Below are 144,179 nucleotides of genomic sequence, written 5' to 3'. Positions count from 1 at the left end.
TTCTTTCTCACAAACAACACCAACTTCTTATTGCTAGAAATACAAGTAAAATATGTATCAAGATAGCTCAAGCCAGGGCAGAGCCAAGCATAAAACAAGATGGTCGAATGAGTGCTGGAGGATGAATATCCATTTACTTATCCGATGGAAGCTCGTCGTTGTCTAGGGGAACTCACGGCTTTGTTTGGGAGAATGAGCAACCATCAAGCTTTAAGGAGTAGCTCAAGGAATGAAGCGAGAGAGGTTGTAGTTGTTCGGGAAAAGCTCCATTGTTTGAGAGAAGTTTCTACAAGGCAACAACTAGTTAGAAGGCATGCAAGAATCTCTCCCGTGCTGGCCTTTGATGCTTAATTCAAATATCTGCATTATGTTGTGAAGTATAGGTAAAATGTGTGAAGATGTGGATTGGCTTAAGTTGTCCAAGAGAAGTATGGTACATTTCTTTGGGAGGACAATTAGCTTAGGCATACACGTGTGTGTGGTAGTCCAAAGGTCAAAAAAAATACCCCTCCTTAGTTGGTGGAAAGGATATGTGGCACACACGCATGAGGTATATAGTGTTGTCCAGGTTAAGCACGGAATAGGCCTAGTGAGAAACCCTCCCTACCCCCCCCCCCCCCTCTCCCCCGAATAAGTGGTCTTTCGGGAGAAGGAATGCCTTTGTGAGGCAAGGTTGTCATTGTGCGGGACAACAAAGTATAGTCATCCTAAAGAAATGTCTCTCTTGTTCCCTGGGAGAGCTGCTCAACCAAGTGTGGTGTCATGTAATGCTTGTCAATGTGAAAGACATGTTTCGGATGACTTGACTATTTGAGAGTATTGTCTGAAAGGACTTCCTCCTTGAGTTTCTTGGGAGAGTGCACCTTCTTCAGGAGACCTTCATTTTCGAACTTCCTCCTGAGTTTCTTGGGATAGTGCACCTTCTCCGAGAGACCTTTGTCTTTTCCAGAGGACACACTACTCCCAAATAGTCAAGTCATCCAAAACATGTCTTTTACATTAACAAGCATTACATGATGGAGTTTATAAATATGTACACATGCGAATATATGTACATAATATATAATATGTGTCAAAAATATACATATACTTATAGGTATACAAGTACATATATATAAAGATTGTAAGTACACGTATGTACATATGTAAATATATGTATCGATATATTTATATATCAATACATATATTTACAAGTATATATAAGTACATATACCTAAAGATAATAAGCATACATACATAAAAGTTGGTTTTTTGTTTTCGCTGTCAAAATAATAGAGAAGTAAAAGCGAAAATTATTTAGCCCATAGGCTACTGAATTAGAAAGTGATGTCCGAACATAAAGGCATCCGATAAATCAGTAACAATTCCAAATGAATCCATACATGAACCATGATGCATCATCAATCCCCTCAAATTACCAAAACTAAATAAAAAATCGACAGAAAATCATCACACTAAATTCCGGTCTCTACATTTGATTTCTACCAGAAGTGCGCCCTTTGATTAATGTTTACATTATACCTTTTAAGAACAGATGACGAAAGTAATTAAGAACCATACCATATATACACCATAAATAAATTAATAGCCCCACTGTCCTTCCAAATGCCTATTCTTCGCAGAGACTTACGGCAAACATGACATCTTCCATGTCTTGCGGCTTGTCTGTGCCTCTTCCAGAATGTTATGATAGGTGCAGTTCATATCTTGCCATGAGCTGCCCCTGCCCACTTATATACAAGGTTGTACTTTCTCTACTAATTGCTGCTTCTGCAGCAGCATGTAAGTATGTATAACCATTCCTCAGGAGGAAATCTAAATGGTCATTCAGTCTGAGAACATCTCTTCCAGCTCTGGTTGCTCAGCTTTAATAACCAGAACAGACTCCGAATCTGTTCTATTGGCCAACTTTCTCCCTTCAAGTTCATTTTCAACCTCTGCATCATCAGCATCAGATAATTCCGGCTCATCCTCGGTGACTAGTCCATCGGATTCATGACTGCTGCTAATGGCCTGACTTTCAGAAGCTACATCGCCCCTTGCCTTGGCCCCCGATTTTTCACATATGCAGGATGATGGGTTCTCATGGAACACACCCCTGCCTGGCCTTACCTCATTTGGCTCTCCCATGAAACCAATCTGATGAGTTCTAACGGCTGAGGCAAAATTTTCCCATGTCATGTTATGTCGGTCCCCGAACAGTCGATAGAGCTTTTTTGCATTTGGACGGATAGTCCGTTTATGCCCAAAGTATCTTCTGCGATTCAGGAACATTCTGCATTGTCAGTGACCAGAATGGTGTCTAGGAACAACTTCAGCCTAGTTTCTAAATTCCAAAGTAACATTGATATCGCTTACAAAATAAATAGCATACCTTCTTCCAGCTAGTATTTTAGCCATGTTACCATTGTTGTTCGTGATAAAAACATCACTCTCATCACAAACAATGAAGTCTAGAGCAGCCATACGAGACAAAAAAGATGAAAATGGAGCCAACTCTTCCTGGCTAGCAATAGTCTCTTTTGAATGAAAATTTGGGAACAGGGCTTTGAGAGGTGCCAACGTCTCTTTGCTTCTATATACGTCACCAGATGCCACATAAATGTGAACATCCTCGCCAAAACCTAGAGCTCTTAGCATGAGACCGACTTCCTCAGGAGTCAGTGGACATCTGCCTTGCCTTCGTTCCCTGTCGGGGTTCCTTTTCTTCATGATTCCAAAATAAGAAAGTTAGGAATGATTTACATCTCTCGTTTGAGGTTGCACAATATTTCATAACGCAAATGAAACCTTACATGTAAGCTTTTCCATCTCTTCCGTATTGCACCTAGTTCTGTCAATTCACTTTCTCCTCCACCATAATCACATCCAGAGAATGCAAGCATATCAGCTTCAAACCTACCTCAGATGGAACAATAATTATTGCCAAGGCACTAACGCTGTTCAATCTAAGATTAAAACAAGTTTCTTGAATTGACATTGCATTATTTGTAACTAGGGAGACCAACAAATTGGGGCTGGCATCAATTCTGTAGAAGCATGTGAAAAACAATAGGGTCTAGATGCATTTTACCTCAAGTGCAGGGCAATAAAATGATTGCTTTTCATCCTCATCCTTTGAACCAGTTTTGCTCCCATTTCAAGAATAGGATCTGTAAACTTCAGGGCGTGGTAATTGACCCTACATCTTAGCTTCTGTAGGTCTCCATCCAACAGATTGGAAAGCCTGTAATCAAACTTACCAAGCTGGACAGCCTGCATTATAGACAGCAAGTTATCAGTTAAGTGTCAATTCTAGGACAAAGAAATGGGGTTGACAACTGTGGTGAACTGGAAAACAGACTCAGTCTTTCAAGAAAAGATTGGTTGTATACCATCATATACTTCTTTAACATTGAACCATAAACCATCATTAGGCAGAGCATCTTAAGACCAACTGCCATTAGGCAGAGCAAGAACTAATAGAGATGCTTGTTGAATATTAAACGTGGGACTGAAAGGGAATCCTGGAGAAATAGATAGATAATAGTGATTAGTTGGTCTAGGTTTATACATATGGAAATCATTTTGGTAACAACTCAGTTTTCCTCGCAGGATACATGGTCTATCTGGTTACAGACAGCTTTTCCATGGGTGAAGCTAAAAACTTCAATTCATCCACGGAGTCCTTTGACACAGTTTACCACAGAGGATACATGGTTTTCTCTGGTTTTTGATTGGCTGCATCTGAATATGAATTCTTTAAATTATCAGCCTTAGGCAATCATTTGACATGGTTCCAGATTCCCCATTGAGAACAAGCAAAATGACATCAGTAGAAGATGCAACAATTGGGAAAGCCAAAATCTCTGTTCAAAGGTCTTGTAGCAATCTGGCATTAAGCATTAGTTAGGTATTGGAGTTACATGGCATATGGGCCAAACAGTGGACTTGATGAAAAAATACATCCAATAAACTTGTTGATCAAAGATGAAACATGTCACTATTTAAAGAAAGAACACATACATGATTTTTATTAAAAGCAGGTAAAACTCGGGTCTGATAGCAGCTTGGACTGCACTTCCTTGGAACACGCATTCTATATGGATTCATAAGCTTCCCTCCCTTTGTCGGGAGCTGTTTGATGATTTTAACATCTTTTGAAAGATAAGATATGAACCAATCTACATCAAAGATTTCAGAAAAGTTGCTGCACACAAACCCCCGAAGAGTATGAATGCCCAAATATCATATACTAGTAAAGTTCAGCATTAATAATTACCAAGTTATTTGTGTTTGTAACAACCTGGTATCCTTCCAGAAAGATTGCTGATCCAACTTTGGAACAATGAGTGTGGCATTTAGAATATAGGCAGCAACAACTGCATCTGTTATCTGCAGCCACAACAGGAAACGTCTTGGCATTAATAATGACATCTCCTTTTGAACAATCTTCGATTTCACATCCAATTAATTGAACTGCACCACTAGTCAGTCAGTAAAATTGTGGTGATGACCATTAATGACCGAGTATGTGAACTCATTTTCAAACAGATTTGGAAACAAGAACCCAAAAAAAAAAAAAAAACAATAGAAGTCCATAAACTCACATTTATCAATAGTGATTTCAAACTTAATTGTGACCTAACATTAGGACAGAATTAAAAAGAAAGAGGAGTCAGGGGCCCAGTCTCCCATGTCAAAATTCAAATGTGTGGGTGGCTAAAGAAACTTACCCCAGTCCTTTGTTGATTCAAGCCCCCACTGGTTGCAATCAACAAGTACCGATTAGGATGCGTTTTAGCTTCTGCAGCTGCAGCATATGAAACACAGTTTAAATAACGAATCTTATTAGCTCACACCACAAAACAATGAGATAAAAAGCCTATCAAAATCGAAAACATTTTTTTAAACATGATTCATAAATTATCCTATGCACAGCTGAACCATCAACGTATAGGACTAAGTCAAATTTAGATACAAATGAATATGATTTAAGAACATTTTTTAACAAATTACCAATTCCAAATAGAAGTCAAAAGTGCCACCAAGTCAGAAAGAGCTCAACCCCCAAATCCCCCCCCCCCCCCCCCCCCCCTACCCCCCTTCTCTGATCATATCTCTAAGTTTATGTTACATACATGTTTTGAATGGATAATCAGAGAGAAACGGACAGGCATACTTTGAAAATTATTGCTGGCATTACTGCAACCGTAGAAGAACTTCGATTGCTTCGAACTCCAGGCATCACCGCCTAAGCTCCCTCCGGCACTTGACTAAACATTCACAAAAAGGAGACATAATCCATGTCAAAGTCGAAGAGGGAAATAAGAGAACAGAGATAAAATCAAGATCGAAATGAATGAAGGACACAATGGGATTAATGAAGAATTAAACGACAGAGAATTCTAACGACGCCATTGTTGAGCTGCATGGAGAAAGGAGATTCGTGAGGCCAATCCAACGCACATGAATCATCAAAATGAGATGCGCAAATACCGAGATATGGTGGCGGCGGGGATGAGAGAGCGGCGGAGACAGGAACGAGAGAGCGGCGAACACAAAGAGAAGGCAGGCACCGACGGCGGAAAGCAGCGGGAAGAGACGGTGGAGGGGGCGGAAGAATGCCCCCTGGAGGATTTGCATCCCCAGCAAGGCACGATTGCCGGCATCTCGTTTCTTCTTCTTCATGGAGGACTCGTTAAAGGCAGAAATTAATCAAGATGGAGAGTGCAGTAATGTCTGTAATAATGTGAGTGTATATGTATAAAGAAGAAGAAGAAGAAGAAGAAGAGCAGCGAGAGCGTGGGCTCTGCCTCTGCCTCTCTCCTTCGGAAGCCACGATAACACAGCCGTCCTCGAATTCGGCTTTCCCCACAACAAACAAACAAATCCAATTCGCCTATAACAGGGGCCAAGGCCATCCTCGTTGGAGTCGCGCGTAAATCTTAGTTGGACACAATTCCCTCTATTCATTCGCACGAAAGCTTTCCCTGTTCCAACTCACACTCCCCCCACCTGATCTCGCCACGTGTCCGCTAAATCCATCAGGATCCCCAATCTATCTCGCTCTGCCACCCGAATGCCTAAGTGGGTTAAGATCAAGATCAAGACTTGCCTCTGACCCACCTTTCTCTGGGATTTGGGCGAATCTAACCTGGACGTCGTCAGTAGTTCGGTCTCACCCACCCACGAAAGAGTGACACAAACAAACCCGTTGCTGTCTGCCACGTGTAACTGCAGATGCACTGAAGACGGCGTGTCAGTGGTCCGCACTGGAAACTCTTTCGGGGCGCGTGGGAGTGGATTTCAATCTCTGCTCTGCCCCCTTAATTGGATTTTCCATGAACAAATTATCATCATCATCATCATCAGTTTAAAGTCCAAAGGTTGATTAGAAGAAGAAGATTATAATAACCCAATCTCTAGCTAAATGTGATTTGGTCCGTGGTTTTTGTTTTGCTGCCTTTCTTTTAACTTTCAACTTTGAAACCGTCTCTCCGCTTCGTGATAGAGCTGAGTTGAGATTCAGATATTCATTGTTCTTCAATCATAATTATCCCCTCAAATTCAATTTGCCAAGATTAAAATAATTTCTTGGGAAGCGTGACAGGAGGGGGGCCTCCTATTGTTTTGTATTATAATCAGTGTCACAACTAACTTAAGTAGTTAGATCCATTGTCAAACTGAGCAGGTACCAAACATTAAAATAAAATTAAAAAGAAAATGATCAATTAAGATGAGAAAATGGCATGGAATAAAGCACTTTCAGGGTACCCAAAACAGAAAAAAAGAAAGGCAAATGCAAGTTGACAAAGTATGAAGGAATTCGTTCAGGCATCATATAATGTGCTTGTCTTATGTGAGATTGCTTCAATTGGTATTAGTCTATTGAAATGTCCAACCAAGGCATAGGAGATGTCAGTGAAAACCAGGGAGGATATCAAGATTGGAGCTGCCCCCACCCACGTCAGCCTTAAGCCTATCTGATGGGACCCAAATTGGGCTAACCGTTTCCTTGTGTTTTTAATTATGTTTATATGTATTAAAATAATAATACATCTTGTTTTTAAAGACACAAATTAAATAATTAGATTACGATAAATTAAAATTTATACTAATAGGTTATGGATTCATTTTATTGTCTTGTACAGTGAGGTAAAACTTTCATTTACGATTTATCTCTTCTGTCGAAATTGAAATCAGGAGTGATGAAAAGTTACATAAGGGCACTAATTTTAAAATAATAATATATCTTGTATTTTTAATTATGTTTATTTTTCTTTAAGAATGGAGGCAAACAGAACTATCAAGGAGGTGTCATTTGTTTCTATAATAAAACATTAATTTTATTATACAAAATTCGAATGTGTGCTGCCAAAGCAGAAGAGATATTTACATAATCATTTCCGAAATTATTTGAGGAAAAAATTATAAAAGTCGTGTTTCCCAAATTAAGTTTAATTTTATAAAATCATGTTTTTTTAAATTTCCATTTTGCTTATTGAAAGGTTTTTATATTTGATGTTATTTAATTTTCATTTTTGTAAAATAATTTCCCAATAATTAAAGTTATTTTTCACACCTAATAATCCATGAGAATACCTAAAAAAAAACAATATTCACAATTGTTGTGTTCAAAGAAATGGGTCTAAGTTTAAGATAAACTCAAGAGAAAAAAGCCAAAAAAAATAAATCCTGTAGACTTTTTCTAACAGGGTAATTTTTGGGAGATTCTCTTGGAGGTCTCACCCGAGTACCATTGGGAGACCTTCTCAAAAACATCTCTTAAGTCTTAGAGATATAGTTTTTAGGAAATTCTCTTAATTATGACGCATTAAGAATATGTTAATTTGCTCTTAAGATCCTTACCTAAAGATCAGAAACAAACAATCCTACAAAATATAGATATTTCTTTACCTATCAGTTTTAATATCTGTAAATAGAAAGTCATCTCTTCAATTGAAATACATAAGAATTTTTATACAAACTATTTGAATGCTTATCTATTTTTCAGCTAAAACTAACTTAAACATTAGAAGACTCACGGGGTAGATTCCCCACACCCATCGATCATGATCGTCTTTTATTTTACAAATTTTTCAAAAATTAGAGAATTAAGATGAGCACTCTTTTATAATTATAAATTTATTATTATATTTCGATGACAACAACAATTATCATACTTAATTCCTTTGTACCTAAAATGAGTGTTCCTCTCAAAGCCAAGGATTAGCATAGAATTAGCCATGATCATTGACAATAAGAACACATCTAATCGCTATTATTAATACCATCAGGTATTATATCTACTAGGTCACAACTTCTGGACGAGGTGGGTCGGGTCCATTGCCATTGCCTTTTTTCCGCTTTTTATCAGCTTGTCCTAGTGAGAGCGGAGCTGCCCCCGCCCTCCCCCGCGTGATTTGTGGATGTGCCTAATTCTAGCTGTACCGCTCTCCCTCTCTCCCTCTCTCTCTCTCTGCTGCCCCAACAAAACTAATATTGGAAAAACAGGCGGAGTTAAGAAGAGAGCTACGCCAAATGCAGTATGGCTTCCCCACCAATCTGCCTCTATCCTAACTAACCAAATTTGACATGGGATTGGCCCCACTAAAAGAGTCCCCAAAATTTGAACCCTTTCTTCGTATCCTTGCTTTCCTATGCTTTTCTTCATCGTTTTGGCTAATTTCACAACCACCAAACTCGAAAACCCCCCCTTTTGATTGTAACTTACCCGCTTCTTTACCTTTACTTGTACTCTCTTCTTTCAAATTACCACATTATAACATATATATGTTCATTTCGACCTAACGAGATTGGCAAAACTAGCTGCAATGGCAACGGAATGTTGTGGTCCGACGAGAGTGGTTGACATCTGCAAAAACTTCGACGTTCAAATTAATGAAAACTTGAAATAGCAGAGTGTGTGTATAAGGTTTGGAAAAAACATATCTCTACCTGTGATTAAGTTGATTTATATAGAGATAAAGGTGTCTTATGTGTTACTGGCCATCGTGAAAAAATAAAGGGCCAAGATACACGATAATAATAGGGATCATCTTCGAGAAATTAGGATTTGATGAAGATTACGGACTAATAAAGATCAGCGTGTGAGTTTCTCGGAATTTATAGGATTCATTACTGGCACAAGGATCTTAGCTTATATGAAAAAATTATCTGAATTTCTTAGGCTGAGCTCTAGTTAGGGGATCGAGCTCGGTATCAAACTGTGGGCCTGTGGCCCAACAAGTCAATATAGTCCAATATATATATATATATATATATGTATATATATGATATTAATTACAAATGCCTAACAAAATGATAGATCATACATAATAAAATAATTAATAAATTAAAATTTAAAATATAAAATTGGATATATTATTATCATTGACAATATATATATATATACATTATTCATTAAATTAATTGTTTGTGTTACATGGCAGACAAGGTCTTATTTGTCTGCCTTGGCAGCCAGCAGTGAGTCTGCAGACAAAAGCCATATTTGATTAAACGGATCCATGGCATGGCCCTACATCTATCTATCGATATATATATATATATATATATGGAGCACAAACTGGCCTGTGTTCCAGTTATTAACTGGGACGTGCATATGTGAACTTACTAATTAATTGGCATCATATGACAATGCAACAGGGACTACGACAGTACTTTTAGTCTTGGGATTCCATATGCCTACCAGTTCTCACAGAGCTTCAGACACTGCCAACACTTTCACATGCCCGTGTTCTATAGGCCGGTGGTCAGAGTCTCAGACCCATCTACTGTTCTTTATTTCTTTTTAAATTCAAGTATATATGAAGTTCAAGATGTGTATAATTTCCAATTTCTCAATGTCTTATAGAATGAATTTATTAGAGATCTGCATAATATTTCAATAGCTACTTGCATAAACAAGCACGTAATAAAAATTATGTACAGCTACAGCTTATTCTAGTTAGTGTACTTATACTAACTACTCCTAATAATTAACATAACTATATAGGTTACATCTCTAGTTTGAAAACTATAAATTTAAAATTCGTATTATTTAATACCCATAATATATTTGGTAAACAATGACAATTAAATTTATTAAAATGCCATCTTACTTCATCTTGCTCCATCTTCTTTCTTCTCTATCTTTTTCTCTCTTTTCTCTTACTTCCTTGTCCGACATAGGACATTTCTTTTTCAGCAACGACAATAGTCCTTTGTAATACCTCAATTATATAAAAATTTCTAAAAGTTGAATGTTATTGTTAAAGCGAGTTTCAGGAATATTAATTGATAATTTGGATTGTTCTATAAATGATCAAAGTATTGAATCAAGTAATAATAATAAAAAAAAGAAGTGTAAATGGAATTTATAAAGGCTCGTGCCAAAGTATAATTTTCATTAAATGTCACCATTAGAAAAATTTAGCATTTTAAGGACCTTAGGGGATCAAAATTCAAATAATACGACTCAAATTTGCCTAAGCACATCATTAGACTTCATAAACAGGGTTGAGACAAACTTATGGGGCTTAATTTCATTAAAAATCGTTGAATGATTCGAAAAAATATTCACCCCCAAAGTTCGATATCGAGAATTAGGAAGACAAGCCCATGGGCCTAAATCTCTGATATTCTTCTTTGTTCGATATCGAGAATTAGGAAGTGTTTCACCTTTAAGAAGTGCCACTTTCATCAATTTGAGTGATTATTCAAACAGTTTGTTGCTCAAATCATCAATGCATTTATTTGTCATAATTTTTATTTGACAACAAAAAATAGTCTAGAAAACTTATCACAACCTGGATACAAACTTGTTTGTGCTTCATTCATAAGCCTATGGAACTCTAAAAATCTACCAATTGTTTCATGTGAGTCACTTGTATTTGGATTTAAAACCATGTTATTCCCTAAGTTCTACACTTCACACCAATAAAAATTATGTCACGTATATTATCGTCACTATCTATATCAACTTCAAGATATTCCTCATATTACCCACATTATTAGGTCCAATTTCAAATTCATCATGTTGTTAGTGATATGCTCTAATTTTAGATTTAAATGACGTCATAAGCGAATATGATGTATTTTTGTTATCATTAATAAAAAAGCCATTTCTTCGTTCACGCTCTCAATTCTTATGAATAAGTCTCTAGATATCTTGTTAAAGATCTCATTATTAAGTTGTTAAGAATATGTGAGGGAGATTCTTTGGTATAAGAATTTTAAATAGTTCCTGGTCCTTAGACTTCTTCAAATGGGGACTTTAATTAGTCGATTATGGACCCTCTCATAGTTTATGAAAGATCATCCAAGAGGGGAAGTGAATTGGATGTTTTGAATAATTTTTGAGATATTAGAAAATATTGTATTAAAGTTAATTTGAAATATATTTTTCATAACATAAAATTGTTGTAACAACTCAATATAAATTCATATGGATTAGGACATTTCCATACAGGTTAATTTAAACTTACTTCAGATATAGAATAAATATGTATAAATGAAAAATAACATTTGAATATAAATATAAGAAAATAGTTATTATGATTATAATGAAATCTTTCTCACTTTTTGTTAAATGTTAACACTCATAAGCCAATGTAAGAAATCAGAGAGGTTTTAAAACCTTTATACATGCAATGAAAGTTAACACAGGTTTGCTTAATGACCATTGAAATAAAATGAGAATACATTGTGTAGTATGAAAAATGATGTTTTATAAGAATTAATTTAAGTTGTAGAATATTTAGGTAAAGATGAAAAACCTCATTCGAAAATATGAATAAGAAAACTATTATGCTAATACTAATAAGAGAATAGGCTTATTCAATTATCTTATAAAGAAATACTTGAGTATCAACATTGATTACTCGATTGCTTTAAAGACATTTATATATGCAAGGAGAAGATGAGCACTCCTACGTAATGATAATGAAGTTTGATCACATGAAAAATCATTTTGTCGCAAGAGAAAAACAATGCTATTAAAGACATAAGAAATCAAACTATATGAACACAAAATTTTTGAGTGGTTTAGTCAACAAACCTAGTGTACTACCTTAACTCCTTACTAAGGATTTTGAAAATATCCATTAAGAGATTTTAGCTTTTAAGGCTCAACTATAACCCATACATAATTTTTACAGGTTGTAACGGCTTGCCTCTTGGAGCTCCCGCTAGTAAAGGAGATTCGTGAAAGAGCCGTCACTGATAAGGTACAGAAATACAATCCCACAACAGCCATTCAAATGAACACACGAAAAGTCATAAACCCCATGTATATACATATACAAAACCAAGTCATCACAATGCTCACTTCGGGCTTAATCGTCCACACAACACAAAGTATAAAAAAGGGCAAAAGAAAATTACAAAATAACACTCAGCTCCCTGCCCTCAACACAACCCCCAAGGATCTTTAGGTTGGGAAGATGTACACATATCTAACACAACCCATCACTAGTAGCTAGATCCGTCATCTTCCTCAGTTTTCCCTTTAACTTTACCTAGAATGGTGCAAGAAACAGTATGAGCCATAGGGCTCAGCAAGTATATGAAACAAGCATGGACAATAAGTAAAGTGAGGCCATAACACAACAACCATAAATGAATAAAAAGGTAATCACAGCAACTAATAGCAAGTACAAGGTCACATGAGTAAAAATAACACAAACACACGTGATCTGCAAGTGCGTCTCACCAAGATGGAACAATAGTGGAAATAGCACGGATAGGATAATGTTAAGGGTTCTCTACCATGAGTAGAAATGTCAATGGACTCACCGCTATAGTGATATGTAGATATACTGCCAGCGGACCCACCGCCATAGTGTTTACAGACTAACCACCATAGTGTCCCATACAAGGTACACCTATCAGAAGGTGAGACACGAGCCCAACCATACCATTCACACAAATCCATGAACAATGGATGATACATGCACATATCCATATCCCGACACTATATATCCAGATAATATCAGACACTCAGGGCTAAATAGCACCACTCCCAAGGCAATGCCTAAGGCTAGTTAGCTCCACCCAAGGTCTATATACATAACAACTAACACTTGGGGCCAAACAACTCAACTCTAGGTTAACACCTGAGGCCAACCAGTTCCACCCATGGTCTACACATGACTTATGCCACGAGGTCATTGAGGCCGGATAACTCAACACCTAGGGGTATGCTCCCATACACATGTAACCCTAGAGGCCAATTAGCTCCACTCAATGCCTTGACATACCCAAATTAACATATATAACAAGCTTATAATATTTTACCAAATTACTGAACTCTTGTAACCCCAAATCATTCTCCAACCATACCCAAAAATGCCCAAGTAATCCCTCAAGAGAATCTAAACATTCTTATGGATCATGAAGAAATCATCCCAAACTCATCCTTTCAACAAAAGCCTCTCATGAACCCCAACTCCTCTAGACATATTTTTGAACCAAGAAGAAACTACTCAAAACTAGTCCAAATAATTCAAATTCTATACCCAATCAAATCTTATCGATTCTAGTTTACAACGCAATAAACGATTTGTGAATATGATATTTAAATAAAAAGTTATGCTCAAAACAGTAGAGCATGTGCAAACTGTCAAAGTTAAAAATGGTTGACCGATGGGAATGAAACTGTCAACCGACACAGGCTTTTTAACCCAAACTGTCAAGTGATTAAGGCAACGGTCGACCGACAGAACCCTCTACACCAAGACTATCAACAGATTATGGAAAATGGTCAACTGACAACACCCTTTAAGCTACAAACAACCTACATAACACCCAAAATACATGCAAGCAATGCCAAATTCTTGCATGCAACTACACCCAAACAATAAACACATGAATCCTTTTAAAAATACGGGGTGAATCAAGCCTCCTTTCAGATGATAGGTGCAATTTATAAAAAATATAAGAAAAATGACACGAGTTGCAACCAACCAAGTTTATGCAAAACCTACTTCCAACGAAGGATTTTATGGAAACTTAACTCGAAAATGGTGGACTCAAAAATCACGAAGGAAAAAGATGGACACAACATACATCAACAAGATTTCAAAAGAAGCACTCGACATGGAACAGAGATGGAATAGGAACTTGCCTCAATAGTTGGATGGTTTTAGAGAAGAAGATAAGCCACGAACCAAGCTTCCGAGACCCGCAACTAGCCCTTTACTTCAACAATCGACCTCCTCTTTGGCTTCAACAAAAAGGAGATGGAGAAGAGGAGCTGATGGAGCAAGAGGAGAATAAGCTTCGGGAGAAGAAAAGAGAAATGAAGAAGAATTGCACCAAGCTTCCTTATATATACTTCTCCCATTTCCTAAACCCTTGCACTTGTAAGAATTCACAAGGTTGCCACTCCCCATTTTCTACTTCTTTAAATTATATAGAAATGCTTATTTATACATACATACTCACACACACAACTGACCATCCCACTTCTCTTCAATCTTTAGGCCCAATTTTGATTTTTCCACAACCTCCCCATTGACTTTCTTCCTCAATCCCATTTTCTTTGACTTGGAACATTCAACTCACATGGATTTCATTTAATTTCCATTTTTCACAACACTTAGAATATTTTTAACCTTCTAAATCAATTTTTACAAAAATATGGCACCCACTCACCAAGGCCAACATACTCTAGACCCTATGTCGGGTCATTACACAAATTCAACTATAACCTGTACTTTTAACGGCCTAAGTAAGAACCTCAACTTTTATAAGAGTAACTGTAACCTTTACATGAGGCTTTTTCATAATCAGCCTCAACCACAACCACTACCTTTTAAAGGATCAGCTATAACCTTTACAAAAGTTTCACAAAAGATTTGTGAAAAGATTTGTCAAGAGAAAAATATAAGATAATACAATGATTTCAACATTCTCTTGAACAAAAGAAAGTTATAAGAATAAGAATAAATAAAGCACTCAACTCTCTTAATCTAGTATCTAATTTAAGAATATCTATATGAAAACATTACTAGATAATTTTCTTGAAGTGAGAAAGATGATCATGAAGGCCTAATCACTCAAGCAGTAAATCATTAGCTCGAAAGAGCATGACTTTTGTTATGTCTAAATTTGGATTGACTTGGCATTGCTCGAACATCAGCCTAAGCTCACTTGACTGGTCTCTTGATCACCCATGATCTCTTGCAGCACTTAGCCTTTTATAAAAACTGGACACTTGAAATTTGCCTTGATACCTACACATACTCACAGCTTCTTTGATTTGACTGATAACAGTCAAATTAGTTAACAACCATATGCATATTATATAGATATAACATTTTGCACCTTAACGCATAACCATATTTATCATTCTTATGTGAGAGAATATAGTTAGACTTCATAAAATAAAGAGATAAAACTCTAATGGTCAAAACTGCCATCTTTTTCTTCTTTGAGTAACTGCTATATTTTTCAAAATGAGACACCAGTTACTCAACTAACTTACAAGGTTACTCGAGTAATATAACGCTTACTTGATTGGACTTTTCAAGTAATCTATTATCTATAGGGCTTACTCGAGTATAATCAAGTCATTACTCGACTAACTCATAAACCATAGAGACTATGCATTTTTCACTCGATTATTGAGCTAAGTTTACTCAAGTACAATCATGTACTCAAGAACAATCATTTAATACTCGATTAACTTTAAGATCGGAGACATGGCCATGTTGGTCCCTTAGAATATGGCCACTCAAGAGAAGGGTGAATTGAGTGATTAAATTTTTTTCTAATTTTAATAAATATTCTTGATTAATGATTTTATTAAAGAATATATGTTTGAATAGTATTTGAGATTAATGATAAAAGCAAGCCACAAGATATAGCAAGGATAAATAAATAGAGGTACGAGACAATATATAATGGTTTGATGCCTCCACACACACTTACTCCACTCTCCCAAGGTATTAATCACTCTTATGATTCCACTAATCTCACTAAGGTTTTCTCCTTATCTCACATTGGAAACTAGATATACCTAGATTTCAATAGCTCCAGGTAACCACCAAGGTTTCCACACTAGCTCACATTGAAAACTAGATACACCCCTAGATGATTTCTATGGTTCTAGGTAACCATCAAGGTTTCCTCCCTATCTCACATTGAAAACTAGATACACACCTAAATTTTTAATGGTTTTAGAAAACTAATACAATCCACAATAAAAGTTTATATGAATACAAATTTTGTCCACACTTGGACACAAATGAATCAACAATTAAGAACAAATATACAAGGCAATGAAATATTAATAAATAAATCAATAACCTCGATTCGAATGGAGAATATCTGATTCGGCTTCGTGATCTTTTTTTCTTCCCTTGCCTTGCGACTCTTTGATAGATGTGCGATGTAACTTCGAGAGCCTCTGATTGCTTGGAATTTTAGTTTGAGAGCTTTCGGGTGTTTTAGATATGCAATATGTGCAATTGAAAAACTTCAAAACGAGCTTGGAGGAATTTATAGGCATTTGTTTAAAAACACTGTAGTAATGGTCAAATTCATTGTAGTAACGGTAATATTACTATAGCAACGGTAAAATCACTGTAGCAACGGTACTATTACTGTAGCATTTTAAAAATATATAAAATTTTTATGCATTTCAAATAATTTTAATGGAAAATAATATTTTGAAAATACATATACTATGAAAAAAAATTCTAAATTAATCAAAAATAATTCGGTACTACAATTAGTATATTTATTCAAAATATCATTTTTATTAATCATCAAAACTTAATTTAAACTTCAATAGAACAAGTTGGCTCAATAAGCCAGAGACTAACATTTCTTCACTCGACTAACTCATATATTTACTCGATTAATTAATTACATTAGTCGACTAAAAATAAGCTTTACTCGATTGAAAATATGCTTATATCTTTTGATATAAAAGATACTTGATTTTTTTAGAAAGATTTATTCGAGTACAAAATACTAATATTTGATTAAAAGAACCCTTACTCGATTAAATATAAGATAACAAAGAGTTGTATAATGCACTCAAGTATAAGGATATTTATAGTTGATTGAAAAATGATTTTGCTAAAGTATATATAATCGACTATTTTGAAAAACATACAAAGCATTTACTCTACTGAAAATATGCTTAGAGTTCATAGCCATAGAAATACTCAATTTTCTCAAAAGGTTACTTGAGTGGTAAGGAATCAATACTCGATTATAAAAATACCATACTCGATTTAGCTTTAAAAAATAAAGCTTTGTAAAAAATAATACTCTAGTAGGAATTTTATGATAGTCGATTAAAGCACCTCGATACTCGATTAATTTGAAAACACACTGAGTAATTACTTGATTTAACAACTTAAATTGAAAATATTGTCAAAACCTTAACTCAATTACTTTGCCTTCAAAACCTTTATAAAATACTCAACTAATATGAACATATACTTGATTATATCAAAAGGCTTATTCATACTTAGTCGATTTTCAAAGAATTTTTCTCACAAGATTTTTAACTTATACAAAACATACTTGATTATTTTGAAAGATATAAGTATATGAGCATAAAATTCTCCAATTTAAAAGAATTTATATAAAATATTTTTGAGATCATCAATAAACCAAATTTACTGAAAATATATATTTCAAAAATTATTTTCTTCAATTATCAAAATATAAATTTCTCAACAGTTTACTACTTTGATTATTATGAGATATCAATGATAAAGAATGATGAGTCACATGCCATATCACATGAGATGTGAATAGTAAACATGATGGTGAGTGTTGGAGAATACACACTGAATGTGACATGAATAACAAATCACATGTTAAGAGGATTAATAATCTGTTATTGATTATAATTGCCTAACTGATCCTCAAACTTAAGATAACACGGTTGTCTTATGTACTGGTGTCAGGAATATTTCGAACTGTGCGATTGGGGATGAGAATACTCTATGTGTGGTCTTTTTTTTACTAATCGTTGAGCCAACTTGCTCATATTAATTAAGTTTTGATAATTAACAAAAATATTTTTATGATATAAATGTTTTCTCTTACTTATACAAAAAGTAAATTTATTTTGAATTAAAAGAGAATTACTTTTAGACTTGTTTTTTTGTTTTAATCATTTATGTCTCAAAAGTTTATATTTGAATTTTTAAATTTTGAATTAAAGAAGAATTATTTTTTAGACATGTTTTCTCTTACTCATACAAAAAGTAAATTTATTTTGAATTAAAGGAGATTGCTTTTAGACATTTTTCTTGTTTTAATCATTTATGTCTCAGAAGCTTATATTTGAATTTTCAAATCTTGATTTCTCATGCAAAAAGTAAATTTATTTTGAATTAAATGTGAGATATGTTTTCTTATTATTTGAGAAAACCTAAACATTTTTTGAATTTCAAACTTCATATTAACTCTTTCTTTAGTGGCTAAAATGTTTATAAATACCCCCAAACACTTTTTTTAAGCATCCAAGTACTTTCATTGCATATTCAAAGCATCCAAAAGTTCTCAAACGCTCTCAAGCAAAGCATACAAGCAATCCAAAGCTCTCGAAATATTATTGCACATCCACCGAAGAGCCACAAGGGAAGAGGAGAAAAGTTCTTCAAGTCTTCTGTAACAAATCCAAACTTTTCCATTTGAGGTTACAAATTTATTTATTTATTTAAACATTATTGCCTTGTATAATTTGTTTTTAATCACTTATTTATGTCCAAGTGTGGACAAACTATTTGTAATATTTATATTACTATTGTTGATTGTATAGGTTTCCTAGAGCCATTAAATTCTAGGTGAATCTAGTTTCCAAGGTAAATTAGAAAGAAAACCTTGGTGTAGTGGTTGCCTAGAACCCATTGTAATCTAGATGTGTATCTAGTTTCCAATGTGAGTTAGTGTGAAAACCTTGGTAAAATTATTTTAGTGGAATTCCAAGGGTAGTTAGACCTTGGGAGAGTATACTAGGAGTATGTGAAGACACCGAATCACTAAAAATTGTCTTGTGCCTCATTGTATTCATTTTTGTTATATCTTATAGCTTACATTTATTATTAATCTCAAATATAATTTATTATATTTATTAAATATATATTTTTCAATAAAATCATTAATCGATAATATTTATTAAAATTGAGAAAAAATTTAATCACTCAATTCACCTCCCCTCTTGAGTGGCCATACCCTAAGGGGCCAACACTAATGTATGGAGACAGGTGATTGTTGGATATTATCTATTAACCTCTGATGTGAGATGAACATCCTATGCGATCTGTGTTGGTAGCTGATTGGTAAAACCCCTAGGTAGGGTATGAATTATCAGAAAGGAATTTTCAATGTGTCATCTTAATCACACCAATTAGATCTTGGCATAGTTATGAAAGATGCACTTACACTAAGCAAAAGTCATAAGAGATTCATTTGGTTTTCAAAAACATGTAAATGTAGCAGAAATGCAACAAAAATCTCTTATTACCTCAATTGTTTCAGCCATGTGTATATATTTTTATTCAAAATGAAAAGCCATAATGGTAGCTTTTACCTTATGGAGAGATGTTGTCGTCAATTGTATTCTTATGCTTAGTCTTGAACCTTTCGATCCTCTTCCTCGAGCTCCCTCCTACCTCCTCCAAAAATGACTCACTTTCTATTTTCCTTTGGCTGACCAAGCCTTTTTCACAAGTGTGAAAGCCCGTTAGTCCATACCAAAAGCAACTACTAGAACCCTTTATTGGTTACTTATGCTAGATGAGATATGTAACGATCCGCTCCCATTTACGGGCGCCACTGGTGAATAATCGACTAAATTACTCACATGACAAACCAACAACTGAAGGGTTGGACTATGTTTCAATAGGAAAAGCCCTAGGTGGGCACTAGGCTTTGTCCTTCCCTTTGCTCCACTTGAGGAATCGGTCCCAAACACAGACAAGGAAACACAGCGAAACAGGACCTGAAACCCAAGTAAGCTTCACCTTTCTTCAGCTCGCCTCACAGCAAGCCAAAGGTGACCCAGGCACAAAACTAGTGCATCAAACATCCATTGAGTAGCGGGGATTTATGAGAACATACCTTTTCGATCCTTACCTAATCCAAAACTCGACTCCACCAAGTAAAACCATATACATCAAGCAATCTCACAAGCATCTATCACACTATGATGATTACAACAAACTGGATACCATCCAGTGCCTAACAACATATACATTCACACACAAGAATATATTTACATGATAAATGCATTACATACAACTCGGGCAACACCGCTAGTCGCCACATTAGCCTCCCAACATCATCCTTACTTCCTTCTGTACATGCATCATCTACAACACGAGATAAAACCTCATGAGTTATATATTACATTATAATGGAAAATATATGAATTCTGATTATTTTGAAAGGACCTTGAGTGGTCTGAAGAGCCCAAGAAGTGAATTTCGAGTAATTAATTAATAAAATTATCGAATCGATGGCAAGGAATGCCCCGAGACTTGGATGTCTAGGGAAGAGAGCATGAGATTGGTAAGCATCCCGAGGTGATACTAATGATGCTGGAAGCAGTTCGATAGGGAATAATTTTTGGAAGAAATTCTGTATAAGCTTGAATGGGTGCCAATGCTAAATGGTAGTAGGGGACCTCCGAGAAGCTGAAGGGACCTTAGAGGTGGTCCGATTTTGCGAATAAGAGAACCCTGAAGTGTTTTCAAGTGGAATAGAGGTCTCGTGTGGCGTAGGGACAAAATCGATATTTTTGAGTAAATGTTGGTCATTAATTTTGGAAGAAATTAAGATTTTTGTGGCTTAATAATAATTATTTGAGGCTTGGAGGGTCCAAGTGAATTTATTAAAGTTCCCAAGTGAAATTAATGGAATTTGTGAGCGGCAAATATGTAATTAAAATGTTGGCTTGTTGCCCAAGTGTGCTACAATGGAGTGAAATAAAAATCTAATTTCTCTCATTTGAGAGAATGGTCGTGAAACAAAGAGAGCAAATGAGAGTGAGAGATCGTGAGAGAGAGATGAGGGCTCGGGAGAGCCAAGGCCGAGTGAATGAGAGCAGGGGAGAAAGTGATCGAGAGAGAGATTGAGAGAGAGGGCCGAGGTTCGGCCTGAAGCAGCAGCTGGTGGCAACCTAAAGCGGCGACAACAAGCGTGGTGGCCAGAAGCAGGAGTAGCAACCGCCATGGCTGGCAGCGATGGAGGTTGAGGGCTACGATGAAGGCCGGCAACGCAACAGCAGCGTGGAGTGACGATTTTGGCAGCTTGAAGAAGCTTCAGTGGCGGCGTTGGAAGCCTCAATGGCTGGCGATGACCACTGGTTGCGATGCATGCTGTGAGGCCAGGTGGGGGCGTTGGCAACAACATCGGCCGAGGAGGCCAGGCTGTAATACCTGGGAAATTCTTAAGGGTATAAATTGTATTTTATAAAGGGTATAAAAGGAATTTTTAAAAAAATGAGGCTATAGAATACACTATCGCAGTCTTAAGTAATCAAAAAATACCAGAGGGAGTACCTCGGACCTTAGATAGCCAAGGAAAATGTAATGGTATCGACAAGTAATACGAGTTATGATTTTAGGCAGTAAAAGAAATGGGATCGAGAACAGTTTTCGATACAGCTGTTGACTAGGCTAAGAAAACTGAATCAACATAGGGAAGATCCAGAAAGTCAACAGAGTGTCTTGAGGACTTAGATTTTGTATATGAAATAACTCTTGAGCGATTTCAGGGTAAAACGAATGGATTTAAGGTCAAAATGACCAACCGGGCTTAAGTGTAATTTTCTAATTTTGCTCGAGAGAGGTCAAAATTATAGTTTTTTGGGAATTTCGAGGATGAAATGGGAAGTACAAAACTTATATGCAGTAAAGGAATTAATGAAAAGTTCAAGGGCTATTTGGGAAGGGCAAAAATGGAATTCCAAAAATTAGAGGCGTAAAAAGGTAATTTGGCAAAACCTGGCAGTGTGAACACTGCCATGGCCGCCAGCCAACCCCCATTGCCAATTTCGGCCATGGGAGGCTGCTAGAGAGGTCGTGGGGGATCCAGGGCTAAGCTTAGGGCCATGATGGCTAACCCTTGGACGAGAATCGGCCACGGGGGTGGCCGATTTTGATAGATTTTGGCCGTGAGAGTTGCCGAAAAAATCAAATCTTTTGGTGGGACATTTGCGGCTAGAACCAGGCGAGGTGAGGCCATTTAATGGTCTTAATGGTGATAGAGACCTTGGATTGCACATCCATTGGTGTTTAGAGGCTCGAAATTGGCTATAAATAGTCAGGTATGGCCGAGGGTTTCAAAAGAAAATGAGAGAGAAATAGCTCACGTTTTGGGTTGAATCGAGCATCATCGATAAGGGGCTTTTTCTCCCGATAAGTTTATGATCGTTTATCGATTTTTTTAGTGCATTTTGGTGCACGTTTTAAGCTGTTTCGAGGCTTGGCCGGAAAGCGATGCGGTCGACGGGGCCAGCTCTGTAAATGGCCAAATCGAGGTCATCCAGTGATGTTTTTGGGCAAAGGATTATGCCATGGTGATCGAAGAGACAAGGGGAACAAAGTGGGAGAAAAATCCAGAAACGCCGGTGTACCGGTGCCGGGGAAGATGATCGGCGCATGAGCTGCACGCGCTGGTCAACACGCGCAGGCGTGTGAGGGCATGTCCCTGGCCAGAAAATTCTGCAAAAATTCTCAAAAAAATCAAGAAAAATGAGAAGAAGGGGTTTGTGCAAAAATATTTGGGTTAACCTTTAAAGTTTCTTGGATTTCGCAACAAAATGGCCTCGACAAATATGCTGTTAAAGCATATGGGGATCATTGAGGCTCAAGGTGGAATATAGAGGGATCATTGAGGCTCAAGGTGGAATATAGAGGGATCATTGAGGCTCAAGGTGGAGTATATGTGCGGTTTGAGGTCGAGCACGAGAATCGAGGGTTTATACGTGCATTTCGAGGCTTAACACGCATTACGAGGTGAAAGTTGGCTTTTACCAAATTTATGTGAGTGGTCTGATTCTAGTCTTACCTTTGCTTGGAAGTGCCTTGGTGTGCGTGTAGTGAGTTCAAGTGAGCGGTTTTACCCTCCCAAGCTTAGGTTACATGTTATTGAACTAGTTCCAACGAGCGGTTATACCCTCTTGAACTTGGGATATTATGCATCGGTGTTTCATTTATGTACTTGTGGAATTATTTGCATATTGATCATGTGATATATTGCATCAACTGTTTTAACTTACAAATGAGTCGGTGCATGGTGTGTGATTTTTGTGTTGTTGTTGTGTCCATATGGGACGGGATGTGGTCTTCTTAAGAATGGGGCAAGGTTAATCCTGGTGATCGAGTGACACGGTAGGGCACTCGAGAATTAAGTATGTCGCGGCAAGGTCAACCTCAACGGTGTGTGGAATGGATTTTCTATAAGAGGTTGAGTATGTCAGGGAGATTTCTCAAGTTAGATGTGTTGCATGTTGTTTTGTTTGTATATGCCATGCTCGTATGTCTTTCATGCATTATGTAAGCTGTTTTATGTCATCACTTAGATATTTTATCATCTAACCTGGGTTATGCTCCTGGAACATTCAACGTTCCAGTTAGGGACTGTTATGAGGTCGAGGACATGGCCGGTGAGGCCAACAGTGTTTAGTTGATAGTCGTTGTACCATTTGGAAGCATTAGTACTTATTTTGATATATGTGTATGAACGATCGTATGATAGTGTTGTTATCATTTTGTAACGTTGTAATACGTATTTCGGTGTGGGAACACTTCATAAGGAATTCATGGTAGGCCACGGTGTTTTGATGTTAATTATTCCGCTAGATTATATTATGTCTCGTTTAGTTTTAAGTCTATTGGTCTTGTTAGTTAAACGGGCAAGACTGTGGTTCTCAGGATTTTTTATCTGCAAGTGAAGATTGTTCTTGAAATCACCGCCTGTGATGGACTTAAGGAAAAAAAAAAAAGATTCCTGGGAATTCCCTTAGAGTGACACGCTGTCCGAGGTGGTGTGTTACATAGGCGGGGGTTGATGGCTAGCGGCCATGCACAAGGGCCTTGCTCGCGCGCAGGAAGAAGGTAGGAAGAAAGAAGATGAAGAGAAAAAAGAAAAAAAGAAGAAGAAAATAAAATAGAATTAAAGAAAATCTAGAAAATAAGGGGAAAATAGGAGAAAATTTTAGAAAAATCTGAAAATTATTTCGAGACTTGAGGAGTATGATAGAAGCTCGAAAATGAAAATTTGAGTATAAGATGACAGCTTAGGAGACAACGCCGATATGGGCATTTTTCGGATTTCTCCTCCAGGTTGATCAAGGTAATTAATTATTTCTTTTTGAATTCTTCACTTTATGTGAGATGTTGTGAAATGATGTAATGTAAAGTATTGGTTGGTTTAAACCCTTGGTTGGGGTTGGTTGGAAATTGTCGATAGGTGTAACACCCTATGTTACCTGTGTTAAAAAATAAAATAAAAATTTCAAGAGTGCTCTTTGAGAGAGAGGCAGGAAATGAAATGATGGTACTCTGAGAGAGGGGCATTCTGGTAATTTGGGTGGTGAGCGGTTCGGTGGGCCCCAATGGCAGTTTTGAGAATAAAGTAACAAATTACCGAATCGACGACAGAAAATTCCCTAGGACCTAGATGTCCAAGAAATGAGGCAAGGGATTGTTAAGCGTTTCGAGATGAGACTAATGATGCTGAAAGAAGTCAGATCGGGAATAGTTTCCGATACAATTACTGTATAAGCTTAAATTATTGGCTGAACCGAATGTTCGTAAAGGTCAATAGGGAAATCACTGGTAAGTTAGAGGAGTCTGAGGAGCGGCCTAGTTTTATGAATGAGTCAACCTTGAGTCATTTTCAGGCCAAGTGAAGGTCCTATGAAGGCATAGGGACAGAATCGATCTTAACGAGTAATAGCCTATTATTATTTTTGAATAAATCAATATTCTGTGTAGCTTGATGTAATTAATTAAGAATTTGGAAGGTTTAAGTATGATTATTAAAAATCCCTAAGTGGAATTAATGAAGTGGCAATGGGGTTAAGATGCAATTATTAAATAATTATATGTTTTATAGTGTAATTAAATGTGTATATTATGTGTAATATATATATAGGCATTGGATGCCCAAGCAAACATTCAATTTCTTTGGATTCGAAACAGAGAGAGAAGAGGGATCGGGAGTCTCGACCGGATCCAAAGCGAGAGAGAGAGAGAGAGAGAGAGAGAGAGAGCAATGTGAGAGAAAGAGAAGATCAGCCATGGCAGTAGCTGCCATGGCCGACGATTGAAGCTCGGATCGGTGCAAGGAAGGCGGCCGATGAAGGCTGTGCGGTGAGCTTGGAGTTGTGGAGTAGCCGACGGTGGCTAAAAGCTACTGGAGGAGGCAGCGAGTGGCGGCCAAGAACTTCAACAGTCGACCATGGCGGGCACGCTGGAGTTGCAGCTCGTAGGGGTACTCACGGTGGTGGATGGCGTTTGACCGATTTTCTTCTCCAGATTCGATGAGGTAAAATAATTATTTCTTTCTAATTATTTGTATTATGTGAGATGATGTAATGTGAATTGATGGCTAGATTAGACCCTCGGTTGGAGTTAATGGAAGTAGTTGATTAGTGGGTCTTTGTGGTGAATAGTAAAATATAGACCCTGGTTTAATTATGTTGTTGGGTTTGTGATTACATCTAGGGTCGAGCGAAGAGACGGTGATCCTAGAAGAGTTCGAAGTTCGGGCAAGCGTTCTCGCCCGTGTCAGAGATAAGGCTTCAAACCAGATAAGGGATGGCCCCAATGGTGGCGGCCATGCGAATGTTTGGTAATATAGTTAAATATATGTTGTGTGCAGTGATGTGTTGTGCATTTTCTATACGTAGGCTAGTGGAGTCCTATGGCCATGGGAGAGACTAGATGCATGTTAGGGATAATATAGGAGGTAAGTGCCTCGAACAAGTAGGTTTGAAAAGCAGTGATGCCTCGTCATTCATGCATATTTATTTGTCATTGCATTTTATATATTATCTTGTTTACATTCATTTGCACCCTTATTAAGTCTTTATGACTCATGAGGTTTTACCTCGTGTTGTAGATGTTGCAAGTCCAGATGCAAGCAAGGCTTATGTCGGGAGGTTGAAGTAGCGACTAGCATTGTTGTCGCATTGTAAATTCTATTATCTCCTGTATGTATTCATGTGGTGGTATGCATATATACGTCCTTGTGGGTGACTATGTATGTTGTTGGCCGCTGAATGGTATCCCGTTTGTTGTAATCGGTATAATGTAGTATTGACTGTGTAGACTTCTGGTTGATAGTGGCTTATTTGGTGGAGCCAAGTTTTAGGATTAGGTAAGAATCAAAGAGGTACTTTCCATAAATCCCCAATACTCAGTAGATATTTGTTATGCTAGTTTTGTGACTGGGTCACCTTTGGTTTGTGATGAGATGAGCTAAAGAAAGGTGAAGCTCACTCGAGTTTCGGTCCCATCCGCTGTGTTTCTTTTTATGTTTTGGGACCCACTCCCCGAGTGGAGCGAAGCGAAGGACGAAGCCTAGCCCCACCTAGAACCTTTCCCGATAAAACATAGTCCATCTCTTCATTGGTTTAGTGTTGTGTGTGAGTAATTCGATTGATTATTCACTGGTAGCACCCGCAGGTGGGAGCGGGTCGTTACAATAGGTGATGTTTGCGATGTTTAGCAAAGAGAGAAGGCATTGGTTTGGTTTGGTTTAATTTATGATATTGTGGGTAATCATTATGGTGAATAAGGAAAATGAAAAAGAAATTGAAAAATTATCATGTATTTATGATGGAAAATAGTCTTATTAAATTAAATGAGAAATTTTGTGAAATATGTCTATCAAGGTAATGTATATGAAAATAGTCTCATTTAAATAAATGATGAAAAAAATTGGAAATTAAGAAATCCAATGGTTGAGAATTAGTTTTGGAGTAGGATTTGATCTAAGGGTCATGGTTGATTCTTGAAGATTGGCATGGATTGCCAACATAACGAGAGATTAATTTTAAATTTAGGAAATGGATGGTGGAGATCTTGTTGGATAAGGAAATCAAAGGCCAAGATTTCATTTTCTCTTTGGCCAAGGATTGTGTTTCCTATCAAAGGTGGAGATTGGTTCTCTTAATTCCATAAAATCCAAGGGCTTGGATTGAATCTTGAGTTGAAAATAGAAATTAATGAGAAAATAGGAGAAATATAAATAGAAAGGAGGAGGAGAAGGCCAAATCTTTTTGGACGACAGTGAATTTGAAGAAGAAGAAGGGAAGCTCAAATTAAAAGCAAGAGGTAAGCCTTGAAAGTCTTTTAGTTGTTTCAATCTATAGTCTTAAAAATGGTTTTAATAATCCCAGATAATTTTTCTTTAAGGGTTGAAAGCAAATAAGTCTTGGGAGCCAAAGATTGTGGGAGCTTAAGGAAGTTTAAGGTAAGGGATGACCCCAAGTAATGGTGGTCTTGCTTGCATTTGTAAGTGTTACATGATATATGTTCTAGTGTACCTATGGCTATATGGAAAACTAGTGTTCTGGGAGAGGTTGGTTGATGCCTTAACTTATGGAGGTTATAAGGGCATGAAAGACTACTCATTTGCATTGCATTTTGCATTACATGCTCTCTCATACTTCATTTACTTATACATTGCACCCTTACTGAGTTTTATAGCTCATAAGGTTTTCATCCTCACCTTGTAGGTTTTTATGTGTCAAAAGATTGGGAATGTTGCAAGCTTAAAGCCTTGGAAGATCTAACATAATTTAATGTATATTTATTTTGTTGGTTTATGGCTTGATGAAGCCTAAGCATGTGTTGTAAATTTTATTTTGATGTTTGTTGTGAGCTTAAGAGGGTTGTGTAAGCCTCATTTGTGGAAAAAAAAAAAAAAAGGAAATTTTGAGATGTGTTTGATGTTTATTTTTAGTGTTGGAATTGGAGGAAAAGTTGAATATTTTTTTATGTTCATTGGGGGTATTTTATTTTCTGGAAAAATTTGGGCTAAGAAGCCTAAAGAAAAAAAAAAAAAAAGTGAAGGTTGGCAGTTGGTAGTAGCTGGGGCCCGCAGGTGGCCACGGCTTGTAGCAGGCAAGGCCCAGCATGCGTGGGTGCGCGGGCGAGCATGTGCACGTGTGGGCGCGCAGGCGAGCGCTGCCCGTGGCCATCTAGTGCTGCTAGCACCGTTGGGCCTCGTGCGAGCCCCAGGCGCACTAGCAGGCCTTATCGGTCAATTTTTTTTAAATTTGTGGAAATTTGAAATTTTTGGGGTATTTCTGCATTAATTTTGGGCTCCAAAGGAATTTTCAAAATAAAATGGACTTTGGGGGTATTTTTGGAGAAAATGCTAAATTTTTGAAAAATTAAAATATATAAGATTTTCCTTAAAATTGAGAAAATTAATGGGTGGTTTGAAAATTTTGAATTATATTTAGCCCGGTGGAATTTTTTTGAAAAGAAGAATAAATATTAAATAATGAAATTTTGGACATCTTAAATGGAAATTATTTAGTCGAGTGTGGAATTTCTAAAACTCAAATTTTCTAGTCGATTTTGGGGTTGAGAGAAGGGAAAGACAAAACCTAGTTCTCACCTAGGACGTTTCGTGTTGAAACATAGTTCGTCCTTCACGAATGATCGGACATTTGAGCAATTCGGTTGATTGTTCACGAGTGGCACCTGTAAGTGGGAGCGAGGCGTCACAAGATAGAGTAAAGGGGATGTAAAGATGGCTATGGTTCTTAAGAGAAGAAGAAAATCACCTCATGAGCAAGGGTTAAAAAAGGAAAAGAAATAATAACAAAAAGGAAAAGAGGGGAAGCAAAAAGCTTGGAGCAAGCAAAAGTAGGAGAAAAAAAAACCAAGTAGAAGGTACTTTCAAATTTGCCAAAAGAATGGATTTAACCTAATAGCTTGTTGGAGACATTCTTTTCTTTTCCTCCATTTTGATCTCCCAAACTTTTGTCTTCATTAATGCACTATTCAGTGCATTAAATGCAATGCTCTATTGATGGACAAGATGGAATAATGGTCTCGTTTATGAAGTTTCACTGAATAAAACAATTGACTATTTCTATGGACGGGTTAACAGTTTCTCAAACTTATCAACCAGTTGACCTGTTCGAACAATCGATTGATAGTTTTGTGTCTTCTATTAAACCTTTTGTCTAATTGCACTTAGGCTTGGTATTAACTCTTAATAACACTTCTATTAACTCTTAATGAAACTTATACCCCAGTTAACTCCTTATAGTGTGCCCGCTAACTCTTAACAATATCCATATTAAATTTTAAAGATACTTTGACCACCTTGTTAACTCTTAACAATATCCAACATCATTAACTCTTAAAGATGACTAAGAAATCATTTCCAGCTAAGCATCACTAATCTATTGCTTGGTTTTTGGGGTGTGTGACCTTCTAGGTTCACCATCAAATAGCAATTAGGAAACGTCAAACCCCTTTGATGTAGATTAAATTCTTTGATATATTTTGAGAATCTCTCAATTTCTTCAAATACCCTAAAAGGTATTGGATGACAACTAGCATTATATCAAAACGATCCTATAAGGTAATGAAGTCAAACTTCATGTGATTGTAACGACTCGTTAGAGGGCCTAGTATTTATTTAAAATTAGTTAATTAATTATGGAAGTAATTAATTAAGAGGATTTGCCATTTAATTATCTAATATGGCGATTTAGATTTTTATTGAGTAAATAGCAATTAATTATATTTATTTAGTGTTGAAATTAAATGCAAGGACTTGAGGGTCATTTAAGAAGTTGTTATTAATTTAATTAATTAATAAAAGTTATTATGAGAATGGGAAGTCCATCCGAGAAAGGGTTTTGGATTCATGGAGTCTCCTAGTTGTATTAGGAGAATGAGATGCCCTAGGGTTGCTCTCTTTCTCTCTCTCTATATATATATATATATCTTCCCATAGCATTGAGTTTCTTCACTCCATGGAGATTAGAGATCGCATAGAAGAAGAAAATAAGTCAAGAGCTATTGCAGTAACAGTGAGTAGCATAACAGTTCGATTAGTAGCATTCGAGTTCGATCAGAGAGTTTAAGGCAAGTATCCTTTCCCTGTAATCTTTTCTTACAGGTCTTGATTTAGTTGATATTAGATTTCCAGAATTGAATCAGTTCCAGTGCATGTATATATATATATGTGCGTTACAGTGAGTTATATCAGTTCAGTGCATGTTTATATATGTATTTACATGCGTACAGTGAGTACCATCCAGTTCATGCATGTTCCTTGCAATGTTTACATTAGTTATGATCAGTAAATCATCCCTCAAGTTGTTTATATATCAATTGGGATTGTTCTCCCAAGATTTCTTTTGGAATGGTGGTAGTGAAGCTAAGTTTTGATTCAAGTTATGATCTCTGTTATCGTAAGCTTTATATCTGATAAGATACCAGTCATTCGAATAAGTCTTGTGTCATTCGAATGAGTTTCAAAGCATCCGAATAAGTTTCAGTGTTATCGTAATGTTTTTCCCTTATAATGTATCAGTCATTCGAATGAGTTCCTTGTCATTCGAATGAGTCATGAGATATCGTATCATTCGTATGAATTTTTGAGGTTTTTAGACTGTCATTCGAATGAGCCTTGTTGTCATTCGAATGAGCCCTTGAAGATGTGAGTAAGTTGTTGCTTTGTATAGCTTAGCATTCGAATGAGCCTTCTTGTCATTCGAATGATCTTCAAATTGATTCGAATAAAGTTACTGTTGCATTCGAATGAGTCGAGTTTTGCCAGTTCAAATGTTGGAAATTTTCAAAATTCATTCAAATGAATTTGAGAGTCATTCGAATGAGTCCCAGATCAGATCCGAATAGCCTTTGAATATCATCTATCATTCGAATGAGCCTTCTGTCATTCGAATGAGTTTTCTGCCATTCGAATGAGCTTGCTAAAATCCTTTTCTTTCATTCAAATGGCTGCCTTTTCATTCAAATTGCTTCCTTAGACTTTCTCAATCATCCAAATAGTATCAAATGGCATCCAAATAGCTTCCAATAAATTCTTGATTCAAGTTTTAAATTTAATATGAATATTCAATTATTCAAATATTGAATTTTTATGCCAAGATATCGTAAAATCCAATATGCCATGCCTATACTTAGAAATTTCAGAATATTTGAATCTCAATATTTCTAGTAAAAATCATATACCATGTTTAGCAGTTCATTATGACATGGTCAGCATTATTTTGTGAGATTATGTGCATACACATTGTGTGAGCATTGAGCATGACTTATGTGGAGCACTACATATCGTGTGCCAGCATTTATATGAGCATTGCATTATGCGCGCCAGGCGGCTTGTCCGCGGGGATCCCACTAGTATCAGTACAATTATATCTCAGTTATGAGTTACTCGCCTGATGTCGACCAGGGAGCTAGGGGCATATTGCCCAAAGTATGTGCTTACAGTTTTTATGTTTGCAGGATTCAGATCAGTCAGGTATGTGTTACAGTTATGTGGACTTATGGGCCAAAGTTGCATACCTGCATTTAGTTTACAGCTTATGTGCATTACATCTTATAAATGCCATCCAGTGATTATTATATCTCTCAGTACAAGTTCAGTAAGTATTTTTATCAGTATCGATATTCTTCAATTCAGCTTCAATTTTTCTTTCTAGTTTATTACTTGCTGAGCTTTGTAGCTTACCTTGTACTCTTCACCATTCCAGGTCCTAGTGGGGGAGTACCAAATGTGGGGCCTAGCAGCAGTGTCCAGTAGTGTGTGTACGTGGAGCCGCTCAAGACCAAAGATGTCTGGGAGTTGTTAGTTTATTAGTTAGTGCTTGATCAGTTTAGATTCATTTTATTTTCCAGTTTAGGGAATTTCCCTTAGATGCAATTATGATTTCAGTTTTTGTTGACTCAGAGTCTTATTACAGTTAATTGACATATATAGTATTGGTATCAGAATTCAGTTATCAGTCAGTTTATTTTATTATCCCCAGTAGCACCTCTTCTCGGGCAGTTCTAGGAGAGGGGGTGTTACAGTAATCCTATTTTAGTTGACTATTATTGTGTAATACAATCATTCCGTTAACTAACATCCCGATTGAGTGAGAGCCATGGATTGATTAAGAAAACTAAACTCATGAATAACTATTCCAAGATCTAATTGGTGTGATTGAGACGACACATCGAAAACTCCTTTCTAATCATTCATACCTTGGCCGGGGGTTTTACCAATCAACCACCAACAAATATCGCATAAGATCTTCACCTCATACCAGAGGTTAACAGATCCTATCCAACAATCAACTGCCTCCATAAACTAGTAGAAGAGAGACCACACAGTGAACATTCTCGCCTCGCAATTGGACAAATTTCCAATATCAGTATCTCATACTAATAAATGGTAGTAAACCGTGTACTAGTCCATAAGTGATTAATAAAAGTCCTCATTTGAGAAATCTAAGAACTAGGAACACATTAAGAAATCTTGTATTAAAGAACCTCGTCATAATTTTTTAACAACTTAAAGAATTAGATCTTCAATAAGAGATCTAAGGACTCATTCATAAAGAATTGAAGAGGTATGAATGAGATATGACCATTTTATTAAATAGCAAGAATAAATTATATTACCCAATAGATTTCATCTAAATCTAGCATTAAGGCATATCACTAACAAGTTATCAAGTCCAGTGAGCTTAATCAGTCCATGACCCTCACTCGGTCAAGATATTAGTTAATGAAAATGTTATTTCCTAGATATAACAATATATTTGTAGCTTTAGAAGAGTATTTGTCTTGAGCTTCTAGTCTCAAGGAGACTTGTAACAAAGAAGACAATCAAGGTCACAGGGTGTCTCTAGCACAGACCCTCTGACATTTAAGTCAATTTATAACAGAGTATGTAAAAGTAATAGAAATATAGTTTGAGTGAAGTTTTGGTCATAACTAGGTCATAAGAATCACTCCCTATTTATAGAATTGAGACTGTCAAGTAGAGGGGCATTCGAGTCTTTTAAGAATATTTTACAAGGATCTCCAGGTGAAGATCTCAAAGGCTAATTGATGTATTATTGGACTCAAGAGAGGCTCCCAAAAGGGTCTCATAGGGGTACCTGAGAGAGTCTTCTAGAGGTACTGAGGAGAAGTCCCCGAGAGGGTCTCCTAGGGCACCCGAGAGAAGCCCTCAAAAGGATCTCCCAGGGGTACCTAGAAGTGGTCTCCAGAGGATTGTTAGTCTCTTCGGATTCCCTTTTTGGGCTTCTTTCTATTAGGTTTATCTTCAGGCTGGGTCCACTTTCTTGGATATAATAAGAAGAATTGTATTGTGTAACAATCGTTAGTTAAAATAAGATCACATGAAGTATGACTTCATTACCTTATAGGATCGTCTTGATATAATATTAGTTATCACTTAAGACCTTTCGAGATATTTGAAAAGATGGAGAGATTCTCAAAATAAATTAAAGATTGCAATCGAGATTAAAGAGTTTGACGTTTCCTAATTGTTGTTCAGTGGTTAACCTATAAGGTCACACACCCGAAAAGCAAAACACTAAATTAGTGACACTTAGCTAGCAATGAGTTCTTAGTCATCATTAAGAGCTAATGATGTTGGGTATTATTAAGAGTTAACAAAGGGTCATGATACTATTAAGAGTTAACGGGCATGTTGTTAAGGAGTTAATAGGAGTCTAAGTTCCTTTAAGAGTTAATAGAAGGCTTAAGTGTAATTAGACAGAAGTTTTAATGGAAGACACAAAACTGTTGATCGGTTGTTCAAACCAGTTAATCGATCGAATAAGTTTGAGAAACTATCAACTAGTCGTAAGAAACAATTGATAGTCTTGTTCAACGAGATCTCAGAAACATGGCCATTATTCCATCTTGTAAATCAACAAAGCATTAAATGCTATGATAAAGAACAAAATGGAGATTTTTAGTGCATTAAATGAAAAGAGAAGCTAGTCACATGAGATGGAATTATGAGAACCCAAGAGAGCCCAGCATTTTATCTCATCCATTTGATGGAGAAGCGTGGAAACATTTTGTGTAACGACCCATTAGAAGGCCCAGTATTTATTCAAGAATGATTTAATTAATTGTTGAAGTATTTGATTAAGAGATTTTTTCAATTAATTATTTAATGTGGCAATTTAGAGATTTTGAAGAAAAAAAAATAGCATTTAATTCTATTTAATTTTGGAGTTAAAAGAATTTGCCAAGATAGCAATCTAGTAATTTTTAATTGAGATAATACTAGTATTTAAATAGCAGTTAATGGTATTTATTTTGTGGAAATTAAATGTAAGGGCATAAAGGTAATTCTGGAGTTTTATTATTATTTGAGAGTTTTAATAATAATTTTTGTATTATTGTTAATTAAGTGAGATTATGTATTTAAGGGAGAGTGAGAATCCATGTGTGAAATGGATTTGGATTGAGAGTCTCCTAGTTGTAGTAGGAGGAGGATTCCAAGTTAATTAAGAATAAGGACTCCAAAGTATAAAAGGAGAAGGAGATGGGCTTCTAAGGATATTTCTTTCTCTATATAAAGGCACATAAGCCATAGTTTTTTTCATGCCGCGTAAGAAGCAGAGAGCCAAGAAGTCTGTGAGTTGCAGAAGTTGCTTTGCATAGGAGATTTCTGGTTGAGATCGTGTGAGTCGATCAAGATTAATCGAGGCAAGTATTCTTCCTGCAATCCCTTCCATTACATGTTCATATCAGTTTTGATTTCAGATTATTCCAATTCTTCATTGTAGTTTTCAGATTTATATCAGTAAGCAGAGACGTATATACAGTGTTCAAAAATGCACTAGGCGCTAGTTGGGCGCCAGGCTAGGGCCTAGCGCCTAGGGGGCCTAGGCGGCGACTAGGAAAAATGATTTTTTTTTTTTTTCTAAAAACCTTTTGATGTAATTTGATATTATTTTCAGGTAAATCAAAGTTGAAAAGACAAGTGAAATAATGGAATTAAGACTCAAAAAATAAACTATTATATTAGTTATAAGTTCAAGAAGGTAGAAGTAGCAATAATACAACATAAACCATATCCGAAGAATCTAAGTCTAACTATCTAATTGGTCTTCTTCCTCTCCATATTCTTCCAATACACGATCTTCATCGGACTCAAAATCAAATTCATTGATTTCTTGCTCATCTTCTTCTTCTTATTGAAAATCATCTTCATGAAGCTTTCTCATCCTAGAACTTCTTCGAGCTTGAAGCATCTCGTCTGCTCCCGATGCTTCACCAACCACTTCCCAAGTGAGCCCCGTACCAGGCTCAACTTCTTCATCATCTTCTCCATCAACGATCCATCCTTGTGCATTACTAGCATCACTAGCAAGTAGCACATCAACATTCATTTCCTTCTCCCTTTTGTGCTTGTTCATCAATTTCGCATTAAATTGAACATAGACTAGATTGTTCAATCGATTCACGTCTAGTCTATTTCTTTTCTTCGTATGTATTTACATAAATAAAATAAAAGCAATATCAATATAAATGATAACTGAATAAGGATAACTAATTGATAGTAAATAAATATAATTCATATATACACTAACCCCTTCAAAAGTGCTCCAATTTCTTTCACAACCGGATGAACTAGTGGTTAACGAGAGAATCTTTCTCGCCATTCGTTGCAAGTTTGGAGTTTGATTTCCATAAGTCATCCACCATGTAACTACATAGGTCAAACAAGTATAAAGTAAACAAATTTAATTTATACACTAATACACAATAGAAAGGATTAAAAGAATTTTATACCTGGATTATAATTGTCATCATTTTTCGCACACCCTTGAGTTGCCCACGATTTTCCAAAAGCTCCATCTTTACGAGTATACTTTGGCAACTCAACATTTATAACATGGCCTTGCAATTCACCATCATAATGATAAAACATCTCCACACAGTTAAAAAGCCCATCCATCACTTCATTATCAAGTTGTATATCCATATCCTTGAAAAAGTAGTAGGGATTCAAAAGGTAAGCTGCAAAATGTAGTGGACTATCTAGCCTATCTTTTACCCTTGCTTCAATAATCTCCATAATAGGCTTATAGTTCTTTTCAAGATTATTTAAGACCTCCTTAATATCTTCCTTTGCTTGCTTAATCTCTCCACATAAAAAGCCCATAGAAGGCTTTCTATCCGCATCAACAATTCGAAGCACCTTCACCAAAGGTGCAAAAACTTTAAGGCATATAGTCACACCATTCCAAAAAGCAATGCTCATCACAGTAGCATAGGCTGCTTTCCCTTTAACAATCTTTGACCATTTGCACTCCTCCCATTCGGAGCTGGTAAACATTGCCCTCAATTGGGCCTTTTTCTCCATCAAACTCTGTAAAGTCAAGAAAGCAGAAGCGAATCTAGTAACTCCTAGTCTCACTATATCCCTCTTCTTCGTAAATGACCTCATTAAGGACAAGGTCTTATGGTGTGCATAAATGAAGATTGTGAAACTCTTGGCCTGATCAATGACTTTCTTATACTTCGGCAGTTTTCCAATACTTTCAAGCATCAAATTGATGGTGTGAGTAGCACATGAGGTCCAAAAGATATTTGGCCTCTTCACCTTCAATAATTTTGCCGCTCCCATATTATTGGCAACATTGTCGGTTACTACTTGGATGACGTTTTGTGGCCCAACTTGCTCAATGCATTTATCCACATACTCAAAGATAAGTTCACTTGTATGTGCTTCATCTGAAGACTCTCTAGAAGAAAGGAAAGCAGTACCTGCATTAGAATTAACACATAGGTTCATGATGCTCCTCCTTTTTCTATCTGTCCAAGCATCTGTCATAATGGAGCACCCAGTTCGTGCCCATTCTTCTTCATGCTTCTTCAATAACTCTTTTATTCTGTCAACTTCCCCCTTTAATAGTGGTTCCTTCAATTGGTATTGACTGGGAGGTTTGAAGCCCGGCCCAAATTGACCAACCGCCTCAACAAACAATTTGAAGCTATCATTGTCAATTGCATTGAAAGGTATACCAGCTTCATATACCCATCTAGCACAATATTCACGAACAGACTGTGTTCTCTCTTTAAATAGTGCTTCACAAATAGTTTGTTGCCTTTGGCTCATTCTCGCACTCAAACAAGTTTCAGGGCTGATGGAGCTTGCAAACTTATCGATAGGGCCAAGAGTACGGGACGTTTTTCTACTACCTAACTCTTGCAATTCATCTTCATCATCCCCTTCCACTCTTTCGGAGATATTAACAGTTGATCTTATCAAATCTTCCTCCTTCTTCTTATTTTTCCTCTTATTCTTTGCCTCGGCAATAGCATTCTTACATTTGGCTTGATCAGTTGGAGAAGATTTTGGACATGCAGAAACATTTCCAGAAATGTGGCCAATGTGTTCTTTTACTCTGTAAACACCTCCAGACATAATTTTACCACACAACTTACATTTAATTTTATCCATATTTTTCGGATCAATTAACATTCCATACTCCCATCCGACATCATTTGACTTCCTTTTAAGAATTGAGGAGGCCTCGGACGATGCTCCCGTACTTCCAGTCCTATCCGAATCATTCATTTCACTTCCTGACTCCTGTTTTTCCCTGAGTATTGAATAATTTCAATAATATACATTAAAATTTAACTAAAACTCATCAAATGAAATGAAATCAGCTGCAGCAACTCAGCAGCAAGAAGCAACGCAAAGCTACTCATGGCTCGCTTGCGTATTGCTTGCTTGCTGCTTCAACGAGCAGCAAGCAAGCAGCAACTTGCTACTTGCTTGCTGCTCGTTGAAGCAGCAAGCAAGCAATACGCAAGCGAGCCATGAGTAGCTTTGTGTTGCTGCTTGCTACTGAGTTGCTGCAGAAAGGCAAGCTTGCGTTGGCGGAGGAAGATGGATGGTTGGATAAATACCGTAGCAAGACGCGAACGGCGACGAGAGAGAACAACCAACAGGCAACAGGTGAGGTCGGCATCAACGAGAGAGTAAGACCAAGAGAAGAGATCAATGGCAGTGGCGAACAACCAAGAAGAGATCGAAGGCGAGAGAGAGAGAGAGAGAGAGGAGCCGCGATGAACACAACCAGAGAGAGAAAGGGAAAGGGGATCAGGAAATAGAGAAAGAGAGGGGGAAAAAAGGTTGGCCCAAGACGCGCACGACCTAGGTGGCCCAGGTCGTGCGCGACCCAGGCGGCGCCGCGGACCGATTAGTCGGCCATGGCGCATAGGGCTACCGAGTAGCCCTAAATCCCTGTAGCCAGTTGCCGCTCAGAGCCTAGGCGGCGCTTAGACGGCCGCCTAGGCCGAATTTTCGAACACTGCGTATATATATATATGCGTATAACAGTGAAGTTATGAGCAAGTTTTATTAATCCTTATCCATTTTGGATTGCAAGTTCCATTAATCCTTATCCATTTTGGATTGCAAGTTCCATTAGTCCTCGTCCATTTTGGAAATTGGAAGTTCCATTAGTCCTCGTCCATTTTGGATTGCAAGTTCCATTAGTTCTCGTCCATTTTGGATTGCAAGTTCTATTAATCCTCGTCCATTTTGAATTACAAGTTCCATTAGTCCTTGTCCATTTTGGATTCCAAGTTCCATTAGTCCTCGTCCATTTTAGATTCCAAGTTATATTAATCCTTATCCATTTTGGATTCCAAGTTCTATTAATCCTTATCCATTTTGGATTGCAAGTTCTATTACTCCAAGTTCTATTACTCCTTTTCCCATTTGGAGTGCAAGTCTTATTATTTTTTCTTTCTTTTGAGTTACAAGTTCCTTCCTCATTTTATTTCTTTTAGAGGCAAGTTCTCATATATGCATGATCTTTATAGGGATTCAATCAAATATTATCTTTGAATCATCCTTAAAGTTGTTTCATATCGATTGGGATTCATTTTCCCAAGATTTTATTCAAAATGGTGTAGAATCATTAAGTTTTGTTTCAGATTTCAGTCTTTGTTAGCGTTCATGTTCGTCAAATTTAATTGTAGATATTCGAATGGGTCTTCCCATATCCGGATGAGTTCCAAGTTCCTTGCGTATGATATCCGGATGGTTCTTCGCACATTCGGATAGCTCATATCCAGATGCCCTTCTTCTATCCGGATAGGTCTAGCATATCCGGATGCCTCATTCTGTATCCAGATGCCTCTCTCCAAAGTTGAATTTTATATTCAAATAAGTCTCCTGATATATATATATATATATTCGAGTGCCTTGTGAGATATCCAAATGTCCAGAATCATATCCGGATGTCCTAGTTTCTATCTGAATATATCCCAGCATATCTAAATAGCTTCTTATTGGAGGGCCAGCGTATCCGAATGAGCCTTCTTCCTATCCAGATGGCTTTTCTAGAAATCTAAGTGAACTTCCAATGATATTTTAATTCAAGTTTTATTCAAATAAAGATATTCAATACCTCCAAATATTGAATTTTATGCCAGAATATAATAAGTTAATCATGCCCATACCATAATACATAATTCATAAAATCTTTGTATTCCAATATACTGAAGATCAGATTGCATGGTTAGTATTTATTATGACATGTTCAACATTATTCTGTGAGATTATGTGCATACATTGTGGTATGAGCATTTAGCATGACTTTATATGAAGCACTACATATCGTGTGCCAGCATTTATATGAGCATTGCATTATGCGCGCTAGGCAGCTTAGTCTGCGGGGATCCCACCAGTATCAGTTTTAGTTACAACTCAGTTTATGAGTTGCTCGTCGGGTAACGACCAGGGGGCTAGGGGCTTTGCCCACAGTGTGTGCTTACAGTTTTTTTTCTGTTTACAGGATTCAAATCAGTCAGGTATGTTTTATCAAATTATGTGGGCCTATGAGCCAAAGTTGCATACCTGCATTTAGTTTATAGTTTATGTGCATTACATTTTTATGAATGCAAACAGACAATGATTATATAGTACAAGTTCAGTAAGTATTTATCAGTATCGATATTCTTCGATTCAGTTTCAGTATTCTTTCCATCTTATTACTTGCTGAGCTTTGTAGCTCACCTTGTACTCTTCACCCCTCCAGGTTCCAGTGGGAGAATACTAGATATGGGGCCTAACAACAGTGGTCTATAGTGTGTATACATGGAGCCGCTCAAGATAAAAGATGTCTGGGAGTCTGTTGAGTTTTATAGTATTTCCTCAGTTTAGATCTATTTTATATTTCAGTTGAGGGATTATACCTTAGACAGAGTTTATGGTTTTCAGTCTGTATTGAGTCAGAGTTTTTATTCCAGTTGATTAAGATGTTCAATTATGGTATCAGATTTCAGTTTATCAGTTAGTTTTATTTTATATTTTCTTGTAGCACCTCTTCTCAGGCAGTTCTAGGAGAAGGGGTGTTACATTTTGACTCAACCTATCTTGATTTTTCATAAGACCCTCGAAATGTGAGATTAGGTTTATGTGCAGATGGTTTTTCTAACCATGCTTATTCTTGTTGGTCTGTCATCATTTCTCCTTATAATCTTCTTCCTTGGATGTGCATGAAAAGAGAAGTAATGTTTTTAACCCTTATTATTCTCGATTGTTCAATTCGAAAATAAATTTGATGTGTATTTGCAACCACTTATAAATAAGTTGAAATTGTTGTGGAATGAAGGTGTTTTAACTTACAATGTGTCTCTGAAACAAAACTTTATGATAAGGGCAGCTTTGATGTGAACTGTCAATGATTTTCCTATATATGGGATGTTGTTTGGTTAGATAACTTGTATATGGGATGTTGGCTAGTTAGATAACTACTAGCAAACTTGTTTGCCCATATTGTATGGGGTGATCTAAGGCATTCACACTCAAACACAACAGGAAAACTTTATTTTTTGATTGTCATTAATAGTTTCTACCAATGGACCATCCTTATAAAAAAAATAAGAATGCATTTAAAAAAAATTGTACTGGGTTCTCATTGACTCCTTGTCAATTAACTATCGAAGAAATGTGGCAAAGGGTAAGACATATACCTAGCATATTTGAGTCTCAAGGTGCACATCCATAACGATATGGAGTAGATCACAATTAGACCAAACAAACTATATTTTGGGAATTACCATATTGGAAAACATATTTTCTTCCTTATAATGTTGACGTGGTGTACATTGAGAGAAACATATTTGTTGCCTTACACTACAAAAAAAATCACACTTTTGCGACGATTTTAACCACCACAATGTGATTTTGCGGTGATTTTCAAAATCGTCGCAGATACAACTATAGCTTAGCATTTTGCAGCAATTTTCAGCAACTGTTGGAGTAACTGCCGTAAAGTTATATTTTTTTGCAACGGTTTAAGAACCATCGCAAAATCTATTATTACCTGACGGTTAGTAATATTTAGCACGGTTTCAAAACCATCGCTAAATTTGAATGTTTGTATGATTTTTTAATTAAGTATTTTATTTTTAATCGCAGTTTAACAAAATCGTCACTAAATTTCAATCTAAATTAGTAGTGATTTTAGCTGCAGTTTTAAAATCGCTGCTAAATTTCAATATAAATTTCAATTTTAGTAGTGACTTTAGTCGCGGTTTTAAAATCGTCGCTAAAAGCATAGCAAATTTAATTATTCTATTTTTTTTTTTTGGGTCACCAAAACAAAGAAGCTGTGGTTTATAATCTGTATACCCAACTTACAAACACAATATCTCAACATATTTAATCATTAAACCATAAATATCCTACTCATAAATAACCTAAAATCTGTAATCTATATGCCAAATTCACAAACACAATATCTCAATCTATTTAATCAGCAAACCATAAATATCTAATCCAACTTAAATATCCAAATATGTAACATATTAAAATTCAATCAAAATGGACTTACATATCTAAGTAAAATTTAAAAAATTTAATATTCAAGTAGTTCAAATATTTGAACAATACATCAACTTTGTTGGTGTGGAAGTTGTCTTGTCTCGCGAATGTCATGGCTAGATATAGAAGAAGGCCTTGCCGCTGGTGACACTTGTCCACTATGTGCATATGGTGCCTAAAATAATTAAAATTGTATTAGATGTATACAAAATATTTTGAAGAGTAATTGTAAAAATAAACATAAACAATCACTTAAAATGAAAAATCAAAATTCATAATTTTAAAATTAACATATTAACACACCATTGAATTGAGCATAGTAGCAAACTCATGTGGTATATTCCCCATAAGGTTTGTGAAAATATAATCCATTGCACTTTGAAAATTTTGCACTTGCTTCTTTAGACCTTGAACCCTTTGATTACTAGTCTGTAATTGTTCCTCCAATCTTTACACCTTTTGTTGGTATTCTACAGTAGATGAACCAAAATTATTGGAAGACAAGGATATCCCATTGAATTGACTAGTGATCCCAAAAACTTGGTTTGGACTCGGACCAAAGCTTAAATCTCGAACTCGGCCTAAGTGTTCTTTTCCTAGCACTCGAGCAAGTTAATCATCTAAGGAAATTGACTATGAAGGCGTGTCTTGACTCCCATAAATTTTGTCCTATATGGATTAAAAAACAATATCAATCACTCCAAAAACACCATTTAAATAAAAGTCTATTTATGTAATTGTAAGAATTTTAAAAAGAGAATGGTTATGATACAAAAAAAACTTATGCTTATAGTTCATGCTCCTTCATTCATAAAAGATTTGTCTCTCTTCTTATGTGTCACGATGTATGATAAACCCCTACTCATAGGCTAGCCACTCTTAATTTCCTATAATTTAGAACAATTTCACATAAATGTTAGTTGATGTTTGAATAAAAAATTCATATTTAGGATAAACAATTTCACATAAATGTTAGTTGATGTTAGAATAAAAAATTCATATTTAGGATAATTTTTTGCAATATTACCATCTCATGTTTTTTCTTTCCAGACTCTTCAATCCTCCTATATGTGGGATTGTCAATTTAGATCAATTTTCAGTATTTTTTTTACACGTCTCCTAGATATCTAACAAGAACATCATTAGTTTAATCGTGATCATTTAGTCATATAAAGATTAGTAATCTTATAAGCAAAATTAGTAACATCACCTTAGTCTTATCTCGCACACGATAGTTAATAAAACTTGTCCATTGGTCTTAAGATATTCCTGGTGGATGCTTTGTGGTCGGGCTGTCGAACACCGACAGATTAGATGAATAATGATTTTGATTTACAGCAAGGGTGCAACCCAAAGTCGTCTCCCAACGAACCTCAAACGAATCTGTCAAACAAGACTAAACGAGGGGGGTTGGTGGAAAACAGAAAACAAAATAAACACGAAGACAGTAAACCGAGATGCAACTGGTTGCAACCTTTCCTCCCTACCCGGGTATCATCATCCACCATATAAAGAACCTATTTATCTTTAATCCCTAGATAAAAAAAAATGCTTGACAATCGCCGAAGACTAAATCGAAACAAATATAAAAATCACAGAAGATCTTCTTGATCAATATACAAGTTTCAATTTCTTTTAGCACACGGATCTGAAACCGACATGAACAATCGCCCACTAAGTTTATTTTGTTTCTTGCAACCAATACCCCAATCGAGCCTATTAGTCAAATCTGCCCAAGCATCATGCATGCATTCATATGATTGCATAAAATACATACACACTTGAGAAGAAGCAAAGAAACAAAACCATAAGATTAAAGATGGAAACAGATATACAAAAACGTCCAAAGATTCAAACTAGGTAAGGAGTATGGCATGCAACCGGTTACAAAATCCTTAGCCTTCCATCTTGACAAGAACAATGGAGAAAAAGGAAAATTAGCTACTATTCACGTCCGAAAAGAATTATTCCTAATGGCCTCTTAATGTGCTTAAATAAAGCTTAGGGAGGAAACCCTAGGTTACCGAAACTCCACATCTAATTTCGAATAGGATAACGTGTGTTCTGGGCTTCAGCTCTTTCATAAAAATTGTAGATCAGGAAGAGTAGATGAATTTGGGATTTTTAATCACTTGATTTGGATATCGGACGCCCAAGTTATGGCCTTTTAAAGAATCAGTGTCTGTGCAGCTTTCCTAATTTAACCCAGCTATCTGGTCCCGACTTTGAAGCGATGTTTGGAGGCCCAAACGAACTCGGATTTGGACAAACCATATCATTCCAGAAATCCCAAGAAATCCTATGCAATATCTCTGAAGACATCATTCACTTTCTAGGATTATAACTTGGCCAAAAATTTGAAAGAAGCACAGAAGGTCAAATCTGTCAGCACATTGTCTCCAATCTCCTTGTTTCTCTTCTGCCCAAAATAAAATAAAATAGTGTGAAGCTCAATTCCTATAAAACAAAATCAAGATGAATAAAATGACACAACGAACGTGCAAAAAGACTAAATATGAGGGCTAAATAATATGAAAATATGCGCTCTATAACTTTGTAATATTAGTTTCTCGACCAATGGCAGGATCACAACACTCATGGTATAACTTGCACCTATATTCCTTCCATTTCTTTCCAATATTCCTCAAAATGAAATTCTTAATAGGTCCCTCGCCAACATTAAATTTTTTCTTCAAAAACAACAATATTAATTATAATAATATATTCAAAAAATATATCAAAACAAACAATATTAGTTAATTACCATGATTCTATTTTTGTAAATTTTCTGTTTATATGTCTTCGGAACTTTGTGCCAACTTTCATAATTGATGGGAAAAATAATAAAATCAGAAGCTAATTCTCCTCAAATCCCTCCAAAAAGTCCAGTTGTATCTCCTATTGGTTGGAGTGATTCATTAAACTCTAACATTACATGCCTTCCATGTGCAAGTAACCAGACATCCTTAACCCTTAGTTTTTCTTGTTTTATGAGTCCCTATTCATCTGTCAATCAAAATACATATACCTAATTTAATAATAAATGCAAGTATATAATAATTACACTCAATTTAAATATTTTGTCCATGCCTATCACATTAACTGTCCAGTAATGGTGTGATGTAGACGAGCGTGTCGATGACAAATGTTGTGGCAAATTTGGGGTGAATGATCCTGATGGAGTCTAGTTAGATGCTGGAAGCTAAAATGGACCATGTGTAGATAATGGAGGTTGTGGTGGAAATAGAAATGATGCTGAAGGCTGTGGTGAAGTTGAGGAGGATGCTAGGAGTTGTGGTAGAGCTAGGGATGATGTTGAGGGCTGTGGTGGAGCTGACAATGATGCTGAAGCATGTGTGGTAAGTAAGGCATCTCCACCTAAATCGATAATGCCTGTTTTTCTTAGATGCTTCTTCCTATTCATGGTTGCACTTTTTTATAAATAAGAAAAACATGTACGCATAGATAAAGCAAAACAAAATGAAAGGCAAAATAAAACAGACACATGAACTCTTAGGTATGCGGGAAAAAACAATAAAAGACAAACAACAATATAATAGGCAAAGTAAAATACAATATAATATTCTACATTTGCATTAATTAAATCCTACACAAACATATCCTCATCATCAACATTTTCATCATTAGGCATTGGATCATCATTTATTTGTGCTCTTGCCAGCCAGTGGCAAAACTCTAGTATCATTAGAAAAAAATAACCATTGGTCTTGTGCTTGATAGGGCTCATTCTCATAGAATACCTCTTCAATGTCTTCACCCATATCGTACAAATCTCTTGGTTTTGAGTGTACAAAAACACTCCAATCCTTTTCCATATCATCTTGAACATAGTACACTTGTTGCGCTTGTGAAGTCTCAATATAAGGTTCATCTTCTTCGCACTCACCAGTATGTGTCAATCGAGAGAAATTCACTAAGTAAACTGCAAAGCATCTTGTTTGATCCCTCTATCAGTTATGGTATTGGCCCATTTACACTTGAATAGAATAATCCTGAATCGACCATAGTAATAAAGCTCGATTATATCTACCAATTTGCCATAATAATTAACATTTCCATTAACTAGGTTGTTGTAACTGATTCTAGAATGACTTCTTGTTCCAGAAATCATAAAAAACTCCACTATTTTGAGTTTTCAAGCCATGTTCTTATTCCACAGTTCGAATTTTATATCCATTGATATTATATGCACTAAATCTTCTGGCACATTGAAGTGGGCCTTGTGCAAGGAACTTAAGATCATCTGAATGGGATTCATTCTCATCATTCATAATCTAAAATGAAACAAAAGGATATCAATAAGTATAATTTTTCATAATTGAAATATTGTTCTTAACAAAATATATCAATGGTAAAACTACACTCTTAGAGAACCAATCAACGAATTCTCGATGCACTGTTCTTTCAATCTCTATAGCTGATCGTGTTCGATTCCTGAGCCTTCCCTTGGTTATCTCTCTTGGTTATATGAAATTAAGTCATTAATGCTACAAGATAAGAAAATATTTTTTATGATAAATTATATATCATTTATGCATGAACTCACTTCACAAATCAATCAACTAGTTCTGAGTTCATCAATACATATCTGTGTGCTTGTATTTTCTTAATATGAGTAAGGTTGAAATATGAAGTACTCCAAACTGATTTCCCTATTTTAATAAAAAAACGTTGACACTTGAGACAATTCATTATTGTAGATTGATCATCAACACGTCCAAAATAGTTTAATCTTGTCTCAATGCCCTCCAAATATCTTGAACAAAAGGTCAAACCTTCTTCAACTAAGTAACCTTCTGCTTCTGGTTGTGCCATGTTACGTACATAAGACTTCAAATGTCTTAATTATCTAAAGTAAAAAACACAATTACAAAATAGTGTTATACATACTTGTAAATTTAATGGCAAATAACAATTACGATATATAGAATATTTACCTTTCTATAGGATACATCCATCAATAATGTATTGGGCCTCCAAGCTTTAGTTCATTAACTAGATGCACAACCAAATGAACCATGACAGTAAAGAACCCAGGTGGAAAAAGCATTTCCATATGGCATTTTTTCAGAATGATTAGACATTGGAACTTCTCAAAGTCTAGAGGATTCAACACGTTGCCACATATTTGCTTAAATATTAAGCTTAAATCAACTAAGATTGTAAACACTTAGTTAGGAAACACATTTCTAATTGATATTGGTAGCAGTTGCTCCACAAGAATATGTGAATTATGACTTTTCAAACCAAATATCTTCTAATACTTGAGATTAATACACCTAGTAATGTTACTTGAGTAACCATTAGGCACTAATACATTCTTTAAAGTTGTAAGAAATATGTCTTTTTGAGCATTTGACATTGTAAATAAAGCAGGTTAATATTGTCCATTTTCATTTGACCACAGATCACTTCTTACGCCCATCTCTTTCAAGTTTTTTCAAGCATTGAGATTATCTTTCGTTTTTCCACTTTCATTGAGAATGGTGTATAAGACATTATCACACACATTCTTTTCAATGTGCATAACATCAAGGTTATGGCGCAACAAGTTGTACTCCCAATAAGGAAGTTGGAAAATATACTTTTCTTTCTCCATTGTTAACAGCCACTTTCTTCAATATTTTTTTAGCGAGTTCTTTTTTTGTTATTTTCAACCTCCATCCATTTCCCAAATGTAACACGAACATTTTCCAACTGCTTGAATATTTCAGAACCTGATAGTGCCACTGGTGGATTCCTAAACTCCGTATTACCATCAAAGTGAACACGGTTAAACCTGAATCTATGATTTAGCTCTAAAAATCAACGATGACCCCATAAAACTCCACTTTTTACTATGAGGTAAACAATGGGAAACAGAGTCAAAATTGAAAGTTTGACAAGTTGAACCAGTGTATGTGTTCCACCCAGATAAATTACAAAGGCTAGGACAATCGTTAACTGTCCACATCAATGCAGCCCGCATATTAAACATTTGATTGAGTGAAGCATCAAATGTTTCCAACATATTAAACATTTGACTGAGTGAAGCATCAAATGTTTCCACACCACCATCCCATAAATCGTTCAAGTCTTTAATCACGGGTTGTAAGTAAACATCGATATCATTCCCTGACATTTGCTTTCTCGGAATGATCATTGAAAGGATAAAGAATGTCTGCTTCATACACATCTACAAAGGTAAGTTGTATGGTATAAGAATAACATGCCAAATGTTATTGTTGGTACTCAAAGTTTCGAAAGGATTGAAGCCATCACTAGTTAACCCCAAGCTAAACATTCTGTGGATCTGATGCGAATTCAAGGTGTGTTTCTTCGAATCTCTTCCACACCTCAGAGTCTTTCGGGTGCCTCATCAAGCCATCTTTGTTACTATCCACAGAATGCCACCTCATATGTTTAGCAGTTTTAGAAGATATAAATAACCTTTGCAAATGTGGTTTAAGTGGAAAGTATCATAAAATTTTGGCAAGTTTCTTTTTTTCTTTTCTTGCCCCCACTAGACATGTTCGTCAAATTACCTTTCTTGCTTTGTTTCCATCTTGACATGTTACATACTTTACATATCTCCCTATTTTCATCTTCTCCCCAATACAACCTATGGTCATTTGGACATGCATGCATCTAACGGTAATTAAGACTAAGGTTGGTAATTAATTTCTTCACCTCATAAAAAGAATTAGGAATCTCTGCATGTTCGAAGACATCTTTTAACAATTCTAAAATCATAGACATTGCTTTGTTACTCAATCCGCACAAGCACTTGATGTGATATAGTTTTACCAGGAATGATAACTTTGAGTACTTCATACATCCTTCATACAATGCTTGATTTCCATCTCTAACTAGATCATAAAATGTCTTAGTTTCCTCATTAGGTCCTTAATTCAATTGTAGCATCATTTCTTAACCTTCATGTACTGGTTGATGTGATGTGCAGGCTTCTACATTCACATGGTCCCTAGATATCCCAAAAGCATTGTTGATCATGTTGTGTATTGGATCATAACAATATAAGAGATTTAGTATCGAAAGCGTGCTATTAGAAGTTTCCCTGTAGTTAACTCCCCATGCCAAAATCGAATAGTGTACGTGGTTGGAAACCCTCTACAAATCAAATGATCACACACCACTACTCCGATCTCCCATTTTCTAAAAACACAATTAGGACAAGGGCATTTGATTTTGCCTTCAACAAATCGATGTGCAAAGGAAAAATCCAAAAATCCCTACACCATTTCCTGAATTTAAGACTTATCCATGCAGCTAAAAGAGAGCTTGTAGCTTGTATTCCACTTCGCTAATCTACACCTCAATATGAAAACATTACATCCATATTATTTTTAAGATACGTACTTTTAAAAACTATAACAGTTTTGCAATTTGATCCTAATCAACATTACCTTCCATGCAATTTTGATCCCGATCAACATCTTCATTTTCCATTGCAGTTGTCCTTTTGAAATATTTCTCCATAACTGTTGACATTAAATTTAAATAAAAATATAAAAATAAAAATAAAAATTTTAGATCAAAGCTTAAACTATAGACATAAAAAATAAAAACCAAATAAATGGTAAAGATAAAAGTCTTCTTTGCTTTGAAGACAACCAGTAAAGATAAAGAGGGAAAGTGGGCACTGCCAGAAGGAAAGATAAATTATAATTGATAATAATATGAGTTATTATCAAAACAAAAATAATATGAGTTAGATCCCAAGCCCAGGCAATCAGGAAACAGAAACAAGCAGCATTTGATCAAATCAATTATACGCACGCACCCACTCGGTCAAAATCCAACACAATCCAACGGTCGAATCTTAGTAGATCTAAACTTTAACTTTCGGCCAAAACCCAACAACGCTGAGAATAATTGTTGATAAAACGAGAAGACTTGCCTCCTTGTAATTGAGGCCCTTTGAAGGTGAAAACAGGGGTGGATCAAAGATCGGATGGTAGAGTGAATGATGATGGTGAAAACAGGGGCAAAAAACGGTGAAAACAAAGGCAAAGTCAATCGTTCACCATGAATGGCAGTCTGAGTCGTCAGATTGAACGGAGAAAAAGGGAAAGAGAGGCAGCAAGCGACGGCCGGCAATGGGTCTTTTGACCGACTGAGCTAGAGAAAGAGATAAAATGAAATGGGTGACTGAGAGAGACAGACTGAACCGAAAAGAAGGGGAAAGAGAGAGGCGATAGGCGGGGGGTGGCTTTGGGTCTTCAGACCAAGAGAGAGAGAGAGAGAGGGGGGGGAAGGAAAGGTATTGAAAAAAATTAAAAAAAATAAATAAATAATTCAATTTGCTACAATACCAATTTTTACTATAGCAATTTTTTCCAAGCATAGGCAACTGCCCACCCTTGCCCCTTCATGGCTCCGCCCCTGAGAAGCCAAACAATGTCCTAACGGACTAAAAAAAACCCATAAGGGCTATCTAGAGAATCAGTTATAGTAACATAAACATTAAACAAGTAGACTAAACTCCCCAATAACCCACCATAAACAAACACATAATTACAGATAAATCCTTATCATAGTTCTAAGCTGAGATCACAAGAAGCTACCATTGGTTACACGAGTCCAGTGTATATCTATCTGGCCACGTATGATGGAAAAACTAAATAAATTGGTCCGGTCCCCGACTGAGTGACAACCCGCACAAGCACTTACTGACGGCGAGAGAAAGACAACGAATGAGAGGCGAGAGCGAGGGTGAGGATAAGCAAGGGGCCGAAGGCGAGGGCGTGTGTGAGTGACGGTGAGCGAGGAGCCAAGGGCGAGCACGAACGAGGTAAGGACAAGGGCTAGTGCAAGCGAAGGGAGGGAGAGGGCGAGCAAGGGCCCGAGGGTGAGCTCAAGCGATGGATGGCGATGGGCCGAGGGCAAGCGGAGGCGATAGAGGGAGAAGGGTTTGAAGAGGGGTGGGCGGCTAGGCATTGAAGCAAATAAGAAATGGGAAACAAGGAAATAGGAATTTGGAGAGAGGTGAGAGAAAGGGGAGTTAGGGTTTAGGTGGAAGGGAAGAGGGAAATGGGAATTTGGGGAGGGAATTAGGGATTTGAGTATAACTAGAAAATAATTTTTGTAATTATTTTTAAAATAATTAATTATTAATTAAATCTTAATAATTTTTTTAAGTGTGGTGTCATATAACTTTGTTTTATAAAAAAATTTAAATTTTAAAAAAAATTATAAAAATATTATTAAATATTTAAAATTATAAAAATAGTATATTATTTTATTAATATTTTTTATTACATATAAAAAATTCCTTATAAAAATATTGAAATAAAATTAAAAAAAATAATCATATGCACACATTTTTCCTTTCATGTTTGAGAAGAAGGAAAATTTGATGGTTTATTATTTGTATTTGTAAATAAAATAAAAATAAATATTTTATTTTAAATTATAAAAATTAAAACGACGTAATTTTGTAATTTAAGTATAAAATTGTAAATAAGTGGATACCCACACGTATATGATATTTGTAATTATGTGGGTAATTGTTTAAAAAATTAAAATAATTTTTTTATAATAAAATAAAAAATTTATGGAATAAATTAAATAATACAATTATGGACATTAAGGGTAAGACAAAGGACATATAAAATGTTAGATTGCACTTGGTCGAATATAGTAGACGTGAGGACTTATGTCTTCAAGATATAGGATATGGTAAGCTTAAAAAACACAAAGCACGGTACATATTGAGTAAGCGACAAAGATTAGGCATTTGTGAATGGGTTAAACAACTTACCTTACCTGATGGCAATGTTTCCAATTTGATTTGGTGTGTCGACATGAGGGAAACTATTGAATAATCTGATAAGTTTGAATTGATGAGAAACTAGGAGAATATCTGTCAATGATGACGATCAAAACAGTGTGCTAAAACTGATAATATGTTAGTGAAATGATCGAGTAATACATGTAAATCAATTGAGTAAATTAGCTTTTTTAATAGAGTACAAATCCATGTTACTCAAGTAATATAGTGATCTCTCATATTAGGTCAGTAAGTTTGTCTTCCTAATTGAGTATAAAGTTTTGTGTAATCGAGTAATCTTCTGAATTAAATCTTTTTATTCGAGTAAAAATCTTTTATACTCAAGTAATGTTCTCCTTAGATAAGTCTTAAACCAATATCAAATAGGGTATGTCATGTTAATCAAGTAAATCTTATTTATAATTGAGTAAGCAAAAGTTATTTTAAAGGTAATTGATTACAAATGATATTGTATTCAAGTAAAGATTAAGGATACTCGACTAAATAGGTTTTGTACTTGAGTAGTCAATGCAAGTTTTTGGCTAAACAAAATTAATCGAGTTTTTAAATTTTGTAATTGAGTAATCAACTCACGGCAACTGACTTTACAACAATCGGCCTTGTGGCCTCAGCCTTGCCGCAAGGAGCCTTGTGGTGCCATGGACCTCGCAACAAATAGCCCCCTCCCGACGAGACCAAGACTCCATTCAACAAGCATCACGTGTCAGCATCAGGCATCCTTGAGAATCGTGCCCTATAAATACCCAACTACAAGACACAAAAAGGGACTTTACAATTCAGCAAAACTTCAACACATTGACTACATTTTTACTGTTTTCATGAACAATTATCTTGATCTGGTACTGACTTAGGCATCGGAGGGTCGTTACGAGCGAGGATACCTGCGAGCCTTCTAACCTATTTTTGAGTATCAATAGGGCAATATCCTTACAGTGACATCTCTTACAGCGAGACCCTTAAGCCGAAGATCATTGCGGCAGAATCTTTAAGGCAAAGATTCTTAAAATGAGACCCTTAAGGAAAATACCCTTGCAACAATATCCTTAAGGCAAGAACCCTTGCGACAAGATCCTTAAGGCGAAGATCCTTGCAGCATAACCCTTAAGGTGAAGATCTGTAATACCCTAAGTTATTATGAATAAAATTAATACTATACTTAGTTATACTTTTATTTAGATGATGCTTATATGATATATTTAATTAGCTTAATATGATATATAATTAAGTTATTAAAGTGTGCTTATTATATAGGTATGTGTAAGTATGTCAATATGTAAAAATATGTAAATGAAAATAATATGATTTAAGATGATTTATGACAGAAATTATAAGTATGTAAAAATAAGTATATATATAAGTATAGATGTATGTATGTCGTGTATATATGGTATATATATGTAAAAAAAAAAAAAAAGGGAAATCCGGAAAATTCGAATTTCTGCAGAGCAGTGCGCGGCTAAGTCATGGCCGCGCCTGCAACCGGATTTCAAGGGTGAAGGGGCCATTAAATGGCCGAAGCGACGCCGGAGTGACCTGGGGGACGCGTGGCCGTCCATGATAGGACAAGTCACGTCGGATTTGGGCTATAAATAGCCTCGTTCGAGTGAAGCAAAGCACCAAAAATTTTAATTCAAAGATTGGCCGATTGGGAGAGAGTTTCAGAGATTTAAGAGTGGGGTTCTGATCTCCAAGTCGTGGGCATCATTTCTATTAAGTTTGGTGGCCAACGGAGCAGTGAAGAGAAAGACCCAAGCATCACTGGAAAATCGCGCCTTCGCCGGAGTCGCGCCTTCAATCGGAAAATTAAGGTACTTTTAATGTTTTTTTCTTGTTTTTAATAGCAAATTTGGATTCAGGGGGTCGAAAATATGGGGGGAGAGCTTCGTTTCGAAGCTCGGAAGCTCAGAAGGGCCGCCGGCGGCGAAATAGCCGCCGGAGAAGGCGACTGCAATCGGGCGCGTGGCAGCACGTGCCCGCAAGTGGGGAGAAGGCGCGTGCTGCTCACGCGCCCGACAAAAAAAAAATACTAAATAAAAGAAAAAAAAAAGAAAATAAAATAAAAATAGAAGAAATAAAAATTTTGAAATTTTTTTATTAAATCTGGAATATTGTTTAAGATTTATTGGTGAAGAAATTTCCTGGAAATGCTAAAGTTATTAATTATTTAAGTGGATTTTTCTATTATGGAAATAAAGAAAAAATAGGATTTTAATTCAAAAAATTTTAAGAAAATTTCAAAGAGTTAGAAGTATTATTTAAGAGATATTAGTGAAAAGGAATTAAATAAAATGAAAGATTAGGTAATTATTATGTAATAATCACATATTTAGCTATTTTGAAATAAGGGAAAAATAGGAATTTAAGTTAGAAAATTCCAAAAAATTCCAGAATACTGGAAATATTACTTAAGGAATATTGGTAAAAAGAGATTAAATTTTTATGAAGCCAAGATAATTATTATGTGATTTCGAAGAGATAAAACTTAAAAATAAAAGAAAAAATGAAAGAAATTATGAAAAATAGTAAATGGTGTTCTAAAAATAAATTTATGTTGTAGGAGTCCTTGTGAGCAAGGAGATTAAGGAATAGCTGCTCGACACGTTGTTCGAGACAAAATAGCAGTAAGTGTACCGTATGAACTTAGTACAGTTATAAATGTTAATGCTTTTACCATATTGGCATGCTATGATGTGCAATCAACACGTAGACTGCATCAATGACATGATTATGAAATGCATACATACACATTGATACTGTTGATCACACGCATATGAGGCCGTAGGGAGTACGAACTGGCACCGCTGTCTTATCAAGGGTGCACCCATACACCCTGGCTTCGAAAGAGGTGGCCGCTAAAATGGTAGGCAGGATGAGGGGTGCAGTTGACACCTACAATGAAAGACATTGCATACACACATGACATGACATTATGTACCTTACTTAGATGACTCATCATCTAACTTGGGTTTTCACCCCTAGAACATTCGACGTTCTAGTCGGGACTTGCTGAGATGATTCCGAGATTGGTGATGAGTAGTGTCGCGAGACGACAAGATACTAGTATATGTACCATGATATGTTGTAATATGGATAGTTTAAAGAATTGTGTACATTGTATTTATCAGACGCTTATACCTTGTAATGAACACCATGTCCAGTTATTATTATTGCCATGAGCAGGTTCGATTCAGCTTCCGCTTTGTATTTATTCTCTAGTATAGATATCTCATCTAGCACTAGATATGGTCTTAGGGAATTTAAAAAAAAAAATATAGACCAAATTTCCTAAGATATAACATGCCCGAGAAGGTGGGCTGTTACAAGATCCTTAAGGCGAGATCCTTAAGGTGAAGATCCTAGTAGTAAAATCCTTGCAGCGAGACCTTGAGGCGAAGATCCTTAAGGTAAAAGACCTTTACGGCGAGATCCTTAAGGCGAGGTTCTTAAGGTGAAATCCTTGAGGTGAGACCCTTGTGGTAAAATCCTTGCGACGAACCTCCTTGTGGCGAACTCCCTCGTGGCAACTTTTCCTACGACAACCTTATTTCACTATATGTATTACCCCATGTTGCATAGTATTAGAAATGATAAGATTGCCAAATAATTCTTAAGTAAGTTGGAGGAACCAAAAATTGGTTTGAGAATTCAATAATCGAATCAATGGAAAGGATTGACTTGGAACTTAAATATCTAAGAAAAAGGATATGAGATTGATGAACGTCTTGAGATGAGATTTATAACGATGAAAGCAATAAGAATAGGGACAATTTTCAGTACAGCTAAAATACAGTCTGGATAATTGAATGATCATAAGGGACTTCTGAAAAGCCAACGGAACCCTGAGGGGGCTCCGATTTTATGTAAAGATCAACGCTGAGGTGATTTTCAGATGAAACAATAGCTCTATGAGGACATTGGGACAAAAACCTACTTATCGAGTAACATTAAGTTGTTAATTGTGGATTTTAAGTATCTTAGTGCAAATTAATTTAATGTTTGAGAGTGTAATTACAATTAGAGAAATACACAAACAAAATGAAGATGAAATTTGGGGTTTAATGTGTAATTTCTCTTATATCATAGTTTATAACATAACATATAAATATATATATGTGTGTGTGTGTGTGTATACATGTGTGGTGGCCAAGCTGTTGCATCTAAGCTTCTTGGACAAGAAATGCTGCAAATATTATATATATATATACAAGAGTGATGGCCAAGGTAGTGAAGTCGATGGAGAGGCTATAAATAGATGGAGAAGTAGAGAAAATGGAAGTCATCGGAAGTGAAGATAGTAGAGAGTAGTGGCAACCATGGCTAAATTAGCAAGTAGCGGCAATGGCGTGCAGATGGCCAGCGACAATCACAATGGTGGTTGAGGTGGCATGCAATAGTGGCTATAGCGGCGGCCAAAGAGGATGACGGTGGCTAGCGTGGCAGTTCGTGCCCAAGAAGAAGAAGGAGGAGAAAAATAAAAGGAAAAGAAAAAGAAAGAAAAAAAGAGAAAAATAGGGAAAAAATATAGAAAAATTGGAAAAAAAACTTTCAAAAAATTTCAAAAAATTATGGGAATTAATTTGGGGCTAGAGGAGCATGCCCAAACCCAGGAAATTATTCAGGCACGTATTTTGAGATCAGAGCACACATACCAAGGGAGCCTAAAAGGCTAAGTCAAGGTGAGGGTCATTTTTCAAAAATATACACAAATGTTTTATTTGTCATATTGTCATATGTTATAATGCATCATACATTTAGAAATGCATTCATATGATATTTTGTGATGCATATGTATATACTTACTATTCTGCCCTTTGAAGTAGGGTCACATAAATGATAATTAGCATGATATGAGAGATGATGCATTTTGCACTTGGCATGTCATGCATAAGATTTTATTAAATAAAACATCACTTAGATAATTCATCATCTAATTGAACTATGTCCTTAGAATATTTTCACGTTCCAAGTGAATCGAGTCAGGCAAAGAAAAATGGGATTACTAAAGAATGAGTTGGTAAATGTTGATTTTTTTAAGCCTTATGTAAATTGTACGAATGTAGACCTTACTCTCATGTTATATGACTCTATGGTTTGATGTTAATTAGGGAAATGAAGGTATTGTTTTGTTCCCTAGTTATTATGCAAGATTCAGGTTTCGATCCATTTTCTAGAAATATATGATTAGCTAATTTAGATATACTGGTAAAGTCTGTATGTGCAAAAAAAAAAAAACCATTTTTGGGAAAAGATCAACACTCTGAGAAAAGGGGTGTTACACTAGACACCGAGCTCAAGTAGGTCCCACATCATAAAATTTAATTATTGTATTTTTTAAAACAACAATTTGGTGACATTTGTGGGATAAGATTAAAAGTCAATCTTAACACAAGATGCCAAGAAGGGCAAGGTCAACTGGTTTGGCGAACTCGCCTAACCCCACCCGAATAGGCACTCATACCAAGACAAGAGCCACAAGAGACCCCAACCAGGTGCATGCTACGATACCTACACAATATCAAAATTTAGGGAATTTCAAGAGGAATTTACCGGGAAGGTGTATTGTGAAGTTATATCTTCAGATGTGGGTTATCCAGTGCCAAGGTACGATGTACGAGAAGATGTCATGCTCGACGAGGGAATAAGGAAAGAAATGTTTATGATTTTCTTTCAAAGAGAGACTTCTGAATTTGTTTGTAGCTATCACTTATTTAAGTTCGGGAGAATAGTGTGCAGGCATGCGATATCAGTTTTGCTATGTAATGATGTCACTACACTTCTGGAGAGGTATATCCTCAAGAGATGGAGGAGAGATGTGAGTAGAAGACATACGAGAGTTGTAGTTAATTACGATGGTTTGATCAATACTCCTGCTCAATTAAGATTTGACAAAATGTGCACTGCTATTGCTAAGGTAGCAGACCTAGCGGTCAATGATGAAAACAGTTTGTGGGATCATGGAATGGATCGAATTTCAAATACCTCAACTTTCCATTTCACAATCCATACATAGCATTGGAAATAATCTCCATTCACAATCAAGTCCACAGGTGACCACTGATTCTCAAGCAATAAAACCCATAGGAAGTGGGAACATATTGGATCCAAAATGCTCGAGAACTAAAAGAGCTCCAAAGAAACTGCAAAAAAAAAGGTCCATTGAAGAAAACTTCTAAGAAATCCAAAGTATGCAAACTAATTGGATTTGTGATTTGATTTAAATAGCTCAACTTTGCTTATGTTTGTTGTTGGTAAATGGTAAATTTAATAGCAAACATTGGTTGATGTACAGGTAGTTTTGAGGACAGATAAAGGGGAAAATAAGGGTTTAAAGCAACGCACAACATACTTCACTGGCTGGTGAAGAGGCACAACCATCACAGGCCTTATATTCACCTTCACCCTAGTATCCCATATCTTGGAAAGATCAGTCACTGGTAAATTCTCAATCATTATTAACATTTTTACCTAAACATGATTTTGCAATGAAATCTATTAATCTAGAGTCAGGAAATCAGAGGCCTATGAAAATGCATAATTTTATGGATTTTTTTCCAATTGTAGGTGCAAACTCAAGGGTATACAAGAAGCAGTTTCCGGCCATTTGGAGCACCTTACATGCATCAACATGTACAATATGTTCAACAACTATCACCATCACCCCTGAGGCCTATTATATTTTCTAATATTGTATTTGATGCTTCAGGTATTCCAACACTAATTTCAAAAATATGTTGTTTCAATGTTACAGGGAGTTGTCCATTAAATTTGTTTCCCTATATACAAGTAACGCAGTACAGTATGTTAATAAATACTTGCAGGGACGATCGGGAGCGTGAGTTTTATAAATCTCACCGTTAAACCAAGTGTAAAGTGAAAGATCTAACATTTTAGTCATCTTGAAGATTTCATTATTATACTTTTGATTTTGGAAGTTGTGTAATCAACAATTAGACTGATTTTCATTAAGAATTTAGTTTTTTAAAACATATTTATTAGACTTTGTAGATTAGTTCAAATTTATTTTAACAATATTTAACTTGCTTGTGTAAAACCTTTATTCATGCAAATGATGGTTCGAGCATTTAGGTGCATGCCGATGTCCATTTTATCTCGTTACATTTTAGAATTAGATTTTGTTTTATTGCCAGGAAATTTCTATCTTTTTTATATGATGATTGCTCTACTGGCAGCTAATGCCAAAAACAGGCGTTGAGACTTCTAATACATTGAATTAAATTGCCAGGATTTTGTTCTATCTATGCTTTAATATTTGACTATGATAATCGTCTCTTATTTCTTTTTTTGTGTTGTGATTTATAAAACATTTTGGCTCAATTTGCACTTAATTGATGAAAATAACAGATAATAGATGAAGCACACAGACTCGCACATGGGAGAAAAAGTTCATTTTGATGAAAAAGTTCATTTGGATGAAAAAAATGCACACACTTGCACAAATCTGGCCATCCTAAACAAACAATCCCAATAGTTCTAGGAAATTCCCATCTGAGAAATAATATAATCAAGGGGAACAAGTAGCAAATGAAGAAAAACAAAGTAGGTCCAATAATTGCAATCTCTTAATAATAGCTGAAACATCGTAGAATTAAGAAAATACAGTAATACCTCAGCATCTAGAAATCCATAGATTTTGTTTAAATACATATGCAACGACAGTAATACCTAGGTTACTGTGGAGCAACCTTACTGCTATAGGAAGATTCGTCGTCAACTTTCAAACAATACTATCACACGTAACCATCAAAGAAATCACAAGGTCAAAATATTTTTGGCCTCTAACATCCTTATCGTACTATATTTTGAAATTCCAGGTTGTGAAGCAATGACAGAAGCTGTCAAATGCTTTCTTGAATGCTGGCACCCTCTATGCATGTGCCTCTCACAGTATTCTTGATTGGGAACAACATCCCTGCTGCATCGCCACTTCTTCATGTCAGTTTTTCTACACTTTCTTGGTTCTGGATCCATCTCACCTTTACAATGAAAGGCTTAAAGATTGAATCTTATTATTGAAACCAATCAAGGAAAGAAAGAAAATTCAGACCAACATTCCCCTTTGAAATATCTATAGCCAAGTGATAATTTTGTTGGAGGGCAGTGAGTTGACACAATATAGCCAATGTAATACCTGAGATTTTTTTAGATTCAAATATTTAAAGAAATATGACATTTCAAAGGATTATGAAAGTCTTGAAATAAAAATTCAGTTTCTGAGTAAGGGGCAAAATCATAAATATTGAAGTTCGGGGAAAAACATAATTTACCTAAAACCTTGGGGTATTAGCGTAATAAATCCTTTCTCCAGAGACATAAGTGCAATTAAAAATGGCACATGGACTAAGTTGCAAAGGGTCTAAGTTCAATTACCCAAAAAGTTCAGGTCAAAGTATAATTTTTGAAACCTTCTTCATGTGAGAGATTTAGGAAAAGCCTCATTATGACTTTAGAGATAAAATGAATGCTCATGATGACTTTTGAGATAAGATAAATCCTTATGATAAGTTTAAAGATAAGGATGAAGGCTCATAATGACTTTAAAGATAAGATAAAGCCTCATGATGACTTTAGAGATAATGATGAAGTCTCATGATGACTTTAAGGATATGATTTGATTTGAATAAGATTTGAGAAGATTTGAAATGATTATAGAAAATCTTAAAAAAATTAAAATGATTACATAAGATCTTAGAAGATTTGGAATGATTAGAGAAGATTTTAGAAGATTTTGAATGATTATAGAAAATCTTAGAATGATTGCAGAAGATTTTTGAAGATTTGGAATGATTGGAGAAGATTTTGGACTATTTGAAATGATTAAGAAATATTATAATATAATGTCTTACTTGTTGCCAAGCTTTAAGGCCTATAAATAGGGGCACCATTTAGAGAAGTTGGAGGAGAAATGGAGAAGTGAGAAAGATGGAATAATGAATTTCTTGATGGCCAGTATATGTTAAGACTCGGATTTGTGAATCGTTAGAAGTCTAGCAGGAGAATCAAGGTAGGGCAGAAGATTCGATGTGTTTTGAGTTTCGTTTAAAGTGAGTAGTTCTATCCTAAAACTTGGTTTTGTTTATACCTAAACTTGATTTGATTACATGCAAAAGGGGTTTTGTTGCATGTGAATGGTTTAACTTGTGATAGTTGTTTTCATATGGGAGGTTCATCCCAAAATGTTTATGCATGTGCATTGAATTTTGTTTGATAAATTATATACATGAAATATTGTTTTATATGATGTATCAATTCATGGTATATGGCATTGGCATGTTTTTGTGTTTGTCCATGTGAGATGTCAACCTGTGATGCAGCACTTGAGTGATAGCACTAGGGAAAAGTGCTAAAGATTAATGGCCACATGTGACGTGGGTTGAGAGTGGACACCACCCTTGCGAGTCGACAAGTGGCGGGGTTAAGAGTGTACACCACCCCGAATCAGCTTAAGTGGCGGGACTGCGAGTGGACACCACCCCGGGGCCTTTGAGTGGTAGCATTGTTTCCGAGGTGGACGTGGATTCCCAGAGATAGTGTTGATCATCTTGTGGCCAAGGTTGTGTTGACGTGGTCCAAAATGCTTCTAAGTGGGAACGTAATGATGGTGGGGTGATTACCGGGTTCATGCATTGATGTTACCCCTCTTAAGCTAGGACGGTGTTATATCAATGTGTTAATGTGGTTATGTTGCCTCTTTTCTCATGGTAGAGGTTAAGCGCTATGTGGAATTCTCTTGGGCTAGGGCTTGTCGGAATCTGTCGATTTGTTCCATGTCTTGCATATATTCATGAAAAAAATTTTAAGCTCTCACTTAGATAATTCACCATTTAATTTGAACTATGTCCATGGAATATTCAAACGTTCCAACTGAAAGCAGCAACGCCAAGGGGAAAGAGGTTATCGAGATGTAGTTGTTATTTACATATGTGATCTTTAGCATGTTTCCATTGTTATGGTTAAGAGATATGTACCTATGTATTACGTTTTGATGATGTCATGTTAAGCGATTATACGATTTCGATATTATGAATAAAGGAATTACAATTATGTATCATTTGAGGTTTCGATCTAGTTTCAGCATTTATGATGATTTACCTATCTTAATTTTTTCATTATTAAGTTTGATATACTGAGAAGGTATAACGAGATTGTCGAGGAACGATTTATGTGTTAAGTTTATGATAGAAAAAATATATATATATCCTAGAAATCTTACGTTATTTAACGCCTTGGAAAAGTGGGGTGTTACAGGTATTGTAATACCGCATATATGTAGTGTTAAGTAAGTTCAAGAAACTGAAAATCAGTTTGAGAATTTAATTAAGTAATTGCCAAATCGATGGAAAAGAGTGCCCCAGACCTTAGATGTCATGTTAAGTGATAATACGATTCCAATATTATGAATAAATGAATTACGGTTAATTAAGTAATTGTCAAATCGATTTGAAGTTTTGATCTAGTTTCTGCATTTATGATGAGTTACCTAAGGAAACATACCTAAATAATCCTACTGTAGCTCTTCACAGGAGATCACATATTCCAATAAAACTATATTGTCTTATAATTATCTCTTAATCACAAGATTTTTTTTTCATTTCTTTTTTTTTCTTTTCTTTTTTTCTTTTCTTCTTCTCTTCTTATTCTTCTTTCTTCTTCTTCCTTCTTTCTTATTCCTCAGGCCCTCTTCTTCGCGAACGCCCATCGCTGCGCACACACCCTGGCCACCACCGCAGCCGCCGCAACCGCCTCCCGCTGACTCCATCGGCCCCGTAATCACCACCACCGGTCGTCGCCTCCACGGCCTCAAGCTCCTGCGCGCACAGTACCCTGCCACTGCAACCAACCGAAGCCACCTCCGGCTGCCTCCACCATTGCTCGCAACCCTCTCTGACAACCGATCGGCCCCCCCGATCCTCCTATTGTCATCGCCGCGCACCGGATCTCCCTTGTCACCGGCCACCATCACTCGATCGGCCAGCACCCGCCAGTGTCCATTGCTGTTCTTTTTCAGGTCTTCCATTTTTCCCTCCTAGCCTTAGTTTTGAAATCTTAAAATCTAGATCTTAAATTAGATTTAATTCAACCTAATCCACTTAGATCTATCCCATCCATCTAGGTTCGACCCATTAGATTTGACCCCAGATCTGGTTAGATCTAGCCAGTACCCCAAATCCATGTTAGGACCCGGGTTTCCATGTGGTGCCTGGAAAGTCCTAAGGAGGAGATGCACCCCATTGTGTGTTTTTGCCCCTTACTTCGGCCATAAGGATGCATCTTTTCATTTTACGGCCATCCATCAAGTCTTTGGTGCCAATAATGCCTCCAAAATCTTGGCCCAACTTTCGATAAGTGACCAATTTAGGGCAGCCGTTACACTCACTATGGAAGCTCTAGCTCGGTTTCAAGATCCTGTTTACGGCTATGCATCCCATATTTTTTCCCTCGAAGAACAAGTTGTTGATCTCCAACAACAGGTTGTCGACTTGCAAGCCTATGTAGCTTTATTATAGAATTTACTTTTTACAAACCATTCTGCATATCTTCAATCGGTCCCAAATTGATCTCACCCGCAACCTCATCCACACCTTATTCCAGAACCTGATCCAAGCTTTGCCGACATTTTTGAACTTATCTCGCATGGGTCACTACCCGTAGATGATCCAAATCCATTAGAAAGTTCTAGTTATTCCATTATCCCAGAGGATTTCCTCACTTTCTAGTTTTCCAGAGACTTTTTCTCAATTTCACCCTAGCGAGATCAGTGGTAGCCAGTGGCCTGAATATCCCATTATACCTGAACATACCTCACTCCCTAGTTTTTTAGAGACTTTTTCTCAATTTCACCCTAGCAAGATTAGCAGTAGTCAGTGGCCTGAATACCCCATTATGCCTGAATATGCCTCACTCCCTAGTTTTTCTGAGACTTTTTCTCAATTTCACCCTGACAAAACTAGCGATATCCAATGGCCTCTTTATGACGACGTTGATGAGCTTGGACCCGACATTTTCGGTAGTCATCATTAGCATTGAGTATTGGCGACATTTTGGGGTATAACTCTCTCTCTCTCTCTCTCTCTCTCTCTTTTGTGTAATTGTATGGCTTGATCTCTTGTAACTGTATTGAACATATGGAATGAATGTTATATTTTTGGATACTTTAATGTCCCATTCCTTTATCTTTACCCTTGATCGCATATCAATCATAAATATCTCAGTTTTTTACAGTTGTTTAATAATTCATCAAATAAAAATATCGACTCTTAATTATCATCTCTTTCAAAACCTAATAATTTACGTCCTCAGTTAAGCCACACATAACTAATCATCAGATAACCTCAAGTTATTAATAGTAGTTTTGTCAAGAACTAATTTCAATACATCTTCTGATAACACACCCTGGTATTTTTCTCATTACCTCAATTTTCTTACTATTTTTCACCGACCGCCAGTGCCTATACCACATATTAACAGGCTCTTTACTTTCATAAATGATTGTCCTAAAGATATCTCACATCTATCGGAACAGAAATCCATAGTCATATCACCAACTAGTGACACACCTCGCACTCCAATTCATTGGAACTTGGACCCCTTACAAGGTATAAACCCTATTGTTTTGTTCTAGATCTTCAGCATCTGATCGTCTCCCATGCCATCTATTATGACACTTTGGTCGACAGGTCTCCTGTACCTTACCACAAGCCATTCATCAGCCCTTTGCAGTGGGTTTCTAGATCCAGATTTGTTCACTACGAACACCAAACTAGTAATGTTGTCACGTTGCAAGGGTTCCCTATCCCATCTCTGCGAGTCACATCGATTGCATCACTGTCACCTCATCAATTGACGTAACTCACACACTATCACTTAGCCATCTTCGGCCTCTTGTTTGACCCAATCTGTTAGATCCCATATCTTATTTTCGAGACACTAAATGATCTTCGAAAATCCTTATCCTTCGATCCTCAATTCATCAGATAGGCCTTGTCACATCGGACTAATTATCCATGATTCGATCATCCTCAATAACCACAATTATCCTATCTTTCATTGTAATGATTTTGATTAATGACCTTAAATCAACAGTCTCTAAATCTCTCGAATCCATAATCATGGTTACCGAGTCAACCTTACACCCGAATCATATCATCAGATCCTAACTTCAACAGTTAGATCATTTCACTTGTATCATCTTCTATCAGGCTTCCACTATTAATTAAGAATAGTAGTCGTATATTGGAATAGTGTTTGTTCGTGAATAGTATGCCAGGTAAGTTCCCGGAAAGAGAGATGGGTCACAAACGGACACACTTAAATACCAAGTCTTTTCTTAACCAGAACTTTTCTAGACATCCACTTTCACTATACCACACTTAAATCCAGTAACCTCTAAGACTTCGATCATGCATCCCCGAAGATTTCTAAATCTAAGGTTTTTCTAAACCTCGAGTTCATAGATTCCTGATGATTTTTCCTAAGTTTTCTTATAGTTCACTCTGATACAAACTGTAACGCCCCGTTTTCTGAGCGCGTTAAAACTTAGAACAATTCTGGGATAATAATTTTTTTTTATATAAAACTAAGACTAAACCATATCATTGCTCTTATCCATCCCAAAATTTTCATTCATTTATCTCTAAGGAGAATCATCATAAATATCAAATGCGGAAGCTAGAATTGAACCTAACATCATAACATTAATCATAAATCAGTTCTTGCATCACGGGAACATAAATTTCTCAATATGACTTAATACATAACATAAGTTCTCAACTAACATTAACCCTAAATAGGGTTCTACATCATAATTCATTAAAACGTTCAGAATTCAAAATAGGAGAACTTAAATACATGGGCTACATAACATACATTCAACTCATCATGCATTTTACTAAGTACCATTTCATGCCTCATTCATCCTCGTTTCTGCTATAATCTCCATCTGGAACGTTTAAATATTCTAGGGGCAAATCCCAAGTTAGATGATGAATCATCTAAGTAAGGGAACAAAACATTTAATGCTCATGTATATATGCAATGGACATAACATCATAACTCTTATGTCCGAGTCGACTGCACCTTAAGATTACCCGTCATTTTTCCAATCTCCCTGCCAGACCGGGATGTATGGGTGCACCCTTGACAAAGCAACGGTGCCAGTATCTAATCCCAAACCCATGTAACGTATGACCGTGAATCTCATCATACTTATATGCATATTTCATAAATCAAAACATGTAAATGCAATCTACATGACATACTCACATCTAGGCATAACAACATGATTAGATCATTTACATAAAATCAAATTTTGGAATCGAACCACTTAAAAATCAAGCACTTTCATAAAACTAAATCTAGTTGGGAAGTACCACTTACAAGCTATTTTCATAAATTAAATCTAATTAAATAGTACCACTTACAAGCCATTTTCATAAACTAAATCCAATTGAATAGTACCATTTACCTTGTAAAAAGATAATTTTGTCCCTTGAGAATTTTGCCTCAAAATTTGCGTTAGACATCTAATCATACTCAATTCTGAACCTTGACGTACCCTGAGTATCATAATTACTTAAAAAAATTGAATTTCTAATTTTCTCAAAATTTTCTAATTTCTTTCATTTTCTCCTATTATTTCTTCTAGATTATGAAATAAATACTTTCTTATAATTTTTTCTCAATTTATCTTTACAATAATTCCTAAAACAATATTCCTAAACTCCAAAAATTTTCTCATAATTTTCAGAATCTATGCTTTATTTATTTCTCATTTTCTCTTTGATTTTCAAGCATTTATTGCCTCAAAAATCAATAATAAATACCAATCATGTATTTCTCTTATAATTTCATCATCAAAAATTCTAAAATATCATTCTCATATTTCTAGAATTTTCCGAGAATTTTTTTAAGATAACTCACCTTCTCGCGGAGCGATTCGGTATTATTCTATACTGCGACGAAGTCTCGATTTGCGTATCTAACAACGCTTTCTACTACAAATTTTCACACAAACTACTAACTTAGCCTATAAGATTTTTCTATGAATTTTTTTGATATTTCTCTCTCTCTCTCTCTCTCTCTCTCTTTCTATATATGTATTTTTCCTTTTTTTTTTCTTTCTTTTTTTCAAATCTCTGTCTCACTTTTAAATCTTTCTTTCAACATTTCTCCTTCTAATTCAAATCCTCCAACCTTTCAAGTTTTTTCTATTTATAGAAGGTTGAATTAAATTTAACATAATTGTAGTGACCCACTATCTTTAATTATTTTATCATTTTTCATTAAATCTCACTCATAATCTTTAATTATTTGTCCACACCCTAGTTTGTCACCCACATTTCTTAATTATTTCACCCTTTATTTTTTATTATTTGTCCACACCCTACTTTGTCTTCCATATTTCTCAATTATTTCACCCATTATCTTTAATTAATTTCTCACATTTCTTAATTATTTTCTACTAAATCTTACTCATAATCTTTAATTATTTATCCACACTCTACTTTGTCTTCTACATTTTTTAATTATTTCACCCATTATCTTTGATTATTTGTCCACACCTTATCTTGTCTCCAACATTTCTCAATTATTTTATACATTGTCGTTAATTATTTTGTCACATTTGTTAATTATTTTTTACTAAATCTCATCTATATTCTTTAATTATTTGTCCACACTTTACTTTGTTTCCCAGATTTCTTAATTATTTCACCTATTATCTTTGATTATTTGTCTACACCTTACTTTGTCTCCAACATTTCTCAATTATTTTACCCATTATCTTTAATTATTTTGTCACATTTCTTAATTATTTTTCACTAAATGTCATCCATAATCTTTAATTATTTCTCCACATCCTACTTTCTCTCCCACATTTCTTAATTATTTTACACACTATCTTTAATTATTTTGTCACCTTAATTATTTTCCACTAAATCTTCTTTTAAATAGATTATTCTTTCATATAGTTTATTAATTTTAAGCCCACTTTTTTAGCCTACTAACTCTAAACTCATTTACTTAACTTTTTTTTTTTTTTTTTAACTTAGCCCACTAGCTCTAAACTCATTTACTAAGCCTTTCATTTTTAACTTAACCCATTAACTCTAAGCTCATTAATTTTTTCAATTATAATCTCTAATGAATGTTAAAAAATATTTTAAATAAAAAATTAATTATTATTAATTTCAAAATATTAGGATATTACAACAAGTACCACTTAGAACAACAAAAGAAAAAAAAAAAAAAAAGGGCAATGGGTAGGGGGACAACTTGCGGCTAGTGGTTGGTCGGAGGGGCTGACAAGTGGGGGCGACGGCAAGTGGTGCAAACGGTGGGGGGCCGATGGTGGGGGTGACCGTTTGGGGGGGGTGACGGTAGATGGAAGAGGCTGGCTGGTGAGGGCAAGGTTGTTGCTCGCAGAGGAAGGAGGGGTGAAAATGGGTGGGGTCAAATGATGTGAGCTGTTGGTGGGGGTTTGATGGTAGTCGAGAGGCGATGTGAGGTGGGACGGTGTGAGCGGCATAGGGAGAGGCAATGACGGATGGTGCTCGCAGCGATGTGATGACGATGGAAGGTGCTTGCAACGATAGCGGTGGCGGGGCAAGCGAAGAAGCGACAATGGGTGCTCTTTGTGGTAGTGGGTTTGAGAGAGAAAGAGTGTGGGAGAGATAGTGAAAGAGGGAGAGACAGGGAGCAAAAATAAATGCTGGAGTGAGAGAGAAAACGTGTGGATATTCAAATGAAAAAAAAAGTTAAAAAAATAAATTAAAAATAAAATTAATTATTTTGGTAAACGTTTGGTAAACTTTTCTGTACAAGTTGCTTAGTCCAAAATTATTTGAAAACACGTGGCTGGAATCAGCTGGGATTGCGTGGGGATGACATGTTCACAACAACTACAGAGAACCCCCGCCCCCCCCCCCCCCTCTCTCTCTCGCAGGCAGTTGCCAGGTATTCTGTTCGGTCGTCCGCTGCAAATAGACCCTCATTTTCACTTCTGCTCTCATTGCTAAGGTACGCCTACTGGTCTTCATTTTCTTTTCCATTAACTTCAACATTTTCTTTTCCATTAACTTCAACAAACTTCGGATCTTTGATGATTCTTTTGACGGGAAGCCCTAAATTTATAAATATATATATATTTATATATATGCGGTTCATGTATTCTTTGAGTGGATTTCGGGGGCAGGGATTGCGTCTGTGTTTTCATCGTAGCAGTCTTTGATGTGAGTCTTGACCGAATGGATTTAGCTTGCGACTTTTAAGCTTATACGAAGATTAAGATATTCTCAAGTAGACTAGAACCATTCAATATGCATATGTATGTTGCTGTTTGATTTTGTCAATGGGTATATCACTTGATTTTTGGTGAGAAGATTCAATATCTCCGACATCAAGCGATATGGATGCACGTACAGTGTGAAATTTAAGAGTAATGGAGTTGCAATCAACAATTTTTAGTGTAGATCTCGCGATTCTGTTGTTCTTTCTGATTAATTTCTGAAGTTGTTTCAGTTGTGGAAGTTGCATTTTTCTTGGCATGTTTAATAATTACCACTTCTATCTTTTTGTTTCTTAATCCCTTCAACCGACTACTCCTTTTTTCTCCTTTTCATTTTCCCTTTCTGAGTAGAGAGGTATTTAGTCTTGCATCCTTATTTTTTTGGGGGTACAATTATGGTTTTATTTAGATATCGGAACCACTCACCAATCAGGAGCACCTGCAATCATATTCTCAGAACCCTTCTTCCCTCTCTTGCTAGCAGCTGAGAGCCAGAGGGATATAGAGAGGTGAAGATGAGCAATCTACATTCTCCCATTTCTGAATTGGACTTGGATAGACCAAACATTGAAGACTATCTCCCTTCTGAATCCATCCAAGAGCCTCATGGCAAGCTTCGCCTGTAATTTCTCTACTATCCTGGTCTCTTTTGTTTGTGTGCATGCGTGGCATACATTTATATGTAAATAAATGTTGTGAGCAAATTTATGCAGGCGTGATCTACTTGACATCTCACCAACTCTCACAGAGGCGGCTGGTGCCATTATTGATGTAAGTCCTTTTACCATTTTTTATTGCAATTCTCTTTCTTAATGTTTTTGATAGGTAAAGAGTTTTACTCTTTGATTTACTACTCTATTATCCATCCTTTTCTATACATTTTCCTGTTTTTGTTGTATCACACCATAGTCTTTTAGTCGCATGCCCTTGTGTCACACTATTGTTTAGTTTCCATTTGCCACATGTCATGGTTTATGCTAAAAGGGTTCTAGAAATATAAATTTGGTGGAAATTGGTTTAGGTTTGTTAAAAAGCTATTATTTGAGGTTAATGACATAAGGCTAATTGTGGGATTAGTGTAACCTTAAGTGCTCCAGCTGATTTTCCACAATTCTAGAAGAAATGAGAAGGCTTACTAAGGAGACAATGCCACCAAGGGATGGTTAGGTGGCTGCAAAATAGAGAACCACATAGCGATAACTTCAGTTGCATGAAAGAGTATAAATAGGGCGAGAGAGAGAGAGAGAGAGAGAGAGAGGGGGGGGGGGGGGGGGGAGGGGTGGAGGGAGGGAGTCACATTGCATGAAGGTATTTGTGGCATGTTGCATGAGGGAGGGACAGAGGATGCCATGACCTTCCTGTTGTGGCATGTTGCATGAAGGTATTTGTGGCATCATCTCTTAACTTGATCTTCCATATATGTTGTCTGCATTGTGTGTGTTCTAAGAATAAATGAGTATGCTGGCATGTTTTGTGTGTGTGGGTGGGTTAATGGCCATGTGTGTGACTTCCCTTGGGTCTAGCTATGATAGCCTAGTGAGAGGCTGAGCTAAGAGCGTGATTATGGGACCCCTCTTGGTTGATTGGTGATTGCCTAATGAGAGATGGAGCCTGAGTGAAGGGCAATGAAAGGCAAAACGTGTGGGTTCATCCTTGGACCTAGGGGTGCACTCAGTAGAAAAATATTTTAAAGCGAGAAAGGCTGTTATCTTCTTGTGTGTGTATGTACATTGGTTGTCTGCATGCATGCCTTAGTGTGCCCTTACTGAGCTGTGTACTGATGCATATAAACATTTCAGACGAAGAAGAACCATATAGGGAAAGGAAGACATGCAAGGAAGTTAGAGAACAACTAGTTTGTACGAGACTTTTTCATTTTGAAGACATCTATTAAACTTATTTTGAGATTAGTTGTGATGTACCATATGATGTACTGAAGCATGTTATGAATGGAAGAAGCATGTAAGATCATTATGTTACATGCTTTCTTTGGTTACTTGACTTGGAGACTTGTATGAATTGTGTTATAACCCAACATGAGACAAGAGTGGATTGGAACTATTGAGGAGTTAACTGAGGGATTGGATGGGTGAAGGGAATAGGCTGCAAGCAATAGGGGCAGTCGATTGGTGAGTTGATGATGAAGTTCCAGAAAGGTGGAAGATTGACTGTGAGCAAGAATAGTCAACTGTAGGGCTGTTCAAACCAAAGAGCAAATGACTTCAATTGAGAAGAAAGATAGTCAACTGTGGCATTGACTGTTGGATCAATTGTGACCTGGAAGATCAACTGTCAAAGAGGACAATCAACTATGGTTCAATTGCCAGCAACAGAATGCAGGTCAGGTCAGCTGTGCAGGAGAAAGTTGATTGTTGAGGTTGACTGTGGAGTTCGATAGGCAAAAGTCAATGAAAATGAGCTAAAATGGCAGATGGTTGAGTTATGAGATAAATAAGGGCATGCATTCTGAGGGAAGTCTTTGGAATAACTGCCGTCACAACAAGGAAAACCAGGTTGAGTTCCAAACTCCCAACCCAAGGGTTGACCTACAACCCGCTAGTCTTGATATAGGTTTAGCAGAGAATCACTTGGATCTCATGTCTCAGGTCAATCTCAGTGGCATAGGGGTGGTTGCAACCATGAAATACTGCCCTATGGACAAGGTATGCACAAGTAGGGTCGGGGCACCACAGTTGTGATGAAAAAATGAAACTTTTAATAGGCTGAGAAGAACTATGATACTAGCTATCAAAGGGGAGGTATTACATAGCTGACCCAACCTGGTGGAATTAAGGCTTGTGATTGTTGTTGTTGTGTTATGATCTTCTCTTTACATAGCTATTTGACTCAAACTCCTCTGAATGGAAGAATTATTCTTTCATTATGACCACACTAAACTTCATTTGTTGATGAACAGGACTCTTTCACGCGTTGTTTCAAGTCAAATCCTCCAGAACCTTGGAACTGGAATGTGTATTTATTTCCACTCTGGTGTTTAGGGGTGGTAGTCAGATATCTGGTTCTTTTTCCACTAAGGTTAGCATTTGATGTTGTTGAATTATATAAATGCATTTCCTTTTTGGTACTAGAACATGCAATAAGTGAAGAAAGCAAAATAAAAACTGAGTTTTGGATGCTTTGCATATTTTTTCCTCTTTCCTATTAAGTTCTAACTTCAATTTCTATGTATATGATATGAATATTTCTTTCTAACAAATTTACATATAAAAAGCTGCCATACATGATGATTAAAAATGAGCTTTTCCCTCTGAATTGAATTTGTTTTCCTAGTCCACTGGAAAGCCATCAGATTTAAGATTTTCCACAAAGAAAATTAGATGCATATTGGTGCAGGTTATTCTATATAAATTGATGGCATATGTTGCAATATTTTTAAGTTGTTGAAGAAGCCTATTGCAAAGCTGTATAAACTATTAGCATTTGAGTGTTGGATGTAGGCTATAGCTTTTCGATTTTACTTTATCGCAGAAGAGCCCTTCTTTTATTAGATTCTCAAAGAGAAAGTTGTTTTAACACATTCTGTTAGGAGCAGGAACCATTGGTGTTAAGATGAATTTATCTTTGCAACAATTCATTATCTTCTTTGCTTGTTTCTTTTTTGGCACTATTTGCAACATTTCATTCTTTTTTTTTCTTTGCTAAATTTCAACTTTATTAGAAGAACCGGCAATGGTGTTGTAGAAAGATCAATTACAAGAACTGATTAGCTATAATGTCCCCTTGAAAAAAGAATATCTCTATAACAAATTTGTAATATATCCTGGAGAAGATCAGCTAGAACCAGAGATATAGTATTCTTTGCATAAACTGAGAGAGCATGTGCCACCTTATTGCTGTTCCTGTGAGAATGATGAAATACCCAACACAGGTTTGTATTTAGCGAAGCTTTAATATCTACTATTCTACTTGAGATCAACCATAGTAAATGTTAGGAATCTTCTCTGCAATAATTAACAGCAAGTAAAGAATCTGATTCAAAATTAACAAGATCCCATCAAATAGTTGCAGGCAGCCATAAACAAGCTTCTTTAATGTCAGCCTTGAATGGGGAGAAAGTTATCTTTTTAAAGCATTTCCAAGAAAGAATTCTTCCTTGATGATCTTGGGCTAAAATACCTCCAGCCATAGTATTATTTGGAAAGAAGCATCAACATTAATTTTGATGATACCTGGACTACTATTTGACCATGGAGAACAATTCAGAGAGTGTGTTCTGTGTCACGACCCCAAGGGCATATTAGTAATAGTAGATTACATGTATTGTTAGGTGTTGTACTTTACTGCTTTGCTAGCTTGTTTCTTTACCTAGAAAGGCTATAAATAGGCTGTAACCTAGAGAAGTAGTCATATTGTTGAATGATAATTGAATGTTGTTTCTCTCTCAACAACTTTTCATATCTCTCCCGATTCTCTCTGATTCTCCCCCTATCTCTGTTCTATCTAAATCCTCCCTCATTTCTGTCTGTTTCCCCCTCCATTTCTATCCTAATTGTCCCTTAGATTCTTCCAATTACCCATCCAAACCCTAGGAAAACCCTAGGTCGTGACATTTGGTATCAAAGCCAAAGATTCTTGGCTGTGATTTTCGGTATCCCTTGCAGTAATTCCAATCTGACTTCATTAGAGATAGATCATAACCGAGCAAAGTAGCAAATCCAATGAAGTCGAGCCAGGTGATTTCTTGTCAATTCTCAGCTCAGCTTTGAAGGCGAAGGAAGGGGTTGATTTCGGTTGTGAATTTCGGTAAATTTTGTTCGAAATTGGAAGGTGACGAAGAGCTGGTGATCCTTGGTTATTAAATTGCGATTGAGGCAAGTTTGACTCCCGAAGACAGAATAGGCCAACATTTTTTGGCGTGAGTTTGAGCAATAGAGCCGATCGTCCCTTGGCTATTAGTTTCCAACGCAGTGGATTCTGAGTCAACTTGAAGGTATTAGGGACATATCGTAATCAAGCAAGCAATTCTCAGAACTGATCGAGTCTCAGGAGGCAATTCAAGGAGATGAGCTAGAGGTGACTCTTAGGCTACTTATTTCTCTAATCCAACCGTGACAAAGGCGGTGTCAGGTTGACTTCGGCTAATAATTGAGGCTTGGAATTTGAAGGCGAGTACAAGAAACGTGTCATATCCTTAGGAGTAATGGAAGGCCAATATTGTAATAGAAATATAATAAATGGGTAATCTTGTAATAGGTTTATAATAATTGTTAGGATATATTTTAGCAAGTGGTTAGAAGCACATGGGAGCATGTGCTATGCTGTTAGAAGGTTGTTGTAATGGGTTTGTTTCTTTATCCAGAAATTAATGAGTTGAAATCTAATTTCTTCTGCTCCAAATTCTCTCCCCTTTCTTGATCTTCATCTCCTTCTTTTCTGTTCTTCTCATCCCTCTAACACTTCTTCTAATTTCCCCCTCATTCTTTTAAATCTCCCCTTAATTTCCTTTTGTTCTTGGCCCTAGCTGAATCGGATTCTTCCGATTCCCAAACTGAACCTAGGTTAAGCCCTAGGTACATGACAAATTGATATTAGAGCCGTCGTTCTTCGGTTGTGGTTCATAAGCGATTCCAACGGTGTTTCCAACGACTTCCAGAAATGAATTCAGGCACAGTCGCTTAAATTTCGAAGTAGCTTGAAGTAGTATAGGAGACAATTGATTTTTGGGAAGTGATCTCAATGCGTGGAGGTGATTTACGGTTGTCGTAGCACTTAGGTTTGGAGGGCAGAATTTGATAGCGGTTTAGCCAAGCGAATTCCAATCGGTTATAGGCTATTGCTTCCCGACGTGGTTAATTGCCAACGCCGATCTCTCGGTTGGAATTGTAGTGGAAAAGTACAAGGTTCGACTGGTGAAGGCGGAGCAGTAAGTTGATTCGCTGTTGTTCTATAAGTTGTATAGTCCATCAAGGAAGATGAAGTAGAGCTGGTAGATCATGACTATGGTAGGCGGTGTATAAAAGCGGTTTCAGTGTCGAAGTTCGGGTGGCTTTGGAAGCTGTGAGTAAGGCGATCTCAATTGGAATTGAGAGCGAGCCAAGTGACTACCAGTGATCTAGACAGCGAGTGCGATTTAGCAAGGTGATTTTCGTAACTTTCGATGTGAAGTGGGAGGTTGACTCTCGGCTACAAATCTCAGTAATTCTTGCTCGTAATTGATGTGCGAAGTGGGTCTAGCGATTTTCGGCTTGAATTTGACAAATTGTGTCGATTGCATCAGAGTCGATCAGCATAGAAGATCGATTCCGCTGGGCGATTCTGAATTGGAAGGTGATTGGGTGGCGACTGGTGCAAGGAGGAATTGGATTTGGATTGATTGAGCAGTGATTTCGACGGAATCAACGAGTTCCAGCATTCCAGTGAGTCTGGGTGGGCTCTCGGCGGAGGATTAATTCTCGGCCTTCGTGATTTTAGTAGATTTGAGTTTTCAGTATTGAAGACGAGTCCGCCGTGACTCTCGATCGCGAAATTCAGGAAGCGTGAGTTTCATTAGAGTCGTGTAATGTGCCGAGTGGTGTCAACTAGATCCAAGTTGCTCTATGTGTGTGATAGAGGCAAGCAAACCCAGGTGATTTTGGCTTTTGCTCCTTAGCAACAGATCTCGGCTACTACCTAGCTTTCGATTCCTCTTACTGCTGCTAAATTCTGTAGGCTCTCAGCCAAATTATAAGAGGCTAAAATCCAAGATTGCAAGACCGATTGGGTGGTAGGAGGTGGATGAACAGTTTTAGCCCAGATTGAGAAGACTTAAGGCGACTTGTCCATGGCTCTGGTGAAGGGATTGAGCAGCGAATCAGTGAAGAGGAATTTCGCAGGCAATAATTCCAATCAAATTCTAGGCTGCTAGTAAGGTAAACAAAGGGTAATTTTGACTTTGAATTCTAGTTAACTTTGTTTGAATTGGAGAGGCGAAAAAGAGCAATATGTATATAGCTCCTTGGTCTTCAAAGTATGCTGATTGTGAAAAATCGGCTAAGGGGAGCAGTGCACGTAGGGGACCATTGGAGCCTCAATTGCAATAGAAGAATGCTTCATTTTCAGTTGGAATGGAGCCTCAATGGTAGCCAAAGAAGGCTGCATTTTCAGTTGGCAACAATAGGGATAAGGAGCAGTGTAGCCAGAAGAATCAAACATGGGGAAAGAAGTTTGAGAATGAGTCTAGCTGAAGGGACAAAAGAACAAGCAGTGGGGTTCATGAAGAGTGCGAGGAATTTGGTCGCATGTTCTGCAAGAAGCTACAGGAGTTTGCAATGATACTGATTAAGAAGTATCATTACAACTTCTCCGCTGAATATTTCGATTATTATCGCGGGAGTTTTAGCAATGATGAATTCTATAAAATGGAGCAGCCGAAGGAGAAATTGAGGAGGCGAGAAGTAGATTCACTGCCTACTTCCAATGCGGAGTGGAAAAAGTATATCGACCAAGGTGGAATGGACCAAAAAGGTGATGATAATGACAGTGTTGGCAGCAATAGCAACATTTGTGGGGGTTCGGTTTAGGGTGTGTGGGCAAAAGGAGAATTAAAAATTTGAGCAAGCTGGGTTTATCTCGTGACAATTCTCCCCCCTTAACAAATTTCTTGTCCTCAAGAAATCCTGAGGAGGCTAGCGGATCTAGGAAATTGTTTGAGTAAATCAGGCAAGTACTCCCAGGAGTTGTTCTCTGCTGAGCCTCCCTTCCATTTTATTAACACTTGAATGAGTGGGGCTCCTTGATGGTAAATTACCCTCCCGTCCAGTATAGCCTCCAGCTCTTCCACCCTATTCCCTTCCCTTGGCAGTGAAGGCCATGCTGGGTTCATCGGTTCAGTACCCACTGCCTTCTTCAAGAGAGAGACATGAAAGACGAGTTGTATGTGGGATTCTTCAAGGAGTTTAACCGGTAGGCCACCTTCCCAATCTTAGCCAATATAGTAAAGGGCCCATAGTATCGGGGACTGAGCTTAGATACTTGCCCTTGTGTGATTGATTTCAGGTGGGAATGTTTTAGTCTCAAGTACACTTTCTCCCCCACTATAAATTCTCTATCGCTCCTCCTCCGATAGCCACTTGCTACATTCTGTTCTGTGTAGACGCCAATTCCTGTTTCAAATGTCGTAATACTCCTCTCCTTTGTTGTAAATATTCCTCAACCGAGGCTGCAGTGGTGTGATCCCTCATAGCTGGTAGGAGAGGGGTGGTTTATACCCAGAGAGAGCCTCAAATGGTGACATTTTGAGGGAAGAGTGGTGGTTAGAGTTAGACCACCACTGAGCTAAAGTTAGCCACCTATGCCACTTCTTAGGTTGTAGGATACACATACACCTCAAATATGTTTCCAAACTCTGATTCACCCTTTCAATTTGTCCATTTGATTGAGGATGATAAGCTGTTGACATACTCAATTTAATTCCTAGTGTCTTCATGAGTTCTTGCCACAAGAGACTTGTAAAAATCTTATCACGATCTAATATTATCGTCTTAGGAACCCCATGCAGTGCCACCACCTAGTCTAAGAAAACTTTGGCCACCTCTTTGGCTATGTAGGGATGGGCAAGCCCTATAAAATGGGCAAACTTAGTTAACCTATTGACGATTATTAGAATGTTGTCCATTCCTTCTGACTTCGGCAAACCCTCAACAAAATCCATTGAGATACTTAACCAAGCCTGTTCAGGTATGGGCAGAGGTTGCAGTAGTCCTGGGTAAGCTACATTTTCATATTTGCATCTCTTGCAAGTGTCACAAGCTAGCACAAACTCTTTCACTTTTGTCTTTAGCTTTGGCCAATGGAAGAGTTGTTTCACTCGTAGGTATGTGTTTTGAATCCCCGAGTGTCTCCCTATTGGAGATTCATGTAGGGCTTGCAGAATCTCTCTCGAGGCTGGCACTATTGCCAATTACAACCCTGCCTTCATACCTTAGTAATCCATCCACCAATGTATACCCCTCCTGTTCCTTAGATCCCACTGCCAATCTTTCTAACACCTCCTTCACCTTTTCATCCCCTTCATGGCTGCGTATTACCTCCATGCACCAGTCTGGAATTATAGCCGTCATAGTTGCATTACTTCCTTCTTCATGACACCTAGAAAGTGCATCTGCTGCCTTATTCTCCTTACCCTTCTTATACTGGATTGAGTAGTCCATGCCTATTAACTTGGCCATCCTTTTCTTTTGTAGCTGAGTTTGAAGTTTCTGTTGCAGCAAAAATTTCAAACTTTTGTGATTGGTTTTGATCACAAACCTGCCTCCTTCCAGGTAATGCCTCCATCTGTCCACCGCCATTAATACCGCTATGAATTCCTTCTCATATATGCTGAGCCGTTGATGTTTAGGGCTCAAGACCTGACTTAGGAACATCGGCGACCTTCCCTCTTGTACCAGTACTGCCCCAACTTCAGTCCCACTTGCATCCGTTTCCAGCACAAAGGGTTTCGTGAATCTGGTAGTCCCAATACCGGCACCCTGCTCATGGCCTCCTTCAACCTCTCAAAGGCCTCTTTTGCTGCAATATCCCAACTGAACCCCTATTTTTTCTACAAATTTGTTAAAGGTTTGTTAATGGTTCCATAGTTCTGTACAAACCGGTGGTAGTATCCGATTAAACCTAGGAATCCCCTTAGGGCCCTAACCAAGGCCGGCCTTGGCCAATTTATCATAGCTTCTACCTTCCTTGGGTTGGTGCTAACTCCTTCCTTTGATATGATATGCCCCAAATACTCCACCTTGTTATGTACCGGCAATACTTAGAAGGGTGGTTGCGTAAATGTAGAATGCAAGTGAAGAAGTGTTAGGAAGGGAATAAAACAAAAATTAGTTAGGCATGTGCTCTGTTGAGCGGGAACTGCTGTAAGCGGGAGTGAGGGTATAAATTTACGCCCCGCCCACATTTGAAAGCATCTGGAATATTGAATTGAAATTTCTTCTTACAACTCCCCCACAATTCTATCTCTCTCTCTTTCTCGGAATCACTCCCGCGTTCCCTATTGTTCTCTTTCTTTCTCTGTGTTTCTCTCATTCTCTAGAATTCCTCCCAGAATTCTAGGGATAAACCGATCAGATCTCTTAAGATCTGACAAATTGGTATTAGAGCACCTCTTGGGTTGCGGTGGTAATGGTGGACGGTACCAGAATGAAGAGTCTTGAAATGCAAGTACAACAGTTTGGATCCACAGTGAACGATCTCCAAGGCCGAGTGGATCAATTGGAATTGGGATCTAGCCAGAATCATGAGGCCATTCTGGCAGTTGATCGGAAATTAGAGGCAGCAGTTGTGCAGATCCGTGATGACTTGGGAGTCCAGTTAAGGGAACAAATGCAGACATTTGTGGTGATGTTCGCGAGGCAGAACCAGATGAATCTCTCACCTGAGTTCCCTTCAAGGGAGAGAATAGAGCCCATACTGCCCGGGCGAGTAGAGCTGATGGCGCAAGGTTGGGGCACGAATCATAGGCCACCAGAAACCTCTGAAGGAGACGAGGATAGTATGAAATTGGGGTGGAGAAGGCGACCTGAGAATCAGGTTGGTCATAACCAAACAAGTATGCCCCTGCCTCGGTTGGAAATTCCGTTGTTCGATGGGCTCAGTCCGCGCTGGTGGATCAGAAGATGTGAATGAGCGTTTGAGTGGTATGGGGTGGCCGAGAGGTAGAAGGTAATGGTGGCGGCAGCGTATCTCAAGGATGCTGGAGACACATGGTACCAAGGATGGTCTAAAGTCAGAGAAGAGTGCCGGTGGGACGAATTCGCGGAGGAGCTGTGCGAGAGATTTGGGGACCGAGGCCTATCTGATGTGGTAGAGGAGTTCAACAAACTCAAATAGCTAGGGACGGTGTTGGTCTACCAGCTACGGTTTGAGGAACTCAAGGCCTTAATGCTCAACCACAACCCCTACTTGACGGAAGCTTACTTCGTTTCAAGCTTCTTAAGTTGCTTGAACGAGGAGCTAAGGCCAATGGTGAAGGTGCTCCGCCCCAGGACCCTGAAACATGCGGCTGATAGCGCTAGGCTCCAGGAGCAAACGGTGGAGGCGCTAATGAGGAAACAACGGATTGTGGCGAGAGGAGTGGCTCAAGGAAACCAACCTTCCGGAAGGAACTATGGCAGGGAGGTCGGAAGAGGATCACTAGGGGGGAAGAATGTGGCTCTACCTGCTCCTACTAACCAATATGAAAAGACTATGGAGCAGAGGAGACAGGCCAACATCTGTTTCAAGTGTGGAGAGAAATATTTCCTAGGTCACCAGTGTCGAAAGCAGCTCTTGCTACTGGAAGGGGAAATGGCGGAAGCAGAGGAGGAAGAACCTCAATCGCAAGGAGAAGAGGAGAATGGGAGTGGAGAGATTTCCCTACATGCTCTGAAGGGGCTGACAAATAGCAAAATTATAAAGGTGGAGGGGAGAGTGGAAGACAGTAGGTTGATGATCCTCATCGATAGTGGGAGCACCCACAGTTTCTTGGACGAAGGAATAGCCAAAAAGCTGAAGTGCCCCTTGATCCAGACTCAGCCATTATTAGTGATAGTAGCGAATGGCAGTAAGGTCATCAGCAAATCAGCATGTGTTGGATTCTATTGGGAGATGCAAGGAGAAGAGTTTGAAGCTGATTTGAGGCTTCTTAAACTAGGAGGTTGCGATGTAGTATTAGGGGTGGATTGGATGAAGCAGGTCAGCCCAATTTGCTTCGATTTCAACAGGATGGAGGTGAAGTTTGAGAGGGAAGGAAAACCAATGACACTCACGGGCAGCAAAGAATGGGGAGTTTGCAAAATGATAACAGGAAGGAGACTACAGAAAATGTTAAAACAAAAGATGAATCAGGTAGCCCAACTATTTTCAATCCAAGCTACTGACAGGATGACTGAAGGACTAGAGGCAGAGGGAGAGTTCATGTTGACGGTTAGTACCCTTCCTCAAACTAAGCTAGAGGTACACCAAATTGACCTTCTTAATATATTACTCACTGCGTTTGAGAATCTGTTTGCAGAACCGAAATGCCTACCTCCAACTCGACCTGTAGACCACACCATCCACCTAAAACCCCACACCGAACCAATTAATATACGTGCCTATCGATATCCCCCTAACCTAAAAATAGTAATAGAAGATCTAGTTAGAGAAATGCTTTAAAAATCCTTCATAAGACCGAGTCATAACCCCTTTGCCTCACCCGTATTACTTGTAAAAAAAAAGGATGGTACTTGGCGATTTTGCATTGACTATCGCCAATTAAATGAAGCTACCATCAAAGACAAGTTTCCAATTCCCCTCATCGAAGACTTGCTAGATGAATTGAAGCATGCCACCATCTTCACTAAGCTTGACTTAAGATCCGGCTACCATCAAATCTGGATGAACCCCCTTGATATACATAAGACTACCTTCCGAACCTACCATGGCCACTACAAATTTCTCGTAATGCCATTCAGACTAACAAACGCCCCAGCCACCTTCCAATCACTTATGAACCAGATTTTTGAACCCCACCTACGGAATTTTATACTCGTTTTCTTTGACGACATTTTGGTGTATAGCCCTACCTTTGACCTTCACCTAAAACACCTAAGGATTACCCTTGAGATTCTCAAATTCAATGGGTTGTATATTAAGAGGTCAAAGTGTGCCTTTGCCCAAAATCAGGTGGAATATTTGGGTTATATCATATTCGGGTAGGGGGTGAGTACCGACCCCAACAAAGTGGCAGCAATGAATAATTGGCCCAGACCTACTTCCCTTAAGGCCTTAAGGGGATTTCTAGGTCTAACAGGCTACCACCGAAGATTTGTAAAGGGGTATGGAGGGATCAGCAAACCTTTGACATATTTACTTAAAAAAGATAGTTTTGTATGGAGACAGGAGGCTAAGGAGGCGTTTGAGTTGCTGAAAAAGTCAATGAGTGAAGCACCGGTGCTAAGTCTTCTTGATTTTGACAAAACCTTCGTGGTGGAAATTGACGCAAGTGGAGTGGGAATAGGGGTTGTCCTCATGCAGGAAGGGAGGCCTATTGCTTTTATAAGTCAGTCCCTGGCCCCCAAGCATGTAGGCATTAGCATTTACGAAAAGGAGTTGCTGGCAGTGCTATTTGCGGTGGATAAGTGGAGGCATTACCTGGAAGGGAAGAGGTTCATCATTAAAACAGACCACGAAAGCTTGAAATTTCTATTGCAACAAAAACTCCACACCCATCTACAAAAGAAAGGGATGACCAAGCTTATGGGGCTAGACTATGTCATTCAATATCGAAAGGGCAAGGAAAATATCGCAGTAGATGCGATGTCCCGATGCATGGAGGAGGGTTGGGCAACTTCTATTATTGCGATAATACCTAATTGGTGTGAGGAAATCACGAGGAGTTATGAAGGGGATGCACGGCTCAGGGGCCTCCCAGAGCAACTGATCGTGATGCCAGGGAGTAAACCGGGATATACCTACGAGAATGGGGTGATCAGTTATAAAGGCCGACTTATAATAGGGGACAATGAGGCATTGAAGAAGAGGATATTCCAGGCTCTCCATGAATCTCCCATGGGGGGACACTCGGGAGTACAGAATACCTATCACAAGGTAAAACAATTATTTTGTTGGCCTAAACTCAAAGAGGAAGTAATGAAGTTTGTTTTGGCATGTGATGTGTGTAAGAAATGCAAACATGAGACGGTAGCCTATCCAGGATTATTACAACCACTTCCCATACCCAACCAAGCTTGGGAGAGTATATCGATGGATTTTATAGAAGGGTTGCCCAAGTCGGAAGGCAGAGACTGCATCCTTGTAGTGGTGGATAGGTTCACAAAATTTGGCCACTTCCTCAGCCTCACTCATCCCTACATTACCCAAGAAGTGGCCCGAATCTTATTAGACCAGGTGGTGAAATTGCATGGAGTCCCAAAGACTATATTATCTGACCGGGATAAGATATTTACTAGCCTCCTATGGCAGACCTTGTGGAAATCCTTAGGGGTCAAGTTGAACCTCTCCACTACCTATCATCCTTAAACAGATGGGCAAACAGAAAGGGTCAACTAATGTTTGGAGACCTATCTTAGATGTTTGTGTTTTGTGAATCCAAGAAGCTGGCACAAATGGCTCTCAGTGGCGCAATGGTGGTATAATTCCAACCACCACAACACCATCAAAATGTCCCCTTTTGAGGCTCTTTTTGGCTATCGGCCACCCCTATTACTAGCACTACCAGAATCTACCAGCATAGCAGCAGTAGATGAACATATACAACAGAGACAGCAGGTCCTACAACAACTAAAAAAGACCTCACCATGGCCCAAAACCGCATGAAGCAGCTAGCCGACCGAGGAAGGAGTGACAGGGAATTTGAAGTAGGAGAAGAAGTCTACTTGAAATTGAAATGCCCTCATTTAAAATCCCTAGCTAAAGGACCCATCTCCAAACTGAGCCCAAGGTATTTCGGCCCCTTTCCTATTCTCAGCAAGATTGGCAGAGTGGCCTACAAACTCAAGCTACCTGAGGATACACTGATACACCTGGTTTTCCATGTTTCACTCCTGAAGAAAGCTATAGGGGGGCAGTAGGTGAACCCTCAACTACCTCTGGACGCAGGAGAGCCCAATGCAGCACTCGAACCAGCTGCCATTTTAGAAAAACGAGTGATCCACTGGCATGGAGCACCTATCCCACAAGTTCTGGTGCAGTGGTCCAACAAACATAAGGATGATAGCACTTGGGAGTATCTTCTGGACCTTCTAACACAGTTTCCAAGAGCAACTAGCCTCTTAACCATTTCTTGAGGACAAGAAATATCTCAAGGGGAGGGTATTGTTATGTACCGGCAATACTTAGAAGGGTGATTGCGTAAATGTAGAATGCAAGTGAAGAAGTGTTAGGAAGGGAATAAAACAGAAATTAGTTAGGCATGTGCTCTGTTGAGCGGGAATTGCTATAAGCGGGAGTGAGGGTATAAATTTATGCCCCGCCCACATTTGAAAGCATCTGGAATATTGAATTGAAATTTCTTCTTACAACTCCCTCACAATTCTATCTCTCTCTTTCTCGGAATCACTTCCGCGTTCCCTATTCTTCTCTTTCTTTCTCCGTGTTTCTCTCATTCTCTAGAATTCCTCCCATAATTCTAGGGATAAACCCATCAGATCTCTTAAGATCTGACATACCTGTCCTTGACCAAATGCACACTTAGATTTCTTAATAAAGAGCTGATTAGATCTGAGGATATTAAGGGTAGTTCTAAGATGGTTCAAGTGTTGATCAAAGGTAGGGCTATAGATAAGTATGTCATCAAAGCATACAAGTATAAAATTTTGAAGATATGGTTCAAAAATTTTGTTCATGACGGATTGGAAAGTAGTTGGGGTATTGGTGAGCCCAAATGGCATCACTAAGAATTCAAAGTGTCCATGGTGGGTCCTAAAGGCTGTTTTATGGATATCTTTAGGTTTCATCCTAATTTGGTGATATACCGAACGTAAATCCAGCTTAGAAAAGTATTAGGCATGATAAAGTTCATCCAAAAGGTCCTCTACCAATGGTATGGAAAATTTATCCTTGATGGTCATGGCATTAAGTTGGCCATAGTCTACACAAAATCGCCATGATCCATCTTTTTTTTTTAATTAATAAGATGGGAGAAGCAAAAGGACTTTGGCTAGGTCGAATGATGGCTTGTTGAAGCATGTCCCTAACCATCTTTTTGATCTCATTTTTTTGAACTGGGGGGTATCGATAGGACCTACTGTTAATAGGTTCCATGTTGGGTTTTAAATGGATGGAATGGTCAAACAATTTGGTTGGGGTCAAAGATTTAGGTTCAACGAAAAGATCCTCATATTCTATCAACAGTTTATTAATGATCTCTAAGTAGTGTACTTGATCTGGACTTCCTGGGGTGTGCTGACAGTAAGGCCGATCTCACTCTGTATCGTTTGATCTCCCAGCCCTTCCTCTATGGCCACCATTGAGAAAAATTGTTCCAGCTGATTCCATCTTCCTTTGAACACTCTTTGTAGCTTTTTTCCAGAGATCATCTTGCAAGTTCTAGTCTCCTTATCCCCAAATAAAGTCATCCTCCTTCCTTCCTTCTCAAAGGATACTTCCATCTTGTTAAAATCGAAGCTGATGGGGCTTACCCCTTTCATCCACTCCACTCCAAGGACCACATCACAACTCCCCATTTGTAGCAGCCTTAAATTTGCCTCAAACTTCTCCTGTTGCATTTCCCAACAAAGGCCGTTGCAAGATGACCTGCTTGACACCACTATCACACTCAAAGGAGGTGTCCCTGCAAGCGGACACTTCAACCTTCTGGCCATGCTTTCATCAAGAAAGCTGTGGGTACTTCCACTATCAATTAGGATCATGAGGTTACCTCTTTTGACTTGTCCCTCCATCTTAATGATTTTGTTGTTAGCTACTCCCTTCAAGGTGTGAATGGAAATCTCCCCATTGTCTCCCCCTTCAATGTCCTCGCAATCCCCTTCCTCTATCTCGCCTTCTTCCTTATCATCATTCCCTTCTAGTAGTAGGATCTGTCTTTTGCATTGATGCCCGACGTGGTATTTATCCCCACACAAAAGCAAAGGCCAGCTAACCTCCTATGTTCCCTCAATTGATCCCCAAATGACAGTGAACTTGTGCCCACTCCACTTCTACTCCCACTATTTACCTTCACTGGCTCTCTAGTGTATCCTTTTCCCCCCAAGCTAGAGGCTCCAGCAACTATTCCCCTTTTTTGCTGTCTTTGTTTTTTTAATAGAGCCTCCACCGCCAATTCCTGTAGACGAGCACTCTCTATTGCTTGTTCTATAGTTTGAGGCCTCAACACCTTAACCATCGACCTTAGCTCCTTGTTGAGCCCACTTAAATAGCTAGACATAAAGTACGTTTCTGATAGATGGGGGTTATGTTAAATCATGAGAGACCTTAACTCCTAAAAACGTACCTGATATGATTTTACACTCTCGGTCTGTTTGAGCTTATTGAACTCTTCTATGACATCCACCATACTCTTTTCCCCGAATCTTTCACACAGCTTCTCCAAGAACTCCACCCAAGTACAATCCCTTCTTAGCCTTATGCACCCTTGATACCAGGCATCAACCACCTCATTGAAGTAAGCTGACGCCAGTGACACCCTCTGTTCGTCGGGAATGTTATACCAATCAAACATCTTCTCACATTTTCTTAGCCACCAATGGGGATTCACTCTCTCGAATGTGGGAATTTCCACTCGGGGCATGGGAAATCCCGATTGGTGGGGATTACCCTGACCATTCCTTCCTCGGTTAAGTAATCCTTCTAGCTCCTCCTTGGGGTCAACCTCAACCTCCAAGGCACCTTGTTCTCTAACTCCCTGATTCCCTTGTAGAATTGGCTATGTTCTCTCCCTAGGAGGAAATTCGGGAGATATACTTACCCTATTATGGCGGCCAAACATTAACATAAACTGCTGCATTTGGGCGGCCAGATCCTCTCGCACCTGCATTATGGATCCTTCATGTCTTCGCTCTAGCCCTTCCATGAAACTCTCTACCTTACGATCCATTGCCACAATCGCTTCATGACTCCGGTTGGCTCCTAACTCCAATTGCTCTATTCGATTTTGGGTGTCGGTCATAGTCGAGCTAAACTGATGTAGCTGCGACTCTAAGGCCTTCATTCGAGTTCCCTCTGCCATCGTCTTTATCCTAGTGTTCGGTCGATGATGGTGGCTCTGGTACCAATTTGTCATTAGCTTGGCCGTGACAAGTCATTCTACTAATTCCGAAGTGAATGAGAAGGAGCAAGAATAGAACAGAGTAGAGAAAGAAGGAAGAGAAATGAGAGGGAGAACAGAGAGTGAGAGATATAGAGGAAGATTAGAAGTAGGAAGAAATTCAAATTCTATTTCATGATAGTCTCTCCAGAGAGCCTTGGAGAGGATATACACTAGCCAGAGGTAGGATAGGCCCGCTACAATAGATCCTATTCCCTCTTTTGGTTGCAACTAACCTTTTTGTCCTATTCGCCCCATTACACGTGGGCCTTAAGGTCAAACTAATTCTCAACAGAAAATGATAGCAAGATAATTAAGAATTACAGCAGTAAGAAATAACATAAATTACAGCTATGAAGAAATTAAAAATTTGAGCAAGCTGGGTTCATCTCGTGACACCTCCCTGTGGCTGAGAGTCTGGAGGAGGTGGAGGTGCTCCCTGTGGCTGAGAGTCTTGAGGAGGTGGAGGTGCTCCCTGTGGGTGAGAGTCCCGTGGAGGTAGGTGCGCTCCCTGTTGTTGAGAGTCCCGTGGAGGTGGGCGTGTTTCTACGCCTTGAGAGAGAGTTCATCGATGTCCACGAGTGTTTGCCATATTTTAAGTTGACTTTTTATCCTTCTTCCCACAGATGGCGCCAATTGTTGTTGCCAAAATACAACAATTTATTTTTAATTGTGAGAGAATACAATGTGTGTGGTTGATTACGAGAATCTCGAGAGTGTAGAGTCTTATGAGTCTCGGGGGTCCTGAGAGTCTCGTCATCAAGTGTCTTGAGAGTCCTAAGAGTCTCGTGCTTGCTGAGTGATGGGAGACTCTTGGGATCTTTTGAACGGGAGACCTAATGAACGAGAAACTCCTTTGGATCTGACGGGAGGCTTTTTGATGACCGAGTGACCCTTGATAGCTAAGAGAGTCTTGATGACCGAGAGACCTATAAGACGAACGCACGGTTAGGGGCACAGGTGAGTGTCCCCACGTAAACCCTCCTATGTTTAAGTCAATTCTCAAGAGTAGAGCACAAGAGTGTATTCAAAGTGTCAGAAAGAGCGTACCTAAGGCCAGAGACGTGACCTCCTATTTATAGAGGATGGAGAGGTGGACATGTGGTGGCCATCCCGAGAGTCTCGCGGCCGTCCCTAGAGTCTTGGGATGGCGTATCCGAGGGATATTCTTAGTGGCGAGAGAATGATGAGGTTTAGGCATGAGGCGATCGGGTGAGTGACAGGAGATAGCCGAATGAGTGAGGGGAAAACACTCTCTTGGTCAAATGACAGAGAGAGTCTCCCTCCCTCGGTCGTGTGGCCGAGAGAGTCTCCCTCTCGAGAGAGAGTATGGGTTGCTCCTTTCTACCACTTGGGTACTTATTTACAATCTTGCCACTCAATCTTCTATGAACCTTTCCTTGTTTGCAAGACATATCAATAACAAAAATCCCCAAGCTTTTTATAAGAAGATTTAATGAACAGATAATCTAAACCTGTTCTTTTAGTATAAATCTTGTTTTCAGTGTGTCTTCTATATGTTTCAATACTCTTATTCTAAGCTATCACAGCAGTGAGCTCTGAGAATAATTTTTCATCAATTTGAATTAACTCACCAAGTAATTTCACCATCTTCTTTGCATTTGAGGTGTTGAGTTTATCTGGCGGCAAATCTTTGAGGTGGATCCAGAATGGAGTGCTGGAAAATTCAGTTCCTGAATGATACATTTCATTCTTTTTACTTGGACATATCAGTAGTTCACAAAGATATTATTGTTGTTGATTGTGAATTGTAATATGTACATTTTACATGTGCACATATATTTTATTGAAATATTGGTTTAGCAGGATGTAATGCTTCAACTAGGTAGATTTCTCAATTCAATCTGGTGGTTTGCATGCTTGATGGTTTATTGTGGTGGAAATCTAGACACCAAGAACTACTAGTCAGTGTCATTGTTGGTAAACAGGAAGTTTTATCTGATGTTAATTAGGGTCTGCCTGTGCTCCCTTTCTGTTTTTCCTTCCAGTATGTTGGTCTGGATGTGCTTTCAGCTTGCTAGATCCACTGTTCTGTTTTTCCTTCCAGTATGTTGGTCTGGATGTGCTTTCAGCTTGCTAGATCCGCTGTTCTGTTTTTACACACTCATATGCCTTACTGGTTCTTATGATCTGGAAAATAGACGCTTTAAAAAGTTATTTATCATAAGTAGTCAATCTTGGCTTTGCTTCTATCTCCTATTCTATCCAATTTATTTTCTTATTTGTTTTTGAAAGCATTTGCTCTGGATATTTTGCCATGGTGCTGTCTTAGGTTAATAGATGGTCTATCTTTTTAAAGTTTAGTTTAATCAATTGCATTGCTAGAAATGAATGATTTAATCTTCTGGTTTAACATTGTTTCTACAGATGGCTTTTTGGGAGTTAGTGGTTGCTTATATTATGAGTTTGCAGTTAAGACTTGCCTGCAATTTACTTTCTAATTATTTGATTCTTCTTATTTGATTTTGCAGGGTTCTAGTATTGACAATTGGATGGATAATATTTCTTTCTGCCTATTTTCCAGTGCATTTCCTGTTGAAAGCGCATGATAAGTTGAGGAAAAAGATGGAGGTAAAATTGATAGGCAACTTGGCTTTATTTCTTTTCTATCAGAAGATAGATTTTTCATATTCTGATGCCTCTGTTTGATCTGCATTCCCAATTCATTTTTTTGTTCTTAATGTAATGTGCATTCACCATGTCAACTATTATGCAACTTTGTCGTTGTTTATATACTCTTATAACTGAATAGAATAATGTTGATTCTTGTGAGTAATTCAAGAGAAAGAGGAAAGGAAAGCAGCCGTGCACGGCTGAAAGCTAATAGAGACTGTTGTGTTTTTTAGAAGTTTCTAAATTCAGTTTAGGATAGTTTCTTAATTCCAGTTTATGATACTTTCCTAAATTGTGTGTTGTAATCTTTCCTAAGTTGTAAATACTCAACCCTATAACTAGGGCTGTATGATAATGAGAATTGTACACGGTTTTATTCATTCTTACAAATAATGATTTGGTTTTCCTTCATCTCTCTCTAGCTCTTACTGGACCTGCAGTTCTTTGAAGCCACGGCTATATCACATGGCTTTTTCATTCTCCCTTATTCTTGCTAAATTACAAGTTCTTTAGATTAAAAAGCTGTCTCATCCATAGTACTCATAGCTGTTGATGTGTATCTGGTATTCAGTGTCTGTTCCCAATGTCTTACCTTGCCCCTCCTTTTGGTAAGAGTTGGATTGCGCCCAACAGCTACTAAGAAACTCATCAAGAAATACTGTTTCTGGTACTGGTATGACTCTCTTCTGGAATTTTTACAGAATCATTCTGAACGCTTGAGGGAAATGTTTTTTATATCTTGGGAGAGTTTTTTGTTACTAACAGTATATTAAGAACATAATTACCTGAAATATGTGTATTCTATCAAAGAATAAAAACAGACTACTTACAGTGGAAGATTATCCTCAAGCAAAGAAAAAAAGGTAAGAATATGGAAAGGACTCAGAAGGAACACAAGGTTTGTTCCTAAGCCACAAAAGGAGACAAGAATATTTTCTCTTAGACAAAGAAACTGATCGTTAATGTTTCCAAAGTTCTCAAACTTCGCATCCTCCAAGTATGCAAAAGTACAAAAAGGAATAGAGTTCTAAAATCAAAATTGACTCCATTTGGGCAAGCTGAAGACCACACCTCCAAGAAACCAAGAAATGAAGCAAATGATCCATCGACTCGGAACCCTTCTTGCACAAAAGTCACCATTCAATTATCTCTTCACCATGCTTTTAAAGTTATATCTAAGACAAGAATGGAGCCAAGAGATGTAGTCCAAATGAAAAAAGGCACCCTAGGAGGAGCTCTGTTCCTTCATACCAGCATCCATGGGCAGGCTTCTCTAGCTTTATCTTTTTTGGCTGCATAGTGAGTGGGCATAAAAGGGTCTGCACAATCTCTATCGTTTCCTTTCATTGCTCTACAATGATTATGTAACAAGTCAACGATGCAGTGGAGCAAGCAATGTTAACTAGTTTAACGTTGAAACTGAGGACGAAACTGACTTTAGAAGAATAAATCTGATATTATTCAAAAGCTGCTCTCTAAACTTAGAACAAGAATATTTATAGGCTAATCCTAAGCCTTAATCAACCAGGAAAAGGAAATCCTAGCTGAATTAGGAAAAGAAAAACAAAATTGAAACTGAATCAGGAAAAGTCAAATCCTGACTGATATAGGAAACTTAAGAAAACTAATTGAAGTAGAAAACTGAAATCCTAATTGCAGTAGAAAACTACTCATTTGGCTTCTTCTGGACTCTTTCAGGCTGGATGTTCCACATCAGTCAATATCAGGAACCCTAATGTTCTATAAAGGGATTCCTTATTATTTTGTATAGCAGTTAAAAGAAGCAGTTGTACTTCAACAGCTGCTGCTTGAGTTGTACTCTGTAATTGGCTTGGCACCAACTTAATAGCTGTGGAATTAGTATGTACACTAATCTAGCCTAATGAAAAGGCATTGAGGTATTATTCATTGAAATTTTGATTCTCTCTCTCTCTGTCTCAATTTCTCTCTCTCGATTCTCCTTTCTCTCTCGCTTCCTTCTGTTCTCCCTCTATTTTCTCTCAATTCTCTCTCATATTCTGCCTTAATTCTCACCAATTGAAGAGAATTAGCTTTGCCAGATCTCATGACCTAACAATTTGGTATTAGAGCAGTTCCTTGGCCTTCAATTTCTCCTGCTTGTAAGAATTTTGCCATGGCTGACTGTACAAGAATGAACCAGTTTTGAGTCACAATTGCAACAAGTGACTGTGACAGTCTCAAATTTGTAGTCTCATGTTGATTCGTTGGAAGTTGGATTCAACATAAACCAATATTGTTGAAATCGAGATTTTAAGTAGGATCGAAGAATAGTCCATAAAATCAAATTGTAAACTCAGATTGTAAAATCGTAAGATTTTAGAAATAATTAAAACTACCCTTTAATGTATGTAAATATATGTTCTTTATAAAAAATTAATTAAATTGCTTAATAACACGATTATTACAATTTACAACTGTATTCCTTGTGAATAAAATACATGTATGTACCTATTTCAAAATAACTTCATCTATTGATTTCAAAAATACTAAATAATGTGAAATTTATAAATATTAAGTCCATCATTGTTATCATTCATTAATAATCAAAATTTTAAATATTAATTTATATATTATGTAAATTTCAAAGCTTATCAAGTTTACCATCGAGTTTACAGTATTGAATCGCGTGTCAACTCTAATTCTATAAAAATTTGAGTTTATAAGCGAGACAACTCGTTTAAAGATACATGACTCATGAAGTCGTATGAGTTGACTCGCGAGTTTGACAACAATGGCAGAAACCTTGGATCGAAAACTTGAGACCTTGGATCGGAAGTTTGAGACGATGGATGCAACTATGGAAGGCCTGACAAGGAAATTTGATGGATTCATGTTGATGTTCTCTAAGATGCCTCAGGTAAGTATATCTTTGGATTTTCCTCCTAGAGAACGGACTGATTCAATCCTTCAAGGATCTGGACCAGCTCCTAGGACAGCTGGTTCATTGAATTTGGAGGTGGAACCTGCTGTAATGGGAGAGAATTCAAGGAAGGAGCTATAGGAAGGCGGCAGGAAATATAGGCTACACCTAACGAGCCTTATTTTTCAATGCCGAAGTTGGACATTCCTATGTTTGAAGGACAGAATCTGAGATGGTGGATTAGGTGTTGTGAGAAGCTTTTTTCCTTGTACCATATATCGGATTAGCAGAGGATTATCTTAGCCTCTACATACCTGAATGATGTGGTAGATTCTTGGTTTCAAAGTTGGATCCAGATACAAGACCATTACAATTGGACATATTTTGTTGAAGATTTTTGTGCAAGATTTGGAGATAGAAATATGACGGATGTAGTAGAAGAGTTTAACAAACTGAAGCTAGAAAGTTCTGTCTAGTAGTATCAAGTGAAGTTTGAGGAGTTGAAGTCCTTAAATGTTGAATCTCAATCTGTATCTAATTAAGGCATACTTTGTTTCAAGATTCATCAGTGGTTTGAATGAAGAACTTATGACCTACAGTTAAGATGCTTCAACCAAAGATGGTTAAACAGGCTGTAGATAGTGCAAGGTTGGAAGAGTTAGTTTTGGAAGCAATAATGAGGAAACAATGAATTCGTTTGAGAGGAACACACTTGAATTCAAATCAACAAGGAGTTCAAGTGGTGGTGATGAATTGTGGAGCTAGTGAAGAGATTGTGAAGAACAATTTGAATTACAGAAACACTGCAATTCAACCAGTTGCTGTGTTGAATCAACCTGGAGGGGGAAGATCTGGAAATGTGGAACAGAGGAGACAAGCTGACCTATGTTTCAAATGTGGAGACAAATATGTGCCAGGTTATCAATGTAAAAGACAACTGCTAATGCTGGAAGGAGATGAGGAAACAGGGGAGATAGAGGAAATTACAACAGCAGAAAATGAATTTGAATAAACAAGTGATGGTGAATGAACAATTGTGAGAAAACTTGGTATATTATTTCTTTTTCACTTGATTACAATATGTATAGGAGAAAGAAATCAATCAAATCCCTAGAACTAAGGAAAAAAGGAATATTAATTACATCATTTACTAATTTATATCAATCAATCAATCCCAACAATTAAGATTGATTATAATCAATCCCATAGATTGTGGGATAAGATTGATTATAATTAATCCCATAGATTGTGGGATAATTGATAATCAATCCCATAGATTGAGGGATTGAATCTATGGGATTGATTATCCAACAAACTTTACAACAAAGAATTCCAATACTCCCCCTCAAGTTGGATTGTAAATATTTATCAAACACAGTTTGCAACTCAGATATTCAAAATGTGCCATTGGAAGTGCTTTAGCAAGGATATTAACAGTCTATAAATTAGAAGGAATGTAAACAGGCTTGATTACATCCCCTTCTATTTTTTCTCTGATGAAATGTCAATCTATTTTCACATGCTTTGTTCTGTCGTGATGAATTGGATTTTTGGCAATGCTGATGGCAAATTGACTATCATACAGTAGCTGGATTGATCCCTTAGAAGGTATATTCAACTTGACTAATACTCTTTTCTCCCAAATTCCTTCACAAATACCGTGAACTATAGCTCAGAATTTTGCTTCTGCACTACTCCTAGCTACCACAGCTTGCTTTTTACTTCTCCATGTTGTTAGATTTCCCTAAACATAGGTACAATATCTAGAAGTGGATCATCCATCTGAGATTGAGCTTGCCCAGTCTGCATCAGAATATTATTCCACTTTCCTACTTGAGTTCTTTCTAATTAACAATCCCTTTCCTGGAGTCATTTTCAAGTATCTCAAGATTCTGTATACCACTATCATGTGTTCTTTCCTGGAGTCATTTTCAAGTATCTCAAGATTCTGTATACCACTATCATGTGTTCTTCAGTAGGATTGTTCATGAACTGCCTAACAACATTTACTGAGAATGCTATGTCAGGCTTAGTATGTGAGAGATAGATCAACTTCCCTACAAGTCTTTCATATCTTCCCTTGTCTACAAGAGCATTGTCTTTATTTAAACCAAGTTTGGTAGTGTAGTCCATAGGTGTCTTTGCAGGTTTATACCCAAATATCTTTGGAGGAAGAAAGGAAATCAGTCAACTTTGAGGGAAGTGTTGTAAGAATACTTGATGTGGAGTGGAGAAATCTTAAACTTTGAATGGAAGTCGATTGATTAGGTATGTTGCTGTAAGAACAATCTCACTCCAAAAATGTTTTGGAACATTAGATGAGAACAACAAAGACCTGGCAATGTCCAGAAGGTGCCTATTCTTTGTCTCAGCTATCCCATTTTGCTGAGGGTTATCTACATAGGATCTTTGGTGTATGATTCCCTTAGTTGATAGGTATGAGCCAAGACTAGAATTAAAGAACTCTCTTCCATTGTCAGTTCTAAGTATTTGGATGGAAGTTTGAAATTGATTTTTGATCATTGTTTTGAAATTCTTAAATATTTGAGGAACTTTTGATTTTTTTTTTTGTTGAGAAAAATCCATGTGAGTCGTTTGTGATCATCTATGAAAGAGATGAGCCACCGAGCTCCTGTGATATTTAGAACTTGAGATGAGGCCCAAACATCACTGTGGATCATAGAAAAAGGTTTTGATGATTTGTATGGCTGAATTGGGTATGAACTGCGAGAGTGTTTTGCAAATTGACAAATTTCACATTAAAAAGAAATAGCACTTTCATTTCTAAATAAACTTGGGAAAAGTTTGGATAAGTACAGAAAACTTGGGTGGCCTAGCATGTAATGTCACATCATGACCAACCTCTCACTCTCATTTTTCAACTCACTAACAAACACACAAGAATTAGTTTGACAAGAAATAGGTTCACTCACTTCTAGTTGAACCTTAAGATGATAGAGCCCAACATGACTCCTAGCACTGCCAATCTTCCTCCCCAATGTCAAATCCTGAAATTCACGGACATAAGGAGAAAAATTAGTTATACAGTTAAGTTCTTGGGTGATTTCATTTATGGAGAGCAGGTTGCAGTCTAGATTAGGAATATATAATACAAATTTGAGTGTTATGTCCCTAGATACCACAATCGAACTAGTCCCTTCAACTTTTGCCAAAGAACCATCTGCAATTTTAACTGTGAGAGCTTTATTATTAGGATAATATGTGTTGAAAACTCGCCTATCTCCTGTCATGTGATCAGAAGCATCGGAGTCGACAATCCAGGGCTTATAATGCTCTTGTTTCACAGATAAAGCCTTAAGAAAATTACTTTTTTGAGCTATGGAACCTGATCCAACAATTAGTAGGTTTTGTTGTGCTTGTAGAAGCCTTCTCAGTCCATCAAATTCCTCGTTGCTAAAGTTTGCAAGTTGCTCTGAATTGCCAGCCATGTTGCCTTGACTTTCTTTTTGTGTTGTTGTCTTTGGCTTCCAATCAGTAGGTTTTCTATAGAGTTGCCAGCAGATTTCTTTTGTTTGACCAGGGCGGCGTCAATGTTCACACTATGGCCTTCCCTCTTTTCGTGGCTGCTGCTGGTTTTGGACAACCAAGGCTGATGATTCACCACCAACAATTAATTTTTCATCCCCAACATCAATTGGCGTCTACTCTTTTCCCTTCGAACCTTAGAGAAAGCTTCTCGTAAGCTTGGCAGTGGTTTTGTGCTAAATATCCTTCCCCTTACTGAATCAAGACTTGAATTCAGGCCCAAGCAAAATTTGTAGACCCTCTTATTCTCTATAATTGTCTTGTAGAGTTTGAGATCAGTGGTGGTTTCCTAGGAATATTTTCAAAAGCATCTAATTGCTGCCAGTTTTGAAGGAGTTTGTTGTAATACTCGGTTATAGATAAATCACCTTGTTAAAGATCGTGCAACACACTCTCAATTGTCACCAGTTTGGGGGTGTTGTCTTTGTGTGAATAAGTGTCTTTTGCAGCCTCCCAGACCTCTATAGTAGTTTCATATAGGAGAAATTTTTCTCCTATGCGTGGCTCCATGAAATTTTCTAGCTAGGACATAACTTGTCTATTATCTCTCTTCCAAATCCGATAATCAACACCTTTTTCATCTAGTTTGATGATATTTCCGGTGAGATAATCTTCTTTCTCCTTGCCGCGGACGTGAAACATGAAGGATTGAGACCATTGGATGTAGTTTCGCCTATTCAATTTGTAGATGGTGATGGGTGCGGATGAGTAGTTTGACAAGTCACCCCCATTGTTGTTGTACATAACAGTTGCGACATTTGAGGAGGAGGATTTTGGAGTTTCAATTGAGAATTTGTTGGTGTTTAACATGTTAGCAATTTGATTTTGCTGCCTAGAATGAAATAAAGGCTAGGATGGTTGATGAATACTGCCGGAATAAGTAGTGTAGAATGCTGCTAGAAAAAGTAGCAGATAAAAAACTGACCTAGGACGACTGTGAGAAGAACAAGAGGCATCTAGGGTTGCTCTGATACCATGAACAATTGTGAGAAAACTTGGTTCCACTTGATTACAATATATATAGAAGGAAGAAATCAATCAAATCCCTAGAACTAAGGAAAAAAGGAATACTAATTACATCAATTACTAATTTACATCAATCAATCAATCCCAACAATTAAGATTGGTTATAATCAATCTTATAGATTGTGGAATAAGATTGATTATAATCAATCCCATAGATTGTGGGATTGATTATCCAACAAACTTTATAGCAAAGAATTCCAACAATGAAATATCTTTGCATGCCTTAAGAGGCTTAGCTAATAGCGAAATTATTAAAGTTGAAGGAAAAGCTCGAAATCACTGGCTTATGGTGTTGATTGATAAGCAGAAGCACACATAGTTTCTTGGATGAAAACACAACCAAGAAACTAGGATGTTGTCTTACTAGCACTCAGCCACTATCAGTAATTGTGGCTAATGGAGAGAAAGTGATTAGTAAATTTGCTTGTGTTAACTTCAGATGGGACATGCAAAGGGAGCAATTTATAACAGACTTGAGATTGCTGAAACTCAGTGGATGTGATAAAGTGTTGGGGATGGATTGGATGAAAACCATTAGTCCAATCAGTTTTGTTTCAATAAGCTGGAGGTCACTTTTGAAAAGGATGGTAAGAAATTGACTCTTGCAGGTAGCCTAGACACAGGCTTGTGCAAAATGATTACAGGGAAGAAGTTGTAGAGATTATTAAAGAATAAGCTGGTTCAGGTGGCACATCTATTCTCAATTCAAGCCATAGAGGAAATGGAAGGAATGCAGGAACATGCAGGAGAGATAAGGGTGACTGCCAGCAGCCAGCCTCAATCAAATTGGGAGGTACACGAACTTGATTCCTTACACATGCTTTTGAATGAGTATGAGGACCCTTTTGAAGAACCTACTACCTTACCACCTAATCGAGTTTTTGATCATGCCATTTCTCTCTATCCTAATTTTGAACTAGTCAATATTCGGTCATATCGATATCCACCAATGGTAAAGACTGAAATTGGAAGGCTAATAAAAGTTCAACCAAGCCACAACCCTTTTGCTTCCCCTGTATTACGTGTCAAGAAGAAAGATGGTTCTTGGCAATTCTGCATTGGTTATTGTTTGTTAAATCATTTGTATTAGATTAGTTGATTGTCTCGGGAGAGCAAGTTTATGTCAGGGTTATATTCGGTAGTTTATCTTTCTGTTAGCTGGTTAGTTATAACAGCCAAAGCTATTGGTTATTAGGTCTTGTTTGGTTTGCCCTTATGTTCTATAAATAAGGGATCAAAGGCCTTTTAGTTCTCACAGGTTTTATTTCTCCCAAGATAGAGTAATAAAACCCGTGAGAACAATTGAGAGCTTTGTAATCTATTGTAATCTCTGTATAACCTGGGTTTAGGGTTGTGAGAGAGAGTTTGGTTTCAGTACACTACATGTAATCGCTTCTGAGATTCAAGATAGTGGAGAAGAGGTTAAAGGTAGTCTGGATGTAGGTTTCCTATAAGGGAAACTGAACCAGGATAAATCTCGAGTCTTCTTGTGTGTGTTCTTCTAATTTACTGCTTTCATATTCTGTTCTCCTATTTCTTTTTTGTGTGGGTAATTTCGATTATCTTGAGAGTAGAGTGTTTGACTAAGTAAGGCAGAAAATTGGGACAACATTGTCAATTGAACGCCATAACCATCGAGGACAAGTTCCATATCCCTATTATAGAAGATCTATTGGATGAACTCAAACACACCTCTGTTTTCACCGAACTAGGCTTTAGATCCGATTATCATCAAATCGGGATGAAATCAGAAGACATACCTAAAACAGCCTTTTGTACCCACCAAGGGCATTATGAATTCAAAGTTATGTCATTTGGGCTAACTAATGTCCCAATCACTTTTCAAGCCCTTATGAACCAACCATATTTTTTAGCCTTATTTATGAGAGTTCATCTTAGTTTTCTTTGATGACATTTCTGTATACAGTCCTACTTTTGCTCAACATATTAACCACCTAAGAACTGCATTTGAGGTCCTTTGTCTCAATCAATTGTATGTGAAGAAATCAAAGTGTGCCTTCGCTCAAAGGAATATATGGGGCACATCATTTCTGATCTTGGGGTAAGTACTGACCCTAAGAAGGTGGCTGCTATGTTTGCTTGGCTGAAACCTACTATTGTAAAGGCTGTGAGGGGATTTTTGGGGCTAACTAGATATTACAGTAGGTTTGTTAAAAATTACAGAATTATCAGTAAGCCTTTGACAGATTTATTGAAGAAAGATAATTTTTGTTGGAATTCACGAGCTGGAGATTCTTTTGTTAAATTGAAGAAGGCCATGAGTTAAGCCCCTGTTTTGGCTTTACTAGATTTCAGTAAACCTTTTGTGTTGGAAACAGATGCAAGTAATTATGGAGTTGGAGCTGTATTGATGCACGAAGGGCATCCAATTGCTTTTATAAGCCAAGCTTTAGCTCCAAAACATTTGAAGTTAAGTGTCTATGACAAGGAGTTGTTGGTTGTGTAACAGTTGATAAATGGAGACATTACCTGGAAGGAAACCACTTCATCATTTGAACTGATCATGAGAGTTTGAAATACCTATTATAGCAGAAACTGCAAGGCTCATCTCCAAAGGAAGGGAATGACTAAGTTGTTGGGCGTAGACTACACTATTCTATATCGAAAAGGGAAGGAAAACCTAGTTGCTGATGCATTTCCCGATGTTTTGAAGATGGGACTATGGCAGCCATCACTTCCATCATTCCTGATTGGTTGCAGGAGGCGACAGCTAGCTATGATAGGGCTAATTGAACCAAGGAGTTGTTGGAACAGTTGGTTATTGATCCCTCCAGTCAACTAGGTTATACAATAACCAATAGATTAATACGATTCCATGGCAGAATGGTGATAGGAGAACCAGCTTAAGAACAAAATTCTGCAATCATTACATTGATCACCTCTAGGAGGCCACTCAGGCATTCAGAGTACTTATCATAAGGTGAGGCAGATATTTTACTAGCCGAATTTAAAGAAATATGTGATAGATTTTGTGACATCTTGTGATGTGTGTCAACACTGTACACATGAGACAGTGGCAGTACCTGGCCTATTGCAGCAATTGGCATTGCCCGTTCAAGCTTGGGTGAGTATATCTATGGATTTTGTTGAGGGACTGCCTAAATCTGAGGGCAAGGATTGTATTCTAGTGGTAGTGGATCGGTTCACTAAGTTTGCCCATTTTCTGAGCCTCTCACACCCTTTTTACACTACAGGAAATGGCACGGACATTTTTGGATCATGTTGTCAAGCTACATGGAGTGTCACAGTCCATAATTTCAGATAGGGACAACGTTTTCACAAGCTTACTGTGGCAGGAACTTTTTAGAACTTTGGGCACAAGGCTGCATATGTCTACTGCATATGATCCTGAGTCTGATAGCCAAGCAGAACGGGTAAATCAGTGCTTAGAGGCTTATATACACTGTCTCTTTGTACAGCCTAAGGTTTGGCACAAGTGGCTTCCTTTGGCTCAGTGGTGGTATAATTCTTGTTACCACAGCTCCACTAAGATGTCCCCATTTGAGGCCTTATATGATTATAAACCTCCTATTCTACCTGCCACTTTAGAATCTACAACGGTAGCTGCAGTTGACTCCTATTTACAGCAGAGACAAGAAATTTTACAGGTGCTACACAAAGAACTAGCAACTGCTCAGAATAGGATGAACAGTTTGCTGACTGAAGAAGAAGTGAAAGGGGGTTTGCAGTGGGAGATATGGTTTATATCAAGTTGAAACACTCCCATCAAGGGGCTTTTTCTCACGGACAGATTTCCAAGGTTAGTCCTAAATTCTATGGCCCATTCCCTATTGTGGCTAAGGTTGGGACTGTAGCTTATAAGCTCCATCTGCCTCCTGATACTCAGATTCATCCAGTTTTCCATGTCTCACTACCTAAGAAATCAGTGGGAGCACAGCCAATTGGTTATACCCTGTCTTCCTTTGTTTGTGATACATCTCCCACAGTGGAACCGGCTCTCATATTGGATAGAAGGGTCATTTACAAGCATGGTGCTCCCTTGACACAAGTGCTGGTACAGTGGACTCACCACCACCCAGATTACAATACATGGGAGTATTTTCCTGAACTGCTTACTCAATTTCCCTGGGCTGCAAGACTTCTTTCCATTTCTTGAGGACTAGAAATTTTAAGAGGGGGAGGGGGGTAATTGTTGGGAATCCTAATGTTCTATAAAGGGATTCCTTATTATTTTGTATAGCAGTTAAAAGAAGCAGTTGTACTTCAGCAGCTGCTGCTTGAGTTGTACTCTGTAACAGGCTTGGCGCCAACTTAAAGGCTGTGGGATTAGTATATAACACTAATCCAGCCTAATGAAAGGCATCAAGGAATTATTCATTGAAATTTTGATTCTCTCTCTCTCAATTTCTCTCTCTTGATTCTCCTTTCTCTCTCACTTCCTTCTGTTCTTCTGTTCTCCCTCTACTTTCTCTCAATTCTCCCTCATATTCTGCCCTAATTCTCGCCAATTGAAGAGAATTAGCTTTTTGTCAGATCTCAAGACCTGACAGTCAAGTAGAGCTGTCAAGGGCATAGTTATTGAAACCAGATCTTTAGCAAACCGGCCAAGGCACTGGGTCACTGGTTGAATGGTTGGTTCAAAAATTTATATATAAAAATATCACTATTTAAGTTATCTTATATGAATATATTATTAGCTATTATTAACATTTAAAAAATGTTAAAATAACTTAAATTCATGAATCACTAATTAAATTTTCAAATTTCATAATTTTAAGCTAATTAAAAACACAAAAAGGCTAACTAAGATTGGAGATTTTAAGAAGAGGGGTGAGTCAAATTGTTTAAATATTCACTTTTTTTCCTTTGTTTTTTCCACTGACTAATTAGTCCCTCTATTAAAGAAAAGAGATCTTCAAAAATTGTGGGCTATTTAGTGCTTTAGATAAAAATCAGCATTGGCTGGTCTTTTGTGAACTGATAAAACTAAACAAACTGGTAAGATTGGCCAGTATTGACTAGTTCTGACCAGTTTATACACATCCAGTGTTTTTATCTGAACCATACAATCTATGACCGGTTCATGGTGCAACTGGATGTTGCTGTCCAACTTTATTATCTATGGTCAAGGGTTCCAATTTTCAATTACAAAGGTTATGCCTAGCTTCCTCTGCTCAAGCTTCTTAAGGAAGGCTTCTCCACCTTTGTCGCGAATGGCTGCATGGAAAGAGTAGGAATAAAAGGCTCCTTCACAGGACGCCTGCCACACCATCTATCCTTTCCAGCAGTCACTCTTTAATGTTTATGTAACAAGGCAGGTAGAGCACTCTCGAACTATCACATTTTTATTCTTTGCAAACTAAATAACATCCAAACAAATCACAGAGCAGCCTGTGCCTGCTCCAAATATCCAACCAAAAGCTTTCCCTAGTGGCACTCCCAACCTCAAAAAGAGCTAAAACTAACAAAAATAGCCTAAACATGCATAATGCCCCTCCACCATCCCACTCCACTGGAATACCTAATCAAGCCTGTAGACCAACCTTCTTCCCTATAAACCAAATTTGTGAATGTAAACTTTTGGCATAATCTATCCTCTTGCTGACAAACCTCCAAAACTACTTACCTAGGAGCACAAGATTAAAGGATCTCAATTTCTTAATTCCTAAGTCACCTTCTGCTAATGGGAGGCAAACCTTTCCTAACTGATACTTGAGCTACCCCCAGAAAATCTGGTTGTAGCTTCTCCAGATAATTAGCTACAGCCTTGCCACTTCTAGGAAGTGAGTCTAGCTAGGTTCACACTTTTGAGAAGAACCAAGGGGAAGATCCATATGAAAGAGGATAACCTTCCTACTTTACACTCATAATGAAACTTCACTCTTAAGGAGATTATTCTCAACCAGACATGGCTTCAAAACATAACAGGTACCCATTAGATATCTTAATGCATCCTTAGAAGGATCATAAAAAAGAATAATGCAATCAGAAAAAAATAAAAACAATGGGTACCTTCCGAATGTTGTAAAAACCCATTAACTCAAAACCCATTTAACCAAGCTCTCCTCTTAATTCAAAACCCATCCTTTCTAACACCAGATCTATGAAAATCCAACAAACATGATCTTATGAGTTTTCACTATCTAATTTAGATATTATTGAAACATTGTATTGATCTAAAAAAGAAAAGAAAAGTTGTAAAAACCTCTATGAAAATTATTTAAAAATGATTTATTCGTTACACGTGTTATTTTTTTCCTTTAGTTTCATTTAAACATCCATTATATATTCATTAAAATTATTGTTAGATCTTAAGAAGATTTTTTAAGGTTCTCTTTTAGTATTGCAAACGTTAATTTTATAGTATATCTATTAAGATTCTTGTTCAATTTTGATAGTTTCCTAAGTCTTGGTTGCTCTGCAGCAACTATGCTATGCCCTTTCATTGAATCTGAAGAGCATTTATTTCATTTGATATGTTCTTCTCAGAGATGTCTGGTGGAGTTAATTTGCAGCTTTTTCGTTGCTTCTTGGACTGGGGTTGTCAAGTACCATGGACCACGGCCTAGCATGCGGCCTAAGCAGGTCTTTTATATTGTTATTTACTTTTGGTGTTTGCCCAAGTTCTTTTAGGTCTTGTACAAATTTATCTATATATGTTTGAATACATATGCCCTGAACTTCTGTTACCAATCTGAACAGGTTTTTGTGGCGAATCATACTTCAATGATTGACTTCATTATTCTAGAGCAGATGACTGCATTTGCTGTTATCATGCAGAAGCATCCTGGATGGGTTGGTAAGTATCTAGACTTAGTACTTGCTAACTTTTGTGGCATCAATATAATGAAGTTTTCTTTGTTGAATTATCTTGTTTTGGTGTTTACATGCCTCGCTAAGAAATAAATTTGAAGTTGCCTGACAAATTGGATGCATTAAGCTCTTTGCTTTCATGCTTGCAGTTTGTTCTCGTTATGTACTAATTCTCATGTTGTTTTCTTCCTCATAAGTTATCAAGAAAAATGTTTTTCATTGTTCTTTTTGTACAGTTGGTTACCTTTGTGGGAGTACCATATGGTTTTGAATGATATGAATCCTGTAATTTTGTTACCTTTATAGTCGTATGCTAGAGGGAAGCATGGGCATTTTAGAAAATAGGGAACACCAAAGGTAACAATATGGATGGTCATTGTGCAATGAGATTATGTTGTTTGCTGGTGGCAGGACTGTTGCAAAGTACTATTTTGGAGAGTGTAGGCTGTATCTGGTTCAATCGTTCGGAGTCGAAGGATCGTGAAATTGTAGCAAGAAAGTATGTTTTGTTGAAATGGAAACATTAATATTATAACATCCATCTTTCAGTGTGTTGAAAAATATGGGATTCTTTTCAGGTTGAGGGACCATGTTCAGGGAGCTGACAATAATCCCCTTCTTATATTTCCAGAAGGAACCTGTGTAAACAATCACTATACTGTTATGTTTAAAAAGGTAATAGTGTCAATTTCAGAATTCATCTAGTACTGGCATTAAGAAAGCTCTGCAGAATAACAACTGACGATAAGATGTTATAATGAATTTGGAGTAAATTACGCCTTTCTTTTTATTGATTTCTTGGTTATCTGTTTGACTGTTTCTGTCTTTGCTATGTTTAGGGTGCCTTTGAACTTGGATGCACTGTTTGTCCTATCGCAATCAAGTATAACAAAATTTTTGTGGATGCCTTCTGGAACAGTAGAAAGTAAGAGCTTCCTGCATATACTAGTTTTTTATGTTAGGGTAAATTACCAAAGAATACCAAACTTTACCCTTGTTTACAAATTTAGACTCAACTTTTAATTTTTTCAATAGGGACACCCAACTTCCTATTTAGTTTCAATTGTAGACTACATTTGCTCTGCTCTAATTTATCATAATTGCTAATGTGGCAAGCTATGTTAGATGACTTAATCAAAAGTTGCTGAGAGTCCGCACAGATGCTAGATTGGTGGCAAGAACTTTACCCGTCAACCAAAACTCTGGGATTTTCTATTTCCTCACTTGCTTAGGTGGGAAGAACTTGCCACCTCATCGACCAAATCATCTAACATAACTTCCAATGTCAGCAATTAACAGCAAATAATAACAGCAGCAAATGGTAGTCTACAGTCAAAACTAAACAGTAAGTTGGATTTCCCTATTGGAAAAAATTGAAAGTGAATCTGAATTTGAAAACACAAGTTTGGTATTTCTTTCAGTAATTTACCCTTTATGCTATCATGCATCAGTTGGCAAGCAATGTTATGCGTATGCTTGTACTGGTGCCTGCTTAACATGTTTGATTATTGCCTTATTTTCCTGAGATCTAAATTTCATCTTCCAATCATGAAGCACTAGATCTTGATTTATGCTTAACTTAAAAAAAAAAAATGCTAGACAGATAGAACTTTGATGTAGAAAACCCATATGGAATGATGTAGCATTACATTTTTGCAACAATCACCCACATGATGGGCCTTTTTCTTTCCCTTAAATGATTCAGTTAATGTTTATACACTATTCATATAGAGAGGAGCATTTTCTATTGACCCTTTATCTTACCAGATATTTTGTAACTTAACAATCTCTAGCTAATAATTTTTGAAGAACCAACTTTCTGCATGTTAATAATTTAATGTAACACTTTCACAATCTAGGAAGCTTTTAAGTATTAATTAAACATGGAAGATGTAATTATAAATTTATACCTAAGATATGGACTGTGAATAATATGGACAAAAAAAATTATATATTGCTTCTATGAATATCTTTGATGCATATGTGCATAATATTTTGTGCTCAAACCCATATAGTTATGTTTTCCCATTATTAAGTATCCATAAGAATTTTTTTTTTTAATAATTAGTTGTTAATTCTAAAGTTTGGAGCTCTTTTATTAACTATTTTGGGAGTAGACTGAAATCGACTCTCTAGTTCTAGAAACAGCCTCTTTGCAAAAAGCAAAGGGAAGGTTTAGTGCAAGTTCGACACTCCTTCAACCCTTGCAAAGCATGGAGCCTTGTGCATTAGAGATGTCCTTTTATGGTTTCTATATTTAATCTTGCAGTATTTTCATTGTTGTTGTGCTTTGTTTTTCCATCCGATTATGGTTTGATGGATAATTGGACATGTCCTATTTTCTACCAATTTTTGCTTTGAATTTTCAATACTTGTCCCTTACATTGAGGGCCACAGAGTAAGAGTTGTATGGTATCAGCTATTCAGCTTATAACATATGCTATCATAACATTATGGACCCTGATTTTAAGTTTTGAAGGTGTCAATCACCACCAAAGTTTGCAGTATGCAGCTGAACATAATATCTAACATCCAAAATGGAACAAACTTTTCGATTATAGAGCGCACTCATATGTATTGCCACACTTGAGGGAAATATGAGTTCTGAAATATCTTTATTGTTGTAGGTTTTAGTCCTCCTATGGGGACAAGAGGGGGCAGGGGAATAAACTTATGACAACTGCTTAAAATTAAAGCTTCTCTCTACCACTTACATTCCGCATTTAGATACATTCACATGATGTGTTATTTGTAGGCAATCCTTTACGATGCATCTACTGCAGCTTATGACCTCATGGGCTGTTGTTTGTGATGTATGGTACTTGGAGCCTCAAAATCTAAAGCCTGGAGAGACACCAATTGAATTTGCAGAGAGGTGAGTAATTGGATAAAGTAAAATGTCTGTTAGAGCTATTTCTGTTTTACTGTTGGTTTCCTCATTTGATTGGTGCTCCTATGCAGGGTCAGGGACATTATTTCAGTTCGAGCAGGTCTGAAAAAGGTTCCTTGGGATGGATATTTGAAATACTCAAGCCCCAGCCCCAAACACAGGGAAAGGAAGTAAGTGAATAGCAATCTATCTAATTGATTTATTTTTTTTAATTAATTCATTGCTATTGATTTTGCCTTTCAATGTTAGGGTCGAAGTGCCTATTCCACATTTTGATGAGTTGGCTTGTGAATTTAACTGACATTATTCTGTTAGGTTTGGCAGCTACCAGGAATAGCTTTTGACATATATTTTTGAAAGTTAGATTCTCTGTACATTCTCAAAAGTATAAAAAAATATAACCATTAAACACAATTATCCCATATTAGTTTCATCTATTTGTTTACGCTGAGCGAAGCGAAGGAAGTAGGCCATTTTATTTTTACCTGACAAGCATTTTAGGTTGGTTTCTGTTCAATGGGAACATTATTAAACAGATGGCATCTATCTTATTTCTTTCCTGAGTTATAACCACTCTCTCAAACGGGGTGATGCTTACTTGGCTGTCGTTATTGCACGTTATATTGGATTTGTTTACTTGTTTGAGTGTGAGATCTAAAATCCAAGTCATATTAGAAATCTTTTTTCATGAAGGTTAAGAAAACTAACTAGGAGAACAACACTTAATATTACCCCTTTGGGTTGTTGTCTGTATCTTGTATGCAGGCAGCAAAGCTTTGCGGAGTCAGTACTGCGACGCCTGGAGGATAAATAAAACACTTCTTCCTTCTTTTTTTTTTTTTTGGTTGGGTCTTTTGCCTTGAAATACAAATGGTCTCTGTAGCTATCACATGACGACAAGATGACTGCTGTTTCTTCTCTTATATATCCTTTCTAGTTGAATAAACAAACATTTATTTTGAGGGTTTAAAGGATGTGAGCTAACTCTGACGATCTACTAATACTTAAAGATAACTTTTGCTTCATGGAGTTACTTTTGTGAGAGCTCAGCTGGGTGGGTTGTGGCTGTGTGCTGCTCCTTGTACGGTATCATTGGCAAAGGAATATATGTCGATGAGAGTGCAGTGGTGGCTGTGTGCTCCTTGTACTCTGTGGCTTCGTATCTATATCTATATCTATCTATATAATGGGTTGGGTGGGGAAAAGGGAGATTCTTTTACGGGTAACTGTGTGAGTGGAAGCAGAAGCAGAAGCAGGTCGTATGGCAGCAGGAAAAGCTTTTAATGTTTTGTCCCGACATCTTCAACTTGGATTGTCCCGTGAATTTTGAGGATTACTGCTCCGCCTATACAGGCAGGCAGGCAGGCAGGCAGGCGCACGTGTCACTGCTACTGCTACTGACTTTGCAAATTGCAAGGTAAGGTTGAGGAGTAATTAAATTACGTAGACTTAGATTATGCTTGATTAAAAAAAAATCATTTTTTTGGTTTACTTTTTAAGAAAATACTGTAGCTACCCCTTGGGCTACTAATAGGTATCAAATGACAAAAATATTCTTGGACTAATGCAGTGATGTGAGGCGATGAAACGAAGTGAGACGTTGAGACACATGACAAAACACCTCTCATCTAAGAGCATCTCCAACGGAGCGCTAATTGCAATGCCAATTGTAATTTGGCACAAAAACATCTCTAACGAATACACTAAAATGGTGTTGGGCATAATTTTCAATCACTAAATTTAGTGTGAGTGAATAGTGTAACATCAAATTTGGTGTTATATTATTCATCTGCACCAATTTTTTTTTTCATTTTATTTTCAATTTTACCCCTTATAATTTTAAAATAACTTATTTCCTTTATTCTTTATCATTTTTATTATATTTGTGTATTTTGATTAATAATTAAAAATATAAATTAGATTATTATAAAAAATATATATCGACGAAAATATTTTATTAAGATCTATAAAATGAGTATAATATTTAATAGATTTTATAAATATCATGTTAATATAAAATGAAATATTTTTTTTATATATATAATTTTTTGTATTTTAATAATTACTTAATAGAAATAAAATATTGTTAATGTAAAAATTCAATAATATAATGAAAAGTAATAATTTTTTAATTAACTTAAATTAAAAATACATGATAAAAATAGAAAAAAAAATTAAAATAAAAACATGGCTTAAAAATAAAATGTTCTCTATTCTTAATTCCAAAGTACTATTTAAAAATTAGGAATATCATCTCCATTTTCTTCATAATCACCAAAATAGGGGCCAAAATTTGATGATACATACATTAGATAAAAGTTAGTTCTGAAATAAAAAGGAAAAAATATGAATAAAAGTTAGTGTTATGTAGTAAAGTTAGTTGTGAAATAAATAAGAAAAAAATGTGGATAAAAGAAAATAAGAAAATTAATTGAAATATTAAGTGAAAATGGTATTTATGGGAAAAATAGTTTTTTTTATTTAAAATAATAGTTGAAAAATGAGATGGATAAATAATTAGGTGGATAAACAAATAGTTTAATAAAAGTTAGATGAAAATAATTAATTAAAAATTTAGTAAGAAAATTAATTAGAATAACATATTTTGAAAAAAATTTAAAAAGATTGACTATAATTTTTAATTTTTTTATAAAATATGAATAATTATTTTTAATTATATTATACTATTAACATTTATTTATAAAATATTCTTTAAAGATTATTTTTTACACCAATTTAGCGTTACACATTAGAGATAATATTAAAATGGTGTTAAAATTTTTGGTGTAAATCATTGTTGGACACCAAATTGACACTTAATTTGGTGTCTAACATTGGAGAGAGAAGAGGTGCTAAGATATAAGAGATATTTTTATCATTTAATATGCATTTAGTAATCCAACAGGTGGCACAGAGGGACCTAAGGGACCTACCTAGCATGGTCCTACTTTTTATTATTAAATTATCTTTCTCTTGGACCTTCTCTTGGACTTGGTGGGTCTTCCCTCTTGACCCGACCTCAGTCCCCGACCCCGACCCCGACCCCGACCCGGACGGCTCCTCTAGTCAGTCGTTGCTGCTGTGACGACTTGGAGTTGATTTTGGTTGAGTAGGTAAAAGAAAATTATTAAATATTAAATATATATTATTAAATAATAAGAAACTAAAATTATATTAGAATTTGAAAAAATCAAAAGGAAAAGAAAAATAGCTACTAAATACATACATATAATCGCATTCCTAACTATAATAATAGTAAGTAATGCTAATTATTGTTTTTTTAAGTGTGATGGTTAAACTAAACTGTAATAAATGTACTTTTTTTTGTTACATTTTTTCTTTTGTATAAAATTATTTTAAATTAAAAATAAAATGCATACAATTTTTTTTAAAAAATAATATGTTTACATTGCTCAAAATATAATATATTCTTTACAATTTAATTTAATTTAATTGTGTCAGTATTTTGCTGCTAATCACTCCTTATAATTCATAAAAATAATATTATTTCTTTAAAAGACTAGTGTAATTGTTCAGATTCATTAGAGATTTGATATGAGAATTGTTGGTTGAATCAGAATTAATACTTTTTACATTTGGGTCAAATTAATTAGATGGAAGTTAAACTAATAATTAAAAAGTTAATTTGATTAGCCTTAATGGTGTAAGAATTTTTCTTTAAAGTCAGCCTCAGCATTAATTATAAAAAAAAAAAGAGAGGAAAATCTCCTGCTTACAAGGCAAATAAAGAAAGACTGATATACTATTGTTGAGTTTAAGGAAGTGTCAATAGTATTGTTATTCAAATTTAATAAAATTTCTGATCAATTTCTTAAAACAGTTCTGTACAGTAAGTTGGATGATATATTATGTTGGATGTGTTGGGCAACATTAAATTTGTTTATCGTAGGCAATTGTTTGTCGCAGGTATTAGATCATTGTCTTATAAATATTATAGAGACATATAAATTGATTTTTAAAGATGGAGACATAAACTTCACTCAAATTGACATGTGAAGTATTACAAAATTGAATTATTTAGCAACAAAAAATTAAATAAAAAAAAAAAAGAAAAGAATCAGAATTGATCAGTAAGTAAAACATCAACCTACAAGCATTAAATTTGGGAACAAATCAAGTTGAGAATAGTTTGATGTTAAGACAATAATAATGGCTAAATAAATGCTAATTAATAATAATGCATGCGCCTAAATTATTTAATGCTCTAGGAATTGGCCTTTTAAAGCCAGCCAAGTACGTATTATTTTTTTGGTTAACATATTATTACGAGTATCTCTTACTATTCGATCCCACGATTTCAGTAAGAGAGGTAAATCAAGAAATCTAACATACAGATTTCGACTCCTAGCACAACCACAAACATAAGGATGATAATCATTTTTTATTTTTTAGGGTCGTTCTTTGCCTGCTAGTATTGAAATGGCATGAACACGCTAGTTAGAAAAGGGATTTTGTTTATTTTCATGTTGTGATGGACATAAATACGGTGATCGATACAACTCTAAATATCTTTAATAAATAAATTTTATTAAAAAATTATAAACACATATAATTAATATTTTAAATCCACGTATTGAACACTTATGAACAAAACATATGATGTTTTATAAATTTATTTTAAATAATTAAAACAATTTTATATTTATATCATCTTGAAAATTTAATGGTTAACGTTTTTATAAATTATATTTTTTTATAATTATATAAAAATAATAATAACATAATATATATATATATAATATGTTTCCTTTTTTTTTTTTTAATTTTTACTATTTTGTAGATCGGTAGTTGGATTTTTCACGGTCGGAAAAATCGCGTGGCGGTTGATGGCAACGGGAGCACGTAAACGTTGCAAAGAAACAAAATTTATGGTCCCCACTGCCCACAGTTAACTTACAAATGAGTGCGATTTTGTTCACCCTTTTAACGGGGTGAACATAACCCCGTCAGTGGGTTAAAAAAATAACCCCTTTAATTAAAAAAAATTACAAAATTATTTCAAAAAAATTAATTATGTTTTAAAAATAAATTTATTTTTAGAATTTAACTAAAAATGTGACAAGATTAAAATTGGATGAATTAGAACTTATAAAAAAATAACAGATTTACAAAAATAATTGATTTATTTGATTGACTGAAAATAATTAAGTGATTGTTTTCAGTAATTAATTTATTTGATTGACTGAAAATAATTTTTTTTTTAAAACATGATTATTTTTTTAACCCCACTCCACTGACAGGAGTTACGTTCACCCCGTTAAAGGGGTGAACAAAATCGCACTCCTTACAAATGCCAAAAGACTGCTCTGCCCAATACATCCAATCAGTTAGTGCTACCCACAGTTATACATATAATAATAATAATTAAAAATTGAGATAGATTCCAAAATTGAAATTAATTAATAAAATTATGAATGTAATTATGATATATATAATAAATTAATTAAACAAATCAATATGTAACTTATCATTGAGAGTAAGATAATAAATAATAATAATAATGAAACAGTAAATTAAATTACACATAATTTAGTTCGCAATTGAAGTATTTTTGAACTATTTTAGTAAGTAGTATATAGATATTTTGGATATATAAATTTAAGAATATGTAATTTAAATTTTTTTTTAATTTTGAATACACAAATCTGAAATTTATTTTTCCATGTAGTTTAATTTTAAATCTATAAATTTCAAATGTAATAAGACACATTATTTTCAGTACTAAAATAATTTTATTGATTGAGGATAAAATGCAGCATCATATTTTTCAATACTTTATCAAATAATAGAATTGTATTTGAAAATAAAAAGAATACATTTTATTTGAAAACAATATGCATTTATTAAAACTTAGCAGGTTAGCATTACCCATATATTATAATATATATTATATAGATAATTAATATATTCACACAATTTAATTCAATTATTTAAATAAATACATTCACCATAATATCTTCCAATAGTTTCTACTTGGGTAATGTAATTATTAAATGCATTTTATTCTCAAGATAATGTACATTTATTGTATTTTGTTTCCAACTTAATAATACCTTTATTGATTGATGTTAAAATGTGTCATGTTTTGTAATATTTTATCAACCAACAAGAGTGTTTTGTAGTTAATTAAAAAATAAAATACAACAACTATTGCATCTTAACCATTACTCTTAGATTAATAATTAGCATTAACCTTCTTAATTTTAATTAATGCATTCACACTATTTAATTAATACATTCATACTTCCAATAATTCTTAGGAAATGATATACCTATGAGCAAATTTGCCAAATAATTTTTACAAACTAACTTGTCACACATAAATTCATAATAATTATACTCAAAATTAACATAATTTACTCACTTTCTATAAATCATTATTAATTTTGAGTAGAATCATTATGATTAGTGGGGCACTTCGTCGTCAGAAGAAGAGGAGACGTCGCTAATCTACAGGGGTTAATCCCACTACCTACCAACCGACAACCTACCTCAATGCTTTTGCTCTTGTTGCCAATCCTATACTCGCCCCACCTCTTGCCGCAGAGCCTGCTCTTACGCTTAGTTTCTTTGGCGAGCGAGTTGTTTCTATTGCCATTAGCGAGGCTGGCTACGATGGAATTATTCGAGGTGCAACAGTGTAATATCCCAGATTTTTCAAAAGGGCTCAAAAGTAATTTTAATGTGGGCCATAGGTGAAATTATCAAAAGAATTTGGACTTAAGTATAATTTCTTACAATTATAAGTACCGAATTGACTGCAGGGAATGCCTCGGAGCATAATTGTTTAAACAAAATGATATGGTTTCGATAAGTATCCCGAGATAGGATTTATGGTGTTAAAAGAAATGGGAATCGAGAAGATTTTCGATACAACTAAAATACAACTTCAATTCAGGCTAAAAAATTGAATCATCATAGGAGACTTCCGAAAAAATAAATGAAACCCTGAGGGAGCTCCGATTTCGGGTAAGGATAAACCCTGGAGTGGTTTTGGGATGAAACAAGGGTCCGGTGAGGGCGCAAGGACGAAATCATCCTTATCGAGTAAATCTTGAATTATTAGTTTTGGATTTATTGTATCATAACATAAATTTATTAGACGTTTGAGGGTGTATTTGCAAATTGAGAAATTTCCGAAGATAATAAGGATTAGATATGAGGATTAAATGTGTATTTTCTTATAAGTATATTAGTGTAATATATATAAGTGTATAATGGATGGCAGACACTAAAGGATAACATTCTGGTGTGGGGCCAAATTTGCTGTAATTAAGGGAGAACCAATTAAGGTATCGGGATGAGATATTGGACATAAGGATAAGGATTAGTGATTGGCTGCAATTATTTGATTATGAAATGTATATATATATATATATATGCTGTGTGTACACATGTGTGTATGTGTGTGAAAAGGTAGAGGGCCGAGAGAAGGGAGAGACCGAAAGCTGAGAGAGAGAGAGAGGGGGAAAGAGCAAGATCGAGGGAGAGAGGGCAAGATCGAGAGAGAGAAAGATCGGGGCCATGGAGATGGCCGAGGGAAGCAGCCGTAAGCAGCCATGGCCGCAAGCTCCATGCGGCCATGGCAGCAAGCGATCGAGCATGGCAGCCGAGTAGGGGGCCGAGAGTGGTGACGAGCATGAGGCCAACAAGGTGAAGTAGCTACGAGCAGGGCTGGGCAGCAGCGGAGCTGGGAGCCGCGGCCATGACGGCGGGCAACGAGCTTGAGCGGTGGCATGGGTGCAGCAGGGGGTGGCCAAGGCTGGGCATGGCGGTGACGGGCGAGGTCGGGGCGACCAACAGAAGCCGGGAGGCGGCCGGCATGGGTGGAGGCAGCCGACAGCGAGTGGCGGCCGGCAGCTGGGCAAGGTAGGTCGCATGCAGGAGCAGGGAAGGGAAGAAGAAGAAGAAGAAGAAGAAGAAGAAGAAGAAGAAGAAGAGAAAGAAGAAAGGAAAAAAAAAAGAAAAAGAAAAAGGAAATAAAGAAAAATAAATTAGAAGAAAATAGAAGAAAAATGGGAAAAAATCCTGAAAAAGTTTCGAAAAATTCCAAAAGTTAATTTGGGGCTTGAGGAGCATGCTCGAGGTTAAGAAATTTTTCAGGCATGCATTTCGAGATTTGGGCACACATACCAAGAAAGTTCGATAGGTTAAATTTAGGGTGCCTTGAGGCTTAAGTTGAAGTGACTTGTGCGAATTTTGAGATCGACACGCAAATCGAGGTAATGCACGTATTTTGAGGCGATGCATGGATATCAAGGTAGCCTGATAAGCTCGAGAAGGTAAGTGGTACTTCCCAACCGGACTAAGTGTTATGATCTTATCATGTTGTCATGCCTTGTTATGAGTATGTTATGTAGATTGCATTTACATGTTTTAATTTATGAAATATGCATATGAGCATAATGAGATTTACGGTCATACTTTGCATGGGTTTGGGATTAGGTACTGGCTCCGTTACTTTGCCAAGGGTGCACCCATACACCCCGGTCTGGCAGGGAGACTGGAAAAATGGCGGATAATCTTAAGGTGTAGTCGACCCAAACATGAGAGTTCTGATGTTATGTGCATTGCATACATACATGAGCATTAAATGTTTTGTTCTCTTAGTTAAATGATTCATCATCTAACTTGGGGTTTGCTCCTGGAATATTCAAACGTTCCAGATGAAGATTGTAGCAGAAACGAGGATGAATGAGGCATGTAATGGCACTTAGCAAAGTGCATGATGAGTTGTATGATCAGTTGAATGTATGTTATGTAGCTCATGTATTTAAGTTCTGCTACTTCGAATTCTGAACGTTTGAGAAATGATGATGTAAAACCTTATTTAGGGTTAATGTTAGTTGAGAACTTATGTTATGTATTAAGTCATATTGAGAAATTTATGTTCCCGTGATGTAAGAACTAATTTATGATTAATGTTATGATATTAGGTTTGATTCTAGCTTCCGCATTTAATATTTATGATGATTCTCTTTAGAGATAAATGAATGAAAATTTTGGGATGGATAAGAGCAATGATATGGTTTAGTCTTAGTTTTAGTAGTATAAAAAAAGAAAAAAAAAATTATCCCCAGAATTGTCTTGAGTTATAATGCTCTCGGAAAACGGGGCGTTACAAACAGGATGTAGAAGAGCCTATCATGGTGGAACAGGCTTAGGCACAACCTCAAGCCTCGGGACTCGTAATATGTTGAGGTTACTTCTTGTCTAGACCTGGTGACTATCAATGCTGCCCAGGCAAGTGGTCGTGGACAGTTTCGCTGTGGGGTAATTAATCCCCAATGTCTCAAGCGTCAGATCTTGCATACTGAAAAGAGGGTGTAAGTGAGGGGTTTAGGTCCCTTATTACCTGCACCTCCTTCTCCTCACCGAAGGGAGATTAATCTTGGAGAAAGTCGTTAGACTCACGAGGAAAACTTTAAGATTCGCTTGGGGGTCCTAAACACTAATACGATAGATATGATAGGTATTAGCGCTCGCCTCATATATTCCACCAGTCTTGCTCATGACGAGGACCAATATTTCTAAAATTCCCTCCTGAATATGGACGAATTTAAGCGTTATCTTGCTATTGTAAGTTCTTCATCTTCAATCATTTTCAAAATGCTAATTGCTTATTTATTCGCTCTTCTATGGGTAGAGAACTTAGGGTGTGGTGGTTACCAACGCTATGAATCGAGTGCGCATGGCCCATCAAGAGGCGGAGATCTAAAAGTGGATGCATCAATCTTGGAAGTGGAAAGATGTAACACCCCAAATTTTTCGAGCGTGTTATAACTTAGGATTTCAAGAATTCTTTGTTTTTCCACACCACATCCACTAATGTACAAAACACAATTCCTAAAAATTCCAATTTCATCTTCTCAGCTTATCAAACCTAATAATCATATAGCTAAGACAAGTGATAATAATACAAATGCAAAAGCTAGATTGAACCTGATATGGTACATAACCATAATACTTTATTTATCATATAAGAAATTGTTCAAGGCGTCTACAAAATAGATTACATGGATATTATCTCTCAAAAGCGATAACCGAACTCCTCAACATAATCAAAACGTACTAAGGTTCGCATCAACTGAATTTCTCATACATAAAGATGTGCTAAAACATACTACAAACAGCAAAACGAACTTATCCTTCAGCCATCTCTTTTCAACTAGAGCCGCTTATCGAACCTGGAACGTTTAAATATTCCAGGGACATAGTCCAATTAGAATATGAACTTTCTAGTGAGAACCTTCAAAATAGTTTATATAAATGCATGAACATGTATAAAACGTATGAGGAAACAATGAGGACTATTCTGAAGTATCTCGTGAACATGTCAGCCTCCTCCAACGAGAGCTTTCTCAATGGCGCACGCATAGAGTCTCTCGAGAGGTCCCTAACCATGTCATCCTGGCCCAACCTTATAGAACTCATGCAAACACCACTTTCATTGTCCCTTAGACTCACAGTCTTTCCTATGAGAGCTTTCTCGATGGCACATGCATAGTACCTCTCGAGGGATATCTAGACTTTTGCTCTCGGGTAACAACAAATAGGTATAACAGTATGGTCACACAAATTTTATAAATGCAATAGTTGAAAGCCAACGACATATATTCTTAAGAAACAAATTTCATATATGCAACATGATTTCACGTAAGAGAACAATAGCATTTTGCGTATAGGAGTCTTTACACAAAACATGTTTCATGCAATAGGAGTTTTACGTAAGAGAAAAATATAGGATTTGGAGTATATGAGCCTCACCTTGGACTTAATTCGGGATTCCTTGAAATTCATGAAAATCCTCAAGCCTTTTGACTAAACCACCTCCTTACACGCCCTCACCCGTTGCCCAAGTGCTTTATGCGTGTGATGCCTCGCTTATGCTTTAAAAACCCTCTATCACTAAACTCGAAGCACTCTCCTCTAGCACGAATTTATCACAACTTTGAATGAGAAAACCCTTGGCCATGAACACCCTATTTATAGGCTTTGAAACTTGGCCACCAAGTAAGTCACATTATATTATAATATTTCTTAACTATTTCAAATCTTTTCCAAATCTTCCAACATATTCCAATCATTTCAAATCTTTTAAAATCTCCTCTAATCATTCCAAATCTTCTTTTTCTAATAATTATTCTTATCCGAATCAAATCTAATCTTATCAAATCTTATCCAAATCAAATCTTTAAAGTCATTATGAGTCTTCATCTTATCTCTAAAGTTATTATGAGCCTTCATCCTCTTCTCTAAAGTCATCATGAGGCTTTATCTTATCTCTAAAATCATTATGAGACTTTATCCTTAATCTCCCAGATGCCCCTAAGAAAAAGGTTTCAAAAATTACACTTTGAATCAGACTTTTTGGATAATTGCACTTAGACCCCTTTCAACTTGGTCCTGGGCCATTTTTTTAATTGCACTTATGCCCCTAGAGAAAGGATTAATATGCTAATACCCCTAGTTTTTAGGTAAATTACACTTTTACCCAAACTTCAATATTTATGATTTTGCCCCTGGATTAGAAACTGAACTTCTCCCTCAAGACTTTCATAACCCTTTGAAATGTCTTACTTCCTCAAATATTTACATCCCAGGGTACTCCCTTCCATAGATTCGACAATTTATTTTGCTATCAAGCCATTTTTTTGGTATTTTAAACTCACTTAAAATACGTGATAACCTTATGAAAATATGGGATATTACAAAAGATGAGCAGATTTGGGGTATGTAGGTCAGGAATTTGGAGTCAGATAAATTATCTCTTGAGACTTAGGTTCAAGAACTCCAATCTCAGCTTAACAATCTATCTACCAAGTGTCAGGTTGTTGAATTGAATGCTCAGGGGTGGAAGAAGTCAGAAGAGCAATCAAAAGTGTATGAGGAGATGGCTTCTTCATTTTTGAAAGCTCGAAAAGATAGCATCTGTCTGACAAAAGCCTTTGCGACCACTGAGGAGAAGGCGATTCAAGCTCAACATGAAGCTATACTAGCCATACCAAAATTCACACATCTGGATGGGGAAAGGTGATAAGAGATCGAGGAAACCATTCGAGCTTATCGTCTTTCCAACTATTGCTTCCTGTGTAAGGACACTTATGCGAGCTATTACTCCAAATTCAATTTTTATCTTGGTTGCAGCTTTTTGGAGTCTCGACGTCCCAGAGAGTCATTTCCGGAGATGGTGTTCTCAAAGACCACTTCGATTGATCCTCCTGATTGGAGAAAATATGAGTCCAATTCCCTCAACCCTAAGGAGATGGCGAGGGCTACTTTGGAGAATGATCTGGTTAACCTTTCTAGTCCCTAGAGTCCCTACGTTTTTGATCCTAAGGAATCTTCAGGGATGATTGAGGCCCTTTAGCAGATTATAAATGGGCTGGACAGGCTGCTGGGAGACATGCCAGAGGATGCCCCTTTGAGCCCGCTTTCTAAGTGTCTAGAGTATCTTTCTGCCCCTCAAGTTGTCCGAGACAAGTGATGTATTTTTCTATCTTTTATAGATTTTGAATTTTGGAAATGCTTGTTATGTTCTTGACTCAGCCGATGCTTTTAGATGATTCATACATTCTGTATAACGAATGGATATCTATTTTGGTCAATTTGTTAGTCCTATGTTCTCTTTAAATGTATCGATGTTATATGGGAAGCATCATTTTTCTATTTACGCATATGCGTTTCCTTTTTTATTAATATCTGGATGTGACTTATTTCCCATCTTTATACCCAATTTTATGATGGAATGATTCCATAAGGATGAGTGTCTAAATACACATTCCTATGCCTTTTCTGTGGCTCAAGATCACCCTTACTAATGGTGTGAATCCTTGTAAATGGGACATGTTTTACCTTCTTCCTCATAGCTCTTAGCTCGAGTCTGCTTACCATACAAAATCTAGGTTAACTGTTAAACTTTTAGCTAGAGTGCATGGCTTGGGTTTGCCAGACAGCATAACACCAGATTTCTACCTGGAACTTAAGTTTGCTTAGGGACTTGACATCAGATCAACCAAGGGGTTTGGGTTACCCATGAGCTTAGCATCGAACTTCTACAAGGGATCCAAGTTAGTTACCGAGCATAACGTTGGGTTATCTTAGGGAATCCAGGTTTACCTTTGGGCTTGGTAACAGGCCATTTTTGGTGGTCCATTGAGGTCTAATGGCTGAGCCCTAGATTCAAGCGACAAGTCTTAGGCTTTAGAGCTGAGGTTCTCAACTAAGTTGTCTTAGGTCATTGTATTAATTTTTGCAAGGGACCCAAGTTTACCCCGAGACTTGGCTCTGGATCTACTTTCGGGATCTGGGTTAGCCCAGGGGCTTGACACCAAACTCCTACGGGACATCCAGGTTAGTCTGGGGGCATGACACTTGATCATCTTCCAAAATCTAAATTGTTACCCACCTTTAAGAGTCAATTACCTCATTATGGCTTTATGTTATGCTTTGCCTACCCGAGTCTATTCACTTTAGCAAATCTAGGTTTGCCCAAGGGCCTGGCATTGGATTTCTATCGAGCATTCAAGTTTTCCTAGAAACCTGATGCCTAGTCTATCGCAAAGTCTAGGTTAGCTTTATGGGCATATCACCAAACTTCTACAAGGGATTTGGGTTGGTCTTTTAGCATAGCATCGGAGCACGATGGGGAATCTGAGTTGGTCCAAGGTCATGGCTCCAGATTACTGCTGAGTGACACTCTCATTGGGAGCATGGTTATAGTGTAACAAATTTTTCTATTGATGAACAATGCATCCACCTTGCTTGGTTGGACTTGGGCCGAGGCACCTGCATAAGGTTTACAACAAACACACAGTGTCATAGTGCTCAAGATATTTTATATGGTTAAGCTTATAATTTACCTATGTCCACGAGAATATAAGGGGGTAATCTTTATTTATAGGGGAAGTAACATTACAAGAGATTTTGAAGAGTCTTAGTCTCCAAAGGGCTTCAAGTGTATAGTGTTCCACGTCTTTCCAAGGGTCTTTCCTTGTAATGTCTGTAGCACACATGTTTTAGCCCCCCAACATTTTCTGGATCTTGTATGGCCCTTCCCAGTTAGGTCGTAACTTCCCTTCTTCCCTAAGGGCATTAGTAATAGAAGATTTCTTAAGTACTAGATCATCTTCTTCAAGCGCTCTATGGCGGACCCTTTCGTTGTAGTAGCTAGAGACCTTTTTTGGTATGTTGCCAACCGAATAGTTGCCTTTTCCCTCAGCTCATCTATCATATCTAGGTTCTCCCTTAGCTGATTAGAATTTCCTTCTTCTTGGAATGCCATAACTCTGGGTGATTTGAGATCCGCCTTTATGGGGATGAGAGCTTCCATTACGTATACTAGACTAAATGGAGTTTCCCTTGTAGGTACACGGTTGGTGGTCCAATTGTCCCATTGGACATTTGGGAGCTTATTTGCCCATCTTCCCTTAGCCATATTTAATCGAGTTTTCAATCCATGCACATTGGTTTTGTTACTTGCCTCAGTTTTCCTCCAAGTGGCATTATTACATTAATTCACAACTTAGGAAAAATATAATTATTCTCCTCAAATAATTTAATATCCACCATTTTCTCTATTTTCAAAATTAAATTTCCTTTATGGAATTAAATTCCAAATTTTCCAAATACTCTTTGTGAATTTATTAATCCCATATATCTCACATAAACACCAAATTTGGATTTTTATTCACTTACACACCTAATTCCATATAGGAATTATTTTTAATTTATCAAAATACCCTTTATTGGATTTCTCTATCCAAATTACCAAAATACCCATCTCATGGGCATTCTCAATCTCAAGGATCATCACTTCCTCAAGGGCATTTTTGGAAGTTTACTTACTTCATTTCCTGTTCTCTTAACACCGGTTACACCGGGTGTTACAAGAGGCACTATGCATGCGCCATCGAGAAAGCTCTCATGGGGAAAACTATTAGGCTAAGGGACAATGGATGTGGTGTTTGCATGAGTTCTAAGAGGTCGGGCTAAGGTGACATCGTTAAAAATTTTAGTCAATAACGATGGAAAAGTAGTTTATTAACGACGACTTATTTAGTTTGTCGTTAAAATTTATCTCATAATGATGGGATTTATATTTAGTCATTAATAATACTATATTAACCATCAAATTTAATCCTGTCGTTAATTTTTTGTTATTAATAACTTTTTTTTTGTAGTGTAGATATGTGGATACCCACATATATATAATATTTACAATTATGTGTGGATAAGTTTACAAACAATTTTACACACGAGTAACATTTATTAATATGTGGGAAATATAATCCAAAAAAATGCCACATCAGCTAAAATTTTATCGGGAAAAATTTCACCAAACTCTGAAAGTGGAGGAAATTTTTTTCTCCAAAATAAGTGTGGGTATATCAATTTACCCACACATAATAAGTGTGGATAATTTAACAAGTTTGTCTAGTTTAATTACCCATACATATTACCATTATGTGTGGGTAAATACCCACGTATAATATGTGTGGGGGTAATTTATTTATGGGTAAATTTCTCAAATTCTTGTAGTGAGAAATCAAAATGAACGAAAGCAAAATAAAGTTGCTTACAGTTAATTGTGGTTTGGCAAAGGCTACTCCATGTTTCTAATTTTAGGGGACGGGTGATATGAGTAGGAAGAAGAGAAATCAAAAGAGGAAAAGGAAAAGACGAGAAAGGTGGAAAATTATAATGATGAACTTTAGTGCTAACTTTTTAGTTATCACAAAAATTACTTTTGGTGATGACTATTTTTCATCACCAAAATAATAATATCATCGCTGAAAATTTTCCTGCCATGTGGTGGGAAAAATTTGAGGGCCGAAAATTAGAGTGCCAATTTTGGGTGATGACCTTTTATTCTCCTCGCCAAACTTTTGGCAATGACCCAAAAATCTCATCACCAAAAGTGATCTTTGGTGAGAAAATTTTCCTGATCACAAAAAAACCAGTCATGAAATATTATTTTTCTTTTAGTGAATTACTAGAGACCAATCTTGTTCTATGTGTTCATACCGAAACATTGCTAACATATTCAGAAACTTAATGAATCATATGTAATAGGTACGATCCTGGCTTAAACCAGGAGAACGAATGTATGGTTAAATGGGACACTTCGGTAAGAAGTTGTGCAGTTGTAAGTTCTCACAAAAAGAACAAATAGACGTAATGACGTTGATATAACAAGGGTCGTCATAAAGGAAAGGGTTTCCAAAAATGTCAATTGATTAAATTAAAAGGGAGTTTCGAATTTAATAATTTTATATTTACTGGAATGGCAAATAAGAAATAAAATATATTTGGACTTAAGTTAATTATTGAGCTAAATAAAGTATTTTGGTCAAATACTAAATTAAATATTATATTTGGGCTAAATTAGATTTAGACCAAATATTTTATTTAAACTTATAATTGGATTTAGGCTACTTAATTAATTACTAGTTGGACTAGGATAAATGGGCCGACCCATATCGATTAGGGTTTAAGAAATCCTAGAACTCCTCTATAAATACCCTTTTAAGGGTTGCCCAATTTATGAAATTATTTTGCGTGGTTTTTCAAGAGTTAAAAACAATTGTCGTTCACTCTCTCCCGTTTCTTTTGGTATCAATTCGAAACAATGGGGTTCTTTTTCATCCATACACAAGCCGTGAAAAGGAGAAATGAGCTAACACTCCCATTCCGCTCTTCTCGCCAACAGACGCGTGTTGTATATCACGAGTTAGAGGCCAGACGCTTGGATGGCTCGAATTCTCAAATGACTCAAAAATGTAAATGTTATATTTATTTTATTTTGTATGAGAATGATTTGATTTCGACGTTGATCTAATTGCCCGAATCTGGGTAAGGTTCAAAAATTTTGAACTATGTTACTTGCCCTATAGCGATCTTGCTTTACTTTCAAAACTGACCCGAGCAGTCCAAGAAAGAAGTAACTCCACTTTTGAATGATAGCTCCCAAAGTTGACTGGAGGAGCAAGAGCTTAACATCAAGGTGGCACCTTTCCCTAGTAGCTGACATTGCTAAGGAGAATGACTTGCATCATCAAGTTCAAGTTCAAGTAGCAACAACAGCTTGAACCTGGTCTTCTAAGAATGCATCATGCAACATGTTCTCCCGACCTTCCCACTTTCCTAGACTGATTCTCATGAAGTGAGATGGGAAGGTATTCTTTTCCCCTAGAGCTAGTGTAATAGTAGGGGAAAAACCTTGGAGGCCTCATAATAGTAAGAGAAAAGTCTCGTAAAAGCTCCTCGGTGCCTCCCTGGAGGATTTGGAGCATGATTCATTAGGAGACACTCTAAGCTAAGATGAGAGCATTGAGATGGCATCTTTACGAAATGGGCCTCGCGACTCTAAAGAGGAAAGATGACTTATTGTTTGATTCCCACAGACAGCTCCAAATTTTTTTTGCCAGACTACAACAATTAAATTTATTTGTCTTGGGAAGAACCAAAATAGAGCTCCTCAATAAGACAATGAGGTCTCAAATGCCGCTAAGGGATCAACAAGGGTCCAGGCTCAATTTGTTATCAGGGAAAGCTAAGGCTTCGAGGGACCTGGATCGGTCTTCAGGGGACTGAGGCTAGAAGGGACTCAAAGAGTCTTCAAGGGATAGCTTTGATAGGTCTTTGGGGATTGTTACCCCTGCTAAGTTTGCAATCACAAAGATAGTCAAAAGGCACGTGGGGAGCTTCCCCACGTAGGCCTTCTGATGCCTAAGTCAGACATTGATGTCTTGAAGCAAAATACCAATGTATGCAGAATACACATTGTAGATGTATATGGTGTGGGTTTTCGGGGGGTAGTCTACTGATGTGTTATCAGTGAGTAAAGGTCTAAGTCTTTGGGTTGAAGGTCTAAGAGAGAGAGTGTGAGTCTGGTCAAGTTACAAAAAGATTCTTCTACTATGGAATGGGCAGATATTTATAGACATTTGGTGGTGGGACCCACGAAGCACATGGTATGCAGATTGAAGTTTGTCAACTCTTCGGGGAAGATGCATCTGGTGAGGCTAGAAGGCTTGGAGATATCTTCAAGATGAAAGTGCCCCAATGAATTGTTGGTCCAAATGATGGAAAATATATCCCAAGAGAGGGAGTGAATTGGGATTCGTATAAATTTTGAGATAATTAAAACAATATAGTTGATGACAGTATACTATGTTTCGAAATATAGGGGTTATGTTTCGAAATAAGACTTTCTGTTAAGTAGGTTTCGAAACCTACTATATATGTTTCAAAATATACCTCACTGTTTTGCTAGTTCCGAAATATAGATTGTATGTTTCGAAATATACTTTTATGTTTTGCTTGATTCGAAATCTTTTGGCTTGTAGTTCAAAATAATGATTTTTGACAAATATGATTTACATAAGTAAGAGTATACCAAAGATGTTTGGGATCAAAGATATGCTTATATGAATATGTAGGTTTAAGCTCAAGAAAAATTTATTTTAGTCTTTGAAAACAATTCTTTTAAAAGCATGAGCAATAGGCAATAATGATAAGCAAAAGCGAAAGAACAATTGCACACAAGATATATAGTGGTTCGGCACTCCGCCTAGTCCACTACCTTCAAGTTTATCCACTTAAAGGATTTTTTAATCCTAATCAATTTTACTAGTGATCAACCACAACAAATGTTTACCACACTTCACCCCAAAACCTTGTACAATGAGTTTTTATGAGCTCAATTCAAACCTTACACCAAGTGAGTTTTAAGGCTAAACTCGAACCTTTGACATAATGAGTTTTAGGCTCAACTCAAACCTTTACACCACAATGAGTTTTAGGTTAAACTCAAACCTTACAGCAATCAAGATAAATAAAGTTTTATCTTTTACAACCCAATGAGCAATAAATGCCTTACCGAAGGATGTACAAACCCTTGTACCGGCTTAAGATGAGGAGAGCTAGAGGATGAGACTTCTTATTTCAGCTTGCTTTTCCTTATCACTTTCAATGCACAAGAGTAAGATGAGTGTGGATCTTCTTTTGAAAGCTCAATCAAATATGTTATCATGGAGAATGCATTAAAAAATATTTTGAGAAGCTTTTAGATAAATATTAAAATGCAAAACAAAAAGCATCTCGAATCTCTACTGACAGAGACATAGGTTTCGAAACATACTAAGGTAGGTTTTGAAATATACTGCTTAAACTGAAATAGGTTTTGAAACATGAAATATAGGTTTCGAAACATGACATATAGGTTTCGAAACATAGTCCAAAACTTGAAACAAATGCTAATATGTAGATGTTTCGAAATAGTATACACACTTTAGAAAATATGAAAACCTTTTCAAAAGAGGTTTTGAAACATGCATAGAAACATGACAGATTTTCAAAAGGATATACTTGAAAGCACAATCCACAACATATTACATTTCTTTAGTTTAAGTAAATGTCCACATTTTCTTTTATTTACTTTAATATATAAATGTAAATAACAAAGTACCCCCTATTTGGATTCAATAAAAATGTCTAGAAAATCAAAATTCATAAGAATAAGAAAGTAGAATTTGGATTTTAGTACAAACTTAGGATTTTACGATTTTACCACCTCCAAAATATATACTTCCTATTTAATGAAAAATTCATAAAAAATCATTTTAGCACTAATGAATGTTAGATATCAAAATATCGGGAGATAGTTTTTCAAAATGAACACATTTTCAAAAACATGTTCTAGTTGGTCTTTTGTCTTAGAATATTTAGACCAACGATTTCAAGGCTAATTTTGAAAATCAATTTAGGAGATTCCTTTAAATCATAATACTTGGTTTTGTAAATCTTCATATAAAACTATTTTGGTTTTCATTTGAACAAAATAATACTTGATATCGAAATTGATATATGTTGAAAACCATAGCCATTGACTCATGACTTAGGGAATAAGCCAGTATATGTTTTCAATCATTAAAACTAATATACAAAAATGTGCAACAACATGAGTGTCTCCACATGGGTTCAAAGGGTCTTCAGACCCACCTAGTAACTTGAGCTTAAAGACTTTGGTAAGTCTTCGGCCTAATCATGCTGAGGCTTGATTGCCCTAGAGACTCTTCGAAGACCCCAAGGGACTCTCGGCCCAGAAGACTCTTCGGAGTCTTTGAGTTCTTACTTGATATTTTACTCTTGGGTTTGGTTTTGATGATGAAAAACAATTGATTTGGGTTTTAATTATTAACAAATGAGTTTTATATCTATACCATAATTGAGAAGATGTTTTGGCTACAATAGTTTCAAACAAAAATCAATTTCAATATCTTTGTCGAAATGAACTTTATTTCTCTCAAATCTATCTTGAAAGAGATTGAAAAAACAAAGTGTTATGTTCTTCTAAAATGCATTTCAAAATTGGTTTTTAAACCGTTGGAGAAATTAGAGCAAGAAGTTTTAAAATCTAAGGACAAGTTGTCGACAGGACATAAGAAGTTGTCGACCATTTTGATTATTTGGTCCAAGATGTTAATAGTTTATTTTGAACTGCTGACTGTTTTGGTGGTTTTTGATCCAAGCTATCAATCGGCTTTCATAGGGTGTCAACCGACTAAATGTTTACTCTCAGTAGTTTGTTGTTGGCCGCTCTTACATCAGGAACTATCGATTGTTCTTCAAAATCATTGATTGTTTTGTTTCAACTGTCAATCATTGTTTGAATTTTTAAACTAATATGTCGATCGATTCCTTGAATTTGTCATCTGTTTCTATTATAGAGACTTCCAATGGCTAGTTCATCAAGTCATCAATTGTGACTATCTACCACTAACGGCCATATTTTTGAAATCCTTCACCAAACACTATAAATAGAGGTCTTATGGATCATTCAAGACATCCAAGTGACTCTACTACAAACTTATGAGTGCTCCATCTTTCAAGTGCTCAGTTGTTTTATTCATTTTTCTCTCAAAAGCTTTGCATTCATTTTTGTATCATTTGTTTTCAAGCCTTGTGTTTATTTTGAGAGATCTTGTATCTGAGAGCTTTATTGTTAAGCCAACTTACTCATATTAATTAAGTTTTGATGATTAACAAAAATATTTTTATGATATAAATATTTTTTCTTACTAATGCAAAAAGTAAATTTATTTTGAATTAAAAGAGAATTTTTTTAGATATGTTTTCTTATTTTAATCATTTATGAGTCAAAAACTTATATTTGAATTTTGAAATTTTGAATTAAAGGAGAATTATTTTTAGACATATTTTCTTTTACTTATACAAAAAGTAAATTTATTTTGAATTAAAGGAGATTATTTTTAGACATGTTTTCTTGTTTTAATTATTTATGTCTCAAAAGTTTATATTTGAATTTTTCAAATCTTGATTTCTAATGCAAAAAGTAAATTTATTTTGAATTAAAGATGAGACATGTTTTCTTATTGTTTGAAAAAGTCTAAACATTTTTTGAATTTCAAACTTTATATTAACCATTTATTTAGTGGCTAAAATGCTTATGAATACCCCTAAATTCATTTCTCAAAAGTTCTCAAACATTCTCAAACAAAACATCCAAGCAATTCGTGTTAGAGTTATGCCCCACAAGCCAATTATAATTACATGTAATTGATCATACTTTACATTTTGATTCTTTAGGAACAATCAATTATTATTGCAAGGCATTTATGTTTCTATTTGTCATTGATGGTAGTCATTATTTATTGTAATCCATTCTTGACAAAGTCCATAGATCAAATAGGCTCATGAATTTGGTCGTGCATTGAGATGACGATCATGAAACATATTCCTTACAAGCCTTGATCTTAAATGTTCCTAATCATAGAGTTATTAGGATTGGACACTAATAACTCGGATAGACTAGCACATATGATGCATGCTCAATTGGGAGAATGTCTCGTTTCATGGACATTGGTGTGGGGACACTAGTGCGTATAGGTGGGTGCTTATTATAAGAATAAGTACACTGAACTGACCCACTACAGAATTTCTAATGATTATTTTAATGTCGAATTGGAATTTCTGTGTTGCAATAGTGCAGATTGATCTTTAGACTTGAGACATCATGGTAGTCTTATATTTGACTGGTTACGCTTTAGTTCTTTTTGGATTCCAATGGAGTCATTAACAAATTATCACTAAGCATAACCTTATCACATATGAAATTTTATGAATGTCGAAATAGGATTCATCACTTATCGATAAGATAAGAAGATGTCCTATGTATTCCGATGATTTCATGACTGAGGAAATCCTTGGCCAAGGTGAGGTGAAAATCAAAAGGTGTTTTGATTTCACCTATTAAGTCATAAATCTGGAATGGATACATAGTTATTGAATGATTAGGGTTTCGTCTAAAACCATACCCTAAATTCAATCAGGACATAGATTGATGAAAGAATTTTACTGCACGGTATTTGCAATTGAAAAGGTCCGTGTTTTTCATCGTTGGCTAGGTATTCATGGCATGTTGCTAGACGTTAACCATGATATGTAGGGTTTTAGAATTAATTTGATAAATTCTAAAACTATTAATTAAAGAGTTTAATTAAGAAGCCCATAAGATGTGCTAATTAAGAAGGCTATAAGTTTAATTAAAGAGTTTAATTAATCTAATGAGTTGGGTCTTCATATACCCCTAATAGAGTTGGCCTACATCTAGCCCAATGGTGGATCTAAGGGGTCACACACTTAGGTTGAGCCCGTTCCACAATTTAAAAGAGAGATTCGGCCCAATATGATTATGGGCCGGACCTAAATCGTTTAGGTTTTTTTTTTTTTTTTTCAAAGGTATAATTAGGGTTTTTACTCTATAAATAGGCCACTTAAGAAGGTGGAAATATAAGAAAAATTTCAGATCTCTCAAAGAGGCCTAGGGTTACTAGTATTACTCAAGACGTTTATGGAAATGGCCGATCGTGTGGACCTGACTTAGAGGAGTTCGTGTTTGCGACTCTATGGATCAATCAAGGCAGAATCAAATCTTCACGGTTGCCCAGTTTCTAACAATTCGAAACTTTTGAAACATTATTGCATATCCACTAAAGAGCCACAAGGTAAGAAGAGAAAAGTTCTTCAAGTTTTCTCTGACAAATCTGAACTTCTCCATTTGATATTACAAATTTATTTATTTATTTAAATATTATTGTCTTTTATAATTTGTTCTTAATTATTTATTTGTGTCCAAATGTGGACAAATTATTTGTAAATATTTAAATTATTATTGAGAATTGTATAGGTTTCCTAGATCTGTCAAAATCTAAGTGAATTTAGTTTCCAAGATAAGTTAGAGGGAAAACCTTGATATAGTGATTGTTTAGAACCCATTGTAATCTAGATGTGCATTTAGTTTCCAAGATGAGCTAATATGAAAACCTTGGTGAAATTATTTTAGTGGAATCCCAAGAGTAGTTAGACCTTGGGAGAGTAGATTAGGTGTATGTGAAGACATTGAATCACTATAAATTATGTTGTGTCTCATTGTATTTATTTTTGTTATATCTTGTGGTTTACATTTATTATTAATCTCAAATATAATTTATTATATTTATCAAATATATATTTTTTAATAAAATCATTAATCAAGAATATTTAATAAAATTGAAAAAAAAATTAATCATTCAATTCACCCTCTCTGAAGTGATCATATCCCAAGGGACCAACATTTATTTCTTAGAATCTAGTTTTTGTATATCTCTTATATTTCCTAACAAGATTGCTAGATTTTGGAGATTAAAGGGTCTACCTGAGAACAAATAGGAGGATATAATGAATTGTTTCAAAATTCCTAGTAAAGAGTGAAGAGAGTGAATTATATTTAATTTAACTGAATCATTATAAATCATTGTATTCTCTATTATTTTTGTTCTTGATTTTATCTTTTGTGCGAAACAATCCTCATTTACTCTCATTTGCATTAAAATTTTATTTTTTAGTAAAAATAATTTTAAATTCAGTCAAAATTTTAAGTGACTCAATTCACTCTCTCCTAGATTGTGGTGCCATTGCTATACAAATATATCATTATTTAGATTAATTTCTATGAACTTTGGTTTTCCTAGGACATCCCACAACATTGTTACGTTTTAATTATCAAATTTTATAATATCTTTTAATTTCAAGGTTATTATTTATTTAATACAAATGCAATACATAATTTTGAAAAATAAAAAAATAATAAAAATATGAAGATAAATTAATGTTGATTTATTTTCAATTTTTGTTCAATGACCACAATCTCTCATTTTTTGGAATTTAAAATTAGTTACATATTTAACCCAAAAAAAAAAGTGCGTTATTTATTTTTTTTATTTTTCACAAAAATAAAAAATAAAAAACATTCTCCCGAAAAGCTTAAAATTTTCAAATGACTTCCAAAACTTTCAAAGTTCTAGAAAGCCTCCTCCTTGCTCAGACTTGAGACTTGAGAATTGAAGGGGGGAAATTCTATTCACAGCGAAGGTTTTATTCTTTACAGCCTTTTCCCACCAAAATTTTTCTTCATTTTTCATAAATCCTATTTTACCCTTCTATCACCTCACCATGTCATCTTCCTTATATTCACTCCATCTCTCTTTCTCTCTCATTATATCAATTTTTTTCTCTCTCACACCCATCTCTCTATTTCTCTCTCCCAATTAGCACACACACAAATATATATATATATATATATATACAAACACACACACAGATAATTTATTATAATAAAATAAAATTAAAAAATATAAATAAATATCTGTATTTTAAATAATTATAAATTAACTAATTATAATTTTTTTAACTAATTTTAAATTTTAAATTATCGTGAGTTAAATTTTTAATACTAAAAAATATTTAAAATTAATTAATTTATCTTATTAAATTACTTAAAGATACATATACTTAAAATTAGTTATTCAATCAACTAATTTAATAAAATATATATTTTTAAAAAATATGTATCTTTTTAAAAATAATTTATTAAATAAATTCAACTAATTTATTTTTTTAAAAAATTAACTAATTTAATTTATTTAAAGATGGATGTATCTTTTTAAAAGAATTAACTAATTTATTTATTAAATAAATTCAACTAATAAGATATATGTATCTTTTTAAAAAGAATTTATTTATTTATTTATTTTTTATTTTTTTATAATAAAAAAATTAATTAAAAAAACAAAACAAAACAAAACAAAAAAAAAACAAAAACTTCCCCAAAAGCCAGCTTTCGAGAAACATTGGGTTCCCCGAAAGCTGGCTTTCGGGGGAACCTTTTCATAATAAAAAAATATTTAAAAAAATTAGTTATTTTATTTTATTATATTTTTTAAAAATACATATACTTAAAATTAGTTATTCAATCAACTAATTTAATGAGATATATATCCTTAAAAATTAATTGAATTTATTTAAAGATATATGTATCTTTTTAAAAATAATTTATTAAATAAATTCAACTAATTTATTTTTTTAAAAAATTAACTAATTGAATTTATTTAAAGATGGATGTATCTTTTTAAAAGAATTAACTAATTTATTTATTAAATAAATTCAACTAATAAGATATATGTATCTTTTTAAAAAGAATTTATTTAGTTGTATTTTTTATTTTATTTTATTATAATAAAAAAAATAATTAAAAAAAAAAACTTCCTCGAAAGCTGGCTTTCGGGGAACCCAGCATTCCCCGAAAGCTGGGGGTCTGGGAACGTTGGGTCCCCCAAAAGCTAGCTTTCGGGGAACGCTGCGTGCCCCGAAAGCTAGGTTTCGGGGGACCCAACGTTCCCCGACCCCCAGCTTTCGGGGAATGCTGGGTTCCCCGAAAGCAGGGGGTAGGGAACGCTGGATTCCCCGAAAGCCAGTTTTTAGGGAAGTTTTTTTTTTTTTATTTTAATTACTTTTTTTATTATAATAAAATAAAATAAAAAATACAACTAAATAAATTCTTTTTAAAAAGATACATATATCTTATTAGTTGAATTTATTTAATAAATAAATTAGTTAATTCTTTTAAAAAGATACATCCATCTTTAAATAAATTCAATTAGTTAATTTTTTTTAAAAAATAAATTAGTTAAATTTATTTAATAAATTATTTTTAAAAAGATACATATATATTTAAATAAATTCAATTAATTTTTAAAGATATATATCTCATTAAATTAGTTGATTGAATAACTAATTTTAAGTATATGTATTTTTAAATAATTTAATAAAATAAAATAACTAAATTTTTTAAATATTTTTTGACTATGAAAAGGTTCCCCCAAAAGCCAGCTTTCGGGGAACCCAATGTTTCCCGAAAGCTGGCTTTTGGGGAAGTTTTTGTTTTTTTTTTGTTTTGTTTTTTTAATTAATTTTTTTATTATAAAAAATAAAAAAATATAAATAAATAAATTCTTTTTAAAAAGATACATATATCTTATTAGTTGAATTTATTTAATAAATAAATTAGTTAATTCTTTTAAAAAGATACATCCATCTTTTAAAAAATTAAATTAGTTAATTTTTTAAAAAATAAATTACTTGAATTTATTTAATAAATTATTTTTAAAAAGATACATATATCTTTAAATAAATTCAACTATTTTTAAAAAATATATATCTTATTAAATTAGTTGATTAAATAACTAATTTTAAGTATATGTATTTTTAAATAATTTAATAAAATAAAATAACTAATTTTTTTGACTATTAAAAGGTTCCCCGAAAGCCAGCTTTCGGGAACCCAATGTTTTCCAAAAGCTGGTTTTTGGGGAAGTTTTTATTTTTGTTTTTTTTAATTAATTTTTTTATTATAAAAAAATAAAAAAATATAAATAAATAAATTCTTTTTAAAAAGATACATTTATCTTATTAGTTGAATTTATTTAATAAATAAATTAGTTAATTCTTTTAAAAAGATACCTCCATCTTTAAATAAATTAAATTAGTTATTTTTTAAAAAAATAAATTACTTGAATTTATTTAATAAATTATTTTTAAAAAGATACATATATCTTTAAATAAATTCAACTATTTTTTAAAAATATATATTTTATTAAATTAGTTGGTTGAATAACTAATTTTAAGTATATGTATCTTTAAGTAATTTAATAAGATAAATTAATTAATTTTAAATATTTTTGAGTATCAAAAATTTAACTCATGATAATTTAAAATTTAAAATTAGTTAATTTATAATGATTTAAAATACAGATATTTATTTATATTTTTTAATTTTATTTTATTATAATAAATTATCTGTGTGTGTTTGTATATATATATATATATTTGTTTGTGTTGATTAGGAGAGAGAAATGGAGAGATAGGTGTGAGAGAGAAAAAAATTGATATAGTAAGAGAGAAAGAGAGATGGAGTGACTATGAGAAAGACGATGTGACGGAGTGATAGAAGGATAAAATAAGATTTATGAAAAATAAAAAAAAATTTTGATAAAAAAAACTCCAAAAAGTAAAACCTTCGCTGTGAATCTCTGCCTAAGTCGAGCTCCAAGTGGCAAGCCGATAAGACAGCCTGTCTCTCTTACCCTCTAAACTCTACTCTCTTCTCTCTGCCTACGCCTACGGACAGTTCTGCTACCCTTTCCGCCACTTTTCTCTCTTCCTTCTTCTCCATTTCATGGCCATGGGGATTTCTCCGGCTGCGGCGCTGCCCGCCCTATTCCTTGTCTATGCAGCTGTAATGGCGGACGCCTTCACGTGCAACAGCACGGGAGCAAGCTGCAATGGCCTGGTCGGCTACGTGTCCCCAAACGCCACCACCCTCTCCCACATCAAAACCCTCTTCGCCATCAAGAACCTCCGCTCCCTGCTCGGCGCCAACGGCCTGTCGCTCTCCACCCCGTCCAACCAGACCGTCGCCGCCAACCAGACCATCAGAATCCCCTTCCCCTGCATCTGCGGCAACGGCACTGGCCGGCCCAAGAACCCGCCGGTCTACAAGGTGGTGTCCGGCGACGGCCTCGACCACATCGCCAGGGACGTGTTCTCGGGGCTGGTGACGTATCAGCAGATCCAGGAGTTCAATCACATAAAGGACGCTAGCGTGATTTTGGCTGGGCAGCCGCTGAAGATCCCGCTCCCCTGTAGCTGCGATGAATTGGGGGGTGGAGAGAGATTCGTCCACTACGGACACATGGTGGAGCCCGGAAGCACCGTCGACGGGCTTGCGCAGGAGTTCGGCGCCTCACCGGAAGCCATCCTCCGCCTCAATGGCCTCTCCGATCCCAAAGATCTTATGGCCAATGTCGCCATTGATATTCCCCTTAAAGGTTACCCCCTTTCTTTCTTTTATTCTTGCCTTTTATTTTCTCTGCGCGTGTTTAACATCAATAAAAATGGCGGTGGTAACGGTTGAGTTCAGACCTCGAGTTACTCGAGTTTCTTGAGTTTTGATTGCTCCGGAATGGTAGAACTTTACTTATAAAAAAAAAAAGAGGAAAGAAATGGAGGTGTGAAGCTAGAAGACGTACAAGAACAGCTGGGGTCCTGCGTTTGATTAAGCTGAAGCTGGGCTCGTAAATTTTGGCTTTTTTGATTAAATGATCCCTACCCAGTCTGGACCTGACCTTTTTTTTTTATTTAGGGTAGTGAAAAGTAGTACCCGAGGTTGGCGATCCCTATATCTCAAGTCTACGTGTTTTAGGATCTGTATGGCTGGTGGCGACCGGTTTTTCTTTTTAACTGTTTTTTTTAATATTTTAAGTAAAGGCTAAAGGCGATTAACAGCTATTTGGAGATCAAATCCTTCCCCCCTCAGAAAGATACGCTTTTTGAATTTTTTTCCCAGAATTCAACAATTAAAATCATAAAATGAGATTTTTTTTTTTACTGTTTTTTATCTTTTCCTATTATAGCAATACTAGCAATAGAGAAAAGATATATGTTTCAGTTTAATATAATTCTAGGGGCATAAGAGTGGAAGCATCCTTTTAGGATGCATATTATTATTTTGAGGTTATTAGGATCATCTTCTTTAACAATCTTACAATCATTTGACTTTTTAACCGTTATCAAGGAGGCACCTTCTCTTAACTCTTTTTAAAGCCCATCTTATTCTACGTTATTTTTTATGCTCAGTTTTTTCTACTGTTTATTAAAGTCGCATCTTTTGCCTGGATGATATGCACACGCTCTAAGCCTGTGGCCATGGCATCTCTTGCTCTTCTTTGTTGTGCTTTTCCCAGGTTGCCCTTGCAAGGTTGGTGATGGACTACTTTTGGGTTTCTGTTCCTTATGTTTTTGGTTCAATAAAATGATTGGAAAGTGTGACACTAAGTTGGCTAGTGGATAAAGTGGTTATTTAATTATCGAAGTTGGATATGATGATGAGGAGGAGGCCAGATCCCACTCACTGCTGCTTTGTTTGAATGGAAAAATTCAATTCATAATTGAACACTCTTTTGCCGTGTTTGGATCTTGATGCAAAAGGAAATAAAATAGACTCCGCTTTTCCTGAATTTGAACGTTTTTCTGAAAAATGTTTTACCCATTTTCTGGTGTTTGGATGACAAAAATGTGGAAAATAACTTACAAGTTCAAAGTTGTATGTCATTTTCCTATTCACACCAACATTAATAATTTCCATTCTTTGCATCAAAACACATTTACATATATGTATACATGTATATCTATATATAAATATATGCATACACACAAATATATACATGTACATATACATATATAAATATAATTCATAAATATACATTTACAAACACACACATATGTATGTATACATATAGATTATTTTTGGAAAATATTTTCTCATGCAAACCAAACACTGAAAAATAAGATACAAAATATATATATTTATATATATATATATTTTGTGTAAAACGTTTTACATTGAAACAACCTGGGCCAAGCATAGTTCTTTTTTCTTCTTCCAGACTGGTTTGGAAAATGAGGATGAAAAAAATAGGTAGTCTATTTGAACATTTTTACATTAATTTCCCAAAAGAATTGAGTATGTGAAGTGTGCTTATTTCTCTTCCTTGCAAAAGGAGGGAGTTTGTTTGGAGATCCGAAAAACCTTTTAACAGTGTTAGAATTTTGCAGGGAAGCTCATCTGCTATACTACACTCTCTTGGATAACTTGCTGTGGGTGATGTGCACTGCACTATTAATCACTTCTATGTAACCAAACATAGAACAACACCTTGATCCTATTTGTGGCAACATACTTTGGTTGAATGTCAAAAATTAAATTAGCAAAAAACCTTTTGCTTGGTTGGACCACAAGTAAAACAATATGTATCCAATCCATTTGTTTGATAGTAGCTGTAATTGCCAAATTGTGGGAACCGAGTTTTAAGAATAGGCAACTTTTTGTTTGCAATACATGGATTTGCTGGTGCTAGTTACAATTTCCAAGGTGAGTAAAAAATGAGGCCTGCCTTTTACATCTTACAATCAACACTGTCTATATTTGGTGCTCTTTTCATTCTTCTCCATACAATTATTTATTATCTGCAATTTGGATGACCTACATTTATTGCCCTTAACAGCTTGTACATCAATGGTGAGCAATAGCTCATTGGACTACCCTTTACTTGTTGCTAATGGAACTTACTCCTTCACTGCGGCCAATTGTGTAAGGTGCAAGTGCGAAGCAGCAAACAACTGGACGTAAGTGTATTCATTCACCACCTCTGTTTTCCTTTGCCTCCACTTCTCTCAGTTATTCAGACAATGATATTAACTCAATGTATCCCTTGACCATATGATCAGATTACAATGTGAACCGTCCCAAGTGAATTCATCCCTTTGGCGTGTATGTCCTTCAATGCAATGCGAAGGTTCAGAAAACTTGTCCCTTGGGAACACTACATCTTCAAGTTGTAGCCGCACAACCTGTGCCTATGCTGGTTACACAAACCAGACAATTCTCACTGTGCTTGCCCCAGAGTCCACTTGCCCAGGTTAGTGTATTTTACTCTCTGTCCTGCTCTATTATAATTTTCTTTCTAGTAGAAGAATTAGCCCAAAACTAGATGGCACCTTGAATGGAGGGATAGCATGGCCTTAGATGTAGTCAAATAACAAAATAGGATCATATACCTGATGTAATGGAGTTGGAAGAGAAGGATATGTACTTGTTGTGAAGAAAGTGGGCCACAGTAAAGACACTATTGTCCCTGTGGTATTCTTTCATATCACTTCATAAGTTTGTCATTGCCTTTGAATTCTTGCCTTTGCTGGTGATTCCATGTAAGGATCAAATTTCTATTACTCTTTCTTGTCTTGAACAATAAAAAATGAAAACAAAAAAGTGCATTTATATGAAATAACTCTTGAAACAACTATCCTCATTTTAGGATTTTTTCCCCCGAGGTTTTTGTAGGAAAAATGTACATCCATTCAACCAATGATACGGAGTGATTTATGTACATATATAATAACATATCAAGTCTTTATCCCACTATTTGAGATCGGCTACATGAATTTTACCTCTCTAGTCATTTCTATTTTTGGCATTATCTTTTGTAAGATCCTTATATCCCAAGTGTCCCACTAAGTTTTTCTTGAGTCTTGACCATTGGTCAGTAACAACACAAGTATGCTCCATAAGTTTGCTTTTCACCATCTTAATTAGTTAGTGCGTAGCATGTGTAGCTCTTCAATCCCTAAACTGTCTTTTTTGTTTTTTCTCAACACCTACCATTGCAATTTACTGGGGATGGGTTTGGAAGAAATTTTTTTCCAACGTGGTGGGTATATGTGTACTAAATTTTTTTCTCAGGTGGGGACAGGTAGGGTGTGTGTGTGTTTGGATAGGGTTCCCAACTCATTGGATGGCCTCAAAGGATTTTAAGTTAATTATTTTTATGTATAATAACATTTCTATTAAATGGCCATTTTCTCCTCTTTCCATTTCTTCTCTCTCACATCTTTTTCTTTCTTCTTTCTTCCATCTCATGAGATTAAAATTGTTTGAAATGTGAGAAAAAGATCAATAGGCCTACCTATGAGAAGAGTGGAAAACTAAGTAAAACTTGGTGGGAAACCCTTGCATGATATAATGCCCTCTCCTTTATTCTGCTTCTCTCTTCTCTTCTCTTAAAACAGTTATCTCATGCTGGCAATGCTGGGGGCTAACACTGGGGGCTAACACTTTTCTTCTTCTTCGTCATCATCTCTCTCTCTCTCTCTCTTGCATCTCTCCCTTGTTACTTGTCTCAGTCAAGCCACGATTCCTTGTCCTCACTCCTCACACATAGTCAAACTTTCTTTTCTTAAATAACGCACTCCAAAGCTTCTTTTGTCACCACTCTTAATGTTGATGATTTTTGGCTTTCCTATTGTTAAGAGGCATATAAGAATATTTATTTCTGATATTAGTAATAATGTAGATTTACTGATATTAGTAATTTTTTAAATATTCAAAAACATTTTCTTCTGTATAGATTGATGGATTTAAAATGAGAAATTTATTCCCGATATGCAGATTTGGGCTTGATTTTCTTCTACTTTTGTTTTTTAATCTTAATATTTCTTCCTTCCCAGATCTAAACTTATGTGTCTTGCTTGACAATCACAGGAGGTTTCTAATCTAAAAATTATGCAGAATTTCTATGATAATATCATTTTCCTATTGTTAAAAGGCATTTGAATATTTTTGGACAGTTGGACTGGTCTATAAAGTTGTTTATTGATATTAATATTTTAAATTCAGTAGTATTTTTATTATAATTTTTATGAATTTATTTTTATATAAATTAATTGTGTGTGGATATCCAATGGGTTCCAACTATCCAGGGATGGGATGGAGAATCAAGCAACGAGGGATAGGGATGGGGTTGGGGACAAGTTAAGGATGGAGGGTGCGAACTGGGGAATGGGCCCTCGGTCTGAACCTATTGCCCCCATTGCCATTCCTTTAGTATGTCAAGAAACTGTATAATCCTAATATGACCTCATTCCAAAAGATGCTGCTCCTTGTCTCTTCTTCCCACTTTCTCATACAAATATGATCTCTTTTTTATTTTCTAGTATTTTTCTATGATTATTCTACTTGGATAATGGTTATCAACCTAAAAAGTGTGCCAACCACCATAGCTGAGGAGAATTCCCCTTCTCGGCATTCTACGTTTAAATGTACAAAGGATCATGATTATTTAAATTTCTTCAACAAGGTAGCAGTAATGGAAATTTATACTTCATTTTGTTTTCTACTTTTGCTTTAAAAGATAGTAGTAGTACTAGTAGTATTTGACATTGCCTATTTTCAATTAGTTACAATTTGGGGCTCATATTTGTTATTATTGGCTTGTGCTTGTGATGGCTTCGACTGCATTTATGGGTACTAATTTCGTGTAACCTGTGGGAATGTAATGTAAATGACATACCCCCCCAAAAAAAGAAAAGAAAAAACAAAAGGGAAAGAAAATGTGGATCGGTCTCATGGTTGTTTGCTATTAATGATGATCCTTATTCCGCTTGGTGCAATGATGATATATATATTAGTGAAGGAATCACACAACATGAATGCTGGATTCTCATCTCATGGTTGGTTCCATTTTCTAACTGGATATATACCTGTTTTTGTTGCTTGTGAACAGCTTCTGATGATAATAATAATAATGCAACCAAGTTCAGTTGTTGGAGTTGGAGCTTCATTCTCATTTGGATCCACTTGATGATGTTGCTTTGCCTGCATTTTGTTCAGTGAGTCCTTTGTATATTTGTTTGTATAAGATTAGTGTGGTACGTAATTTCATCAATAAGAAGTGGGACGATTCTTTCTTTCCAATGTGATAGAATGTTGGGCAAATTTGTTTGTCATTAATTAGCAGACAAGTGCGGGGATTGAAATTGTTCTTGGGAGATGGATGAGGTGATCTCAGTTGCATTTGCACTACTGTTAGTTATATGAGTTTGATGCACGCCAGCCATGCTTATAAATCCACCTTTATCTCTTAGACTGTTCTGTTTGTTCTCTCCTACGATTCAATGTTCACGCTCAAAAATAGTTCAAATTAAGAGAAAGATCAAGGTGAGGTAATCAGGTGTAGCAATCCCCTTTGGGCGTCATTGTCATTGTAAGGTCGCTCTACATTTAGAGAATATTTTATTTGAGTTGTAGTTATTGCCGTTGTAAAATCAAAAGGGTTTAAACAGTATTTTAAAAGCAATTATTTACAAATATGTAACTAAAGTTTTGAATTGATTTGTGACCGGAGATTGTTACAAAACAATCGCCATTATTATCATCATGATTGTTGAACTTTGAATTTTTTTGTAATTAAAGTTATAAATCTATCACCATCATGCTGCTACCTGGGAACCTCCACCGGTATCGGATACTCAGTCTCATCATCTGTAGACGCACGATACATGCATGTAGGAGGACATTTCCTCCCTCTATATCAGCCAGCTATTTTTAGAGCCAAGGTATGTTCTGCCCTTTGACCTACTGATATATTGCCATTTTCTTACCTTCTCACTTACTTGAGCGTCGGAGTACTTGCAGGTGCTAGTCGCCCCTCGGACGGACCCGTCGCAGGAACCCGCGCCTTACCATGGCGAGCCTGCCTTCGATCGCTCCTTTTGGTCAGGAAGGAACATCTGGTGTCCATCGTGGGGTTCGGTAAAACTTACCTATCCCATAATTTCACTAGAGCCTTTCAAGCCAACTCCATCGCTGTACCATAGTGCGAACCAGAAGCGCCCTTACCCAAGGGCCGAGCGACACTTACCACTATCTAACCACCCACACCCCTACCTGCGTCAGCTCACCCCCTGCTAATCAAATAGCCAGAGTGATTGACACCATCTCCAGAGGTTTTGTGAATGGAGTGCCGAGCTCGACGCATGAACAATACTCCCGCACGGTAATGTCAATAAATGATGCCAAGAAGAAACTGAGGCCCTACAATTCGCTTTACAGACAAAGACTTCGAAGGCGTCGATCTGAACCTCGACAATCTTGTGGTAGTCTCAGTTATCGTCGTGAGCTTTTTGGTAAAGAAGGTCCCGGTAGACCAAGGTGGCTCGATCGACCTGTTATACCTGCCGACCTTAAGAAGGATCGGTATCCCCAAAAGGGAGCTAGGACCATTTCACGTGAACTTGATTGGTTTCTCGGGAGAACATGTAGGTGTTAGGGGTTACATCGACTTGTTGACCTCATTCGAGATGTTTCCCTAGTCAAAACCATCACCATATGTACTTGGTTGTGGATTGCCAGACACCATACAACTCGCTCCTTGGCCGACCCTTTCTTAACACCTTAGGTGCAATAGATCCACCCCTCATCTGGCCATGAAATTCCCGATATCAAATACCAAGGTCGGGGTTGTCTATGTCGACTAAAAGGAGGCCCGACAGTGCTTACCATGATAGCCTCGAAACTTGGAGCCTCGAGCTTATCAAGGACAAGAAGAGAAACGAAGCCTCCAGCGGCGGCAACCAAGCAACAGGCGTTAATAGCCAGAGCCCACATCAACATGTACATACGGCTGAATTAGACCCACGAAGCGAACTCTCGGATGGACATCTCCAGCCCAAAGAAGAGCTCCATCCTGTAAGCCTGGGTCCTCGCTCAGAACATGTCGTCTACATTGGCTCTACATTACCAAATGAATTGAACGAAAAGCTCATTAGCTTGCTCCAGCAGAACGTCGACCTTTTCGTTTGGACGCCCGCTAACATGCTTGGGATAGATCCACTCGTCATCTGCCACAGGCTGACACTGGATCTAGAGGCTAGACCCGTCGCCCAGAGAAAAAGAAGATTGAGAGAAGAAAGACAGTGAGCGGCCGCTGAAGAAAGAACCAAACTCTTGAAGGCCGGGTTCATCAGAGAAGTCCCATACACGACGTGGCTCGCCAACGTGGTCATGGTGAAAAAATCCTTAGGGAAATGGAGAATGTGCGTCGACTTCACCAACCTAAATAGGGTGTGCCCAAAGGATTCATACCCGCTACCCAATATCGACCAACTTGTAGATGCGGCCTCCAGGTATAGTTACTTGAGTTTTATGGACTCTTGCTCTGGTTATAATCAGATCCGGATGCACCCGAAGACAAAGAAAGAACAACATTCATCATAGAAAATACCAATTTCTGTTATCGGGTCATGCCATTCGAATTGAAGAATGCGGACGTGACATATTAACAGCTGATGAACAAAGTGTTCGCCAAATAAATTGGCCGAAACATCGAAGTCCATGTAGATGACATGGTGGTAAAAACCTCAGAAAAGCAGAACCACTACTCGGACTTAAACAAAATTTTCATGTAGCTCCGGTGTCACAACATGAGGCTTAACCCCGACAAATGCGCCTTCGGGGTGCAAGCCGGCAAGTTTCTGGGATTCATGTTAACCAGTTGGGGAATTGAAGCCAACTGAAAATGCGAAACCACCCTCACGATGCGTAGTCTCGCTAGCATAAATGAGGTCCAGCAACTAACAGGCCGGATAACAGCTTTATCCCGCTTACTCCCAAAATCGACGGATCGAGAAAAATCATTCTTCTAATGCCTAAAAAAGTCAGTCGAATTCCAGTGGACGAAAGAGTGCAAAGCCGCCTTTCAAAAACTAAAGACCTTCTTAGCAGCACCCCTTATTCTTTTATGGTCAGAGCCCGGGGAAGAACTTTCACTTTACCTTTTCATCACCACTAATGCCCTTAGCGTAGTATTGGTCAGGGAGGGAGGCAAAACTTAGCAGCTGGTGTACTTCATCAGCAAAACCTTTCAGGGAGCCGAGTTGCACTACCAGAAGATCGAGAAGCTAGCACTAGCACTGGTGACAACGGCTTGAAAACTCAAGCCATATTTCCAAAGCCATTAAATCACAGTCTGGACTGATCAACCGATCCGACAAGTGCTTTAGAAGCCAGAGCTTTTAAGAAAAATGATCGCATGGTCAGTCGAGCTCTTCGAGTTCGGCATGCAATACCAGCCCCGCAAACACATCAAGTCCCAGGTACTCTCCGATTTCTGTGTTGAGCTTCCTCCCTTTGATTTAAACCCAAAACCCAACCCCTGAATATTGTTCGTCGATGGAGCCTCCAATATTAAAGGAAGCGGAACTGTGATCATCTTAGAAGGACCTAGTGGGCTGACGCTCGAACAGTCACTTCGCTTCAACTTCAAGGCAACTAACAACCAAGCAGAATATAAGGCTCTTATAGCTGGATTCAACCTAGCAATGGAAATCGGAGCATCCTGGTTAATCGCCAAGAGCGACTCCCAACTGGTAACCAACCAAGTCAAAGGCCAATTCTAAACGAAAGAACCACAGCTTGGCCGATACCTCCACAAGGTCAGAACCCTGGCCGAATCCTTTAACTATTTCCAAATCGAATATATCCCCAAGGAACAAAACACGCGAGCAAATCTACTCTCAAAACTTGCCAGCACTAAGAAACTTGGGAACAACTAATCGGTCATACAAGAGGCCTTGGATTTACCCACTATCGACCTTCCCGACATACAAACAGTGGAATTGGAGCTGGAATTCTGGGGAAGCCCTATCATCTGATTACTACAAGAGGGGATGCTTCCCGCCAACACCGAAGAAGCCAAGAGACTTAAAAGGATGGCTTGCTACTTTACCCTACTCGGGAACCAAATGTATCGAAGAGGCTACTCTACGCCACTTCTCAAATGTGTCGACCCCAATTAGTCCACCTACATCGTGACTAAGATACACGAAGAGGTATGCGGAAGCCACCTCGACAGAAGATCCTTAGCAGTAAATGTGCTAAGAGCTGGATACTATTGGCCAACA

General features: G+C 36.5%; 4 protein-coding genes across 6 annotated transcripts; 2 read left to right on the top strand and 2 right to left on the bottom strand.

Annotated features, from left to right (window-relative positions):
• Positions 1-1,352: 1,352 nt before the first annotated feature.
• Positions 1,353-5,909, bottom strand: LOC127802868 (O-fucosyltransferase 16). Its single transcript, XM_052338936.1, has 9 exons — positions 5,479-5,909; positions 5,162-5,255; positions 4,716-4,792; positions 4,286-4,374; positions 4,006-4,189; positions 3,074-3,255; positions 2,796-2,898; positions 2,375-2,706; positions 1,353-2,257 (listed from the first exon to the last, which is right to left on the bottom strand). The coding sequence occupies exons 1-9, from the start codon at positions 5,668-5,670 to the stop codon at positions 1,828-1,830; spliced, it is 1,683 nt and encodes a 560-aa protein (XP_052194896.1). The 5' UTR covers positions 5,671-5,909; the 3' UTR covers positions 1,353-1,827.
• Positions 5,910-35,500: 29,591 nt separating this feature from the next.
• LOC127802188 (uncharacterized) lies at positions 35,501-62,684 on the bottom strand (the record flags this gene model as incomplete). Its single annotated transcript, XM_052337894.1, has 3 exons — positions 62,381-62,684; positions 35,775-37,013; positions 35,501-35,691 (listed from the first exon to the last, which is right to left on the bottom strand). Coding segments are annotated over exons 1-3 (1,734 nt in total), but the record flags the coding sequence as incomplete, so codon positions are not given.
• Positions 62,685-68,565: 5,881 nt separating this feature from the next.
• On the top strand, positions 68,566-107,488 carry LOC127801972 (glycerol-3-phosphate acyltransferase 9). 3 transcript variants are annotated; one of them, XM_052337552.1, is made up of 13 exons: positions 68,566-68,683; positions 69,361-69,573; positions 69,665-69,722; positions 71,869-71,987; positions 89,184-89,283; positions 103,250-103,345; positions 103,463-103,559; positions 103,985-104,072; positions 104,152-104,248; positions 104,413-104,498; positions 106,329-106,448; positions 106,535-106,633; positions 107,229-107,488. In XM_052337552.1, exons 2-13 carry the CDS (start codon positions 69,467-69,469, stop codon positions 107,275-107,277), a joined length of 1,116 nt encoding a protein of 371 aa, XP_052193512.1. In that variant the 5' UTR covers positions 68,566-68,683; positions 69,361-69,466; the 3' UTR covers positions 107,278-107,488. The 3 variants fall into 3 exon arrangements, with proteins under 3 accessions (XP_052193512.1, XP_052193514.1, XP_052193513.1); XM_052337554.1 differs by having other exon boundaries at positions 68,582-68,683; positions 69,436-69,573; XM_052337553.1 differs by having other exon boundaries at positions 68,582-68,683; positions 69,409-69,573.
• A 26,430-nt stretch (positions 107,489-133,918) lies between these two features.
• LOC127802789 (lysM domain-containing GPI-anchored protein 2) lies at positions 133,919-140,267 on the top strand. Its single transcript, XM_052338813.1, has 4 exons — positions 133,919-134,713; positions 136,949-137,069; positions 137,172-137,362; positions 140,003-140,267. Exons 1-4 carry the CDS (start codon positions 134,062-134,064, stop codon positions 140,110-140,112), a joined length of 1,074 nt encoding a protein of 357 aa, XP_052194773.1. The 5' UTR covers positions 133,919-134,061; the 3' UTR covers positions 140,113-140,267.
• The last annotated feature ends 3,912 nt before the right edge of the window (positions 140,268-144,179 follow it).

This window comes from Diospyros lotus, chromosome 5 (genome assembly GCF_014633365.1).
Source record: "Diospyros lotus cultivar Yz01 chromosome 5, ASM1463336v1, whole genome shotgun sequence".
Taxonomy (NCBI): domain Eukaryota; kingdom Viridiplantae; phylum Streptophyta; class Magnoliopsida; order Ericales; family Ebenaceae; genus Diospyros; species Diospyros lotus.
Note: the sequence above shows the minus strand (reverse complement) of the source record. Positions and strands in the feature narration are given on the sequence as shown.

Bases quoted from the DNA above. Each gene is read 5' to 3' on its own strand.
- LOC127802868 (XM_052338936.1), bottom strand. From the start codon at position 5,670: ATGAAGAAGAAGAAACGAGATGCCGGCAATCGTGCCTTGCTGGGGATG. The intron at 3,256-4,005 runs GTATGTGTTCTT...TCTATAATGCAG, and splicing joins CTGCTTTTAATAAAAATCAT to GCTGTCCAGCTTGGTAAGTT. The intron at 2,899-3,073 runs GTAAAATGCATC...CATCTGAGGTAG, and splicing joins TTTATTGCCCTGCACTTGAG to GTTTGAAGCTGATATGCTTG.
- LOC127802789 (XM_052338813.1), top strand. From the start codon at position 134,062: ATGGCCATGGGGATTTCTCCGGCTGCGGCGCTGCCCGCCCTATTCCTT. The intron at 137,070-137,171 runs GTAAGTGTATTC...CCATATGATCAG, and splicing joins GAAGCAGCAAACAACTGGAC to ATTACAATGTGAACCGTCCC. The intron at 137,363-140,002 runs GTTAGTGTATTT...GCTTGTGAACAG, and splicing joins CCCAGAGTCCACTTGCCCAG to CTTCTGATGATAATAATAAT.
- LOC127801972 (XM_052337552.1), top strand. From the start codon at position 69,467: ATGAGCAATCTACATTCTCCCATTTCTGAATTGGACTTGGATAGACCA. The intron at 104,073-104,151 runs GTATGTTTTGTT...GATTCTTTTCAG, and splicing joins CGTGAAATTGTAGCAAGAAA to GTTGAGGGACCATGTTCAGG. The intron at 104,249-104,412 runs GTAATAGTGTCA...TGCTATGTTTAG, and splicing joins ATACTGTTATGTTTAAAAAG to GGTGCCTTTGAACTTGGATG.